A 131,307-nucleotide genomic window follows, 5' to 3' on the forward strand; every position below is an offset into this window, starting at 1 on the left:
TGCCACTCCCTTCTCCTCCTGCCTTCAATCTTTCCCAGCATCAGTGTCTTTTCCAATGTGTCAGCTCTTTGCATAAGGTGGCCAAAGTATTGGAGCTTCAGCTTCAGCAACAGTCCTTCCAATGAATATTCAGAGTTGATTTCTTTTAGGATTGACTGGTTTGGTCTTGAGAGAGTAACAGGCAGGAAGGCTAGAGGTCCCCAAGCAAAGGAAATAGACTACAAGTGTCAGACTTTTTTTCTCTCTAAAGCAGCAGGAGGAAACAAACTCAAGTGACAGACATTTTTGTTTCCTTCTCTATACAAAATTAAAAGGAGGTTTCTTTTAAAATTCTGCGTTGTCATGACTACACCTGGTTCCATCTGAACTTAACTTTTCTTAAACCTTAAGCTAACCAATGCATTTCTCTTATGGAAATGTTTTTCTTAAGCTGTGTTAATGAACTACGTATTTGCCTTAGGATCTGCCTTTTTTCAAGTCAGTTCTGCCTAAGACTCAAACCTTGAACCACTAAAGGCTGAACAAACCAGTGTGTCTTACTCATGGAAATGTTCTCTTAAGCTATGCTAATGAAACTCTGCATTTGCTTGAAAAGCTGCCTTTAAGATTCATGTCCATTGTTTCATGGCTGGGAATGACTCACCTTGTGCCCAGGCTATCTCAAAATGCATGTTGTGGGAGAAGGGCCTGATGGAACTCTCTCAGTTTTGAGGTGATTCTTTAACAGATATATTACTCTTTGCTAAAAGCTAGCAAGGGGGGCACTCTTTCTACTCCCTTCTGATGTCTATGTCAGAAGCTTCCTCTATCCCTTTATACTTTAATAAAACTTTATTACACAAAAGTTTCATGAGATAAAGCCTCATCTCTGACCCCGGATCGATATCCTATCCTCCAAAAGTTACAAATCGTGGTGTAGCTCCTGGTTCCTAGCTACAAACTTTCAATCTCCTTGCAGTCCAAGGGATTCTTAAGAGTCTTCAGCACCACAGTATCAAAGTATCAGTTCTTTGGTGCTCAGCCTACTTCATGGTCCAACTCTCACCTCCATAACATGACCACTGAAAAAACCACAGCTTTGATTATGTGGACCTTCATTGGCAAAGTGATGTCGCTGCTTTTTAATGCACTGTCTAGATTTGTCATAGCTTCCTTTTGTTAGGTAGGTAGAATAGGGAAAAGGAGTCCAAAATGGCGGTGGCTAAAAGACAAAGAAGGTCAAAGGAAGGTCCGAGGACCAGAGTGAAGACTTCAGTCAGAACAAACAGAACAAACAGCACTCCTGGCTAAGCCCAATTTGCATAGGGCAGGCCCAGGTGGAGGAAAAAACATATAAAAGACGGAGCCAAAGCACTTTGTCTCGGACTCTGTCGTGCGCGTGCGTGCGCTCTTTTCTCTCTCTCTTTCTCTTTCTCTCTCTCTTTCTCTCTCTCTCTCTCTCTCTCTCTCTCTCTCTCTCTCTCTCTCTCACTCTCCTGCTATCTTCTAAATAAAATAGAGCTGTAACACTGATTTGCCTAAGAGCTGTAACATGATTTGTCCAAGACCTGAGAGCTGTCATGCACTGAGGGCTTTAATGTCCGTTGCTCCAAATCTTTGTTGTGACGAGACAAAGAACCGAGGAACATACACTCGCGTGACACTTTCAAGGAGCAAGTGTCTTTAAATTTCATGACTGCAGTCACCGGCAGCAGTGATTTTGGAGCCCATCAAAATCTCTCACTGCTTCCCCTTAGCCCCAACAAATATGCCATGAAGTGAGGAAGAAAGCCCTCCTCAGGAACAGTGCAAAGAAATAGAGGAAGAGAATAGAATGGGAAAGACTAGAGATCTCTTCAAAAATTAGAGATATCAAGGGAACATTTCATGCAAAGATGAGCACAGTAAAGGACAGAAATGGTATGGACCTAACAAAAGCAGAAAGTATTAAAAAGAGTGGCATGAATACACAGAATAACTATACAAAAAAGATTTTCAGGACCCAGATAACCACAAAGGTGTGATCACTCACCTAGAACCAGACATCCCGGAATGTGAACTCAAGCGGGCCTTAGGAAGCATCACTACAAACAAAGCTAGTAGAGGTGACGGAATTCCAGTTGAGCTATTTCAAATCCTAAAAGATGATACTTTAAAGTGCTGTATTCAATATGCCAGCAAATTTGGAAAACAGCGGTGGCCACAGAACTGGAAAAGGTTAATTTTCACTCCAATCACAAAGAAAGGCAATGCCAAAGAATGTTCAAACTAATGCATGATTGCACTTATCTCACACGCTAGCAAAGTAATGCTCAAAGTCCTCCAAGCCAGGCTTCAACAGTATATGAACCATGAATACCCAGATGTTCAAATTGGATTTAGAAAGGCAGAGGAACCAGAGATCAAATTGCCAACATCTGTAGGATCATCAAAAAAGCAAGAGAGTTTCAGAAAAACATCTACTTCTGCTTTATTGACTACACCAAACCCTTGACTGTGTGGATCACAATAAACTGTGGGAAATTCTGAAAGAGATGGGAATACCAGACCACCTGACTTGCCTCTTGAGAAATCTGTATACAGGTCAGGAAGCAACAGTTAGGACTGGACATAGAACAACAAGCTGGTTCCACACTGAGAAACAAGTATGTCAAGGCTGTATATTGTTACCCAGCTTATTTAATTTCTATGCAGAGTACATCATGGGAAATGCCAGGCTGCATGAAGCACAAGCTGGAATCAAGACTGCCAGGAGAAATATCAATAACCTACATACGCAGATGACACCACCCTTGTGGCAGAAAGCGAAGAACTAAAGAGCCTCTTGATGAAAGTGAAAGAGGACAGTGAAAAAGTTGGCTTAAAATTCAACATTCAGAAAACTAAGATCCTAGCATTCAGTCCCATCACTTCATGGCAAATAGATGGGAAAACAATGGAAACAGTGACAGACTTTATTTTGGGGGGCTCCCAAATCACTGCAGATGGTGACTGCAGCCATGAAATTAAAAGATGCTTGCTCCTTGGAAGAAAAGCTATGCCTCTGCATATTAAAAAGCAGAGAGATTATTGCCAACAAAGATCTGTCTAGTCAAGGCTATGGTTTTTCCAGTAGTCATGTGTGGATGTGAGAGTTAGACTATAAAGAAAGCTGAGCACTGAAGAACTGATGTTTTGAACTGTGGTGTTGGAGAAGACTCTTGAGAGTCCCTTGGACTGCAAGGAGATCCAATCAGTCATTCCTAAAGGTAATCAGTCCTTATATTCATTGGAAGGACTGATGCTGAAGCTGAAACTCCAATACTTTGGCCATCTGATGTGAAGAACTGACCACTGGAAAAGACCCTGATTCTGGGAAAGACTGAAACAGGAGGAAAAGGGAATGACAGATGATGAGATGGTTGGATGGCATCACTGACGCAATGGACATGAGTTTGAGTAGACTTCAGGAGTTGGTGATGGACAGGGAAGCCTGGTGTGCTGCAGTCCATGGGGTCACAAAGAGTTGGACATGACTTAGAAACTGAACTGAACTGAACATATTTTCTGCATAGCAATTCCCTCAACTGATCCCTAAGTCCCAACAAATTTTTAATTTATTTATTTATTTTTGGCTATGCTGGGTCTTCATTGGTGTGTGGGCTTTTCTCTACTTATGGTGAGCGGGGACAACCCTCTAGTTGCAGAGTGCAGGATTCCCTTGTTGAGGAGCATGGGCTCTAGGGAGCACAGGTTTCAGTAGTTGCAGGCCCTGAGCTCTAGAGCACAGGTTCAATAGTTCTGGCACATGGGCTTATTTGCTCTGTGGCATGCCGGATTCTCTAGGATCAGGGAGCAAACCTGTGCCTCCTGCTTTGGCAGGTGAATTCCTGATCACTGAGCCACCAGGGAAGCCCAAGTCAGCTCTGAAAAATAGATTCATTAAATGAAATAACTGCCCATGGAGAAGTTGTATATCTGAGACTTTTGATATCCTCTTCCACATATTTCTTCAAGCCATATCAGCTATGGGCTGGTTTCAGGACCTAATGAAGCTCGGGTTCTTGATGGCTGAATGCAGAAAGAATTCAGTGAGAGATAAAGTGTGTCTCTTTTAGAAGTAAGAAGTGGATTTATTTAGAAACATACGCCACAGACAGAGTGCAGACTGTCACAGAGGGCAAGTGTGGCCAGTGCCAATCACTTTTGAAACTTTTTCCTAATAGTTCACCTGAGCTTTGGACACTGGCCAAATCCACACCTTCCACTGCATCTTAGACTTGGGAATAGACTGCCTGTGTCACCTAGATCTGAACCTACACTTACAAGTTACTAGACCCTCAGAAGCCCAGGTGTTCCTTTTCTTTTCGAAAGTGAAAGTGTTAGTCACTCAGTCCTATCTGACTCTTTGTGACCCCGTGAACTGTGGCCAGCCAGGCTCCTCTGTCCATGGAATTCTCCAGGCAAGAATACTGGCATGGGTATCCAATCTTTTCTCCAGGGAATCGTCCCCATCCAGGGATCAAACTCACATTTCCCGCATTGCAGGCAGATTCTTTATTATCTGAGCCACCAGAAAAGTCCCAGGAATACTGGAATGGGTAGTTATTCCTTTCTCCAGGAGATCTTTCTCTTTAACTTTATAGCAATCTGCACACTCTGGGTTCTGAAAGTTTTACTCTGCTACCGGGGTCCTGTCCCAGTTGGATCCAGGGATTCCCTCAGGAGGACGGCATTGGTGAAAGAATAGCAAAAAGGGAGAGAAAGAGGCTTGATCTAACTGGTTTACATGGAAAGCCAATAAAATTCGTGACACCAAACTTGCTCTGACCACAGAGGCCACAGGCACCCTCTCGAATAGCTGAAGGTGCCCCCACCTTAGGCACCTTCTCAAGTAGGTCTTAGAAGCCTGGGCAGGTAAGTGGTCTCAGAGGGCCCCCACTCTCCAAATTAGTCATCCTGAAGGAAGAACAGAGAAGAAAAGGAGAGAAAGGGAAGCAAGAACGACTCGGGGAGACCAAGCCTGATGAGCAAGGCCCTTAGCTTTATTTTCAAAAGGAGTTTTTATACCTTAAGTTGTACATAGAGGATAATAGGGGTTGCAGAGTCATGCAAAGTCAGCAGTCCTTGACCCTTATCGAGACCAGGCTTTCTTTTCTGTATACAAATGCTTTAGGTGATTTACATCATCTTCTGGCCAGGAGGTCTATTAACATTTTATGACTCTTTGTTTTGATAAAGGTTAGTTAACCAGAAAACTTATTTTCTCTAAAAGTAATTTTTCTAAAGTTTGGTGCCACGCTCCAAAAGCACTAAAGTTAAATTCCTATAGGGCAAATGTGCAGTGGGCTGTAGCAAGGAAAGAATTTACTACCTCAAGGGTCTAAAGTTGTTAACACCAAGGCCACTAGTTATTTTTTCTATATACCAACTATATTAATTAATATACTCCCAGGGACACAGTGGGTAAGGGATATGGAAACTTGGCAGCAAGCATTAGCTCAACAATGAAATCTTCTACTAGTACTATCCTAATAATTTTAACTCCCCAAGAAGCCCTGCATTGTTAGAATATCTTAAGCTTTCCGTGCCTCTTGTGGTTGGGAGGCTGTGAACAGTCACATGCATAGCTGTAAGAGTCCGAAAACCTGTCAGGCAAGTTAGAAAACTATCTAAGGGATTTGAATTGGAACACACCTATTGTACCCTGGAGAATTATTAACTAGAGCTCTAAGTTGATTTTCTTACAGAGAAAGGTGGTCGGGGATAGCCCCCCATAAATGTCAGAGGAGTTGGTAAAAGTCATGAAATAGTAAAACAGAATGATTCTGGTTTTTGGGGTAGATGCTCAAGCAGATCCAGGGGGCCCCTCGAGTCCTGACTCGCCTTGCCCATCAGGGCTCTCCCACATGACCTTGTCATGGGTGGGAACTCCCGTACTGGCTCCCGGCACTCTGCAAATTCTAATGCTTATTGACCTTGAACACTTACTTTCTGAATGTTCGTTACCATTATATACTATACTAATGAAAACATTTATCATATTTTACAAGGTCCCTGGTCCACAGAATTATGAGAACTTTTCTAAAATCACACACACACACACACACACACACACACACACACACACAAACACTTGTTGTGGAGTCAAGAAAGCCCCAGTGGCCCACCAACACCACCTTCTTATTTAAGTTTCATAAATCTGCCCTTTCTAATTCCAGCACTAGAGTTTGGGTGGCAGCTGAACAAGCTAGACAGGAAGGCTAGAGAAACTAGACACACTGAGGGAGGTGGTGAACATGAGGCAAATATTAGACTCAGTTCCAGCAGCAAGAAGATGAAGGAGTCCATCAAGGCAGAAAGGTCTCAAATAATAGGAGGGATAGCTACACAAGTAGCCAACATCAAGGAGGGCCCTTCATGAGGACACAGCAGAAAAATCTACAGAGAGTCTGATGGACATGCCCAGGAAGCAGAAACCAAAACAGGTAGATAGTTGGTATAGAAAGGACAGAATATAGTCCTTGGCAAACAGATCCAGTTTTAGATGGTAGAAAATATCTTCAAGGCAGAAGAACATTACCACCAAATCATGGTTAGAGTAGTCAATTGTTGTTGTTTAATCACTAAGTTGTGTCTGAATCTTTTGCTACCCCATGGACTGTAGCCCTCGAGGCTCCTCTGTCCACACATTTTGCAGGCAAGAATATTGAAGTGGGTGGCCATTGCCTTCTCCAGGAGATCTTCCTGACCTAGGGATTGAATCCACATCTCCTGCTTGGCAGGCAAACTTTTACCACTGAGTCAACAAGGAAGCCAAAGTACTCAGTTAAGCTACAGTTATAAATTGACTAAAGTAATCTACACAAGGTTAGATCCCATGGAGAGTGACTGCTTCTGGAGGCCAAGACTCTCAAAAACTGGGAGAAATATGATGAGAGCAGAGGGGACAGCAGGCTCTGGGAAAGGGAGCATCTCTGAGTGTTTAGGACAATGAACAAGTATGAGAAAATGGAATTGTCTGTACAGGTAAATCATAAAAATGGTTCCAGTTGCATTTTTGCCTCTTACTTAGTTATGCTTTTGCTTTGTCACCATTTGGCTTTTTCAAGTGGGGAGCTCAAACACTGCCAAGTCCCATGAAGTTTGTATCTATTTATAACAACCCCCGGGCTGAGCCCAAAGTCATTCCCCTATAAATGCAGTACCAACAACCCTCACAGCCATCATTATATCTTGGTATAGAAATAATCTTCCAAGATTCTGTCAACTCCCTCCAGATATTTTCTCTTGCTTCCTCAAAAGCTCTTTGACCTGTATCATATTCAATTGTTAAAATCTTTTCAAATCTTTTCTCTAATTGCTCTTTTGCACCAATTAGGTCAGGATTTTGCCTCTGAAATGTCCCAATATGTTTTTAAACCTGGAAGATCTTCTTGGTTTTTAAAAAAAGAAACATGTAAAGTTTCTTATCAAGTTATTTTCTCAGCAATAAAACTATATCTCCCCCCTCCCTTGTGGACAAAGGTCAACCAGATACATCCCAGATATCTTTGCTAACTCATCAGTTGTAGCTGCGTTATTATTGCAATCATTCTTATGTAGGCAATAAAACTTTATAAGACTTGATTTCTCATTATCTAAAGTAAAACGTTTAAAGATCAACAATATACTGAAATGGAAGAAAAAAGAGAAGGACAGAGAGACAGGCACTTATTACACTCAGTAGAGAGTTCATAAAGAGGAAACAGAGATGAGAAAATCAGCAAACCTTGGGGGACAATTTGAAGATTATTCTATATGACTTACTTTGAAAATAAAATAGAATGGTATATACAGTGAAATAAGGAAATATGAAATTCATTCATTCAATTGCTCATTTGTTGTAAATGTATTTACTAGGTTCTAACCCAGTCACATTGTGCAGGTCAGTATAAAGTAACAAAATTTTTAAAAGCTCGCAATCAAGGAAATTTTCTCCTGAGCATTAGGAGAGACAAATTATAGTCCCTTGATTTGATATGTGATGGAATTCTACTATTGGAAATAAATTTTCATGAGCTACTATGTAACTGGAGAAAGAATATATATATTTCAGCAGAAATGCCAAAAACTAAAATAGGAAAATTACACAGGACGTTTATACGTAAGCACAAGACATAGTCTTAAATCAGGGAAGCATAAGCAGTTGCCTTTACCAAGGGAAACCAGGATTTAAAGCAAAAAATCTCAGAAATGTCTTTATCATTTTTTCCTTTTTGGAGCCCTCCATAAAGTTAAGTGGTAGAGAAACCAACCCCCGTTCCTCTATAGCAGTAAGCAAACTCTCTCACCTGACCACCTTAGAATAATAGTGGGTTTGTGAGCATGCTAAGTCACTTCAGTTGTGTCCAACTCGGTGCAACCCTATGGACTGCAACCTGCCACACTTCTCTGTCCATGAGATACTCTCAGCAAGAATACTGGAGTGGGTTGCCATGCCCTCCTCCAGGGGATCTTCCCCACCCAGGGATCGAACCCATAGCTCTAATGTCTACCTACATTGGCACATGGGTTCTTTACTACTAGCACCACCTGGGAAGTCCAAGAGTGGGTTTACTTCATGTAAATTCCTGATATTTTTAATGGAATTTTTATGGTAGGACTTGCCTGTTACTTTTTGCCTTAGATCTTTCCTATTTAACTCTTTTGTTTGTCAGTAACCACAGAATTAACAATTTGTCCAGTAAAAAAGAAAGTTATTAGTGATTACTAGGTAGACTCAGAGAGATGAGTTATCCACAGGTGCTACAGAGTTGCAGGCCACACAGGTGCTACACAGTTGCAGGCCAAGTCCCTGAAATTCTCCAAAGCAGGGGAGAGGTTTAAAGAGGCATTTGCCTTTCTGATGTCCCTTGTGCATTTAAGACCACTGAAATCTGTTCTTAATCTTGTCCATTAATCTAAAAGAACATCCTCCAAATAGCATCATTCAGCATTTCTCATCTACAAAGGTTTCTGTGTGTATATATTCTCTAGCTTAACAGCAGGATGGGATAGGTTTGAGAATTTGTTGCACTAAGTCATCCAAATTGCCATATGAGAGGCCGGACCATGTACAGCATTCTCAAGACCAGGTGTAAACACCTCCAAGGCCAAAGAAATGCATCATGTTGACATCAGCATGGGACCTGAGAACCTTTAGAATCAGTTACACTTGTCTATCAGGGATCAAATGCAAGAAACCAGGAAACATCTTGTAAATTCAGCTGATGATCCCTAGAATTTAGTTTTTGTCCTAATTGATTAGACTGAATGCAGATGTTCCAACAACACATGAAAGGTGTGTTCTTGCCTAGAGCAGTCATTAGAATTCTAATTAATTTTATGGGCTAATAATACATAATTCATGGGAATATCCTAGAGAAAATGAACTCTTGATGATTGTAAATATCTGCATCAGCTTTTTGAATGAATGGGCTAGAAATATTTATGGGGCTGGAGATGTAGAAATCAGCTATTCTCAACATCCTGGGCAGATTTTCCATAAACTGTAGGATAAATAAGGCTAAGACTGCAAGAACTTGTAGAGGTAGCATATATACGCATTCCTCCCTCTGATCTAGGTAAATACGTAAATCTGGGGCCCTGGTGTGAGAAAGTATCATTTACAGTCTCTACTATATGTTAGGAGAAAGAAATGGCAACCCACTCCAGTACTCTTGCCTGGAAAATTCCATGGATGGAGGAACCTGCTGCTGCTGCTAAGTCGCTTCAGTTGTGTCCGACTCTGTGCAACCCCATAGACAGCATCCCACCAGGCTCCCCCATCCCTGGGATTCTCCAGGCAAAAACACTGGAGTGAGTTGCCATTTCCTTCTCCAATGCATGAAAGTGAAAAAATAAAGTGAAGTCGCTCATTCGTGTCTGACTCCTAGCGACCCCATGGACTGCAGCCCACCAGGCCCTTCCGTCCATGGGATTTTCCAGGCAAGAGTACTGGAGTGGGGTGCCATTGCCTTCTCCAGATGGAGGAGCCTGGTAGGCTACATTCCATGGTGTCGCAAAGAGTTGGACACGACTGAGCGACTTCACTTTCTTTCTTTCTATAGTTCCTTTAGGAGAAGGAAATGGCAACCCACTCCAGTGTTCTTGCCTGGAGAATCCCATGGATGGAGGGGCCTGGTGGGCTGCAGTCTATGGGGTTGCAAAGAGTTGGATATGACTGAGCAATTAACACACACATACACACACTATATGCTATGATTTTTTTTTTTTTAATGTAACAGGGAAAAAAAAAAGAAAAAGAAAATCGAATGGATTAAAGTGGATGCCTTCTTTGGGGAACGGGCAAATAACATATGAGTCCTATGTCCACCACAAGGGCAAGGTGAGTTTCTATAACTCACAGGGTTTTCAGAGGAAAATGAACGAGAAGAACTTCTGGGTCCCACTCCTGGTGACTAATCACACTTAACGAAAATATTTCATTCTCTAATTTACTCCTCTCCCAAGCATACTTTTTCAGTGAATAGGGTCTGAAGACTTCATTTATATGTCTGTGAACATCCTGAAAAATGTACAGAAACTTGGTCAGAAGAAAGATATTGAAGAGAAAGAAAGATATTGCTTGGCATAATATGTCAGTTTCATTCTATGCATGGCCCTAAAAGCTGACTTATAACAGGCAAGAAAACAAATGGATTTCTTCACTCTTGCCTAACTTTCATGTACACGATACATAAATAATGTAAAAAGGTGACTTCTGTGCTGACTTGCTTTCTCTTTCACTCATTTCCCAGTGCCTTTTCAGAATATCTAAGAGCCCCGTCATAGCATCATGAAAAGAAAACCATGTTAATTGCATTTTTTTTTTTTTAGGGTCACTTTTATTCTGTTTCTATAGAGTTAATTGTATTTTATTTTATTTTTTTTGTTTGTTTTTCTTTTTGAATATATGAGAATTTTTATTCTTATATATTCATATTTATAAGAATAAATATGAAAAGTTACTCAAATTCATTACATTCAAAGTACTTGGCTTTATTGCCCTGTGAGGTTTTTATTATGGTCACATGAATGCAGAAGAGCAGAGTGCAGTCTAAAGTCCCCTCCCAGCTACCTCCTTTCCTTGTGCTACACTTATATCCCTGTTGGTTGGAGTACATAGAAGAGACACAAGTGAGTGGTCTAACTAATGCTTCTAGGGCTTCAGTATTTCAGAGAAGGCTTAAAAGGAGAAAAGAAATGCCCAGTGTATGCTAAGAAACTGATATTTTCTGTCGCTGATTAAGCCAGGTAAGTGTAAAAAGAAACTTCTATCATGTAGAAGAAGGGTAGTGTTGAAGAGAGAGAGAGAGTGAGAGAGAGAGAGTGTGTGTGTGTGTGTGTGTGTGTGTGTGTGTGTGAAGAATCTGAGAAAGGTCAATAGAGACAGTAAAGAGTCTAAGCAAAATAAATTTAGCATCTTCAACTCTCATGATTTGTTCATCTTTGTTCTAGTTGGAAAGCCTTAAGGGCTCTTCTAGAAAAGCTGTAATCTTCTCCAACCTTAGATATTAGGCTTTTATCTTGCTGTCTCTGGTCCTGAACTTATCTAGTTCAATCCTGAGTGAAGTCGCTCAGTTGTGTCCGACTCTTTGAGACCCCATGGACTGTAGCCTATCAAGCTCCTCCATCCATGGGATTTTCCAGGCAAGAGTGCTGGAGTGGATTGCCATTTCCTTCTCCAGGGGATCTTCCCGACCCAGGAATCAAACCCAGGTCTCCCGCATTGCAGGCAGACGCTTTACCGTCTGAGCCACCAGGGGGATCAGTCCTAGTTGGTTCTCGATCCTCTGCATGTTCCTTGCATTATCTCTACATCCCTTGGTTTTCTTTCATCACTGTCTAGCCAGCAGAGACATTTATTCTTTGTCAGACGAGAACACAGTGAGTCTCTTTTCACCTGCACTCCTTCACCTGAACTCAATCATTCATCCAAAACCAATGCAAGAATTCATTCAGGCAAACCTTCTTCTAAAGGTCTGAAATCTTTCCAACACCTTCCAGCTTCTCATACCTCCTTTGAGAAGGAAGATGAGAATGACAGCAGGTCTGTGGTCAGGTGGAGCTTCCCTCACTCCCATGTGCTGGTGCTGTCAGATGAAGGTACCTCACTCACAGCATAGGACCCAGGAGAGAAGCTCCTCCTCATCCCAACCCCTCCTTGATTTCCCACCTTGGGTCAACCCAGACAGCAGTCTTCCCTTGACTCCCCAGGGGATAATGGAGGTCAGCTTTCCTGAGGAAAATGGACCTCAGTTATGATTTTTGTTTGTTTACAGGGAAGAAGCGAAGAAAAACTTTGTTTTCTACGTAAAAGCCAACTAAGAAATCTCTGGGTTTCCATTCTTCATATCTTACATTATGATTAAATTATTCCGTATCATTTTAGCTGCTCTTCTAATCTGCACGCTAACTTTGTCTTATCAAGGCATCTCTCAGAAGCCTGGAGGAAGTGGTAAGTTTGAAAAATGAGTGAAGTGGTATTTATAATACTAGATTTCTGCATGGTGCCAAGAAAAGATATGAACAGTGTTTTAATGTATCTGAACAAAGTAATTTCCATGGACCATATCTGATAAACTCGCTCTATCATTTCATCATTCACTTCAGTTCAGTCGCTCAGTCGTGTCTGACTCTCTGGGACCCCATGGACTGCAGCATGCCAGGCCTCCCTGTTCATCACCAACTCCCGGACTTTACTCAAACTCATGTCCATTGAGTCAGTGATGCCATCCAACCATCTCATCCTCTGTTGTCCCCTTCTCCTCCTGCCTTCAGTCTTTCCCAGCATCATCATTCAGTGGTCACATAAAATCTGTGTTAACTCTGGGATCAACAGTGCTAAAGACATCAGATTATATTTTCCAGAATCTGCAGGGTCCACAAACTCTAATGGAGAAAGAATGATTAAATAAATAAAAGACTTAGGGAAAGGAAAGCTTTGTGAGATGTAGCAATTATTTTACTTTCAAATACATAATGAACTATCTAGTTTGATTAGTAGTCAACTGATAGAATTACTCAGGCAGAATTAAGACTAATCTGTATGAATTCTTTTTTAAATCCACAGTAATTTTTTTTCTTTCACATTTATTAAGGTGTAACAGCACTGTATAAGTTTAAGGCATATGGCATCTTTTGCCTTTCATTTATCATGAAATGATTATCATAATAATTTTAATAAACATCCTCATCTCATATAAATACATATTCATAAAATAGAAAAAAATTTCTTGTGATGAGACCTCTTAAGATTTATTCTCTGAACAATGTTCATCTATAATGTAAAGCAGTGTTAATTACCTCTGTCATGTTGTTTATTATTTAGTAGTTATTCATCTAGAGCTGAAAGTTTGGTGCTGGGAAAACTGGACAGCTGCATATAAAAGAATGAAATTAGAATATTTTCTCAAACTATATACAAAAATAAATTAAAAACAGATTAAAGACCTTAATGTAAGACCAGAAACCATAAAACTCCAGAAGAATAATAGACAGTGCACTCTTTGACATGTCTTAGCAATATTTTTTAGAACTTTCTCCTCAAGCAAGGGACACAAAAAAATAAACAAATGGAACCTAATTAAGCTTAAAAGTTTTTGTACAAAAGGAAAGACAATCTACTGAATGGAAGAAAATATTTGCAAATGATATGACCAAAATGCGTTAATATTCAAAATGAACAGTTCATATAACTCAATATAAAAAAAAAATAAACCTGATTTATGAAAGGGCAGAAGAACTGAATAGATGTTTTTTCCAAAGAAATTATACAGATGACAAACAGGGCTTAGTATCCTTTTTAAAAAATTTTCCCAGGTATCTTGTTTAAAGTCTTTTCACTCATTTTTTATTTTACTTATTGGAGTCTTCTTTTTTTTTCTTAATTAATCTTGTCTGGCTAAGTGAAAGAAAGTGAAAGTGAGAGTCACTCAGTTGCATCTGACTCTTTGTGACCCAAGGGAATTCTCCAGGCCAGAATATTGGAGTTAGCCTTTCCCTTCTCCAGGGGATCTTCCCAACCCAGGGATCCAACCCAGGTCTCCCACATTGCAGGCAGATTCTTTACCAGCTGAGCCACAAAGGAAGCCCAATAACACTGGAGTGGGAAGCCTATCCCTTCTCCAGGGGTTCTTCCACACCCAGGAATTGAACAGGGTCTCCTGCATTGCAGGCAGATTCTTTACCAACTGAGCTATTCAGTTTAGTCGCTCAGTCGTGTCCAATTCTTTGCCATCCCATGAATTGCAGCACGCCAGGCCTCCCTGTCCATCACCAACTCCCGGAGTTCACTCAGACTCACGTCCATAGAGTCAGTGATGCCATCCAGGCATCTCATCCTCTGTCGTCCCCTTCTCCTCCTGCCCCCAATCCCTCCCAGCATCAGAGTCTTTTCCAATGAGTCAACTCTTCGCATGAGGTGGCCAAAGTACTGGAGTTTCACCTTTAGCATCACTCCTTCCAAAGAAATCCCAGGGCTGATCTCCTTCAGAATGGACTGGTTGGATCTCCTTGCAGTCCAAGGGACTCTCAAGAGTCTTCTCCAACACCACAATTTAAAAGCATCAATTCTTCGGCACTCAGCCTTCTTCACAGTCCAACTCTCACACCCATACATGACCACAGGAAAAACCATACCCTTGACTAGATGGACCTTTGTTGGCAAAGTAGTGTCTCTGCTTTTGAATATGCTATCTAGGTTGGACATAACTTTCCTTCCAAGGAGTAAGCGTCTTTTAATTTCATGGCTGCAGTCACCATCTGCAGTGATTTTGGAGCCCCCCCAAAAAACTGAGCTATTAAGGTCTGGCTAAGTACTTCCAAATTTTGTCTTTTTTAAAAATCTCACTCATTTGTTTGTTAATTTTTTTCATTGTTTTTGTTTTCTGCTCTGCACCTCATTATTTCCTTCCTTTTGCTTTGAGTTTAGTTTATTCTTTTTGTACTTCGTTGATTCAGTTCAGTTCAGTTGCTCAGTTCAGTCAACTCTTTGCCATCCCATGAATTGCAGCACACAAGGCCTCCCTGTCCATCACCAACTCCAAGAGTTCACCCAGACTCACATCCATCGAGTTAGTGATGCCATCCAGCCATCTCATCCTCTGCCATCCCCTTCTCCTCCTGCCCCCAATCCCTCCCAGCATCAGAGTCTTTTCCAATGAGTCAGCTCTTCGCATGAGGTGACCGAAGTATTGGAGTTTCTGCTTCAGCATCATTCCTTCCAAAGAAAACCCAGAACTGATGTCCTTTAGAATGGACTGGTTGGATCTCATTGCAGTCCAAGGGACTCTCAAGAGTCTTCTCCAACAACACAGTTCAAAAACATCAGTTCTTCAGTGCTCAGCTTTCTTCACAGTCCAATTCTCACATCCATACATGACCACAGGAAAGACCATAGCCTTGACTAGATGGACCTTTGTTGGCAAAGTAATGTCTCTGCTTTTGAATATGCTATCTAGGTTGGTCATAACTTTCCTTCCAAGGAGTAAGCATCTTTTAATCTCATGGCGGCAGTCACCATCTGCAGTGATTTTGGAGCCAAAAAAAAAAAAAAATCTGACACTGTTTCCCCATCTATTTCCCATGAAGTGATGGGACCAGATGCCATGAGCTTCGTTTTCTGAATGTTGAGCTTTAAGCCAACTTTTTCACTCCCCACTTTCACTTTCATCAAGGGGATTTTTAGTTCCTCTTCACTTTCTGCCATAAGGGTGGTGTCATCTGCATATCTGAGGTTATTGATATTTCTCCCGGCAATCTTGATTCCAGCTTGTGCTTCTTTCAGCCCAGCGTTTCTCATGCTGTAGTCTGTATATAAGTTAAATAAGCAGGGTGACAATATACAGCCTTGACATACTCCTTTTCCTATTTGGAACCAGTCTGTTGTCCCATGTCCAGTTCTAACTGTTGCTTCCTGACCTGCATACAGATTTCTCAAAAGACAGATCAGGTGGTCTGGTATTCCCATCTCTTTCAGAATTTTCCACAATTTACTGTGATCCACACAGTCAAAGGCTTTGGCATAGTCAATAAAGCAGAAATTGATGTTTTTCTGTAACTCTCTTCCTTTTTCCATTATCCAGCGAATATTGACAATTTGATCTCTGGTTCCTCTGCCTTTTCTAAAACCAGTTTGAACATCTGGAAGTTCACGGTTCACGTATTGCTGAAGCCTGGCTTGGAGAATTTTGAGCATTACTTTACTAGCATGTGAGATGAGTACAATTGTGCAGTAGTTTGAGCATTCTTTGACATTGCCTTTCTTACATTAAATTATTTGATTTTTTTTTAATTTTAGAGATTTTTTAGTGTAGTCTTTTTTAACTATCGACTGAGAGACTAGCACTTTCATTTTCTTTCCATTTTATCTGCCTGCAAGGCGGAAGATTGGGGTTCAATCCCTGGGTCGGGAAGATCCCCTAGAGAAGAGAACAGCAACCCACTCCAGTGTTCTTGCCTTGATGATCCCAAGGACAAGAAGAGCTTGACAGGCTACAATCCATCAGGTTGCAAAGAGTTGGACATGACTGAGTGACTAACATTTTCACTTTCTTTTATAACTATGAACTTCCCTCTTAATACTGCTTAGACATAGATGTAATAATCCTCAGTCAAATTCTAGCATGTCATAAAACTGTACACTATGACAAAATGGGATTTACCCCTGGGATACAAGGTTGATTCTATATACACAGATCAATCAATGTGATACAATATAACAGAATGCAATATTTAAAACAAAAAGATCACCTCAATAGGTGCAGAAAAAGCATTTGACAAAATTCCACATCCATTCAGACTTTAAAAAAAAAGAAAAATTCCAAACAAAATAGATATAGAAGGAACTAAACACAATAACTAAACACAGGCAGGACTTTCCTGGGGGCTCAGACAGTAAAGTGTCGGTCTACAATTCGGGAGACTCGGGTTTGAGCCCTGGTTAGGAAGATCCCCTGGAGAAGGAAATGGCAATCCACTCCAGTACTATTGCCTGGAAGATCCCATGGACAGAGGAACCTGGTAGGCTACAGTCTACAGGGTCACAAAGAATCAGACATGACTGAGCCACTTAACTTTCACTTTCACTTTTCAAACACAATAAAGGCCATATGTGAAGAGCCCACAGCTAGCATTATAATTAATAGGAAAAAGCTTCTTCTTAAAGATCCTGAAAAAGGCAAGCATGCCCACTCTCTCTCTTTTATTCAACATAGTCATGAAAGTACTGGCAATAGAAATTACACATGAAAAAGGTAAAGCTCTCCAAGTCACAGTGGAAAAGTAAAATTGTTTCTATTCCCAAATTGCGTATTCTACATGTAGAAGACCATAGACTTCACCAAAAAACTTCTAGAACTCATAAATGAATTATATAAATTTTCAAGATAAAAAACCACAAAAATCAGTACCATTTCTTTACAATAACAGCAAAATATCTAAAGAAGAAATCAAGAAAACAATCCTATACATTTAACCAAGGAGATAAAATATCTATATACTGAAAACTACAAAGTATTGATGAAAAAATTTAAGAAGACACAAATAAGTGGAAAAAATATGCACATGGATTGGAAGAATTGATAGTGTAAAATGGTCATATTACCCAGAGTAATCCAAAGATTCAATGAAATGCCTATTAAAATCTCATGGCATTTTACATAGAAATAGAAAAATCAATGCTAAAATTTGTATGAAACCGGAAGACATCAAAGAGCCATAGCAATCTAGAGCAAGAATAAAATGGAAGTGTTTTATTGATTTCTTGATTTCAAATTATACTAATCCAAACAATATGCAGCTGTCATGCAAACTAACATATAGACCAATGAAACAGAATGAAAGGTCCAGAAATGAGCACATGCATATAAGGTCAACTAATTTTTAGCAATGGGGAAAGAACAGTCTTTTCAAAAGTGTTGGAAAAACTGTACATTCACATGAAAAAGCATTAAATAGAAAATAATACAATCTACCTGTAAATGGCAATGGCAAATGTGATGGATGTTTGTCCATATAAATGATGTAGTCATTCAGGATGATAATAGTATGTATGATAGAGATAAGAGGCAGAAATAAAATCTGTGAAATAATCTATGAGAAGCAAATTGAAAATTAGTCTACTCACCTTTCTAGAACACAAACACAAATTTTCTTAATTATTCTGACATTTAGATAAATGCAGAATATTTTTCTTTTGTTTTCCAGTGATCAAAACAGAGAGAGCAGGTGAGTAATATTTTTCTTTAGTGAGCCCCAATGATTATCAGATTCTTTGAGATATTGAGATGAGAGGTGTTGAGGCATTAAGATTTTCAAATGAGAAGTACTGATGTATGGACCCTGCAGTCACTGCTATTTGTAGAATCTTTTGCAAAGCATTCTAAATTTTAGATACCTATTGCAATTTCTCGGAGAAGGCAGTGGCATCCCACTCCAGTACTCTTGCCTGGAAAATCCCATGGACGGAGGACCCTGGTAGGCTGTGGTCCATGGGGTCGCCAAGAGTCCGACACGACGGAGCGACTTCACTTTCACTTATCACTTTCATACATTGGAGAAGGAAATAACAACCCACTCCAGTATTCTTGCATGGAGAATCCCAGGGATGGGGGAGCCTGGTGGGCTGCTGTCTATAGGGTAGCACAGAGTGAAGCGACTTAGCAGCAGCAGCAGCAGCATTGCAATTTCTGATACAGAATTTCCTTGAAGCACTCATTTTAATTTTTCCAAATCTTTGAGGAGCCTACTACTACTACTGCTAAGTCGCTTCAGTCGTGTCCGACTCTGTGCGACTCCATAGACGGCAGCCCACAAGGCTCCCCTTCCCTGGGATTCTCCAGGCAAGAACACTGGAGTGGGTTGCCATTGCCTTCTCCAATGCAGGCAAGTGAAAAGTGAAAGTGAAGTCTCTGAGTCTTGTCTGACTCTTAGAGACCCCATGGACTGCGGCCCACCAGGCTCCTCCATCCATGGGATTTTCCAGGCAAGAGTACTGGAGTGGGGTGCCATAAAGAGGCTAATAAATTTCTTTTTGGTGGCTATTACTTTAGAGAAATCCTTTTTAACTGACATTCTCAAGAAATCTTTATTAACATCTCTAAATATCAAAGTTTTAATTTCTCCTTTGTCATTCTGTCATTATTGAATGTGCCCATTTACAATTTGTCAGACGACCTTGCTTTGGGAACTTGTAACACCAAACTGAATAATTTATCTGCTTCCTAATTGTATTGATTGAATTCAATCTTTCTTACACAGGTTTGTCAGGAAATTGCTCGGAAGCAAAAGAAGGTAAGTTTCATTACCCTTTTTACATCTACTTATTCACTACTGCTATTTTTTTACCTTTTCAATTTTTCCCTTGGACTTTCACCTTCCACTGCATTCTTTCATGATCCTAGGCATATTGCTAAGTCGCTTCAGTCATGTCTGACTGTTTGAGACCCCATGGACTGTAGCCCGCCAGGCTGTCTGTCCATGGGCTTCTCCAGGCAACAATACTGGAGTGGGTTGCCATCTCCTCCTCCAGGGGATCTTCCCCACCCTTGGTTCAAACTCATGTCTCCTGCATTGGCAGGCAGGTTCTTTACCATTAGAGCCACCTGGAAAAATTTATCTCTCAGATTGAAGCTTGCATGTGCTCAATCATGTCCAACTCTCTGTGACTCCATGGACTGTAGCCTGCCAGGCTCCTCTGTCCCTGGAATTTTCCAGGCAAGAATACTGGAGTGGGTTGCCATTTCCTACTCCTGGGAATCTTCCTGGCCCAGGGACCTAACTCGCATCTCCTCCATTGGTAGGTGGATTCCTTATCACTGTGTCACCTGAGAAGGCGTACAAATATATTTAAATTTGTCTCTCAGTTTGAAGCCTACACAATTTTTAAATGTACCTTTCTTCCACACATTGCCTTCTTTTTTCTTCACACGTCCTCTGATTCTGACATTCCACCTCTATCTTTCACTTGATCCTTGTGACTGCATTTGACCCACCAAGAGAATCAAAGATAACCTCCCCATCTGGATGTCTTTAGCTTAATCACATTTGCATAGTCCCTTTTGCTATGTAAGGTAACATACTCCAGAATCCAAGGATTAATTAGTATGTCAGAATTTTTAGAAGACCATTATTCTTTCTATCACAAAATATACTTCTGCTCATTCTCAACAGTATATGGAGATGTTTTATAGATTTTGTGCTTTACTCTCTGCAAATTTTAAATTCTATTTCCTTTTGCTGTTTTGATTGGGTGCCATAAAAAGTCTCTGCAAGTTTTCTTTCCTAATTTAGTCCTCTATGGCTAAATTAAATTAACCAACCATTCACTGGCCAAACATAGCTGATGTTAAAAAACATGTTTTTGTTTTTTTGAACAAAGAGACAACTCTTAAACTCCTACAGATGGGAGAAGAAAAATGAAAGTGGATTTTTGGGGGATGTAAGGGGTCAAAAAATGAATATTGAATTTAACTGTACATGTCTATATTTTGTTTTTCAGAAAAATTTTCATGGAAAGATATAACTTTAATTGTGTTTGGAATCGGAATAATTGTCCTAATAATAATAAATGCATTTCTCTATTATCGCATAAAAAGATACAAAGAACGGGGTAAGATATAAAAAATCAATGCAATAAATTATAACAAAGCCCAACAAAATAATTGGGAAAATAAAAATAAGGAAAGAGTAATATCAATTTTTTCCTGTGTTATTTAGGTAAAAAAAAAGAGATTCCCTGGGAAGGAAAAAAATTAGCCCACTCTCCTTTTGTTTTTTAGCTAGTCTAATAATTAAGTTGACACAGGTAAATTAGCAAGATAAAAAAATTAATTTTGTCCATACAGAGATCTCATAGGTGTAAAAACTAAGAAGTCATCAAAGTAGGATTTTATATACTTTTTAAACAAAGAAAATAAATTTGTGAAGAAATGACAGGGCAAAAAAACCTGAGGCTTTGGTACTAATTAATGAGGAAGAAATTATTTTGGAAATATACATTATCATATTTTGGAAATACACATTATCATATTTTCTCATTTTTAAATTATTCTTATTCTGATCAAAACTTACTTGTTCAAGAGGTATAATTTCTTCATATATTGTCATATAAGGCTAACTAAATTTTTGATGTGAACTTTGCATTCATACTTATAAATCTCATTTATTCCATAATAATTCTTTTCTCAGGTTTATAGGATGTTCTAATTAAATTTCATGTAAATTTGGCCAAGGCCAATAAAATATCAAGCTTTACTTAATTTAGCTATTAATGAATATATTTTTGAAAAACTATGAGAATTGAAAACAGTAGGATTTAAAAGCTTTACACACATCATAATGACTGAAAATAGTTTTTCTGAAAATTATTAAGCAACTATATAATCATATAAAAAACTATAACATTTTGACTTTTTTATAACATAAAATATTGATTTAATATTATGCTTCTGCTCTCTATTCCCCATCAATCTAAGAGGCCTAATGAAAGATTCCCTTCCCTTTCAGGTAAGGACACTGAAGGACACTCAGGTAAGATTGAAATATTAATCCCCCCAATAGAAATAATTAAATTACTTAAGCATAAAAATAAGATAATATTATAAACTATAACTTGGTGCTAGTGATAAAGAATCTGTGTGCCAATGTAGGAGACACAGGAGACCGGGGTTTGATCCCTGGGGTTCGGAGAAGGGAATGTCAACCCCCTCTAGTATCCTTGCCTAGAGAATTCCATGGACAGAGGAGTCTGTTGGGCTACAGTCCCTGAGGTCGCAATGAGTCAGACACAACTGAGCACATTTTCCTCCTTTCAGAGTTTATTTATGAAGATTTGCTTATTAGTTGCTAAAGCTTCCATAACAAATTGGATAGGTTAAGTAACAGAAATTAATTGTCTTATAATTCTGGAGAATATAACTCTGGGATCAAGAGACAGTAGTGTCCAACAATCATAGTTGTACACATTATTGATTTGCCACAAAACGAACATACCTATGTCACCAACAGTGAGATCAGGAATAGAACATCAACACACACAGAAAGCTTCCTTCTTGCACCTCCCAATTATAGCCCCCTTATCCACAAAGAACCACTATTCTGACATCTATTAGCACTATAGATGATTTTTTTAAACCATCATAATTTAGTGCATCTATAGAAATAAAAATGTCAGAAAATGAATTTCATGTATATAAGGTCAACTGCTAGATGAATAGTGACATTTAACTGATATATAGAAGAGACATACATTTGTAATAGAGTGTAAATTAAGAATTTGATTGTATTGTTTGTGTTTTTCAAATATTCAACAGTATGAGTTGTTTGTATATTTGGAAAATTAAGCCTTTGTAGGTTCTATCATTTGCAAATATTTTCTCCCAGTCTGTAGGTTGTTTTTCATTTTGTTTACCAAAGGAAACTTTGTGACTGCAGCCATGAAATTAAAAGATGCTTACTCCTTCGAAGGAAAGTTATGACCAACCTAGATAGCATATTCAAAAGCAGAGACATTACTTTGCCAACAAAAGTTCGTCTAGTCAAGGCTATGGTTTTTCCTGTGGTCATGTATGGATGTGAGAGTTGGACTGTGAAGAAGGCTGAGCACCGAAGAATTGATGCTTTTGAACTGTGGTGTTGGAGAAGACTCTTGAGAGTCCCTTGGACTGCAAGGAGATCCAACCAGTCCATTCTGAGGGAGATCAGCACTGGGATTTCTTTGGAAGGAATGATGCTAAAGCTGAAACTCCAGTACTTTGGCCGCCTCATGAGAAGAGTTGACTCATTGGAAAAGACCCTGATGCTGGGAGGGATTGGGGGCAAGAGGAGAAGGGGACGATAGAGGATGAGATGGCTGGATGGCATCACTGACTCGATGGATGTGAGTCTCCGTGAACTCCAGGAGTTGGTGATGGACAGGGAGGCCTAGCATGCTGCGATTCATGGGGTCACAAAGAGTCAGACACAGCTGAGCGACTGATCTGATCTTGCTGTGCAAAAGCTTATAATTTTGATTAGGGAGATACAGGTTGGATCCCTGGGTCAGGAAGATCCCTTGGAGGAGGAAATGGCAACCTACTCCAGTATTCTTGCTGGGGTAATCCTATGAAAAAAGGAGCCTGGCAGGCTGTAGCCCATGAGGTCACAAAGAGTCAGACATGATTGAGCAACTGAGCATGCATGCATCTATTTGTTTATTTTTACTTTTATTTCCTTCTGGAGATTCTCTTGCGGCTCCACAGTAAAGAATCTGACTACCAATTAGGAGAAATGTGTTCGATCCCTGGGTTGGAAAGATCCCTGGAGAAGGAAATGGCAACCCACTTCAGTATTCTTGCCTGGAAAATCTCATGGGCAGAGGAGACTGATGGGCTACAGTCCATGGGGTCATAAAAGAGTCAGACATGACTTAGCAACTAAACAACAGTGCTCTTGATGGTACACACTTATTGTTAAAATCCCTATTTATTTGTCTTAGGAAACTGATCTAAGAAAATATTGCTATCATTTATGTCAAGAATGTTTTGCCTATGCTCTTTTCTAGGAGTTTTATGGTGTCAAGTCTTATATTTAAGTATTTTAGGCATTTGGATTTTCTTTTTGTGTATGCTGTTAGGGTATGTTCTAACATAACTGATTTACATGTGACTGTGTAGCTTTCCAAAAAGGCTGTCTTTTCTCTATTGTATATGCTTCCTTGTTTTATCAAAGATTAACTGACTATAGGCACATGGGTTTATTTCTGGGTTCTTAGGCATATGGGTTTCTTTCTGGGTTCTCTATTCTCTTCCATTGATCCATATGTCTGTTTTTCTGCCAATATCATACTGTTTTGATTACTGTAGCATTGTAGTATTGTCTCTGTTATGGAAGGCCTATGCTTCCAGCTTTGTTCTTTTGCTTCAGTATTGCTTTGGCAATTCTGGGTCTTTTGTGGGTCTATAAACATTTTAGGATTATTTTTTCCTAGTTTTGTGGAAAAGGTCACAGCAATCAAAAAATGGGAATAAGAAAAAAAGTAGGCATAGGACCTAAATAGATATTTATCCAAAGAAGATATACTAATGGCCAAAAAGGAACAAGAAAAGATGCTCAATATTGCTAATTATTAAAGGAAATACAAATGAAAGCTATAGTGAGGTATCACCTCACACTTGTCTGAAAGGCCATCATCAATAAGTCTACAGATAATAACTGTTGGAGAGAGGCTGGAGAAAAGGAAACCTCATGCACTGTTAGTGAGAATGTAAACTGTAGCAACCACTATTGAAACAGTATGGATTTTCCTTAAAAACATAAATATAGAGTTGTCATATGATCCAGCAACCCCAATCTTGGGATAACTGGAAAAGAAAAAAATTCTAATTTGAAAAGTTACATGTACCCCAATGTTCATGGTAGCACTATTTACAATAGCCAAGACATGGAAGCAACCCAGTTCAGTTGGGTTCAGTCACTCGTTTCCAACTCTTTGCAACCTCATGGACTGCAGCACACCAGGCTTCCCTGTCCATCACCAACTCTTGGCGATTACTCAAACTCATGCCCATAGAGTCAGTGATGTCATCCAACCAACTCATCCATTGTCATCCCCTTCTCTTCCCCCCTTCAATCTTTCCCAGCATCAGGGTCTTTTTTAATGAGTCAGCTCTTCCTAGCAGGTGGCCAAACTACTGGAGTTTCAGCTTCAACATCTGTCCTTCCAATGAATATTCAGGACTGATTTCCTTTAGGATGGACTGGTGGGATCTCCTTGCAGCCCAAGGGATTCTCAAGAGTCTTCTCCAACACCACAGTTCAAAAGCATCAGTTCTTCAGCACTCAGCTTTCTTTATAGCCCACAACTCTCACATCAATACAAGACTACTGGAAAAACCATAGCCTTGACTAGACAAACCTTTACCCTTGTGCAAGCAGATTTTAATCTGTTTTCCACATCATTACTATGGTACTTTCCATTTTATTTTTCAGCTCAACTTTTGCAAACACCTGGTAATGTTTGTTCTTCAAGCACTCTGCTACTTTGCCTGTTAGAGATTTTTTTCCCATTTCCACTCTCTCATTTTGTTTCTTTTGCCTTTTACTTTCTCTTATTCCTATTTCGTTTCCAACATGTCATACTATGTTTCTACTTTCAGGTCTACTCCATGTTCTGTTTCATTCTTTCCCCTTCTCCCTTTCTCTTCCCTTCCTTCATTCTCTTTCCTTTTGCTTATTATCTTCACTTTGTGCTTCAGAAGTATTCTGTATCTTCATGATCAGGTTGTTGAATAACAGATTAAAGGATCCACTGCCACGATCATCAGGGTCATTTTCTGGATAAAAGCTCCAAAATTTTCTTCTTTACAATCTGTTTGATTCTAAGTTGATATGTCCCTATCTGGGCACATTATATTCTTTCAACTATCCTGAGAGAGGAGTGCATATTTCCTCTCTAAAGTTTATTCATTTTTCCCATAATCATTCCTAAGAAAATATCTATAAAAGCCATCAGAGAAGGTCATTTTCAATTAGTTCCCTGATCCTGGGTTTGAGTAAAATCCCATCTATATATTTTTCAGAAAATATGACACTGACAACAACCTATGATTATTCCGATTGAATAATCAACTAAATAAATTAATATTTCTCTATGTTTTTCAGATGCGGTAGCAGTAGAAAATGGTAAGTTCCATTAGCCATTTTACACTGTGCACATAGTCTTTGGATCTTCTGTCCATGTTGCCTTGTTCCTTGTTGTTTTACTGTCCTTGAAACAACATGTTCCTTATATGCTGTATGACTTAAATTTACATTATTGTGCCTTATTTTTTCTCACTCCAACTGAAGTCAACAAAGTTGTTTCCATTTGCACTTAAACACTATGGCATTTAAATTATTCATGCTACAAGTTGTTCTCTGTTTAAAAATAGACATACATGAACCATATTTGATAATGAATTCCATTAATTATACACTTCTGAATTTCTGGAATTTTTAAGTGGAGGAAATATGCACTTTGTCTAAAATCTCAGAGAATTTGCTTTTTAAACCACTATACAAATTAAGTAAAGTTTATTTTACCTCTTATTGCAGATGTGTAGAATTAATTACCTTCTATTAGAAGGAATATTAGGTAATAAATAATCTTTTGTTCTCAGTGAGTAACATCAGTAAAAGATAAAAACTGAGGAAACGGGAAAAAGTACTAATTGACAAATTATGGGGGGAATGAACTCTTACTTTTCATCTCTATTTTTTTGAAGACATGGGTTCATAGTATCAATACTGAGTATTAAGCTGACGAAAATTTTTGAGTGGAGGTTTCCCTGTAGAAATAAAATGGCCATGGGAAATTTGAACAAACTATAATTCAATAATTTCCTTGTATTGAGCTAAGAACACTTATGTGAGATATAATAAAAGTTTATGTGTACAATGCAATGTTGTTTATTATAGATACAATGCTGTACAGAAAATCTCTAGAATTTACTTCTCTTACTTAACTGAAACTTCATGCCCATTCATTAATAATTTCCTATTTGACCATCAGCCTGGCCCTTGACAATCCTCACTTCACATTTTTATTCTATGAATTTGACTGTTGTAGCTACTAGATTTATGTGGAATCATGCTGTGTTTGTCTTTTTGTGGCTGGTATATTGGCTTATAAATTTCTTTTCTTGTGGTTTTTGTATTAGATTTCTTTTCTTCTGTGGTTTTGGAATTAGGGTGATGCTGGCCTCATAAAATGAGCTTGAAAGTTTCCTCTCCCCTTCCTTTTTGAAAGAATTTGAGAAAGTTTGGCATTCAGTTCAGTTCAGTTCAGTCGCTCAGTTGTGTCCAACTCTTTGCAAACCTGTGAACCACAGCACGCCAGGCCTCCCTGTCCTTCACCAACTGCCAGAATCTACCCAAACCCATGTCCATTGAGTCGGTGATCCCATCCAACCATCTCATCCTCTGTCGTCCCCTTCTCCTCCTGCCCTCAATCTTTCCCAGCATCAGGGTCTTTTCAAATGAGTCAGCTCTTCATATCAGGTGGCATTAGTTTTTCTTAAATATTTCATAGTAAAAGTACAAAGAAAATAGAGAATTTTGAAAGAATCAAGAGAAGAGAGAAACCCATATGCAAGAATACCCTCATAAAGCTATCAATGGATTTCTCAGAAGAAACTTTGTAGGTCAGAAGAAACTTGGGTGATATACTCAAACTACTGAAAGAAAAATAACTGCCCACCAAGTATATTATATCTGCAAAACTAAATTCCAAAAATGAAAAAGAAAGAAAAAGTTTGCAGACCAAAAAGCTGACTCATAACCACTAAACCTGCTTTATAAGAAATGTTAAATGAAGTTTTTCAAGTTGAAATGAAAGGATATTAATTAGTAACATAACATTTGAAAATATGAAGCTCACTGGTGAAGTTATGTAATCAAATTCAGAATACTGTGATATTGCAATGGTACATAAATCACTTTTACATAAATGGTACACAAATCACTTTTAACTCTAGTTTTAAAAATGTTAAAAGACAAAACTGTTTAAAACAAATAAAGAAGCAAACAGATAGCTAGTGGGAAACTGCTGTATAATACAGGGAGCTCAGCCCTGTGCTCTGTGATGAACTAGAGGGGTGGGATAGGGGCTAGGAGGGAGGCTCAAGAGGGAGGGGATATGTGTATACTTATAGCTGATTCACATTGTTCTACAATAGAAGCCAACACAATATTCTGATGCAATTAGCCTCCAATTAAAAATGAATTAAAAAATAATTTGTTAAAAGATATACAATGCATAAACAGGTAAATTGTGACATCAATAACATAAAATAGAAGAATAAATGGAAATTTTCTTTCAAACTTATACAAAATCAACTCAAAATGGATTAAAGACTTGAATTTCAGACTTAAAACTATTAGAAGAAAACCTAGAGAAAAATCTCTTTGACATTAGTCTGGGCATATTTTTTATATGACTCCAACAGCACAGGCAATAAAAATTTTTGGAAAACAGACCAATGGGATTTCACCAAAAGCTTCTGCACAGCAAGGGAAATGACCAACAAAGTAAAGAGACAACCTAGAGAATAGAAGAAAATATTCACAAACCATGTGTCTGAAAGGGTTAATATCCAAACTATATAAAGAATTCAACTCAATAGCAAAAACCAAATAACTCAAAATGGCAAAAACCAAAAAACCATTTTACTCAAAACAGCAAAAACCAAATAAGTCAATTAAAAATGGACAAAAATATTGAATAAACATTTCTCCAAAAAGACATACAAATGGCCAATAGGTTTGTAAAACAAATTTTTTAAAATGTTCCAAATCACTACTCATCAGTTCAGTATAGTTCAGTCACTCAGTCGTGTCCGAATCTTTGCAACCCCATGGACTGCAGCACGCCAGGCCTCCCTGTCCATCACCAACTCTCGGAGTTCACTCAGACTCATGTCCGTTGAGTGAGCGATACCAACCAACCATCTCATCCCCTTCTCCTCCCACCTTCAATCTTTCCCAGCATCAGGGTCTTTTCCAATGAGTCAGTTCTTCGCATCAGGTGGCCAAAGTATTGGAGTTTCAGCTTCAACATCCGTCCTTCCAATGAATATTCAAGACTGATATCCTTTGGGATGGACTGGTTGGATCTCCTTGCAGTCCAAGGGACTCTCAAGAGTCTTCTCCAACACCACAGTTCAAAAGCATCAATTCTTTGCCACTCAGCTTCAGGGAAATGCAAATGAAAACCACAATAAACTATCACCTGATAGCTGCTGAAGGGGCTTCCCTGGTAACTCAGACAGTATGGAACCTACTCGCAATGTGTGAGACCCAAGTTCAATCCCTGGGTCGGGAAGAATTCTGCAGAAGGGAATGGCTACACACTACAGTATTCTTGCCTGGAGAAATCCATGGACAGAGGAGCCTGGTGGGCTACAGTCCATGGGATTGCAGAGTCAGACACCACTGAGCAACTAACACCATCATAGCTGCTGAACAGCTTTATCAAAAAGACAAAAATTCAAAAAGAAAAAAAATGAAAAGTTTGGCAAGATGTGGAGAAAAGGGAACACTGTTGCTAAGAATATAAACTGATACAGTTATTGTGGAAAATGCTATGTAATTCCTTCAAAAATTATAACTAAAATTACCATATGATCCAGCAATCTTACCTCTGGATATAAATCCAAAGCAAATATAATCAGCCAAAGATCTAAATAGACATTTCTCCAAAGAAGACATACAGATGGCTAACAAACACATGAAAAGATGCTCAACATCACTCATTATCAGAGAAATGCAAATCAAAACCACTATGAGGTACCATTTCACACCAGTCAGAATGGCTGCGATCCAAAAGTCTACAAGTAATAAATGCTGGAGAGGGTGTGGAGAAAAGGGAACCCTCTTACACTGTTGGTGGGAATGCAAACTAGTACAGCCACTATGGAGAACAGTGTGGAGATTCCTTAAAAAACTGGAAATAGAACTGCCTTATGATCCAGCAATCCCACTGCTGGCCATACACACTGAGGAAACCAGAAGGGAAAGAGACACGTGTACCCCAATGTTCATTGCAGCACTGTTTATAATAGCCAGGACATGGAAGCAACCTAGATGTCCATCAGCAGATGAATGGATAAGAAAGCTGTGGTACATATACACAATGGAGTATTACTCAGCCATTAAAAAGAATACATTTGAATCAGTTCTAATGAGGTGGATGAAACTGGAGCCCATTATACAGAGTGAAGTAAGCCAGAAGGAAAAACATAAATACAGTATACTAACGCATATATATGGAATTTAGAAAGATGGTAACGATAACCCTGTATACGAGACAGCAAAAGAGACACTGATGTATAGATCAGTCTTATGGACTCTGTGCGAGAGGGAGAGGGTGGGAAGATTTGGGAGAACGGCATTGAAACATGTGAAATGTCATGTATGAAACGAGATGCCAGTCCAGGTTCAGTGCACGATGCTGGATGCTTGGGGCTGGTGCGCTGGGACGGCCCAGGGGGATGGTATGGGGAGGGGGAGGGAGGAGGGTTCAGGATGGGGAGCACGTGTATACCTGAAATTTTTTTAATTAAGAAAAAAAAAAAAGAATACTGGAGTGGGTTGCCATGTCCTTCTCCAATGCATAAAAAAATAAATAAATAAATAAATGGCAATAAATAAATAAATAAATAAATAAATCTCCTCAATTATTAAAAAAAAAATTTAAAAAAAAAAGAGATATCTACACTCCTGTGTTCACTGCAGCATTATTCACAAAAGCCAAGATATGAAAACAACTTCTGTGCTCAGCAATAAAAGAACACATAAATATATGGAATGTATATATCGAGAATAGATATATAGAATACTATAGAATGTTATTGTATTCTATTGTAATATAGAATATTGTAGAATATTATTTCTTTCTAAAAAAGAAAGAAATTGTCATTTACAATAACATGTATAAACCTAGATGACATTTTACTAAGTGGAAATAAGCCAGAAACAAATATAACACATGATCTCACTTATACTTTTTAGTTTAAATCAGAATGGCAAAAATGTATTGCTTTGATCTTCCAAATCTTATGAACTACAAACCCAAATATGACACAAGCAATTTTAAAAATTGTTTTCACCAGCCTTCTCAACCCCAAAGGGGATTAAAAAGTAGTAATGTAAAATGTTAAGGTCAAGTTGCCTTAACTTGTTGTTCACTCTCTAAGTTATGTCCAACACTTTGTGATCCCATGGCCTTCAGCATGCCAGGCTTCCCTGTCCTTCACCATCTCCCAGAGTTTGCTCAAACTCATGTCCAATGAGTCAGTGATGCCAACCAATGATCTCATCCTCTGTTATCCCCTTCTCCTCCTGCCTTCAATCTTTCCCAGCATTAGGATCTTTTCCAATGAGTGGGCTCTTTGTATCAAGTTGCCAAATTATTGGAGCTTCACCTTCAGCAGCAGTCTCTCCAATGAACATTCAGGGTTGATTTCCTTTAGGATTGACTGGGTTGATCTCCCTGTAGTCCAAGGGACTCTCAAGAATCTTCTCCAGAACCACAGTTTGAAAGCATCAATTCTTCAGCACTCAACCTTCTTTAGAAGAGCCTACTGGTGGCTCAGACACTAAAGAATCCTCCTGCAATGCAGGAGGCCTTGGGATTGATCCCTGTGTCAGGAAGATCCCCTGGAAAAGGGAATAGCAACCCACCCCAGTATTCTTGCCTGGAGAATTACATGGACATAGGAGCCTGGCAGGCTTCAGTCCATCGGTCACAAAGAATTGGACATAACTGAAAGAGTAACACTTTCAGCCTTCTTTATAGTTCAACTCTCACATCTATACATGACTACTAGAAAAACCAAAGCTTTGACTGTACAGACCTTGGTTGGCAAAGTGATGTCTCTGCTTCTGTTAGGTCCTGGCTATTTCTCTGTGTGTGTGTTTGGGGGGGTGGGGGGTGGCGGTGGGCATGTATATATATGTATATATAAATTTTGTTACTCTAGGAAATCTCATTAATAACATGCCTCAAAAGTCTAAGGCTAGCTCTAAGATTCTTCTGAAACACTTTTCAGTATCATAACACAAGAATTATTTAAACCTTCATATCTCTAGACATCAAATGATGTTCTTTAAATTGTAGTGATATGTTCAATGGAATAGATTTTAGAAATCTACCTCTTTAATTATGGAATGGATGTGACAAAAATGTTGCAGAAAAAAACTATTAGAAGAAGAGCTTTGTTGCAGCTTCTTTATAATGTTCATATATGTGTGTTTAGATATTTTCTCTCAGAGAGGAGGTGGCACACTAAAAGCATGGTTGCTGAGAAGCAAAAACTCTCTCAGAGAACCCATTTCTTCCTCTCTCCTGGATTCAGCACCCATGTGATTGCCTTCAGATAATTTCACTTACCCATGAGTTAAAAGAATACACAGAAGAATTATACAAAAAAGATCTTCATGTCACAGATAATCACTATGGTGTGATCACTGACCTAGAGCCAGACATCCTGGAATGTGAAGTCAAGTGGGCCTTAGAAAGAATCACTACGAACAAAGCTAGTGGAAGTGATGGAATTCCAGTTGAGCTATTTCAAATCCTGAAAGATGATGCTGTGAAAGTGCTGCACTCAATATGCCAACAAATTTGGAAAACTCAGCAGTGGCCACAGGACTGGAAAAGGTCAGTGTTCATTCCAATCCCAAAGAAAGGCAATGCCAAAGAATGCTCAAACTACTGCACAATTGCACTCATCTCACACGCTAGTAAGGTAATGCTCAAAATTCTCCAAGCCAGGCTTCAGCAATATGTGAACCGTGAACTTCCTGATGTTCAAGCTGGTTTTAGAAAAGGCAGAGGAACCAGAGATCAAATTGCCAACATCTGCTGGATCATGGAAAAAGCAAGAGAGTTCCAGAAAAGCATCTATTTCTGCTTTATTGAATGTACCAAAGCCTTTCACTGTGTGGATCACAATAAACTGTGGGAAATTCTGAAAGAGATGGGAATACCAGACCACCTGACCTGCCTCTTGAGAACTCTGAATGCAGGTCAGGAAGCAACAGTTAGAACTGGACATAGAACAACAGACTGGTTCCAAATAGGAAAAGGAGTACGTCAAGGCTGTATATTGTCACCCTGTTTATTTAACTTATATGCAGAGTACATCATGAGAAACGCTAGACTGGAAGAAACACAGCTGGAATCAAGATTGCTGGGAGAAATATCAATAACCTCAGATATGCAGATGACACCACCCTTATGGCAGAAAGTGAAGAGGAACTAAAAATCCCCTTGATGAAAGTGAAAGTGGAGAGTGAAAAATTTGGCTTAAAGCTCAACATTCAGAAAACGAAGATCATAGCATCCGGTCCCATCACTTCATGGGAAATAGATTGGGAAACAATGGAAACAGTGTCAGACTTTATTTTTCTGGGCTCCAAAATCACTGCAGATGGTGACTTCAGCCATGAAATTAAAAGATGCTTACTCCTTGGAAAGAAAGTTATGTCCAACCTAGATAGCATATTGAAAAGCAGAGACATTACTTTGCCAACAAAGGTCCGTCCTGTCAAGGCTATGGTTCTTCCTATGGTCATGTATGGATGTGAGAGTTGGACTGTGAAGAAGGCTGAGCGCCGAAGAATTAATGCTTTTGAAATGTGGTGATGGAGAAGACTCTTGAGGGTCCCTTGGACTGCAAGGGGATCCAACCAGTCCATTCTGAAGGAGATCAGCCCTGGGATTTTTTTTGGAAGGAATGATGCTAAAACTGAAACTCCAGTACTTTGGCCACCTCATGCGAAGAGTTGACTCATTGGAAAAGACTCTGATGCTGGGAGGGATTGGAGGCAGGAGGACAAGGGGATGACAGAGGATGAGATGGCTGGATGGCATCACTGACTCGATGGACATGAGTCTGAGTGAACTCCGGGAGTTGGTGATAGACAGGGAGTCCTGGCGTGCTGTGATTCATGGGGTCACAAAGAGTCGGACATGACTGAGTGACTGAACTGAACTGAACTGATGAGTTAAAAGAGAAATTCAAATACAACAAGGTTACAAATTAATCACTGGCACTAAAGAGGCACCCAGAAACCTGACAATGTATTACCTATCCAAAAGTGTTTCAGTATTCCCTTATACAGTGTTTGTGGCAACTTTATACAATGTAGCTACTGCAATCATGAGAATGGATTTATACATGTAAAAACAGCCAATGACCATATTAAAGCTAACAAACAGGACAACAGAAGCCTAAATATTGCCAAAGGGATCAAGAATATTTTTTACAAATTAACCACCAGAATATTTCTGAAAAGTTTGTCAATTAATTAAATTGATTGCATTTCCCCTTTTTTCATTTACTATAGAATATCTGGGCAATATTGACTTCTGAACCAATTTGTGTGTGTATGTGTGTGTGTGTGTGTTTATCTGAAACTGGATAGGATTCATTTTAGATACGAACTTTTCAGTAAATTTTCATTCTTTTTGTAGTTCTGTCTCATGAAGCTAACATTTATCTTTCCTTTTTTTTTTTTTTAGAAGAACCTTGGAAAGAACTAGCTAATATTTTTGTTCTCATTACTCTTGATACCCTTTAAAATGACTGGTTCATCATTTAAAATTGTCTGACTTCTTGTCTGAATGTCTTGTGTTGGCTTGCCTCCTCCTCAAGTCTACTAGTTCCACCCCAATATTTTGGTGTTTAATTTCTCTCATTTTAATTCTGATCATTTATGTTTCTCTACCTTCTCTACTTTTCCATTTCTTCTTTTTTCACTTCATACCATGCCATCCCTTTAAAGACTGGTTTCTTCTCTCTTACAAGGACTTCCCATGGTGTCATTAGGAAGCTGGTAACATAAAAGGCATGAGGCTGAGAAGGTTTCTATTCACATATATATTCTTGGAAACCATACATACATAGTATCTTTGTCAGCTATTTCAAGTTTGAGGATACTTATGACACAATCAGTACTTCTTTAAAAACATAAATGATGAGAGAAGACACAAAAAATGGGGGGTTAATCTTCTCTATTCATTGCCCTTTCAAAATCTAAATAGTCAGATCAGATCAGTTGCTCAATCGTGTCCGAATCTGCGACCCCATGAATCACAGCACTCCAGGCCTCCCTGTCCATTGCCAACTCCCAGAGTTCACTCAGACTCATGTCCATCTAGTCAGTGATGCCATCCAGCCATCTCATCCTCTGTTGTCCCCTTCTCCTCCTGCCCCCAACCCCTTCCAGCATCAGAGTCTTTTCCAATGAGTCAACTCTTCGCATGAGGTGGCCAAAGTACTGGAGTTTCAGCTTTAGCATCATTCCTTCCAAAGAAATCCCAGGGCTGATCTCCTTCAGAATGGACTGGTTGGATCGCCCTGTAGTCCAAGGGACCCTCAAGAGTCTTCTCCATCACCACATTTCAAAAGCATCAATTCTTCGGTGCTCAGCCTTCTCACAGTCCAACTCTCACATCCATACATGACCACAGGAAGAACCATAGCCTTGACTAGACGAAACTTTGTTGGCAAAGTAATGTCTCTGCTTTTGAATATGCTATCTAGGTTGGTCATAACTTTCCTTCCAAGGAGTAAGCATCTTTTTATTTCATGGCTGCAGTCACTATCTGCAGTGATTTGGAGCTCCGAAAAATAAAGTCTGACACTGTTTCCACTGTTTCCCAATCTATTTCCCATGAAGTGATGGGACCGGATGCCATGATCTTCGTTTTCTGAATGTTGAGCTTAAGCCAACTTTTTACTCTCCACTTTCACCTTCATCAAGAGGCTTTTTAGTTCCTCTTCACTTTTTGCCATAAGGGTGGTGTCATCTGCATATCTGAGGTTATTGATATTTCTCCCAGCAATCTTGATTCCAGCTTGTGCTTCTTCCAGTCTAGCGTTTCTCATGATGTACTCTGCATATAAGTTAAATAAACAGGGTGACAATATACAGCCTTGATGTACTCCTTTTCCTATTTGGAACCAGTCTGTTGTTCCATGTCCAGTTCTAACTGTTGCTTCCTGACCTGCATACAGGTTTCTCAAGAGGCAGATCAGGTGGTCTGGTATTCCCATCTCTTTCAGAATTTTTCACAGTTTATTGTGATCCACACAGTGAAAGGATTTGGCACATTCAATAAAGCAGAAATAGATGCTTTTCTGGAACTCTCTTGCTTTTTCCATGATCCAGCAGATGTTGGCAATTTGATCTCTGGTTCCTCTGCCTTTTCTAAAACCAGCTTGAACATCAGGAAGTTCACGGTTCACATATTGCTGAAGCCTGGCTTGGAGAATTTTGAGCATTACTTTACTAGAGTGTGAGATGAGTGCAATTGTGCTGTAGTTTGAGCATTCTTTGGCATTGCCTTTCTTTGGGATTGGAATGAACACTGACCTTTTCCAGTCCTGTGGCCACTGCTGAGTTTTCCAAATTTGCTGGCATATTGAGAGCAGCACTTTCACAGCATCATCTTTCAGGATTTGAAAGAGCTCAACTGGAATTCCATCACCTCCACTAGCTTTGTTCGTAGTGATGCTTTCTAAGGCTCACTTGACTTCACATTCCAGGATGTCTGGCTCTAGGTCAGTGATCACACCATCATGATTATCTGGGTCGTGAAGATCTTTTTTGTACAGTTCTTCTGTGTATTCTTGCCATCTCTTCTTAATATCTTCTGCTTCTTTTAGGTCCATACCATTTCTGTCCTTTATCGAGCCCATCTTTGCATGAAATATTCCTTTGGTATCTCTGATTTTGGCCTTGGAATACAGAATGAAGCAGGGCAAAGACTAATAGAGTTTTGCCAAGAGAATGCACTGGTCATAACAAACACCCTCTTCCAACAACACAAGAGAAGACTCTATACATGGACATCACGAGATGGTCAACACCGAAATAAGATTGATTATATTCTTTGCAGCCAAAGATGGAGAAACTCTATACAGTCAGCAAAAACAAGACCAGGAGCTGACTGTGGCTCAGACCATGAACTCCTTATTGCCAAATTCAGACTGAAATTGAAGAAAGTAGGGAAAACCACGAGACCATTCAGGTATGACCTAAATCAAATCCCTTATGATTATACAGTGGAAGTGAGAAATAGATTGAAGGGCCTATATCTGATAGGTAGAGTGCCTGATGAGCTATGGAATGAGGTTTGTGACATTGTACAGGAGACAGGGATCAAGTCCATCCCCATGGAAAAGAAATGCAAAAAAGCAAAATGGCTGTCTGGGGAGGCCTTACAGATAGCTGTGAAAAGAAGAGAAGCGAAAAGCAAAGGAGAAAAGGAAAGATATAAGCATCTGAATGCAGAGTTTCAAAGAATATCAAGAAGAGATAAGAAAGCCTTCTTCAGCGATCAATGCAAAGAAATACAGGAAAACAACAGAATGGGAAAGACTAGAGATCTCTTCAAGAAAATCTAAATAGTATATGATATTATTCATTGGTCAAGTGTGAACTTGGACATCACTCTTACACTGTACTTGAACATAGGAATAAAGTGTTCCCAGGTATCTAAATATATTACTGAAGGTTTCCTGTTTTATTTTTAACAAAATCCAACCTTACAAATTGTTCTTTATACTTTTTTATTATTTAAATCATAATATTTATTAATACTTTATTAATTATTTTCTCTATCTTGATAGAGATCTTCTAATTTTAAAATTTGGAAGATTGGTAATGTGAATATTTCAAAGCTATTTTTTTTTGTTTTGTTTGATTTTTTGTTTTATTTTATTTTATTTTTTAACTTTGCAATATTGTATTGGTTTTGCCATATATCAACATGAATCTGCCACAGGTATACATGTGTCCCGCATCCTGAACCCTCCTCCCTCCTCCCTCCCCCCTCCCCGTACCATCCCTCTGGGTCATCCCAGTGCACTAGCCCTAAGCATCCAGTATCGTGCATCGAACCTGGACTGGCGACTCATTTCATATATGATATTTTATATGTTTCAATGCCATTCTCCAAATCATCCCACCTCTCCCTCTCCCACAGAGTCCAAAAGACTGTTCTGTACATCAGTGTCTCTTTTGCAGTCTCGTATATAGGGTTATTGTTACCATCTTTCTAAATTCCATATATATGCATTAGTATACTGTATTGGTGTTTTTCTTTCTGGCTTACTTCACCCTGTATAATAGGCTCCAGTTTCATCCACCTCATTAGAACTGATTCAAATGTATTCTTTTTAGTGGCTGAGTAATACTCCATTCTGTATATGTACCACTGCTTTCTTATCCATTCATCTGCTGATGGACATCTAGGTTGCTTCCATGTCCTGGCTATTATAAACAGTGCTGCAATGAACATTGGGGTACACGTGTCTCTTTCCCTTCTGGTTTCTTCAGTGTGTATGCCCAGCAGTGGGATTGCTGGATCATAAGGCAGTTCTATTTCCAGTTTTTTCAGGAATCTCCACACTGTTCTCCATAGTGGCTGTACTAGTTTGCATTCCCACCAACAGTGTAAGAGGGTTCCCTTTTCTCCACACTCTCTCCAGCATTTATTACTTGTAAATTCTTGGATCACAGCCATTCTGACTGGTGTGAAATGGTACCTCATAGTGGTTTTGATTTGCATTTCTCTGATAATGAGTGATGTTGAGCATCTTTTCATGTGTTTGTTAGCCATCTGTAGGTCTTCTTTGGAGAAATGTCTCTTTAGTTCTTTGGCCCATTTTTTGATTGGGTCATTTATTTTTCTGGAATTGAGCTGTAGGAGTTGCTTGTATATTTTTGAGATTAGTTGTTTGTCAGTTGCTTCATTTGTTATTATTTTCTCCCATTCTGAAGGCTGTCTTTGCACCTTGCTTATAGTTTTCTTTGTTGTGCAGAAGCTTTTAATCTTAATTAGGTCCCATTTGTTTATTTTTGTTTTTATTTCCAATATTTTGGGAGATGGGTCATAGAGGATCCTGCTGTGATGTATGTAGGAGAGTGTTTTGCCTATGTTCTCCTCTAGAAGTTTTATCGTTTCTGGTCTTACGTTTAGATCTTTAATCCGTTTTGAGTTTATTTTTGTGTATGGTGTTAGAAAGTGTTCTAGTTTTATTCTTTTACAAGTGGTTGACCAGTTTTCCCAGCACCACTTGTTAAAGAGATTGTCTTTTCTCCATTGTATATTCTTGCCTCTTTTGTCAAAGATAAGGTGTCCATATGTGCATGGATTTATCTCTGGGCTTTCTATTTTGTTTCATTGATCTATATTTCTGTCTTTGTGTCAGTACCATACTGTCTTGATGACTGTGGCTTTTAGTAGAGCCTGAAGTCAGGCAGGCGATTCCTCCAATTCCATTCTTCTTTCTCAAGATTGCTTTGGCTTCGAGGTTTTTTGTATTTTCATACAAATTGTGAAATTATTCGTTCTAGCTCTGTGAAGAATACCATTGGTAGCTTGATTAGGGTTGCATTGAATCTATAAATTGCTTTGGGTAGTATACTCATTTTCACTGTATTAATTCTTCCGACCCATGAACATGGTATATTTCTCCATCAATTAGTGTCCTCTTTGATTTCTTTCACCAGTGTTTTATAGTTTTCTATATATAGGTCTTTTGTTTCTTTAGGTAGATATATTCCTAATTATTTTATTCTTTCCCTTGCAATGGTGATGGAATTGTTTCCTTAATTTCTCTTTCTATTTTCTCATTATTAGTGTATAGGAATGCAAGGGATTTCTGTGTGTTGATTTTATATCCTGCAACTTTACTATATTCATTGATTAGCTCTAGTAATTTTCTGGTGGAGTCTTTAGGGTTTTCTATGTAGAGGATCATGACATCTGCAAACAGTGAGAGTTTTACTTCTTCTTTTCCAACTCGGATTCCTTTTATTTCTTTTTCTGCTCTGATTGCTGTAGCCAAAACTTCCAAAACTATGTTGAATAGTAGTGGTGAAAGTGGGCACCCTTGTCTTGTTCCTGACTTTAGAGGAAATGTTTCAACTTTCCACTGTTGAGGATAATGTTTGCTGTGGGTTTGTCATATATAGCTTTTATTATGTTGAGGTATGTTCCTTCTATTCCTGCTTTCTGGAGAGCTTTTATCATAAATGGATCTTGAATTTTGTCAAAGGCTTTCTCTGCATCTATTGAGATAATCATATGGTTTTTATTTTTCAATTTGTTAATGTGGTGTATTACATTGATTGATTTGCAGGTATTGAAGAATCCTTGCATCCCTGGGATAAAGCCCACTTGGTCATGGTGTATTATCTTTTTAATGCGTTGGTGGATTCTGATTGATAGAATTTTGTTAAGAATTTTTGCATCTATGTTCATCAGTGATATTGGCCTGTAGTTTTCTTTTTTTGTGGCATCTTTGTCAGGTTTTGGTATTAGGGTGGTGCTGGCCTCATAGAATGAGTTTGGAAGTTTACCTTCCTCTGCAATTTTCTGGAAGAGTTTGAGTAGGATAGGTGTTAGGTCTTCTCTAAATTTTTGGTAGAATTCAGCTGTGAAGCCGTCTGGACCTGGGCTTTTGTTTGCTGGAAGATTTCTGATTACAGTTTCAATTTCTGTGCTTGTGATGGGTCTGTTAAGATTTTCTATTTCTTCCTGGTTCAGTTTTGGAAAGTTGTACTTTTCTAAGAATTTGTCCATTTCTTCCATGTTGTCCATTTTATTGGCATATGGTTGCTGATAGTAGTCTCTTATGATCCTTTGTATTTCTGTGTTGTCTGTTGTGATCTCTCCATTTTCATTTTTAATTTTATTGATTTGCAATTTATTTACATAATTATCAAAATATCAGCCACAAATCTCATTAAATATTTTTGGAAGAATTGTGTATCTTAAACGAAGTTAAAAAATATCTCTCCATACTGAAAACATTAAGTAAAGGACACAAGCACTATTGTCTTGCAAGCTTTCAAAAGAAAACCTAATAGATTCATTCAAACTTTAATATTCTTCCTTTCTTATAAAAATTCAAATTACATTCTTGCTTTGGAGGAATGTATCTTAGAAATATACGACTTTAATGAATATAGCTAATATAAATTAACTATGTCAAACCTAGACAGTGTATTAAAAAGCAGAGGCATCAGTGTACTGACAAAGGTCTATATAGTCAAGGTTATGATTTTTCCAGTAGTTATGTATGAATGTGAGAACTGGACCATAAAGAAAGCTGAGCACCGAAGAAATGACGCTTTCAAACTGTGGTGCTGGAGAAGACTGCTGAGAGTCCCTTGGTCTGCAAATAGATCAAACCAGCCAATCCAAAAGGTAATCAATCCTGAATATTCACTGGAAGGACTGATGCTGAAGCTGAAGCTTCAGTATTTTGGCCACCTGATGCAAAGAGCTGACTCACTGGAAGAGACTGTGATGCTGGGAAAAATTGAGGGCAAGAGGAGAAGGGAGAAACAGAGGATGAGACGGTTGCATGGCATCACTGATTCAATGGACTTGAGTTTGAGCAAACTCGGGGAGATAGTGATGGACAGAGAAGCCTGGCGTTCATGGGATTGCAAAGAGTCAGACATGACTTACCGACTGAACAACAACAATGAATATAATAAATCTCACACGACTATGGTGACAAATTCAGTTTGGCACGAATACATGCCTTCTCTGTATTCTTCCTCACTATTTAATAAGTACCTGTCTTGTGCATGTGTGTACATTTCCATTTTAAAGTGAAAAAGAATGTCCCAATGAAAGAAGAATGGCTGATCTTGTACATCCCAAAAGAATTCCCACCCTAACTCTCCTTAATGGTTTCATTTCCTAATTTAGTTTCTTTTGCACTAAGGGGTAGAATGATGTAAAATGACACTGTCTCTGACTGATGAGATATCCTTTGCAACCTTATGGCTCCAGTTTTCACAAATATGGGTCAAGTTGTACCACGGAGTAAACTATGAAAGGAATCCCAATTTTTGTTCTCCTTTTTTCCCAACAATATGCTTTTATTTGGAATTAATTTTTATTTCTTCCTTTTATTTTTCAGGGAAGAGTGAACAGGAAAGAGGCAAGTACCAATAAGTTTTCCGTTGTGTACTTTGCTATTCTCTTATCTATTTCCTGTATCTTTGAAACTCTAAATATTGAAACTTCTGCTGATCACCTGCCATATGTCAAACAGTGACATGTTTTTACATGATTTTATGTCCATATCTTAACTTTCAACTCAGTTACCTAGTGTCATTTGCAATTCAGTTCATGCCATTATTACCTCTTTCATATTTCTATCTATATCAAGAAGGCAAGGCCCTTCTGTGAACAGAATTTTAGCGTCAAGATATGTGTCAGATTTGAGTAAAGTTCTGACCTGTCAGTTTTCCTCAAGATAGGTTTTTTCAATTTCGATCTCTCTTCATTTCCACATAACATCTCTTTTCTATTCCTCTTCTACCCTATTTGCTTTGGAAGGATGAGTTTTTCCTCACAGTCATGTATATGAGATTACATTATTCTCCCCTTTTTTAAGTTAGGAAGTATATCCTAAAAGACATCTAAATTTAGGAAGGTTATAACTTGAGAGGCAGAGGTGAGTATTAATAGATATTTTAGTCTAGTGAGCACAGGAGAGATGTGGGAAAGACCACACAGTGGATTAACACTGCCAGGGAGCTTTCCTCCAAAAGTAGGACAAGGGACAGTGTGCACAGTGCAAACACCTTGAAACCTATAAATCACAAGGACTCCCAAACACTGTCTTTTAACAAAATGTCAATTTCTATAAATGAGCTAATCTCTTGAAATTTATACGAAAGCTTTATAAGTGACTTCAATATAGCCAAGAGTCACATTATAGAAAAAGATAAAATTAGTACTTAAAGTACAGTCTTCTAACACTTTGCTTTGATTATATGGTATAATCACAGCATTTGTTTTCCACCATTGACTCAGTGCTGAAGATTATATTTCCCCCAAATACACAAATCAGTCATCTACATCAATTTTTCCATTTATTATCTGTTTGTAAAAGATTTGTTTGCTGAAAATTCTTGATAATGAAAGTGGAAAAGTATGGAAAGAATTTGGTTACAACAGTGTCACTCAATTTTTTTACTTTCTCAAGTAAATGATAAAATAAGAAAGTATAAGCTTTCAAAGCTAATTTGGAAGTCCTTCTATTGACCACTAATTTATACCAGTTTTATTAAGTGTAAACAATCAGAAACCAAAACTAAAAAAAAAACTAAAAATCTATTTGAAAACTAAAAATCAGTTTCTGTAAACTACTACCAAAATAAAATTATTGTTGCAAAATTATTTTATTATAAAAGACGTTTAATTTTGGAAGGAAAGTTATGACCAACCTAGATAGCATGTTGAAAAGCAGAGACGTTACTTTGCCAACAAAGGTCCGTCTAGTCAAGTCTATGGTTTTTCCTGTGGTCATGTATGGTTCAGTTCAGTTCACTTGCTCAGTCCTGTCCGACTCTTTGCAATCCCATGAATCACAGCACGCTAGGCCTCCCTGTCCATCACCAACACCTGGAGTTCACTCAGACTCACATCCATTAAGTCAGTGATGCCATCCAGCCATCTCATCCTCTGTCGTCCCCTTCTCCTCCTGTCCCCAATCCCTCCCAGCATCAGAGTCTTTTCCAATGAGTCAACTCTTCGCATGAGGTGGCCAAAGTACTGGAGTTTCAGCTTTAGCATCATTCCTTCCAAAGAACCCCCAGGGCTGATCTCCTTCAGAATGGACTGGTTGGATCTTCTTGCACTCCAAGGGACTCTCAAGAGTCTTCTCCAACACCACAGTTCAAAAGCATCAATTCTTCGGTGCTCAGCCTTCTTCACAGTCCAACTCTCACATGCATACATGACCACAGGAAAAACCATAGCCTTGACTAGACAGACCTTTGTTGGCAAAGTCTCTGCTTTTCAAAATGCTATCTAGGTTGGTCATAACTTTCCTTCCAAAAGTAAGCATCTTTTAATTTCATGGCTGCAGTCATCATCTGCAGTGATTTTGGAGCCCAAAAAATAAAGTCTGACACTGTTTCCCCATCTATTTCCCATGAAGTGATAGGACCAGATGCCATGATCTTCATTTTCTGAATGTTGAGCTTTAAGCCAACTTTTTAACTCTCCACTTTCACTTTCATCAACGGGATTTTTAGTTCCTCTTCACTTTCTGCCATAAGGGTGGTGTCATCTGCATAGATGAGGTTATTGATATTTCTCCCGGCAATTTTGATTCCAGCTTGTGCTTCTTCCAGCCCAGCATTTATCATGATGTACTCTGCACATAATTTAAATAAGCAGGGTGAAAATATACAGCCTTGACGTACTCCTTTTCCTATTTGGAACCAGTCTGTTGTTCTATGTCCAGTTCTAACTGTTGCTTCCTGACCTGCATTCAGAGTTCTCAAGAGGCAGGTCAGGTGGTCTGGTATTCCCATCTCTTTCAGAATTTCCCACAGTTTATTGTGATCCACACAGTCAAAGGCTTTCCACAGTCAATAAAGCAGAAATAGATGTTTTTCTGAAACTCTCTTGCTTTTTCCATGATCCAGCGGATGTTGGCAATTTGATCTCTGGTTCCTCTGCATTTTCTAAAACCAGTTTGAACATCAGGAAGTTCACTGTTCACGTATTGCTGAAACCTGGCTTGGAGAATTTTGAGCATTACTTTACTAGCATGTGAGATGAGTGCAATTGTGAAGTAGTTTGAGCATTCTTTGGCATTGCTTTTCTTTGGGATTGGAATGAAAACTGACCTTTTCCAGTCCTGTGGCCACTGCTGAGTTTTCCAAATTTGTTGGCATATTGAGTGCAGCACTTTCACAGCATCATCTTTCAGGATTTGAAATAGCTCAACTGGAATTCCATCACCTCCACTAGCTATTAAACAGGTATCTTGGTCTAAATTTGAAATACTTATATCCTGTAAAACTCTCCAAAAATGAAACATGTTTGATATGAAATCCTGGTTTTCATCCTACCTACACATTTCGCATGGTTCTTTTATTAAGTCAGTTGAGAAATTGATTCCCTTTCTTAACTTTTCCAAGTGCTTCCTTACTATATTTTTTCTTTCTTTGTTTTTTGAGCAGGGGGTTGTTTTTGTTTATGTTTTTTCCTTAAAATACATTCTTCCTACCAATTTTATATAAAGTGAGAACATTCGAAATATTTCCTTTTTTGTTTGCTGGAGTTCTTTGACATCTACATGAGTTTTTTTTTTTTTTTTCCTTTAATTAACTAATTTATTTTAATTGGAGGATAATTACAATATTGTGGTGGTTTTTGCCATACATCATGAATCAGCCAAGACCTTTCATAATTACTTCAGTATTAAATGAGTAACTTCTTTCTGACTTTTTAATGAATATATTTCCTAGAAATATTTTTCGTTTGTTTCCTTCCTTTGGTATATTCTTGGGCTTCTATCTTCCAAACAACTACCAAATTTTCATCATAAGCTTGTTGACATGAATGGGATTAGACTTAAAAGAATGTGGTTTTCTCCATTTAATAGAAAGCTTTCTTTACCCTGGGCTCTTCAAAGTGTCTTCTGAGATGGAATGCCCATTGTTTTGTACATGATATTGTCCCTGTTTTTAAGGGAAGGCTTCAGACTTCCAACCTGGTGAGAGAGAGAACGTTTTCCTTTTGATTTACACACTTTGTCTATCACTGATATCAGGAGTAAAACTTAAGACTTGCTAATCTACTTCTCTTGACCATACCCTCAAGTGATCCAGTGTATACATATTTTTGCCAGATATGGCCTAATTATTTTCTTTTTTTTTTCTTTTTTAATTAATTTATTTTAATTGGAGGCTAATTACTTTACCATATTGTAGTGGATTTTGCCATACATTGGCATGAATCTGTCATGGGTGTACATGTCTTCCCTCTCCTGAACCCCCCTCCCACTGCACTCCCCATCCCATCCCTCAAGGTCATCCCAGTGCACCAGCCCTGAGCACCCTGTCTCATCCATCGAACCTGGACTGGCGATATGTTTCACACATGATAATATACAGGTTCCAGTGCTATTCTCTCAAATCATGCCACCCTCGCCTTCTCCCACAGAGTCCAAAAGACTGTTCTATACATCTGTGTCTCTTTTGCTGTTTCACTTATAGGGTCATTATTACCATCTTTCTAAATTCCATATACATGCATTACTATACTGTATTGGTGTTTTTCTTACTGATTTCACTCTGTACAATAGGCTTCAGATTCATCCACCTCATTAGAACTGATTCAAATGTATTCTTTTTAATGATTGAGTAATATTCCATTGTGTATAGGTACCACAGCTTTCTTATCCATTCCTCTGCCAATGGACATCTAGGTTGTTTCCATGTCCTGGCTATTGTAGACAGTGCTGAGGTGAACATTGGGGTACATGTGTCTCTTTCAATTCTCGTTTCCTTGGTGTATATGCCCAGCAGTAGAATTGCTGGGTCGTATGGCACATCTATTTCCAGTTTTTAAAGGAATCTCCTCACTGTTCTCCATAGTGGCTGTACTAGTTTGCATTCCAACCAACAGTGTAAGAGGGTTCCCTTTTCTCCACACCATCTCCAGCATTTATTGCTTGTAGACGTTTTGATAGCAGCCATTCTGACCGGCGTGAGATCGTACCTCATTGTGGTTTTGATTTGCATTTCTCTGATAATGAGTGATGTTGAGCATTTTTTCATGTGTTTGTTATCCATCTCTATGTCTTCTTTGGAGAAATGTCTCTGTAGTTCTTTGGACCATTTTTTGATTGGCCCATCTATTTTTGTCCAGTTGAGCTGCAGGAGCTGCTTATGTATTTTTGAGATTAATTCTTAGTCAGCTGCTTCGTTTGCTATTATTTTCTCCCATTCTGAAGGCTGTCTTTTCACCTTGCTTATAGTTTCCTTCGTTGTGCAAAAGCCTTTAAGTTTAATTAGGTCCCATTTGTTTATTGTTGCTTTTATTTCCATTACTCTGGGAGGTGGGTCATAGATGATCCTGCTGTGATTTACATCGAAGAGTGTTTTGTCTATGTTCTTCTCTAGGAGTTGTATAGTTTCTAGTCTTACATTTAGATCTTTAATATATTTTGAGTTTATTTTTGTGTATTGTGTAGAAAGTGTTCTAGTTTCATTCTTTTACAAGTGGTTGACCAGTTTTGCCAGCACCACTTGTTAAAGAGATTGTCTTTTCTCCATTGCATATTCTTGCCTCCTTTGTCAAAGATAAGTTGTCCATGCTGCTGCTGCTGCTAAGTCACTTCAGTCGTGTCCGACTCTGTGAGATCCCATAGATGGCAGCCCACCAGGCTTTCCCATCCCTGGGATTCTCCAGGCAAGAACACTGGAGTGGGTTGCCATTTCCTTCTCCAATGCATAAAAGTGAAAGTGAAGTCGCTCAGTCGTGTCTGACTCTAGCGACCCCATGGACTACAGCCTACCAGGCTCCTTTGTCCATGGGATTTTCTAGGCAAAAGTACTGGAGTGGGGTGCGTGGATTTATCTCTGGGCTTTCTACTTTGTTCCATTGATCTATATTTCTGTCTTTGTGCCAGTACCATACTGTCTTGATGACTGTGGCTTTGTAGTAGAGCCTGAAGTCTGGTAGGTTGAGTCCTCCAGTTCCATTCTTCTTTCTCAAGATTGCTTTGGTTATTCGAGGTATTTTGTATTTCCATACAAATTGTGAGATTATTTGTTCTAGTTCTGTGAAAAATACCATTGGTAGCTTGATAGGGATTGCATTGAATCTATAGATTGCTTTGGGTAGTATACTCATTTTCACTACATTGATTCTTCCGATCCATGAATATGGTATATTTCTCCAACTATTGTGTCATCTTTGATTTCTTTTATCAATGTTTTATAGTTTTCTATATTTAGGTCTTTTGTTTCTTTAGGTAGATTTATTCCTAAGTATTTTATTCTTTTTGTTGCAATGGTGAATGTAATTGTTTCCTTAACTTCTCTTTCTGTTTTCTCATTGTTAGTATATAGGAATGCAAGGGACTTCTGTGAGTTAATTTTATATTCTGCAAATTTACTATATTTAGTGATTAGCTCTAGTAAGTTTCTGGTGGAGTCTTTCTGTTTTCTATGGAGAGGATCTTGTCATCTGCATTGACAGTTTTACTTCTTCTTTTCCAATCTGGGTTCCTTTTATTTCTTTTTCTGCTCTGATTGCTGTGGCCAAAACTTCCAAAACTATGTTGAATAGTAGTGGTGAGAGTGGGCACCCTTGTCCTGTTCCTGACCTAAGGGAAATCCTTTCAATTCTTCACCATCGAGGATAATGTTTGCTGTGCATTTGTCATATATAGCTTCTATTATATTGAGGTATGTTCCTTCTAAGGCAACCCACTCCAGTACTCTTGCCTGGAAATCCCATGGGTGGAGGAGCCTGGTAGGCTGCAGTCCATGGGGTCGTGAAGAGTTGGACACAAGTGAGTGACTTCACTTTCGCTTTTCACTTTCATACACTGTAGACAGAAATGGCAACCCATTGCAATGTTCTTGCCTGGAGAATCCCAGGGATGGCGGAGCCTGGTGGGCTGCCACCTATGGGGTCGCACAGAGTCGGACATGACTGAAGCGACTTAGCAGCAGCAGCAGCATGTTCCTTCTATTCCTGCTTTCTGGAGGACTTTTGTCATAAATGGTTGTTGAATTTTGTCAAAAGCCTTCTCTGCATTTATTGAGATAACCATATTGTTTTAATCTTTCAATTTGTTAATGTAATGTATTACATTGATTGATTTGTGGATTTTAAAGAATCCTTGCATTCCTGGGATACAGCCCACTTGGTCATAATGTATCATATTTTTAATATGTTGTTGGATTTTGTTTGCTACATTTTGTTAAGGATTTTTGCATTTATGTTCATCAGTGATATTGGCCTATAGTTTTCTTTTTTGGTGGCATCTTTGTCTGGTTTTGGTATTAGGGTGATGGTGGCCTCATAGAATAACTTTAGAAGTTCACCTTCCTCTGTAATTTTATGGAAGAGTTTGAGTAGGATAGGTGTTAGCTCTTCTCTAAATTTTTGGTAGAATTCAGCTGTGAAGCCATCTGGTCCTGCCTTTTGTTTGCTGGAAGATTTCTGATTACAGTTTCGATTTCTTTGCTTGTGATTGGTCTTTTAGGAAATTCTATTTTTTCCTGGTTCAGTTTTGGAAAGTTATACTTTTCTAAGAATTTGTCCATTTCTTCCAAGTTGTCGATTTTATTGGCATATGGTTGCTGATAGTAGTCTCTTATGATCCTTTGTGTTTCTGTGGTGTCTGTTGTGATTTCTCCATTTTAATTTCTAATTTTGTTGACTTGATTTTCTCCCTTTTGCCTTGATGAGTCTGGCTAATGGTTTTTCTATTTTAATTATCTTCTCAAAGAACCAGCTTGTAGCTTTGTTGATTTGTGCTATGGTCTCTTTTGTTTCTTTTGAATTTATTTCTGCCCTAATTTTTATGATTTCTTTCCTTTATTAACTGGGGGGTTCTTCATTTCTTCCTTTTCTAGTTGCTCTAGGTTTTCATTTCAGTTCAGTTGCTCAGTCGTGCCTGACTCTTTGTGACCACATGAATCGCAGCATGCCAGGCCTCCCTGTCCATCACCAACTCCCGGAGTTTACTCAAACTCATGTCCATTGAGTCAGTGATGCCATCCAGCCATCTCATCCTCTGTTGTCCCCTTCTCCTCCTGCCCCCAATCCCTCCCAGCATCAGAGTCTTTTCCAATGAGTCAACTCTCTTCGTATGAGGTGGCCAAAGTATTGGAGTTTCAGCTTTAGCATCAGTCCTTCCACTGAACACCCAGGACTAATCTCCTTTAGGATGGACTGATTGGACCTCCTTGCAGTCCAAGGGACTCTCAGGAGTCTTCTCCAGTACCACAATTCAAAGGCATCAATTCTTTAGCACTCAGCTTTCTTCACAGTCCAACTCTCACATCCATACATGACCACTGGAAAAACAATAGCCTTGACTAGCTGGACCTTTGTTGGCAAAGTAATGTCTCTGCTTTTCAACATGCTATCTAGGTTGGTCATAACTTTCCTTCCAAGGAGTAAGCGTCTTTAGATTTCATGGCTCCAATCACCATCTGCAGTGATTTTGGAGCTGAAAAAAATAAAGTCTGCCATTGTTTCCACTGTTTCCCCATCTATTTCCCATGAAGTGATGGGACCAGATGCCATGATCTTAGTTTCCTGAATGTTGAGCTTTAATCCAAGCTTTAGGTGTAGAGTTAGGTTATTTATTTGACCTTTTTTTTGTTTCTTGAGGTAAGCTTGTATTGCTTTGAACCTTCCCCTTATCACTGCTTTTACTGAGTCCCATAGGTTTGGGTTGTTGTGTTTTCATTTTCATTCATTTCTATGAATATTTTGATTTCTTTTTTGATTTCTTCTGTGATTTGTTGGTCATTTAGAAGCGTGTTGTTTATCCTCCATATGTTGGAATTTTTAATAGTTTTTTTTCCTGTAGTTGATATCTAATCTTACTGCATTGTGTTCAGAAAAGATGCTTGGAATGATTTCAATGTTTTTTTAAATTACCAAGGCCAGATTTATGGCCCAGGATGTGATCTATCCTGGAGAAGGTTCCGTGTGCACTTGAGAAAAAGGTGAAATTCATTGTTTTGGGGTGGAATGTCCTATGGATATCCATTAGGTCTAACTGTTCTATTGTATCATTTAAAGTTTGTGTTTCCTTGCTAATTTTCTGTTTAGTTGATCTATCCATAGGTTTGAGTGGGGTATTAAAGTCTCCCACTGTTATTGTGTGACTGTTAATTTCCCCTTTCATACTTGTCAGCATTTGCCTTACATATTGCAGTGCTCCTATGTTAGGTGCATATATATTTATAATTGTTATATCTTGTTCTTCGATTGATCCTTTGATCATTTTGTAGTCTCCTTCTTTGTCTCTTTTCACAGCCTTTATTTCAAAGTCTATTTTATCTGATATGAGTATTGCTACTCCTGCTTTCTTTTGGTCTCAGTTTGTGTGAAATATGTTTTTCTAGCCCTTCACTTTCAGTCTGTATGTGTCCCTTGTTTTGAGATGGGTCTTTTGTAGACAGCATATATAGGGGTCTTGTTTTTTTATCCATTCAGCCAAGCTTTGTCTTATGGTTTGGCCATTCAACCCATTTACATTTAAGGTAATTATTGATAACATGATCCCATTGCCTTTTACTTTCTTGTTTTAGGTTTGAGTTTATACAGCCTTTTTGTGTTTCCTGTCTAGAGAAGATCCTTTAGCATTTTTGAAGAGCTGATTTGGTGGTGCTGAATTCTCTCAGCTTTTGCTTGTCTGTAAAGCTTTTGATTTCTCCTTCATATTTGAATGAGATCCTTGCTGGGTATAGTAATCTGGTTATAGGTTTTTCTGTTTCATCACCTTAAGTATGTCCTGCCATTCCTTCCTGGCCCGAAGCGTTTCTATTGAAAGACCAGCTGTTATACTTTTGGGAATCCCCTTGTGTGTTATTTGTTGTTTTTCCCTTGCTGCTTTTAATATTTGTTCTTTGTGTTTGATCTTCGTTAATTTGATTAGTATGTGTCTTGGGTGTTTCGCCTTGGGTTCATCCTGTTTGGGACTCTCTGGGTTTCTTGGACCTGGGTGGCTATTTCCTTCCCCATTTTAGGGAAGTTTTCGACTATTATCTCCTCAAGTATTTTCTCATGGCCTTTCTTTTAGTCTTCTTCTTCTGGGACTCCTATGTTTCGAATGTTGGGGCGTTTGGGTCTCTGAGGTTGTCCTCGTTTCTTTTCATTCTTTTTTTTTTTCTTTCTTTCCTCTCTGCTTCATTTATTTCCACCATTCTATCTTCCACCTCATTTATCCTATCTTCTGCCTCAGTTATTCTATCGTTGGTTCCCTCCAGAGTGTTTTTGATATCATTTATTGCATTATTCATTATTGATGGCTCTTTTTTATTTCTTCTAGGTCCTTGTTAAACATTTCTTGCATCTTCTCAATCCCTGTCCCCAGGCTATTTATCTGTAACTCCATTTTTTTTTTTCAAGATTTTGGACCGTTTTCACTATCGTTATTCAGAATTCTTTATCAGGTAGATTCCCTATCTCTTCCTCTTTTGTTTGGTTTGGTGGGCATTTATCCTACTCTTTTACCTGTTGCATATTTCTCTGCCTTTTCATCTTATGTATATTGCTTTGTTTGGGGTGGCCTTTCCGTATCCTGGCAGTTTGTGTTTCCTCTTTATTGTGGAGGTTCCTCCCTGTGGTTCCAGTTGTACAGGTGGCTTTTCAAGGTTTCCTGGCTAGGGAAGCTTGTGTCAGTGTTCTGGTGGATGGGGCTGGATTTCTTCTCTCTGAAGTGCAATGAAGTGTCCAGTAATGAGTTTTGACATGTCTATGGGTTTGGTGTGACGTTGGGCAGCCTTATGTTGAAGCTCAGGGCTATGTTCCTGTGTTGCTGGAGAATTTGCGTGGTATGTCTTGCTCTGGAATTTCTTGGCCCTTGGGTGGTCCTTGGTTTCAGTGTAGGTATGGAGGCGTTTGATGAGCTCCTATCAATTAATGTTCCCTGGAGTCAGGAGTTCTCAGGTGTTCTCAGGATTTGGATTAAGCCTCCTGCCTCTGGTTTTCGGTCTTATTCTTACAGTAGCCTCAAGACTTCTCCATCCATACAGCACCGATGATAAAACATCTAGGTTAATGGAGAAAGGAGTATCCACAGTGAAAGACACTGAGAAAGGTTCCCTGAGTTACATGGAGAAGAGAAGAGGAAGGAGGGAGATAGAGGTGACCAGGAGGAGAAGAGAGGGAATCAAAAGGAAAGAGAGCAATCTAGCCACTAATCAAATCCCTATGTGCTCTCCACAGCCTGGAACACCCAGAGAGGTTCACAGAGTTACATAAAGAAGAGAAGAGGTGGCGGGGGGTGGGGGGGGGGGGCAGTAAATAGAGGTGACCAGGAGGAGAAGAGGGAAGTCAAAAGGAGAGAGACCGATCTAGCCAGTAATCAGTTTCCTAAGTGTTCTCCACAGCCTGGAATACCGAAAGAAATTCAAACAGTTGGACAGAGAAGAGAAGGGGTGGGAGGAGATAGAGGTGACCTAGGAGAGAAAAAGGAGAGTCAAAAGGGTGAGAGGGCAATCAAGCCAGTAATCACACTCCTAAGTAAAAATGGGTACTGAAGATTGCATTCTTAAAGGTACAAAATTGATAACAAGTACCAAAAAGCAAAGATTAAAAATCTAGAGTAGAGGTTAGACCCTCAAAAATACAATATTTTTAAAAAAGGAACAAAATCACAAAAATTATAAAAAATATATATGAAATTTGCTTTAAAAGTAGAATCTTTCTTTTTTGCAAGGTTATAAAAATGGAAATTGAAGGAGTAACAAAGGACTTAAAAATTTTTTAAATGATAATAGTAAAAATATATCTAGGAATTTCTCTGGAGCTGTTGCAGGCAGTGTGGGGTCAGTTCAGTTTCAGGTAGTTCTTTGTTCCAGCTTTTACTTCTCAATGTCCATAGGCCCCTTCCAATGTAGTCGGTGCTAACTACAGGGTTTTAATCTGTTGCACCTGTCACTTCAAAGCAGTTCCATCTGTTTATTTTGGCTTCATCTGTCTCTTCAGTGTCTAATTTCCATCCTGACACAAGGGGGCGGTGGTGGACACTTTTTTAGGCTCATTTGTTCAGTCCTGCTCTGGGGAGGGAAAAGTGAATGTGAAGTCGCTCAGTCGTGTCCGACTCTTTGCGACCCCATGGACTGTAGCCCACCAGGCTCTTCCATCCACGGGATTCTCTAGGCAAGAATACTGGAGTGGGTTGCCATTTCCTTCTCCAGGGGATCTTCCCGACCCAGGGATTAAACCCAGATCTCCCACATTGCAGGCAGATGCTTTAACCTCTGAGCCACCAGGGAAGCGAACACTGCAAGCCAATATCATTGGCATGTGTGGGGAATGCTCGCAGTGTGCTCGCAGTGTCTTGACCACACTGAGTTTGGCCTGGCTCATGGCGTGTGTGCTTTCCCAGTCTACACTGCTCAGGCTCCAGGTTGCTCTGCAGGGGAGCTGTCTAAAGTGGGCCCTGGGTTGTGTGTACTTCCCAGGTCTAAGCCGCTCAGGTTCAGGTTCTCGGGTACTCCACAAAGGTGCAGACTTGGTTGGGCCTACGTTTTGTGCCCTTCCCAAGTGCAAGCAGCTCAGTCGACCAGGTACTTGGCAAGTGCACTCTCCCCAGGCAGCTGATCTCTGGCTGCGACCCTCCCAGGGGATGTCAACCGTCCAAGATCCCAGGAAGACTTGGTTAGCAACTGGGAGCCTGCTCACAGTTCGGTAGAGGATGCCATCTCTGGAGCCGAGTTTGCCCTTTGCCTTCTGGCTCTGGCTGTTGCTGCCTGCCTCTCTGCCTCTGGTGGGGGATGGGCCGGTATGCAGCCGGCTACCTCTCTTTTGGTATTCCTTCAGTCTTTTGTTCTGTGAGTGGGCCGGCATGTCTTGGGTTGCTGCTGCTGCTAAGTCGCTTCAGTCGTGTCCGACTCTGTGCGACCCCATAGACGGCAGCCCACCAGGCTCCCCCGTTCCTGGGATTCTCCAGGCAAAAACACTGGAGTGGGTTGCCATTTCCTTCTCCAATGCATGCAAATGAAAAGTGAAAGTGAAGTCGCTCCGTCGTGTCGGACTCTTAGTGACCCCATGGACTGCAGCCAACCAGGCTTCTCCGTCCATGGGATTTTCCAGGCAAGAGTATTGGAGTGGGGTGCCATATGCCTTGGGTTAGAGCTTTTCAAAGGAAAGTTCACACTCTCTTTCTCTTTTCTCTGTCTCTCTCTCTGGCCATCCCACGGTTTGTGTTGCTAGCTCATGTTAGCTCCCTCAGATTGCCCTCAGGGCATTCAGGCCTAGTCCCTACCCTAAGGAATGTAGCCTGCACCTCTCTGATCAGCCCCCGCTTGCTGGTGATGGATGGGAGCATCTGGGCTTCTCTGCTGGGAGTTGCCATTAGGCACGTAATCTGTGGGGTTTATTTATTAAATTATTTATTTATTTATTTTTCCTCCCAGTTATGTTGTCCTCTGTGATTCCAAAACTCCCCACAGACCCACCAGTGAGAGGGTTTCCTGGTGTTTGGAAACTTCTCCTCTTTTAAGACTCCCTCCCGAGACAGGTCCCTGTCCCTAACTCTTTTGCCTCACTTTTTATCTTTTATATTTTGTCCTATCTTCTTTTGAAGACAATGGGCTACCTTTCTGGGTGCCTGGTGTCCTCTGCCAGCATTCAGAAGTTGTTTTGTGGAATTTACTCAGCGTTCAAATGATCTTTCGATGAATTTGTAGGGGAGAAAGTGGTCTCCCAATCCTATTCTTCTGCCATCTCAGGACCGCCCCCCTTCCAATTTTAAATTTTCAAAAATATGTATGACTATTAAGTGAAATAATTTTAACATTGTGTGGTTCTTAATATGTGTAGAGGTGATGCATGCAAAAAAGGAAAGATACATATATGGATGTAAGAGTTCTACGTTTTACTTCAAATGGTAGAATATTCATTGTGAGTAGAATATGAAAACTTAGGTATACACTTTTTTAAATTTCTAGAACACTCATATATGAAATAGAATATAAAGAGACATGGCCAAAGGCTAATAATCAGATTTAAATGAAATGCTAAAATGTACTGGAATAACGTATTTAAAAGTAAAAATGGGGAAACAGAAGAAAACAAGGAACAAACATACACCAAATATAAAGTAGTAAACCTAAGTCCAGCCATATAAATAGCTATATTAAATCAAAATGAACTAAATATGACAATTAAAATGGCAGACTGTTATACCATATTTTTAACACACTTAAAAGTTCACATAAGAATATTATCAATTAAATAAAAAATATGAATAGTAAACAAAGTATAAAAAGATATGCAGTATAAACACTAATATAAAGCTTTTTTATACTAATATAAAAAAGAATTCAAAGTAGAATATTTTGAGTAAAAGTGGACATTAATTAATGAGGAAACAGTAAATTCATCAAAATACCATAATCTAAATTTACAACAAATATAAACTTTACAATAAAAAGCATCAAATACATGAAGCAAAAACTTCATGGAATAATGCTTGAATACACCAATATTCCTCTTTCAGTAGACAGGAAACAATAGGATTTATTGATAGAAGATCTAAATAAGACCCTCAACTTGATATTTATGAAGCACTCTACACATAATTGTAGAACACACTTTTTTTCTCAATTTTTCATAGAATGTAAACCTAAAACAAAATCCAGGTGACAACACATGCTGTAACAAATCTGTAATAATAGAAGTTATGTTCTATGACCATAAATAAATTTAATTATAAATCATTAACAGAAAGGTAAATGGATTACCCTCCCCCACAGTATTTGGATTTTTTATTTTATTTTTTAACTTTACAATATTGTATTGGTTTTGCCATATATCAACATGAATCTGCCACAAGTATACACCTGTTTCCCATCCTGAATCCTCCTCCCTGTACCATCCCTCTGGGTCGTCCCAGTGCACCAGCCACAAGCATCCAGTATTGTGCATCGAACCTGGACTGGAGACTCGTTTCATACATGATAGTATACATGTTTCAGTGCCATTCTCCCAAATCATCCCACCCTCTCCCTCTCCCACAGAGTCCAAAAGAATGTTTTATACATCAGTGTCTCTTTTGATGTCTCATATACTGGGTTATTGTTACCATCTTTCTAAATTCCATATATATGCGTTTGTATTGGTGTTTTTCTTTCGGGCTTACTTCACTCTGTACAATAGGCTCGAGTTTCATCCACCTCATTAGAATTGACTCAAATGTATTCTTTTTAATGGCTGAGTAATACTCCATTCTGTATATGTACCACTGCTTTCTTATCCTTTCCTCTGCTGATGGACATCTAGGTTGCTTCCATGTCCTGACGATTATAAACAGTGCAGCAATGAACATTGGGGTACAAGTGTCTCTTTCAATTCTAGTTTCCTCAGTGTGTATGCCCAGCAGTGGGATTGCTGGATCATAAGGCAGTTCTATTTCCAGTTTTTTAAGGAATCTCCACACTGTTCTCCATAGTGGCTGTACTAGTTTGCATTCCCACCAACAATGTAAGAGGGTTCCCTTTTCTCCACACCATCTCCAGCATTTATTGCTTGTAGACTTTTGGATCGCAGCCTTTCTGACTGGCGTGAAATGGTACCTCATTGTGGTTTTGATTTGCATTTCTCTGATAATGAGTGATGTTGAGCATCTTTTCATTTGTTTTAGCCATCTGTATTTCTTATTTGGAGAAATGTCTATTTAGTTCTTTGGCCCATTTTTTGATTGGGTCATTTATTTTTCTGGAATTGAGCTGCAGGAGTTGCATATATATCTTTGAGATTAATTCTTTGTCAGTTGCTTTGTTTGCTATTATTTTCTCCCATTCTGAAGGCTGTCTTTTCACCTTGCTTATAGTTTCCTTTGTTGTACAAAAGCTTTTAATTTTAATTAGGTCCCATTTGTTTATTTTTGCTTTTATTTCCAATATTCAGGGAGGTGGGTCATAGAGGATCCTGCTGTGATTTATGTCAGAGAGTGCTTTGCCTATGTTCTCCTCTAGGAGTTGTATACTTTCTGGTCTTACGTTTAGATCTTCAATCCATTTTGAGTTTATTTTTGTGTATGGTGTTAGAAAGTGTTCTAGTTTCATTCTTTTACAAGTGGTTGACCAGTTTTCCCAGCACCACTTGTTAAAGAGATTGTCTTTTCTCCATTGTATATTCTTGCCTCCTTTGTCAAAGATAAGTTGTCCATCAGTTCAGATCAGATCAGTCGCTCAGACGTGTCCGACTCTTTGTGACCCCATGAATCGCAGCACGCCAGGCCTCCCTGTCCATCATCAACTCCCAGAGTTCACTCAGACTCACATCCATCGAGTCAGTGATGCCATCCAGCCATCTCATCCTCTGTCATCCCCTTCTCCTCTTGCCCCCTATCCCTCCCAGCATCAGAGTCTTTTCCAATGAGTCAACTCTTCGCATGAGGTGGCCAAAGTACTGGAGTTTCAGCTTTAGCATCATTCCTTCCAAAGAAATCCCAGGGCTGATCTCCTTCAGAATGGACTGGTTAGATCTCCTTGTAGTCCAAGGGACTCTCAAGAGTCTTCTCCAACACCACAGTTCAAAAGCATCAATTCTTCGGCACTCCGCCTTCTTCACAGTCCAACTCTCACATACATGACCACAGGAAAAACCATAGCCTTGACTAGACGAACCTTTGTTGGCAAAGTAATGTCTCTGCTTTTGAATATGCTATCTAGGTTGGTCATAACTTTCCGTCCAAGGAGTAAGCGTCTTTTAATTTCATGGCTGCAGTCACCATCTGTAGTGATTTTGGAGCCCAGAAAAATAAAATCTGCCACTGTTTCCACTGTTTCCCCATCTATTTCCCATGTGGGACCAGATGCCATGATCTTCGTTTTCTGAATGTTGAGCTTTAAGCCAACTTTTTCACTCTCCACTTTCACTTGTCCATAGGTGCATGGATTTATCTCTGGGCTTCCTGTTTTGTTCCATTGATCTATATTTCTGTTTCTGTGTCAGCACCATACTGTCTTGATGACTGTGGCTTTGTAGTAGAGCCTGAAATCAGGCAGGTTGATTCCTCCAGTTCCATGCTTTTTTCTCAAGATTGCTTTGGTTATTCAAGGTATTTTGTATTTCCATACAACTTGTGAAATTATTTTTTCTAGTTCTGTGAAAAATACTATTGGTAGCTTGATAGGGATTGCATTGAATCCATAGATTGCTTTGAGTAGTATACTCATTTTCACTATATTGATTCCTCAAATCCATGAACATGGTATATTTCTCCATCTATTAGTGTCCTCTTTGATTTCTTTCACCACTGTTTTATAGTTTTCTACATATAGGTCTTTTGTTTTTTATGTAGATATATTCCTAAGTATTTTATACTTTTCATTGCAATGGTGAATGTAATTGTTTCCTTAATTTCTCTTTCTCGTTATTTTCTCATTATTATTGTATAGTAATGCAAGGGATTTCTGTGAGTTAATTTTATATCCTGCAACTTTACTATATTCATTGATTAGCTCTAGTAATTTTCTGGTGGAGTCTTTAGAGTTTTCTATGTAGAGGATCATGTCATCTGCAAAAAGTGAAAGTTTAATTCTTCTTTTCCAATTTGGATTCCTTTTATTTCTTTTCCTGCTCTGATTGCTGTGGCCAAAACTTCCAAAACTATGTTGAATAGTAGTGGTGAAAGTGGGCACCCTTGTCTTGTTCCTGACTTTAGGGGAAATGCTTTCAATTTTTCACCATTGAGGATAATGTTTGCTGTGGGTTTGTCATATATAGCTTTTATCATGTTGAGGTATGTTCCTTCTATTCCTGTTTTCTGGAGAGTTTTTATCATAAATGGATCTTGAATTTTGTCAAAGGCTTTCTCTGTATCTTTTGAGATAATCATATGGCTTTTATTTTTCAATTTGTTAATGTGATCTATTACACTGATTGATTTGCAGATATTGAAGAATCCTTGTATCCCTGGGATAAAGCCCACTTGGTCATGATGTATGATCTTTTTAATGTGTTGTTGGATTCTGATTGCTAGAATTTTGTCAAGGATTTTTGCATCTATGTTCATCGGTGATATTGGCCTGTAGTTTTCTTTTGTTGTGGCATGTTTGTCAGGTTTTGGTATTAGGGTGATGGTGGCCTCATAGAATGAGTTTGGAAGTTTACCTTCCTCTGAAATTTTCAGGAAGAGTTTAAGTAGGAAAGGTGTCAGCTCTTCTCTAAATTTTTGGTAGAATTCAGCTGTGAAGCTGTCTGGACCTGGGCTTTTGTTTGCTGAAAGATTTCCGATTACAGTTTCAATTTCCGTGCTTGTGATGGGTCTGTTAAGATTCTATTTCTTCCTGGTTCAGCTTTGGAAAGTTGTACTTTTCTAAGAATTTGTCCGTTTCTTCCAAGTTGTCCATTTTATTGGCATATAATTGCTAGTAGTAGTCTCTTATAATCCTTTGTATTTCCGTGTTGTCTGTTGTGATCTCTCCATTTTTGTTTCTAATTTTATTGATTTGAAATTTCTCCCTTTGTTTCTTGATGAGTCTGGCTAATGGTTTGTCAATTTTATTTATTGCTTCAAAGAACCAGCTTTTGGCTTTGTTGATTTTTGCTATGGTCTCTTTTGTTGCTTTTGCATTTATTTCTGCCCTAATTTTTAAGATTTCTTTCCTTCTACTAACCCTTGGGTTCTTCATTTCTTCCTTTTCTAGTTGCTTTAGATGTAGAGTTAGGTTATTTATTTGACTTTTTTCTTGTTTCTTGAGGTATGCCTGTATTGCTATGAGCCTTCCCCTTAGCACTGCTTTTACAGTGTTCCACAAGTTTTGAGTTGTTGTGTTTTCATTTTCAATCGTTCCTATGCATATTTTGATTTCTTTTTTGATTTCTTCTGTGATATGTTGGTTATTCAGCAGCGTGTTGTTCAGCCTCCATATGTTGGAATTTTTAGTAGTTTTTCTCCTGTAATTGAGATCTAATCTTACTGCATTGTGGTCAGAAAAGATGTTTGGAATGATTTCAAGAATTCAAAATTCAAATTTTTTGAATTTACCAAGGGTAGATTTATGGCCCAGGATGTGATCTATCCTGGACAATTTTCCGTGTGCACTTGAGAAAAAGGTGCAATTCATTGTTTGGGGCTGAAATGTCCTATAGATATCAATTAGGTCTAACTGGTCTATTGTATCATTTAAAGTTTATGTTTCCTTGTTAATTTCTGTTTAGTTGATCTATCCATAGGTGTGAGTGGGGTATTAAAGTCTCCCACTGTTATCGTGTTATTATTAATTTCCCCTTTGATACTTGTTAGCATTTGTCTTACATATTGAGGTGCTCCTATGTTGGATGCATATATATTTATAATCGTTGTATCTTCTTCTCCGATTGATCCTTTGATCATTATGTAGTGTCCTTCTTTGTCTCTTTTCACAGCCTTTGTTTTAAAGTCTATTTTATCTGATATGAGTATTACTACTCCTGCTTTCTGTTGGTGTCTATTTGCATGGAATATCTTTTTCCAGTCTTTCAGTCTCAGTCTGTATGTGTCCCTTGTTTTGAGGCGGGTCTCTTGTAGATAGCATATATAGGGGGTCTTGTTTTTGTATCCATTTAGCCAGTCTTTGTCTTTTGGTTTGGCCATTCAACCCATTTACATTTAAGGTAATTATTGATAAGTGTGACCCCATTGCCATTTACTTTGTTGTTTTGGGTTTGAGTTTATACACCCTTTCTGTGTTTCCTGTTTAGAGAAGATCCTTTAGCATTTTTGAAGAGCTGGTTTGGTGGTGCTGAATTCTCTAAGCTTTTGCTTGTCTGTAAAGCTTTTGATTTCTCCTTTATATTTGAATGAGATCCTTGCTGGGTATAGTAATCTGGGCTGTAGGTTTATTTTCTTTCATCACTTTAAGTATGTCCTGCCGTTCCCTCCTGGCCTGAAGAGTTTCTATTGAAAGATCAGCTGTTGTCCTTATGGGAATCCCCTTGTGTGTTATTTGTTGTTTTTCCCTTGCTGCTTTTAATATTTGTTCTTTGTGTTTGATCTTTGTTAATTTGATTAGCATGTGTCTTGGGATGTTTTGCCTTGTGTTTATTCGATTTGGGATTCTATGGGTTTATTGGACTTGGGTAATTATTTCCTTCCCCATTTTAGGGAATTTTTCAACTATTATCTCCTCAAGTATTTTCTCATGGTCTTTCTTTTAGTCTTCTTCTGGAACTCCTATGACTCGAAAGTTGGGGCATTTAACATTGCTCCAGAGGTCTCTGAGCCTGTCCTCATTTCTTTTAATTCGTTTTTCTTTTTTCCTCTCTGATTCATTTATTTCTACCATTTTATCTTCTAATTCACTAATCCTATCTTCTGCCTCCATTATTCTACTGTTGGTTCCCTCCAGAGTGTTTTTGATATCGTTTACTGCATTATTCATGATTGATTTACTCTTTTTTATTTCTTCTAGGTCCTTGTTAAACCTTTCTTGCATCTTCTCAATCCTTGTCTCCAGGCTATTTATCTGTGATTCCACTTTGTTTTCAAGATTTTGGATCAATTTCACTATCATTATTTGGAATTCTTTATCAGGTAGAATCCTTATCTCTTCCTTTTTTTTTTTTTTTTTTTTGGTTTGGTGGGCATTTATCCTGTTCCTTTACCTGATGGGTATTCCTCTGTCTCTTCACCTTGTTTATATTGCTGTGTTTGGGGTGGCCTTTCTGTATTCTGGCAGTTTGTGGAGTTCTCTTTATTGTGGAGTTTCCTCACTGTGAGTGGGGTTGTATGGGTGGCTTGTCAAGGTTTCCTGGTTAAGGAAGCTTGTGTTGATGTTCTGGTGGGTGGAGCGGGATTCCTTCTCTCTGGAGTGCAATGAAGTGTCCAGTAATGAGTTATGAGATGTCAATAGGTTTGGAGTGATTTGGGGCAACCTGTATATTGAAGCTCAAGGCTATGTTGCTGTGTTGCTAGAGAATTTGCATGGTATGTCTTGCTCTGGAACTTGTTGGTCCTTGGGTGGTCCTTGGTGTCAGTGTAGGTATGGAGGTGTTTGATGACCTCCTGTCAATTAATGTTCCCTGGAGTCAGGAGTTCTCTGGTGTTCTCAGGATTTGGACTTAAGCCTCCTGCTTCTGGTTTTCAGTCTTATTTTTACAGTAGCTTCAAGTCTTCTCCATCTATATAGCACCATTGATAAAACATCTAGGTTAAAGATGAAAAGTTTCTCCACAGTGAGGGACACCCAGAGAGGTTCACAGAGTTACATGGAGAAGAGAAGAGGGAGGAAGGAGATAGAGGTGACCAGGATGAGATGTGGTGGAATCAAAAGAGGAGAGAGCAAGCTAGCCAGTAATCACTTCCTTATGTGCGCTCCACAGACTGAACCGCTCAGAGATGTTCACGGAGTTATACAGAGAAGAGAAGACGGAGGAAGGAGACAGAGGTGACCAGGAAGAGAAAAGGGAGAATCAAAAGGAGAGACAGATCCAGCCAGTAATCAGTTCCCTAAGTGTTCTCCACCCTCCAGAACACACAGAGATTCACAGATTTGGGTAGAGAAGAGAAGGAGGAGGGAGGAGAGAGAGGCGACCTGGTGGAGAAAAAGGAGAGTCCAAAGAGGGAGAGAGCAGTCAAGTCAGTAATCTCGCTCCCAAGTAAAAACAGGTACTGAAGATTGGGTTCTTAAATGTACAAAATTAATAACAAATACCAAAAAGCAAAGATTAAAAATCTAGAGTAGAGGTTGGATTTTCAAAAATACAATATTAAAGAAATAAAATCACAAAAATTATAATATACATATATATATATATGAAATTTGCTTTAAAAAAATAAACTATTACTTTTTTGGCAAAGTAATAGTAGGTTACAAAAATGAAAATTAAGGCAGTAACAGGGGACTTAAAATTTTTTTTAATATTTTAAGTTACATAATGATAGTACAAATAGTAAAAATATATCTAGGACTTTCTCTGGTGCTGTTGTGGACAGTGTGGGGTCAGTTCATTTTTGGGTAGTTCCTTGGTCCGGCTTATATTTCTCAAGATCTATAGGCCCCTTCATATGTAGTCGGTACTTAGTACAGGGTTTTAATCTATTGCACCTGTCACTTCCAAGGAGAGTCCCTCTGTTTTAGCTTCTTCTGTTTGCTGGTCTCTTCAGTGTCTAATTTCCGTCTTGACACAAGGGGGCGGTGGTGGACACTTTTTTAGGCTCACTTGTTCAGTCGTGCTTGGGGAGGGACACGGCAAACAAATTACACTGGCGTGTGCTCGCAGTGTCTTGGCCACACTGGGTTTGCCCCTGCTCATGGCGAGTGTTCTTTCCTTGTCTACACTGCTTAGGCTCTAGGTTGCTCTGCCAGAATCTGTCTGAGGCCAGCCCTGGGTTGTATGCACCTCCCAGGTCTAAGCCGCTCAGGTTCAGGCACTCGGGTAGTCCTCAGTAGTGCAGACTCCATTGGACCTGCGTTTTGTGCTCTTCCCAGGTCCGAGCTGCTCAGGTGACCAGGTGTTTGGTGAACGCAGTCTCTGCGACTTATCGCCTCCCCTGTCCCTGCGGCTTGGTTTTCTGGGTGTACAACTGGTGCACCTTCTTAGGCGGATGTTGACCGTCCAGAATCCCAAGAAGTCTTGGTTAGCAACGAAGCCTGCTTGCAGTTTGGTAGATAATGCCTCTCTGGGGCCGTGATTGCCCCCTTCCAGCTCTGGCTGCCCTCGCCTGCCTGTCAATGGAGGAGGATGGGCCGGTCTGTAACTGGCTAGCTCTGCCCAGTCCTTTGTTCTCTGAGCGGGCCTGGCAGTGTCTTAGGTTAGGGCTTTTCACGTGGTAGCTATCCCACAGTCTGGTTTGCTATCCCAAGTTGGTTCCCTCAGATTGCCCTCGGGACATTCAGGCCCTGTCCTTACTCTAAGCAATGCAGCCCATGCCTCCCTGCCCAGCCCCCCTTGCTAGTGGCGGATGCAAAAGTCTGCGCTGCTTCTCCACGGTGGGAGTTACTGTTGGGCACGTAAACTGTGGGTTTTAATTATTTATTTATTTTTCCTCCCGGTTATGTTGCCCTCTGTGGTTCCAAGGCTTGCCGCAGACTCGGCAGTGAGAGTGTTTCCTGGTGTTTGGAAAGTTCTCTCTTTTTTAAGACTCACTTCCCGGGACAGAGCTCCATCCCTACTCTTTTGTCTCTCTTTTTATCTTTTATATTTTTTCCTACTTCCTTTCAAAGACAATGGGCTGTTTTTCTGGGTGCCTGATGTCCTCTGCCGGCATTCAGAAGTTGTTTTGTGGAATTTACTCAGTGTTCAAATGTTCTTTTGATGAATTTGTTGGAAAGAAAGTGGTGTCCCAGTCCTATTCCTCCACCATCTTAGTAAATTATATTGTTATATACAAAATTAAGAACATATCAATGAATTATCTAATACTACAGATTAAGAAAGTTTTGAAATGAACAAAATAAACCCAAAGCAATTCTGAAAAGATAAATAATAAATATAATATGAGAAATCAATGATATTAAAAGCAAAAAAACAATAGAGAAAATTAATAAAACAAAGTTTGTTCTTTGAAAAAATAATGCAATTGATCAATCAGACTGGCAAATATTTAAAAAAAAAATGAGAAGACACAAATTACCAAGTTTCTTTTTTTATATGGAAAATGGCAAAAAAATTCAAAGTACTGAGGAAAGGGAACAAATAATGTCAAAGGAAAAGTTAAGCAGAAACGATAGAGTAAGAAAGAATAAGAAAGAAGTATAAGACAGTTGAGGCTATTTGGGGATTTAGAAAGTCATAGTACTTACTAATCCATCCGTGGTCGAATATAAGGCTATGTTATTGCAACACAGTGTACATTAATGTTACTGAAAACACAAAAATCAGTGGTTGTTAATTTCTTCTTCTTAACCCTCAACTTGCTACCTTTACCCTTGTGCAAACAGATTTTAAGATTTTAATCTGTTTGTTTCCTACATCATTAATATGGTACTTTCCATTTTATTTTTCAGATCAACTTTTGCAGATACCTGGTAATGTTTGTTCTTCAAGCATTCTGCTACTTTGCCTGTTAGAGACTTTTTTCCCTTGTTTCCACTCTCTCGTTTTGTTTCTTTTGTCTTTTACTTTCTCTTACGCCTACTTAGTTTCCCACATGTCATACTACGTTTCTGCTTTCAGGTCTACTCCATGTTCTGTTTCATTCTTTCCCCTTCTTGCTTTCTCTTCCCTTCCTTCATTCCCTTTCCTTTTGCTTATTATCTTCACTTTGTGCTTCAGAAGTATTCTATATCTTCATGATAAGGTTGTTGAGAAACAGATTAAAGGATCCACTGCCATGATCATCAGGGTCACTTTCTGGATAAAAGCTCCAAAATTTTCTCCTTTACAATCTGTTTAATTCTAAGTTGATATGCCCCTATCTATCCTGAGAGAGGAGTGCATATTTCCTCTCTAAAGTTTATTCATTTTCCCATAATCATTCCCAAGAAAATATCTATAAAAGCATCAGAGAAGGCCATTTTCATTTAGCTCCCTGACTCTGGGTTTGAGTAAAATCCCATCTACATATTTTTCAGAAAATATGACACTGACAACAACCTATGATTATTCTGATTGAATAATCAACTAAATAAATTAATATTTCTCTCTGTTTTTCAGATGCGGTAGCAGTAGAAAATGGTAAGTTCCATTAGCCATTTTACACTGTGCACATAGTCTTTGGATCTTTTGTCCATGTTGCCTTGTTCCTTGTTGTTTTACTGTCCTTGAAACAAACATGTTTCTTATATGCTATATGACTTAAATTTACATCATTGTGCCTTACTTTTTCTCACTCCAACTGAAGTCAACAAAGTTGTTTCCATTTGCACTTAAACACTATGGCATTTAAATTATTCATGCTACAAGTTGTTCTCTGTTAAAAAATAGACATACATGAACCATATTTGATAATGAATTCCATTAATTATACATTTCTGAATTTCTGGAATTTTTAAGTGGAGGAAATATGCACTTTGTCTAAAATCTCAGAGAATTTGCTTTTTAAACCACTGTACAAATTAAGTAAAGTTTATTTTACCTCTTATTGCAGATGTTTAGAATTAATTACCTTCTATTAGAAGGAATATTAGGTAATAAATAATCTTTTGTTCTCAGTGAGTAACATCAGTAAAAGGTAAAAACTGAGGAAATGGAAAAAAGTACTAATTGACAAATTATGGGGGGAATGAACTCTCACTTTTCATCTCTATTTTTTTGAAGACACGGGTTCAGAGTAGCAATACTAAGTGTTAAGCTGATGAAAAATTTTGAGTGAAGGTTTCCCTGTAGAAAGAAAATGGCCATGGGAAATTTGAACAAACTATAATTCAATAATTTCATTATATTGTGCTAAGAACACTTATGTGAGATATAATAAAAACTTTATGTGTACAATGCAATGTTGTTTATTATAGATACAATGTTTTACAAAATATCTCTAGAATTTACTTCTCTTGCTTAACTGAAACGTCATGCCCAATCATTAATAATTTCTTATTTGACCATCAGCCTGACCCTTGACAATCCTCACTTCACATTTTTATTCTATGAATTTGACTATTGTAGCTACTAGATTTACGTGGAATCATGCAGTATTTGTCTTTTTGTGGCTGGTATATTGGCTTATAAATTTCTTTTCTTGTGGTTTTTGTATTAGATTTATTTTCCTCTGAGGTTTTGGCTTTAGGATGATGCTGGCCTCATAAAATGAGCTTGAAAGTTTCCTCTCCCCTTCTTTTTTGAAAGAATTTGAGCAAGTTTGGCATTCAGTTCAGTTCAGTTCAGTCGCTCAGTTGTGTCCAACTCTTTGTGAACCCATGAACCACAGCACGCCAGGCCTCCCTGTCCATCACCAACTGCCAGAGTCTACCCAAACCCATGTCCATTGAGTCAGTGATCCCATCCAATCATCTCATCCTTTGTTGTCCCCTTTTCCCACCCTCAATCTTTCCCAGCATCAGGGTCTTTTCATATGAATCAGCTTTTCACATCAGGTGGCATTAATTTTTCTTAAATATTTCATAGTAAAAGTACAAAGAAAATAGAGAATTTTGAAAGAATCAAGAGAAGAGAGAAACCCATATACAAAAATACCCTCATAAAGCTATCAATGGATTTCTCAGAAGAAACTTGCAGGTCTGAAGAGACTTGGATGATATACTCAAACTACTGAAAGAAAAATAACTGCCCACCAAGTATATTATATCTGCAAAACTAAATTCCAAAAATGAAAAAGAAAGAAAAAGTTTGCAGACCAAAAAGCTGACTCATAACCACTAAACCTGCTTTACAAGAAATGTTAAATGAAGTTTTTCAAGGTGAAATGAAAGAATATTAATTAGTAACATAACATTTGAAAATATGAAGCTCACTGGTGAAGTTATGCAATCAAATTCAGAGTATTATGATACTGCAATGGTACATAAATCACTTTTACATAAATGGTACATAAATCACTTTTAACTCTAGTTTTAAAAATGTTAAAAGACAAAACTGTTTAAAACAAATAAAGAAACAAACAGATAGCTAGTGGGAAACTGCTGTATAATACAGGGAGCTCAGCCCTGTGCTCTGTGATGAACTAGAGGGGTGGGATAGGGGCTAGGAGGGAGGCTCAAGAGGGAGGGGATATGTGTATACTTATAGCTGATTCACATTGTTGTACAGCAGAAACCAACACAATATTGTGATGCAATTAGCCTCCGATTAAAAATGAATTAAAAAATAATAATTTGTTAATAGATATGCAATGCAAAAACAGGTAAATTGTGACATCAATAACATAAAATAGAAGAATAAATGGAAATTTTCTTTCAAACTTATACAAAAACAACTCAAAATGGATTAAAGACTTGAATTTCAGACTTAAAACTATTAGAAGAAAACCTAGAGAAAAATCTCTTTGACATTAGTCTGGGCATATTTTTTATATGATTCCAACAGCACAGGGAATAAAAATTTTTTGAAAACAGACCAATGGGATTTCACCAAAAGCTTCTCACAGCAAGGGAAATGACCAACAAAGTAAAGAGACAACCTAGAGAATAGAAGAAAATATTCACAAACCATGTATCTGAAAGGGTTAATATCCAAACTATATAAAGAATTCAACTCAATAGCAAAAACCAAATAACTCAAAATGGCAAAAACCAAAAAACTCTTTTACTCAAAACAGCAAAAACCAAATAAGTCAATTAAAAATGGACAAAAAATTTGAATAAACATTTCTCCAAAAAGATATACAAATGGCCAATAGGTTTGTAAAACAAATTTTTTAAAATGTTCCAAATCACTACTCATCAGTTTAGTTCAGTTCAGTCACTCAGTCATGTCCAAATCTTTGCAACCCCACGGACTGCAGCACACCAGGCCTCCCTGTCCATCACCAACTCTCGGAGTTCACTCAGACTCATGTCCGTTGAGTGAGTGATGCCAACCAACCATCTCATCCCCTTCTCCCACCTTCAATCTTTCCCAGCATCAGGGTCTTTTCCAATGAGTCAGTTCTTCGCATCAGGTGGCCAAAGTATTGGAGTTTCAGCTTCAACATCAGTCCTTCCAATGAATATTCAAGACTGATATCCTTTGGGATGGACTGGTTGGATCTCCTTGCAGTTCAAGGGACTCTCAAGAGTCTACTCCAACACCACAGTTCAAAATCATCAATTCTTTGCCACTCAGCTTCAGGAAAATGCAAATGAAAACCACAATAAACTATCACCTGATAGCTGCTGAAGGGGCTTCCCTGGTGACTCAGACAGTACGGAACCTGCTCGCAATGTGTGAGACCCAAGTTCAGTCCCTGGGTTGGGAAGAATCCTGCAGAAGGAAATGGCTACCCACTACAGTATTCTTGCTTGGAGAAATCCATGGACAGAGGAGCCTGGTGGGCTACAGTCCATGGGATCGCAGAGTCAGACACCACTGAGCAACTAACATCATCATAGCTGCTGAACAGCTTTATCAAAAAGACAAAAAATTCAAAAAGAAAAAAATGAAAAGTTTGGCAAGGATGTGGAGAAAAAGGAACACTGTTGCTAAGAATGTAAACTGATACAGTTATTGTGGAAAATGAAATGTAATTTCTTTCAAAAATTATAACTAAAATTACCATATGATCCAGCAATCTTACCTCTGGATATAAATCCAAAGCAAATAAAATCAGTATCTCAAAGAGATATCTGCACTCCTGTGTTCACTGCAGCATTATTCACAAAAGCCAAGATATGAAAACAAGTTCTATGCTCAGCAATAGAAAAACACATAAATATATGGAATGTATATATCAAGAATAGATATACAGAATATTATAGAATGTTATTGTATTCTATTGTAATATAGAATATTGTAGAATATTAAGAAAGAAATTGTCATTTACAATAACATGTATAAACCTAGATGACATTTTACTAAGTGGAAATAAGCCAGAAACATAAATATAACACATGATCTCACTTATACTTTTTAGTTTAAATCAGAATGGCAAAAATGTATTGCTTTGCTCTTCCAAATCTTATGAACTACAAACCCAAATATGACACAAGCAATTTTAAAAATTGTTTTGACCAGCCTTCTCAACCCCAAAGGAGATTAAAAAGTAGTAATGTAAAATGTTAAGGTCAAGTTGCCTTAACTTGTTGTTCACTCTCTAAGTTATGTCCAACACTTTGTGATCTCATGGTCTTCAGCATACCAGGCTTCCCTGTCCTTCACCATCTCCCAGAGTTTGCTCAAACTCATGTCCAGTGAGTCAGTGATGCCAACCAATGATCTCATCCTCTGTTGTCTCCTTCTCCTCCTGCCTTCAATCTTTCCCAGCATTAGGATCTTTTCCAATGAGTCGGCTCTCACGTTGCCAAACTATTGGAGCTTCACCTTCAGCAGCAGTCTGTCCAATGAACATTCAGGGTTGATTTCCTTTAGGATTGACCGGTTTGATCTCCTTGTAGTCCAAGAGACTCTCAATAATCTTCTCCAGAACCACAGTTTGAAAGCATCAATTCTTCAGCACTCAGCCTTCTTTAGGAGAGCCTACTGGTGGCTCAGACAGTAAAGAATCTTCCTGCAATGCAGGAGACCTGGGATTGATCCCTGTGTCAGAAAGATCCCCTGGAGAATGGAATAACAACCCATCCCAGTATTCTTGCCTGGAGAATTACATGGACATAGGAGCCTGGCAGACTTCAGTCCATGGGTCACAAAGAATTGGACATGACTGAATGAGTAACACTTTCAGCCTTCTTTATAGTCCAACTCTCACATCCATACATGACTACTAGGACAGCCAACAGACCTTGTACAGACCTTGGTCGGCAAAGTGATGTCTCTGCTTCTGTTAGGTCCTTGCTGTTTCTGTGTGTGTGTGTGTGTGTGCATGTATATGTATGTATATATACATTTTGTTACTCTAGGAAATCTCATTGATAACATGCCTCAAAAGTCTAAGGCTAGTTCTAAGATGCTTCTGAACCACTTTTCAGTATCATAACACAAGAATTATTTAACTCTTCATATCTCTAGATATCAAAGATGTTCTTTAAATTGTAGTGATGTTTTCAATGGAATAGATTTTAGAAATCTACCTCTTTAATTATGGAATGGATGTGACAAAAATGTTGCAGGAAAAAACTATTAGAAGAAGAGCTTTGTGGCAGCTTCTTTATAATGTTCATATATGTGTGTTTAGATATTTTCTCTCAGAGAGGAGGTGGCACACTAAAAGCATGGTTGGTGAGAAACAAAATCTCTCTCAGAGAACCCATTTCTTTCTCTCTCCTGGATTCAGCACCCATGTGATTGCCTTCAGATAATTTCATTTACCCATGAGTTAAAAGAGAAACTCAAATGCAACAAGGTTGCAAATTAATCGCTGGCAGTAACATTGTGAAAAGAGGCACCCAGAAACCTGACAATGTATTACCTATACCAAAAGTGTTTCAGTATTCCCTTATACAGTGTTTGTGGCAACTTTATACAATGTAGCTACCGCAATCATGAGAATTTATTTATACATGTAAAAACAGTCAATGACTATACTAAAGCTAGCAAACAGGACAGTTCAGTTCAGTTCAGTTCAGTTGGTCAGTCGTGTCCGACTCTGCAACCCCATGGACTATAGCACACCACACCTCCCTGTCCATCACCAACTAACAGGACAACAGGAGCCTAAATATTGCCAAAGGGATCAAGAATAATTTTTACAAATTAACGACCGGAATATTTCTGAAAAGTTTGTCAATTAATTAAATTGATTGCATTTCCCCTTTTTTCATTTACTATAGAATATCTCTGGGCAATATTGACTTCTGAACCAATTTGTGTGTGTGTGTGTGTGTGTGTGTGTGTGTGTGTGTGTGTTTATCTGAAACTGGATAGGGTTCATTTTAGATACGAACTTTTCAGTAAATTTTCTTTCTTATTGTAGTTCTGTCTCATGAAGCTAACATTTATCTTTCCTTTATTTTTTTTTTTTTTTAGAAGAAGAACCTTGGAAAGAACTAGGTAAAATTTCTGCTCTCATTACAATTGATCCCCTTTAAAATGACTGGTTCATCATTTAATATTGCCTGACTTCTTGTCTGAATGTCTTGTGTTGGCTTGCCTCCTCCTCAGGTATACTAGTTCCACCCCAATATTTTGGTGTTTAATTTCTCCCATTTTAATTCTGATCACTTCTGTTTCTCTACCTTCTCTACTTTTCCATTCCTTCTATTTTCACTTTATACCATGCCATCCCTTTAAAGACTGGTTTCTTCTCTCATGCAAGGACTTCTCATGGTTTAATTAGGAAGCTGGTAGCATAAAAGGCATGAGGCTGAGAAGGTTTCTATTCAGATATATACTGTTGGAAACCATCCATACATAGTACCATACATAGCTGGTGTTCTTTGTCAGCTATTTCAAGTTTGAGGATACTTATGACACAATCAATACTTGTTTTAAAATATAAATGATCAGAGAAGACACCAAAAATTCTGGGTTAATCTTCTCTATTCATTGCCCTTTCAAAATCTAAATGGTATATGATATTATTCATTGGTCAAGTGTGAACTTGGACATCCCTCTTCCACTGTACTTGAACATAGGAACAAAGTGTTCCCAGGTATCTAAATATATTACTGAGGGTTACCTGTTTTATTTTTAACAAAATCCAACCTTACTAATTGTTCTTTATTCTTTTGCAATTTATTTACATAATTATCAAAACATCAGCCACAAATCCCATTAAATATTTTTGGAAGAATTGTGTATCTTAAATGAGGTTAAAAAATATTTCTCCATACTGAAAACATTAAGTGAAGGACACAAGCACTATTGTCTTGCAAGATTTCAAAAGAAAAACTAATAGATTCATTCAAACTTTAATATCCTTCCTTTCTTATAACAATTCAAATTACATTCTCGCTTTGGAGGAATGTATCTTAGAAATATATGACTTTAATGAATATAGCTAATATAGATTAGCTATGACAAACCTAAACAGTGTATTAAAAAGCAGAGGCATCAGTGTACTGACAAAGGTCTATATAGTCAAGGTTATGATTTTCCCAGTACTCATGTATGGATGTGAGAACTGGACCATAAAGAAAGCTGAGCACCGAAGAAATGACGCTTTCAAACTGTGGTGCTGGAGAAGACTGTGGAGAGTCCCTTGGTCTGCAAGGAGATCAAACCAGCCAATCCAAAAGGAAATCAATCCTAAATATTCACTGGAAGGACTGATGCTGAAGCTGAAGCTTCAGTACTTTGGCCACCTGATGTGAAGAGCTGACTCACTGGAAGAGACTGTGATGCTGGGGAAAATTGAGGGCAAGAGGAGAAGGGGGCAACAGAGGATGAGATGGTTGCATGGCATCACTGATTCAATGGACTTGAGTTTGAGCAAACTCCAGGAGATAGTGATGGACAGAGAAGCCTGGCATTCATGGGATTGCAGTCAGACATGACTTACCAACTGAACAACAACAACAATGAATATAGTAAATCTCACACGACTATGGCCACAAATTCAGTTTGGCACAAATACATGCCTTCTCTGTATTCTTCCTCACTATTTAATAAGTACCTGTCTTGTGCATGTGTGTACATTTCCATTTTAAAGTGAAAAAGAATGTCCCAATGGAAGAAGAATGGCTGATATTGTAGATCCCAAAACAATTCCCACCCTAACTCCCCTTAATGGTTTCATTTCCTAATTTAGTTTCTTTTGCACTAAGGGGTGGAATGATGTAAAATGACACAGTCTCTGACTGATGAGGTATCCTTTGCAACCTTATGGCTCTAGTTTTCACAAATATGGGTCAAGTTGTACCACGGAGTAAACTATGAAAGGAATCCCAATTTTTGTTCTTTCTTCCCTACAATATGCTTTTATTTGGAATGAATTTTTGTTTCTTCCTTTTGCTTTTCAGGGAAGAGAAAACAGAAAAGAGGCAAGTACCAATAAGTTTTCCGTTGTGTACTTTGCTATTCTTATCTATTTCCTGCATCTTTGAAACTCTTAATGTTGATACTTCAGGTGATCACCTGCCATATGTCAAACAGCGACATGTTTTTACATGATTTTATGTCCGTATCTTAACTTCCAACTCAGTTACCTAGTGTCATTTGCAATTCAGTTCATGCCATTATTACCTCTTTCATATTTCTATCTATATCAAGAAGGCAAGGCCCTTCTGTGAACAGAATTTTAGCATCAAGATATGTGTCACATTTGAGTAAAGTTCTGACCTGTCAGTTTTCCTCAAGATAGGCTTTTTCAATTTCTATCTCTCTTCATTTCCACATAACATCTCTGTTCTATTCCTTTTCTACCCTATTTGCTTTGGAAGGATGAGTTTTTCCTCACAGTCATGTATATGAGATTACATTATTCTCCCCTTTTTTAAGTTAAGAAGTATATCCTAAAGGACATCTAAATTTAGGAAGGTTATAACTTGAGAGGCAGAGGTGAGTATTAATAGATATTTTAGTCTAGTGAACACAGGAGAGATGTGGGAAAGACCACACAGTGGATTAACACTGCCAGGGAGCTTTCCTCCAAAAGTAGGACAAGGGACAGTGTGCACAGTGCAAACACCTTGAAACCTATAAATCACAAGGACTCCCAAATACTTTTTAACAAAATGTCAATTTCTATAAATGAGCTAATCTCTTGAAATTTATACGAAAGCTTTATAAGTGACTTCAGTATAGCCCAGTCACATTATAGAAAGAGATAAAATTAGTGCTAAAAGTACAGTCTTCTAACACTTTGCTTTGATTATATGGTATAATCACAGCATTTGTTTTCCACCATTGACTCAGTGCTAAAGATTATATTTCCCCCAAATACACAAATCAGTCATCTACATCAATTTTTCCATTTATTTTCTGTTGTAAAAGATTTGTTTGCTGAAAATTCTAGATAATGAAAATGGAAAAGTATCATTTTTTTTACTTTCTGAAGTAAATGATAAAATAAGAAAGCATAGGCTTTCAAAGCTAATTTGGAAGTCCTTCTATTGACCACTAATTTATCCCAGTTTTATTAAGTGCAAACAATCAGAAACCAAAACTAAAAAAAAAAAAACTAAAAATCAATTTCTGTAAACTATTCCCAAAATAAAATTATTGTTGCAAAATTATTTTATTATAAAAGACGCTTAATTTTGGAAGGAAAGTTATGACCAACCTAGATAGCATGTTGAAAAGCAGAGACATTACTTTGCCAACAAAGTTCTGTCTAGTCAAGGCTATGGTTTTTCCTGTGGTCATGTATGGTTCAGTTCAGTTCAGTCGCTAATCCTGTCTGACTCTTTGTGACCCCATGAATCACAGCACGCCAGGCCTCCCTGTCCATCACCAACCCCCGGAGTTCACTCAGACTCACCTCCATCAAGTCAATGATGCCATCCAGCCATCTCATCCTCTGTCGTCCCCTTCTCCTCCTACCCCTAATCCCTCCGAGCATCAGAGTCTTTTCCAATCAGTCAACTCTTCACATGAGGTGGCCAAAGTACTGGAGTTTCAGCTGTAGCATCATTCCTTCCAAAGAAATCCCAGGGCTGATCTCCTTCAAAACGGACTGGATGGATCTCCTTGCAGTCCAAGGGACCCTCAAGAGCCTTCTCCAACACCGCACTTCAAAAGCATCAATTCTTCGGCACTCAGCCTTCTTCACAGTCCAACTCTCACATCCATACATGACCACAGGAAAAACCATAGCCTTGACTAGATGGACCTTTAAGTCTCTGCTTTTCAACATGCTATCTACGTTGGTCATAACTTTGCTTCCAAAAGTAAGCATCTTTTAATTTCATGGCTGCAGTCACCATCTACAGTGATTTTGGAGCCCAAACACATAAAATCTGACACTGTTTCCACTGTTTCCCCATCTATTTCCCATGAAGTGATAGGACCAGATGCCATGATCTTCGTTTTCTGAACATTGAGCTTTAAGCCAACTTTTTCACTCTCCTCTTTCACTTTCATCAAGAGGCTTTTTAGTTCCCCTTCACGTTCTGCCGTAAGAGTGGTATCATCTGCATATCTGAGGTTATTGATATTTCTCCAGACAATCTTGATTCCAGCTTGTGCTTCTTCCAGCCCAGCATTTCTCATGATGTACTCTGCATAGAAGTTAAATAAGCAGGGTGACAATATACAACCTTGATGTACTCCTTTTCCTATTTAGAAGCAGTCTGTTGTTCCATGTCCAGTTCTAACTGTTGTTTCCTGACCTGCATACAGATTTCTCAAGAGGCAGGTCAGGTGGTCTGGTATTCCCATCTCTTTCAGAATTTTTCACAGTTTATTGTGATCCACACAGTCAAAGGCTCTGGCATAGTCAATAAAGCAGAAATAGATGTTTTTCTGGAATTCTTGCTTTTTCCATGATCCAGTGGATGTTGACAATTTGATCTCTGGTTCCTCTTCCTTTTCTAAAACCAGCTTGAACATCAGGAGTTTCACGGTTCATGTATTGCTGAAACCTGGCTTGGAGAATTTTGAGCAGTACTTTACTAGCATGTGAGATGAGTGCAATTGTGAACTAGTTTGAGCATTCTTTGGCTTTGCTTTTCTTTGGGATTGGAATGAAAACTGACCTTTTCCAGTCCTGTGGCCACTGCTGAGTTTTCCAAATTTGCTGGCATATTGAGTGCAGCACTTTCACAGCATCATCTTTCAGGATTTGAATTAGCTCAACTGGAATTCCAACACCTCCACTAGCTATTAAACAGGTATCTTGGTCTAAATTTGAAATACTTATATACTGTAAAACTCTCCAAAAATGAAACATGTATGATATGAAATCCTGGTTTTCATTCTACCTAAACATTTCGCATGGTTCTTTTATTAAGTCAGTTGAGAAATTGATTCCCTTTCTTAACTTTTCCAAGTGCTTCCTTACTATATTTTTTCTTTCTTTGTTTTTTGAATAGGGAGGTTGTTTTTGTTTATGTTTTTTCCTTAAATTACATTCTTCCTACCAATTTTACATAAAGTGAGAACATTCAAAATATTTCATTTTTTGTTTGCTGGAGTTCTTTGACATCTATACGAGTTTTTTTCTTTCTTTAATTAATTAATTTATTTTAATTGGAGGATAATTACAATATTGTGGTGATTTTTGCCATACATCAACATGAATCAGCCAAGACCTTTCATAATTACTTCAGTATTAAATGAGTAACTTCTTTCTGACTTTTTAATGAATATATTTCCTAGAAATATTTTTCTTTGTTTTGTTTCCTTCCTTTGGTACATTCTTGGGCTTCTATCTTCCAAACAACTACCAAATTTTCCTCATAAGCTTGTTGACATGAATGGGATTAGACTTAGAAGAATGCGGTTTTCTCCATTTAATAGAAAGCTTTCTTTACCCTGGGCTCTCCAAAGTGTCTTCTGAGATGGAATGTCCATTGTTTTGTACATGATATTGTCCCTATTTTTAAGGGAAGGCTTCAGACTTCCAACCCGGTGAGAGAGAGAACTTCTTCCTTTTCATTTACACACTTTGTCTATCACTGATATCAGGAGTAAACGTAAGACTTGCTAATCTACTTCTCTTGACCACACCCTCAAGTGATCCAGTGTATACATATTTTTGCCAGATATGGCCTAATTATTTTCTTTTTTTTTCTTTTTTCTTTTTTAATTAATTTATTTTAATTGGAGGCTAATTACCTTTCAATATTGTAGTGGATTTTGCCATACATTGACATGAATCAGTCATGGGTGTACATGTCTTCCCTATTCTGAACCCCCCTCCCACTGCATTCCCCATCCCATCTCTCAAGGTCATCCCAGTGCACCAGCCCTGAGCACCGTGTCTCATCCATCGAACCTGGACTGGTGATATGTTTCACATATGATAATATACAGGTTTCAGTGCTATTCTCTCAAATCATCCCACCCTCGCCTTCTCCCACAGAGTCCAAAAGACTGTTCTATATATCTGTATCTCTTTTGCTGTTTCTCATATAGGGTCATCGTTACCATCTTTCTAAATTCCATATACATGCATTATTATACTGTATTGGTGTTTTTCTTACTGACTTACTTCACTCTGTACAATAGGCTTCAGATTCATCCACCTCATTAGAACTGATTCAAATGTATTCTTTTTAATGGTTGAGTAATATTCCATTGTGTATATGTACCAGAGCTTTCTTATCCATCCCTCTGCCGATGGACATCTAGGTTGCTTCCATGTCCTGACTATTGTAAACAGTGCTGCGGTGAACATTGGGGTACATGTGTATCTTTCAATTCTTGTTTCCTTGGTGTATATGCCCAGCAGTAAGATTGCTGGGTCATATGGCAGTTCTATTTCCAGTTTTTTAGGAATCTTCACACTGTTCTCCATAGTGGCTGTACTAGTTTGCATTCCCACCAACAGTGTAAGAGGGTTCCCTTTTCTCCACACCCTCTCCAGCATTTATTGTTTGTAGACGTTTTGATACCAGCCATTCTGACCGGTGTGAGATCATACCTCATTGTGGTTTTGATTTGCATTTCTCTGATAATGAATGATGTTGAGCATCTTTTCATGTGTTTGTTAGCCATCTGTCTGTCTTCTTTGGAGAAATGCCTGTTTAGTTCTTTGGACCATTTTTTGATTGGCCCGTCTATTTTTCTCCAATTGAGCTGCAGGAGCCACTTATGTATTTTTGAGATTAATTCTTAGTCAGCTGCTTCGTTTGCTATTATTTTCTCCCATTCTGAAGCCTGTCTTTTCACCTTGCTTATAGTTTCCTTCATTGTGCAAAAGCTTTTTAAATTTAATTAGGTCCCATTTGTTTATTATTGCTTGTATTTCCATTACTCTGGGAGGTGGGTCACAGGTGGAGGATCCTGCTGTGATTTATGTCAAAGAGTGTTTTGTCTATGTTCTCCTCTAGGAGTTGTATAGTTTCTAGTCTTACATTTAGATCTTTAATCCATTTTGAGTTTATTTTTGTGTATGGTGTAGAAAGTGTTCTAGTTTCATTCTTTTACAAGTGGTTGACCGGTTTTCCCGGTACCACTTGTTAAAGAGATTGTCTTTTCTCCATTGTATATTCTTGCCTCCTTTGTCAAAGATAAGGTGCCGATACATGCGTAGATTTATCTCTGGGCTTTCTATTTTGTTCCATTGATCTATATTTCTGTCTTTGTGCCAGTACCATACTGTCTTGATGACTGTGGCTTTGTAGTACAGCCTGAAGTCAGGTAGGTTGAGTCCTCCAGTTCCATTCTTCTTTCTCAAGATTGCTTTGGTTATTCGAGGTATTTTGTATTTCCATACAAATTGTGAAATTATTTGTTCTAGTTCTGTGAAAAATACGGTTGATAACTTGATAGGGATTGCATTGAATCTATAGATTGCTTTGGGTAGTATACTCATTTTCACTACATTGATTATTCCGATCCATGAATATGGTATATTTCTCCAACTATTGTGTCATCTTTGATTTCTTTTATCAATGTTTTATAGTTTTCTATATATAGGTCTTTTGTTTCTTTAGGTAGATTTATTCCTAAGTATTTTATTCTTTTCATTGCAATGGTGAATGTAATTGTTTCCTTAACTTCTCTGTTTTCTCATTGTTAGTATATAGGAATGCAAGGGACTTCTGTGAGTTAATTTTATATTCTGCAAATTTACTATATTTAGTGATTACCTCTAGTAATTTTCTGGTGGAGTCTTTCTGTTTTCTGTGGAGAGGATCATGTCATCTGCAGTGACAGTTTTACTTCTTTTCCAATCTGGATTCCTTTTATTTCTTTTTCTGCTCTGATTGCTGTGGCCAAAACTTCCAAAACTATGTTGAATAGTAGTGGTGAGAGTGGGCACCCTTGTCCTGTTCCTGACTTTAGGGGAAATGCTTTCAATTCTTCACCATCAAGGATAATGTTTGCTGTGCATTTGTCATATATAGCTTTTATTATATTGAGGTATGTTCCTTCTATGGCAACCCACTCCAGTACTCTTGCCTGGAAAATCCCATTGGCGGAGGAGCCTGGTAGGCTGCAATCCATGGGGTCATGAAGAGTTGGACACAACTGAGCGACTTCACTTTCACTTTTCACTTTCATACACTGGAGACGGAAACGGCAACCCACTCCAGTGTTCTTGCCTGGAGAACCCCAGGGATGGCGGAGCCTGGTGGGCTGCCACCTATGGGGTCGCACAGAGTCGGACATGACTGAAGCGACTTAGCAGCAGCAGCAGCATGTTCCTTCTATTCCTGCTTTCTGGAGGACTTTTGTCATAAATGGTTGTTGAATTTTGTCAAAGGCTTTCTCTGCATCTATTGAGATAACCATATGGTTTTAATCTTTCAATTTGTTAATGTGGTGTATTACATTGATTGATTTGTGGATATTAAAGAATCCTTGCATTCCTGGGATATAGCCCACTTGGTCGTAATGTATGATATTTTTAATATGTGGTTGGATTCTGTTTGCTAAATTTTGTTAAGGATTTTTGCATTTATGTTCATCAGTGATACTGACCTGTAGTTTTCTTTTTTGGTGGCATCTTTGTCTGGTTTTGGTATTAGGGTGATGGTGGCCTCATAGAATGAGTTTAGAAGTTTACCTCCCTCTGTAATTTTCTGGAAGAGTTTGAGTAGGATAGGTGTTAGCTCTTCTCTAAATTTTTGGTAGAATTCAGCTGTGAAGCCATCTGGTCCTGCCTTTTGTTTGCTGGAAGATTTCTGATTACAGTTTCGATTTCCATGCTTGTGATGGGTCTTTTAGGATTTTCTATTTTTTCCTGGTTCAGTTTTGGAAAGTTATACTTTTCTAAGAATTTGTCCATTTCTTCCAAGTTGTCGATTTTATTGGCATATGGTTGCTGATAGTAGTCTCTTATGATCCTTTGTATTTCTGTGTTGTCTGTTGTGATTTCTCCATTTTCATTTCTAATTTTGTTGACTTGATTCTTCTCCCTTTTTCCTTCATGAGTCTGGCTAATGGTTTGTCTATTTTAATTATCTTCTCAAAGAACCAGCTTGTAGCTTTGTTGATTTTTGCTATCATCTCTTTTGTTTCTTTTGAATTTATTTCTGCCCTAATTTTTATGATTTCTTTCCTTTATTAACTGGGGGGTTCTTCATTTCTTCCTTTTCTAGTTGTTCTGGGTGTTAACTTCAGTTCAGTTGCTCAGTCGTGCCTGACTCTTTGCGACCCCATGAATCGCAGCACGCCAGGCCTCCCTGTCCATCACCAAGTCCCAGAGTTTACTCAAACTCATGTCCATTGAGTCAGTGATGCCATCCAGCCATCTCATCCTCTGTCGTCCCCTTCTCCTCCTGCCCCTAATCCCTCCCAGCATCAGAGTCTTTTCCAATGAGTCAACTCTCTTCGCATGAGGTGGCCAAAGTATTGGAGTTTCAGCTTTAGCATCATTCCTTCCAAAGAAATCCCAGGGCTGATCTCCTTTAGAATGGATTGGTTGGATCTCCTTGCAGTCCAAGGGACTCTCAAGAGTCTTCTCCAGCACCACAATTCAAAAGCATCAATTCTTCAGCACTCAGCTTTCTTCACAGTCCAACTCTCACATCCATACATGACCACTGGAAAAACCATAGCCTTGACTAGATGGACCTTTGTTGGCAAAGTAATGTCTCTGCTTTTCAACATGCTATCTAGGTTGGTCATAACTTTCCTCCCAAGGAGTAAGCGTCTTTAAATTTCATGGCTGCAATCACCATCTGCAGTGATTTTGGAGCTGAAAAAAATAAAGTCTGCCACTATTTCCACTGGTTCCCCATCTACTTCCTATGAAGTGATGGGACCAGATGCCATGATCTTAGTTTCCTGAATGTTGAGCTTTAATCCAAGCTTTAGCTGTAGAGTTAGGTTATTTATTTGACCTTTTTCTTGTTTCTTGAGTTAAGCTTGTATTGCTTTGAACTTTCCCCTTATCACTGCTTTTACTGAGTCTCATAGGTTTGGGGTTGTTGTGTTTTCATTTTCATTTATTTCTATGAATACTTCGATTTCTTTTTTGATTTCTTCTGTGATTTGTTGGTCATTTAGAAGCGTGTTGTTTATCCTCCATATGTTGGAATTTTTAATAGTTTTTTTCCTGTAGTTGATATCTAATCTTACTGCATTGTGTTCAGAAAAGATGCTTGGAATGATTTCAATGTTTTTTTAATTTACCAAGGCCAGATTTATGGCCCAGGATGTGATCTATCCTGGAGAAGGTTCCGTGTGCACTTGAGAAAAAGGTGAAATTCATTGTTTTGGGGTGGAATGCCCTATAGATATCAATTAGGTCTAACTGGTCTATCGTATCATTTAAAGTTTGTGTTTCCTTGCTAATTTTCTGTTTAGTTGATCTATCCATAGGTTTGAGTGAGGTATTAAACTCTCCCACTGTTATTGTGTGACTGTTAATTTCCCCTATCATACTTGGCAGCATTTGCCTTACATATTGCAGTGCTCCTATGTTGGGTGCATATATATTTATAATTGTTATATCTTCTTCTTCTATTGATCCTTTGATCATTTTGTAGTCTCCTTCTTTGTCTCTTTTCACAGCCTTTATTTCAAAGTCTATTTTATCTGATATGAGTATTGCTACTCCTGCTTTCTTTTGGTCTCAATTTGCGTGAAATATGTTTTTCCAGCCCTTCACTTCAGCCTGTATGTGTCCCTTGTTTTGAGATGGGTCTTTTGCAGACTGCATATATAGGGGTCTTGTTTTTATATCCATTCATCCAAGCTTTGTCTTATGGTTTGGCCATTCAACCCATTTACATTTAAGGTAATTATTGATAACATGATCCCATTGTCATTTACTTTGTTGTTGTAGGTTTGAGTTTATACACCCTTTTTGTGTTTCCTGTTTAGAGAAGATCCTTTAGCATATTTGAAGAGCTGGTTTGGTGGTGCTGAATTCTCTCAGCTTTTGCTTGTCTGTAAAGCTTTTGATTTCTCCTTCATATTTGAATGAGATCTTTGCTGGGTATAGTAATCTGGGCTGTAGGTTATTTTCTTTCATCACTTTAAGTATGTCCTGCCATTCCCTCCTGGCCTGAAGAGTTTCTACTGAAAGATCAGCTGTTATCTTTATGGGAATTCCCTTGTGTGTTATTTGTTGTTTTTCCCTTGCTGCTTTTAATATTTGTTCTTTGTGTTTGATCTTGTCCGACTCTTTGTGACCCCATGAATCACAGCACGCCAGGCCTCCGTGTCCATCACTAACTCCCGGAGTTCACTCAGACTCACGTCCATCGAGTCAGTGATGCCATCCAGCCATCTCATCCTCTGTCATCCCCTTCTCCTCCTGCCCCCAATCCCTCCCAGCATCAGAGTCTTTTCCAATGAGTCAACTCTTCGCATGAGGTGGCCAAAGTACTGGAGTTTCAGCTTTAGCATCATTCCTTCCAAAGAAATCCCAGGGCTGATCTCCTTCAGAATGGACTGGTTGGATCTCCTTGCAGTCCAAGGGACTTCCAAGAGTCTTCTCCAACACCACAGTTCAAAAGCATCAATTCTTCGGCACTCAGCCTTCTTCACAGTCCAACTCTCACATGCATACATGACCACTGGAAAAACCATAGCCTTGACTAGACTAACCTTTGTTGGCAAAGTAATGTCTCTGCTTTTCAATATGCTATCTAGGTTGGTCATAACTTTCCTTCCAAGGAGTAAGCGTCTTTAAATTTCATGGCTGCGGTCACCATCTGCAGTGATTTTGGAGCCCAGAAAAATAAAGTCTGACACTGTTTCCACTGTTTCCCCATCTATTTCCCATGAAGTGGTGGGACTGGATGCCATGATCTTAGTTTTCTTTTTTTTTTTTTTTTTTTTTGATCTTAGTTTTCTGAATGTTGAGCTTTAAGCCAACTTTTTCACTCTCCACTTTCACTTGTCCATAGGTGCATGGATTTATCTCTGGGCTTTATGTTTTGTTCCATTGATGTATATTTCTGTCTCTGTGTCAGTACCATAGTGTCTTGATGACTGTGGCTTTGTAGTAGAGCCTGAAGTCAGGCAGGTCAAATCCTCCAGTTCCATTCTTCTTTCTCAAGATTGCTTTGGTTATTCGAGGTATTTTGTATTTCCATAAAAATTGTGAAATTATTTTTTCTAGTTCTGTGGAAAATACCATTGGTAGCTTGATAGGGATTGCATTGAATCTATAGATTGCTTTGAGTAGTATACTCATTTTCACTATACTGATTCTTCCGATCCATGAACATGGTATATTTCTCCATCTATTAGTGTCCTCTTTGATTTCTTTCACCACTGTTTTATAGTTTTCTATATATAGGTCTTTTGTTTTTTATGTAGATAGATTCCTAAGTATTTTATACTTTTCATTGCAATGGTGAATGTAATTGTTTCTTTAATTTTTCTTTCTCATTATTTTCTCATTATTATTGTATAGTAATGCAAGGGATTTCTGTGAGTTAATTTTATATCCTGCAAATTTATTATATTCGTTGATTAGTTCTAGTAATTTTCTGGTGGAGTCTTTAGGGTTTTTTATGTAGAGGATCATGTCATCCACAAACAGTGAGAGTTTTACTTCTTCTTTTCCAATTTGGATTCCTTTTATTTCTTTTCCTGCTCTGATTGCTATGGCCAAACTTCCAAAACTATGTTGAATAGTAGTGGTGAAAGTGGGCACCCTTGTCTTGTTCCTGACTTTAGGGGAAATGCTTTCAATTTTTCACCATTGAGGATAATGTTTGCTGTGGGTTTGTCATATATAGCTTTTATTATGTTGAGGTATGTTCCTTCTATTTCTGCTTTCTGGAGAGTTTTTATCATAAATAGATGTTGAATTTTGTCAAAGGCTTTATCTGCATCTATTGAGATAATCATATGGCTTTTATTTTTCAATTTGTTAATGTGGTGTATTACACTGATTGATTTGCAGATATTGAAGAATCCTTGCATCCGTGGGATAAAGCCCACTTGGTCATGGTGTATGATCTTTTTAATGTGTTGTTGGATTCTGATTGCTAGAATTTTGTCAAGGATTTTTGCATCTATGTTCATCAGTGATATTGGCCTGTAGTTTTCTTTTTTTGTGACATCTTTGTCAGGTTTTGGTATTAGGGTGATGGTGGCCTCATAGAATGAGTTTGGAAGTTTACCTTCCTCTGAAATTTTCTGGAAGAGTTTGAGTAGGATAGGTGTCAGCTCTTCTCTAAATTTTTGGTAGAATTCAGCTGTGAAGCTGTCTGGACCTGGGCTTTTGTTTGCTGAAAGATTTCCGATTACAGTTTCAATTTCCGTGCTTGTGATGGGTCTGTTAAGATTTTCTATTTCTTCCTGGTTCAGCTTTGGAAAGTTGTACTTTTCTAAGAATTTGTCCATTTCTTCCACGTTGTCCATTTTACTGGCATATAATTGCTAATAGTAGTCTCTTATAATCCTTTGTATTTCTGTGTTGTCTGTTGTGATCTCTCCATTTTTGTTTCTAATTTTATTGATTTGATTTTTTCTCCCTTTGTTTCTTGATGAGTCTGGCTAATGGTTTGTCAATTTTATTTATTGTTTCAAAGAACCAGCTTTCGGCTTTGTTGATTTTTGCTATGGTCTCTTTTTTTTTCTTTTGCATTTATTTCTGCCCTAATTTTTAAGATTTCTTTCCTTCTACTAACCCTGGGGTTCTTCATTTCTTCCTTTTCTAGTTGCTTTAGATGTAGAGTTAGGTTATTTATTTGATTTTTTTCTTATTTCTTGAGATATGCCTGTGTTGCTATGTATATCCCTTAGCACTGCTTTTACAGTGTCCCACAGGTTTTGAGTTGTTGTGTTTTCAAAATGTGTTTTCATTTTCAATCATTCCTATGCATATTTTGATTTCTGTTTTGATTTCTTCTGTGATTTGTTGGTTATTCAGCAGAGTGTTGTTCAGCCTCCATATGTTGGAATTTTTAATAGTTTTTCTCCTGTAATTGAGATCTAATCTTACTGCATTGTGGTCAGAAAAGATGCTTGGAATGATTTCAAGAATTCAAAATTTAAATTTTTTGAATTTACCTAGGGTAGATTTATGGCCCAGGATGTGATCTATCCTGGAGAATTTTCCATGTGCACTTGAGAAAAAGGTGAAATTCATTGTTTGGGGCTGAAATGTCCAATAGATATCAATTAGGTCTAACTGGTCTATTGTATCATTTAAAGTTTGTGTTTCCTTGTTAATTTCTGTCTAGTTGATCTATCCATAGGTGTGAGTGGGGTATTGAAGTCTCCCACTGTTATCGTGTTATTGTTAATTTCCCCTTTCATACTTGTTAGCATTTGTCTTACATATTGAGGTGCTCCTATGTTGGGTGCTTATATATTTATAATTGTTATATCTTCTTCTTGGATTGATCCTTTGATCATTATGTATTGTCCTTCTTTGTCTCTTTTCATAGCCTTTGTTTTAAAGTCTATTTTATCCGATATGAATATTGCTACCCCTGCTTTCTGTTGATGTCTATTTGCATGGAATATCTTTTTCCAGTCCTTCAGTCTCAGTCTGTATGTTTCCCTTGTTTTGAGGTGGGTCTCTTGTAGATAGCATATATAGGGGTCCTGTTTTTGTATCCATTTAGCCAGTCTTTGTATTTTGGTTTGGCCATTCAACCCATTTACATTTAAGGTAATTATTGATAAGTATGACCCTATTGCCATTTACTTTGTTGTTTTGAGTTTGAGTTTATACACCCTTTTTTGTTTCCTGTTTAGAGAAGATCCTTTAGCATTTTTGAAGAGCTGGTTTGGTGGTGCTGAATTCTCTCGGCTTTTGCTTGTCTGTAAAGCTTTTGATCTCTCCTTCATATTTGAATGAGATCCTTGCTGGGTACTGTAATCTGGGCTGTAGGTTATTTTCTTTCATCACTTTAAGTATGTCCTGCCATTCCCTCCTGGCCTGAAGAGTTTCTATTGAAAGATCAGCTGTTATCCTTATGGGAATCCCCTTGTGTGTTATTTGTTGTTTTTCCCTTGCTGCTTTAATATTTGTTCCTTGTATTTGATCTTTGTTAATTTGATTAGCGTGTGTCTTGGCGTGTTTCACCTTGGGTTTATTCGATTTGGGATTCTCTGGGTTTATTGGACTTGGGTGATTATTTCCTTCCCCATTTTAGGGAAGTTTTCAACTGTTATCTCCTCAAGTATTTTCTCATGGTCTTTCTTTTTGTCTTCTTCTTCTGGAACTCCTATGATTAGAAAGTTGGGGCGTTTAACATTGTTCCAGAGGTCTCTGAGATTGTCCTCATTTCTTTTAATTCATTTTTCTTTTTTCCTCTCTGATTCATTTATTTCTACCATTCTATCTTCTACCTCACTAATGCTATCTTCTGCCTCCATTATTCTACTGTTGGTTCCCTCCAGAGTGTTTTTGATATCATTTACTGCATTATTCATTATTGATTGACTCTTTTTTATTTCTTCTAGGTCCTTGTTAAACCTTTCTTGCATCTTCTCAGTCCTTGTCTCCAGGCTATTTATCTGTGATTCCACTTTGTTTTCAAGATTTTGGATCATTTTCACTATCATTATTTGGAATTCTTTATCAGGTAGAATCCCTATCTCTTCCTATTTTTTTTTTTTTTTTTTTTTTTTGGTTTGGTGGGCATTTATCCTGTTCCTTTACCTGATGGGCATTCCTCTGTCTCTTCACCTTGTTTATATTGCTGTGTTTGGGGTGGCCTTTCTGTATTCTGGCAGTTTGTGGAGTTCTCTTTAATGTGAAGTTTCCTCGCTGTGGGTGGGGTTGTATGGGTGGCTTGTCAAGGTTCCCTGGTTTGGGAAGCTTGTGTCAGTGTTCTGCTGGTGGAGCTGGATTTCTTCTCTCTGGAGTGCAATGACATGTCCAGTAATGAGTTATGAGATGTCATTGGGTTTGGAGTGACTTTGGGCAACCTGTATATTGAAGCTCAAGGCTATGTTGCTGTGTTGCTAGAGAATTTGCATGGTATGTCTTGCTCTGGAACTTGTTGGTCCTTGAGTGGTCCTTGGTGTCAGTGTAGGTATAGAGGTGTTAGATGAGTTCCTGTCAATTAATGTTCCCTGGAATCAGAAGTTCTCTGGTGTTCTCAAGATTTGGACTTAAGCCTCCTGCTTCTGGTTTTCAGTCTTGTTTTTACAGTAGCTTCAAGTCTTCTCCATCTATACAGAACCATTGATAAAACATCTAGGTTAAAGATGAAAAGTTTCTCCACAGTGAGGGACACCCAGAGAGATTCACAGAGTAACATGGAGAAGAGAAGAGGGAGGAAGGAGATAGAGGTGACCAGGATGACATGTGGTGGAATCAAAAGAGGAGGGAGCAAGCTAGCCAGTAATCACTTCCTTATGTGCGCTCCACAGTCTGAACCACTCAGAGATGTTCACGGAGTTATACAGAGAAGAGAAGACGGAGGAAGGAGACAGAGGTGACCAGGAGGAGAAAAGGGAGAATCAAAAGGAGAGACAGATCCAGCCAGTAATCAGTTCCCTAAGTGTTCTCCACCCTCCAGAACACACAGAGATTCACAGATTTGGGTAGAGAAGAGGAGTAGGGAGGAGAGAGAGGTGACCTGGTGGAGAAAAAGGAGAGTCCAAAGAGGGAGAGAGCAGTCAAGCCAGTAATCTCGCTCCCAAGTAAAAATGGGTACTGAAGATTGGGTTCTTAAAGGTACAAAATTGATAACAAATACCAAAAAGCAAAGATTAAAAATCTAGAGTAAAGGTTGGATTTTTAAAAATACAATATTAAAGGGAAAAAAATCACAAAAATTATAAAATATATATATATATATATATGAAGTTTGCTTTAAAAAAATAAATTATTACTTTTTTGAAAAAGTAATAGTAGGTTACAAAAATGAAAATTAAAGAAGTAACAGGGGACTAAAAATTAAAAAAAAAATTTTTTAAGTTACAGAATGATAGTAAAAATATATCTAAGACTTTCTCTGGTGTTGTTGTGGACAGTGTGGGGTCAGTTCATTTTCGGATAGTTCCTTGATCCGGCTTATATTTCTCAAGATCTATAGGCCCCTTCTTATGTAGTCGGTACTAACTACAGAATTTTAATCTATTGCACCTGTCACTTCCAAGGACGTTCCCTCTGTTTTAGCTTCTTCTGTTTGCTGGTCTCTTCAGTGTCTAATTTCTGTCTTGACACAAGGGGGCGGTGGTGGACACTTTTTTAGGCTCACTTGTACAGTCGTGCTTGGGGAGGGACACTGCAAACAAATAATACTGGTGTGTGCTCGCAGTGTCTTGGCCACACTGGGTTTGCCCCTGCTCATGGCGAGTGTTCTTTCCCTGTCTACACTGCTTAGGCTCTAGTTTGCTCTGCCAGGATCTGTCTGAGGCCGGCCCTGTGTTGTACGCACCTCACAGGTCTAAGCCACTCAGATTCAGGCACTCGGGTAGTTCTCAGAGGCACAGACTCTGCTGGACCTGCGTTTTGTGCTCTTCCCAGGTCTGAGCAGCTCAGGTGACCAGGTGTTTGGTGAACATGGCCACTGCGACTTATCGCCTCCCATGTCCCTGGGGCTCGGTTTTCTGGGTGTACAACTGGTGCACTTTCTTAGGCGGATGTTGACCGTCCAGAATCCCAAGAACTCTTGGTTAGCAATGAAGCCTGCTTGCAGTTTGGTAGATAATGCCTCTCTGGAGCCATGATTGCCCCTTTCCAACTCTGGCTGCCCTCGCCTGCCTGTCAATGGAAGAGGATGGGCCGGTCTGTAGCTGGCTAGCTCTGCTAAGTCCTTTGTTCTGTGAGCGGGCCTGGCAGTGTCTTAAGTTAGGGCTTTTCACATGGTAGCTATCCCACAGTCTGGTTTGCTATCCCAAGTTAGTTCCCTCAGATTGCCCTCGGGGCATTCAGGCCCGGTCCTTACTCTAAGCAATGCAGCCCACGCCTCCCTGCCAGCCCCCGCTTGCTAGTGGCGGATGCAAAAGTCTGCGCTGCTTCTCCACTGTGGAAGTTACCACTGGGCATGTAAACTGTGGGGTTTAATTATTTATTTATTTTTCCTCTCGGTTATGTTGCCCTCTCTGGTTCCAAGGCTTGCCACAGACTCGGCAGTGAGAGTGTTTCCTGGTGTTTGGAAAGTTCTCTTTTAAGACTCACTTCCCGAGAAAGAGCTCCGTCCTACTCTTTTGTCTCTCTTTTTATCTTTTATATTTTTTCCTACCTCCTTTCAAAGACAATGGGCTGTTTTTCTGGGTGCCTGATGTCTTCTGCCGGCATCCAGAAGTTGTTTTGTGGGATTTACTCAGTGTTCAAATGTTCTTTTGACGAATTTGTTGGGGGAAAAGTGGTCTCCCCATCCTATTCCTCCCCCATCTTAGTAAATTATATTCTTATAATATGAAGAACATATCAATGAATTATCTAATACTACAGATTAAGAAAGTTTTGAAATGAACAAAATAAACCCAAAGCAATTCTGAAAAGATAAATAATAAATATAATGAGAAATCAATGATATTAAAAGCAAAAAAACAATAGAGAAAATTAATAAAACAAAGTTTGTTCTTTGAAAAAATAATGCAATTGATCAATCAGACTGGCAAGTATTAACAAAAAAATGAGAAGACACAAATTACCAAGTTTCTGTTTTTATATGGAAAATGGCAAAAAATTCAAAGTACTGAGGAAAGGGAACAAATAATGTCAAAGGAAAAGTTAAGCAGAAATGATAGAGTAAGAAAGAATAAGAAAGAAGTATAAGACAGTTGAGGCTATTTGGGGATTTAGAAAGTCATAGTACTTACTAATCCATCCGTGGTGGAATATAAGGCTATGTTATTGTAACACAGTGGACATTAATGTTACTGAAAACAGAAAAATCAGTGGTTGTTAATTTCTTCTTCTTCACCCTCAACTTGCTACCTTTACCCTTGTGCAAGCAGATTTTAAGATTTTAATCTGTTTGTTTCCCACATCATTAATATGGTACTTTCCATTTTATTTTTCAGATCAATTTTTGCAGACACCTGGTAATGTTTGTTCTTCAAGGACTCTGCTACTTTGCCTATTAGAGATTTTTTCCCTTGTTTTCACTCCCTCATTTTGTTTCTTTTGCCTTTTACTTTCTCTACTCCTACTTAGTTTCCCACATGTCATACTACGTTTCTGCTTTCAGGTCTACTCCAAGTTCTGTTTCATTCTTTCCCCTTCTTCCTTTCTCTTCCCTTCCTTCATTCTCATTCCTTTTGCTTATTATCTTCACTTTGTGCTTCAGAAGTATTCTGTATCTTCATGATCAGGTTGTTGAGAAACAGATTAAAGGATCCACTGCCACGATCATCAGGGTCATTTTCTGGATAAAAGCTCCAAAATTTTCTCCTTTACAATCTGTTTAATTCTAAGTTGATATGTCCCTATCTGGGCACATTATATTCTTTCAACTATCCTGAGAGAGGAGTGCATATTTCCTCTCTAAAGTTTATTCGTTTTCCCATTATCATTCCCAAGAAAATATCTATAAAAGCCATCAGAGAAGGCCATTTTCAATTAGCTCCCTGACTCTGGGTTTGAGTAAAATCCCATCTATATATTTTTCAGAAAATATGACACTGACAACAACCTATGATTATTTGGATTGAATAATCAACTAAATAAATTAATATTTCTCTCTGTTTTTCAGATGCAGTAGTAGTAGAAAATGGTAAGTTCCATTAGCCATTTTACACTGTGCACATAGTCTTTGGATCTTTTGTCCATGTTGCCTTGTTCCTTGTTTTACTGTCCTTGAAACAAACATGTTCCTTATATGCTGTATGACTTAAATTTACATCATTGTGCCTTACTTTTTCTCACTCCAAATGAAGTCAACAAAGTTGTTTCCATTTGCACTTAAACACTATTGCATTTAAATTATTCATGCTACAAGTTGTTCCCTGTTAAAAAATAAACATACATGAACCATATTTGATAATGAATTCCATTAGTTATACACTTCTGAATTTCTGGAATATTTAAGTGGAGGAAATATGCATTTTGTCTAAAATGTGCTCAGAGAATTTGCTTTTTACAGCACTATACAAATTAAGTAAAGTTTATTTTGCCTCTTATTGCAGATGTTTAGAATTAATTACCCTCTATTAGAAGGAATATTAGGTAATAAATAATCTTTTGTTCCCAGTGAGTAACATCAGTAAAAGGTAAAAACTGAGGAAATGTAAAAAAGTACTAATTGACAAGTTATGGGGGAATGAACTCTCACTTTTCATCTCTATTTTTTTGAAGACACGAGTTCAGAGCAGCAATACTGATCATTAAGTTGATGAAAATTTTTGAGTGAAGGTTTCCCTGTAGAAAGAAAATGGCCATGGGAAATTTGAACAAACTATAATTCAATAATTTCATTGTATTGTGTTAAGAACACTTATGTGAGATATAATAAAAGTTCATGTGTACAATGCAATGTTGTTTACTATAGATACAATGTTGTACAGAAAATCTCTAGAATTTATTTCTCTTGCTTAACTGAAATGTCATGCCCATTCATTAATAATTTCCTATTTGACCATCAGCCTGGCCCTTGGCAATCCTCACTTCACATTTTTATTCTATGAATTTGACTGTTGTAGATACTAGATTTAGGTGGAATCATGCAGTATTTGTCTTTTTGTGCCTGGTATATTGGCTTATAAATTTCTTTTCTTGAGATTTTGTATTAGATTTCTTCTGTGGTTTTGGCATTAGGGTGATGCTGGCCTCAAAAAATGAGCTTGAAAGTTTCCTCTCCCCTTCTTTTTTGAAAGAATTTGAGAAAGTTTGGCATTAATTTTTCTTAAATATTTCATAGTAAAATACAAAGAAAATAGAGAATTTTGAAAGGATCAAGAGAAGAGAGAAACCCATATACAAAAATACGCTCTTAAAGCTATCAATGGATTTCTCAGAAGAAACTTTTTAGGTCAGAAGAGACTTGGATAATATACTCAAACTATTGAAAGAAAAACAACTGCCCAACAAGTATATTATATCTGGCAAAACTAAACTCCAACAATGAAAAAGAAAGAAAAAATTTGCAGATCAAAAAGCTGACTCATAACCACTAAACCTGCTTTACAAGAAATGTTAAATGAAGTTTTTCATGTAGAAATGAAAGGATATTAATTAGTAACATAACATTTGAAAATATGAAACTCACTGGTGAAGTTATGCAGTCAAATTCAGAATACTGTAGTACTGCAATGGTACATAAATCACTTTTACATAAATCGTACATAAATCACTTTTCACTCTAGTTTTAAAAAAGTTAAAAGATAAAACTGTTTAAAACAAATAAAGAAACCAACAGATAGCTAGTAGGAAACTGCTATAACACAGGGAGCTTGGCTCGGTGCTCTGTGATGAACTAGAGGGGTAGGATAGGAGCTAGGAGGGAGGCTCAGAAGGGAGAGGATATGTGTATACTTATAGCTGATTCACTTTGTTGTAAAGCAGAAACCAACACAATACTGTGATGCAATTAGCCTCCAATTAAAAATGAATTAAAAAATAATAATTTGTTAATAGATACTCAATACAAAAACAGGTAAATTATGACATCAATAACATAAAATAGAAGAATAAATGGAAATTTTCTTTCAAACTTATACAAAAATCAACTCAAAATGGATTAAAGACTTGAATTTCAGACTTAAAACTATTAGAAGAAAACCTAGAGAAAAGTCTCTTTGACACTAGTCTGGATATATTTTTTATATGACTCCAACAACACAGGTAATAAAAATTTTTTGAAAACAGACCAATGGGATTTCATCAAAAGCTTCTGCACAGCAAGGGAAAGGACCAACAAAGTAAAGAGCAACCAAGAGAATGGAAGAAAATATTCACAAACCATGTATCTGAAAGGGTTAATATCCAAACTATATAAGGAATTCAATAGCAAAAACCAAATAACTCAAAATGGCAAAACCCAAAAAACCATTTTGCTGAAAACAGCAAAAACCAAATAAGTCAATTAAAAATGGACAAAAAATTTGAATAAACATTTCTCAAAAAAAACATACAAATGGGCAATAGGTTTGTAAAACAAACAAAAATGTTCCAAATCACTAATCATCAGTTCAGTTCAGTTCAGTCGTTCAGTCATGTCCAACTCTTTGCAACCCCATGGACCGCAGCACGCCAGGCCTCCTTGTCCATCACCAACTCCCAGAGTTTACTCAAACTCATGTCCATTGAGTCAGTGATGCCATCCAACCATCTCATCCTCTGTCATCCCCTTCTCCTCCCACCTTCAATCTTTCCCAGCATCAGGGTCTTTTCCAATGAGTCAGTTCTTCATATCAGGTCCCCAAAGTATTGGAGTTTCAGCTACAACATTAGTCCTTCCAACACTAGTCCTTCCTGGCCCAGTTATTTTCAATTTCCAACCATAGTTATGAATCCTCTTTCATTTTTATTTTTACTCATTTGATTGTTAATTTGCCAAATCACTCTTCCTTTTGGATCCTATTTTTTTTTTCACTCAAATGTCATTGATAATAAATCACTAAAGTCTAAAGTTATGTCCTGAGATAATTACACAGTTCTTTTTAATATTCTAGCACAAAATTATTTATAATTCTATATCTCTACATATCACATGATAGTGTTCTTCAAATTGTAGTGATATTTTCAGTAGAATGGGTTATAGAGATGTACCTCTTTAATTACAAAAAGAACATGACTTGAAAATGTCGCAGAAACAATCATTAGGAGAGGTAGAGCTTTGGTTGCAGCTTTATAATGTTCAGAAAACCTGTCTTATATTGTGTGTTTAGATATTTTCTCTCATAGAGGAGTAGAAACAGTAAAAAGCATGGTTGTTGAGAAACAGAATCTCTCTCAGAAAACCTACTCCTTTCTCCTGGATTCAGCACCCATGTGATTGGGTTAAGTTTCATTCATGCATGAATTAAACAGAAACTCACATACAACAAGGTAGAAAATTAATTGGTGGCAATAACGGTTGTAAAAAGAGCACTCAGAAACCTGACAGTATATGATCTATGCCAACAGTGCTTCGTTATTCCTTTAAACACTGTTTGCGGCAACTTTATACACTGTAGCTACTACAATGATAAGAATTGACTAATACATCTAAAAACATCCAATGACCATACTAAAGCTAATGAACAAGACAATAGGAGCCTAAATATTGCCGAAGGGATCAAGAGTCATTTTACAAATTAACCACCAGAAGTAATAATCCTAAAACATTTGTCAACTAACTACATTAACTCCATTTCTCCTTTCTTCATTTACTGTAGCATATCTCTGAACAATACTGACCTCTGAGTCAATTTCTGTGTGTGTGTGTTCATCTGAAACTGGATATGGTTAATATTAAATATGAATTTTCCAATAAATTTGCATTGTCTTTGTAGTTTTTCCCCATGTCATTTACACTTATTTTCCTTTTTTTTTTTTTTTTTTTTTAGAAGTACTTCGGAATAAACTAGGTAAATTTTCTGATGTTTCATTAGTCTTGATCCCCTTTAAAATGATTGATGCAACATTTAACATTGCCTGACTTCTCATCTGTATTCCTTGTTATTGGCATGCCTTTCTCCTGCGTGTCTATTAGTTCCACCCTAATATTTTGGTGTGGGAATTCTCCCATTTTAAATCTGTCCATTTCTGTTTCCACACCTTCTCTAGTTTTCCATTCCTTCTCTTATCACTTCATACTGTGCATTCCCTATAAAGACTGGCTTCTTCTGCCTTGCAAGGACTTGCAAGTTTCATTAAGAAGTTGGTGAGATGAAAGGCATGAAGTTGATAGGTAGATGGTTTCTATTCTATATATGTTTTCTAGAAAACATTCAATGATGTAAGTTAATAGGAATGGAAAGAATTTAGTTAGAGCCATGACACTCAATTCTTTGGCTTTCTTCAGTAGATGATAAAACCAGACACTATAGGCTTTCACAACTGATTTTGAAAGTCCTTCAGTTGACAACTAAATTAAATATATTGCAGTTGTGTTAAGTGTAAAGATTTGGAAACCATCTGCCTTACAAAAATATTGTACCCCAACTTATTACAGCCATTCACTTTATCAATGTTTGTGACATCTTCCTGAAAGACTTTTTCAGGACTTACATATTTACCCTAAATATACAAATGATGTTTGCACTTAATGATATCCTGCTTAATCTGATATATTTAGAAAGATTTGTAAAATTAGAAAATCAATATCACTACACTACAATGAAGATAACATTCACTCTAAGATTATTTTATTAAGTATATTTTTGATCAAAATTTTTAACTACTTATATCCTTAAAACCATGCATAAAAAAAATATGTACCAGATCAAATCCTAGTTAGTTTCTGTCAACACCTTAGCCATTCTTCTTATTTAGTCAATTATGGAATTCATTTCTTTTTCTCACTTTTCTAAGATAGAAGTGGAATTCCTTGCCATTTTCCCATTTTTGTATTGTTTTGTTTTGTTTTGTTTTCTGATTACATTCATCCTACCATTTTCTGTGAACTGGAAATTTTCTGTGAACTGGAAATTTTCTGTGAACCAGCTTATTTTCATTTTCTGTGTTGTTTTCCCTTGACACTTATTTGAGTTTCTTCCATTTTACTTTTCAGGGGAACTTCAGAATGAAATTGGTAACTGTTATTTTTACAGCCTTTTGGTGATGTAATTTCTAGAAACACACTTTCTTTGTTTCCCTTCCTTCCTCTGATATAATCTTCAGATAATGATCATAATTTCATCATAAGCTTATTGACATGAAAGGGATTAGGCTAGAAGAATATGGTTTTCTCCATTAATAATAAATTTTCTTTAAAATGTGGTTTTCCCCATTTAATAGAAAGTTTTCCTTAACTTGGGTTCTCCAAGTTGTCCTCTGAGATGCAAGGCCCATTGTTTTGTACATGATATTGTCCCAGTTCTTAGAAGGCTGAACTCAGGCTCCAAACCTGGTGAGTGAGAGTTCATCCAGAAGGACTTTGTCTATTGATAACAAATGTAATCTTAAGACTTGCTAGTGAACTTCTCTTGACCATATTCTCAAGACACCAAGGTATATAAATGTTTTTCTTGATTTTGCCTTGTTATTTTTGTTTCCTATCATAGCTATTATTCTTCTTTCATATTTGCTTTGATTAATTCAATTATTCAACAAATTGTTCATCCTTTAGCATCTTTTGTATTGCATTTAGACTCAGAGAAACTTCATTGATAATATATTCCTAAATTCTAAAATGATTTTATAAGATATTCCAATTCAATTTTAGTAACCTATTATAAGAATTATTTATATCCTCATCATTCTACATGTCAAACTGTATTCTTCATACTCTAGTAAATGTTTCATATGGAATGAACTTTAGAGATTTCTGTCATTATTTTTGAATGAGCAATACCTGATCAGTATGCAAACACAAACATTGGCAGATGTGTGGCTTTAATTGCCTCTTCCTTATGATGTTAAGAAATCCTGTCTCATATATGTGTGTTTCTATATTGTCTCTCAGATAAGAGGAAAGCTCAATACAAACATGGTGAGTAATGCTTAGCTCTCAGAAAACTCCATTCTTGTGTCTATCTTGAGTCTTGTCTCTAGTGCAGTAGGATAGGATGGGAAAACAAAATAAAAATGTCTGTAGTCAGCAAAGAAGAATTTCTAACACTACCTTCTAAATTCTGTAATTTCAGTGAATTGTCTTTGAAGGGTAAATGATGAGTGATTCAGCATATTTTTTCTCCTTTCTTCCTTTCTTCCTTCTCATCTTTACTTAATCTTCCTCACCCTCCTCCAATATCCTTCTGATCTTTTGTTGCTGCTTTATTTCTACCTTTCCTACACCTGACCACTTTTATTTTCATGTTTGAAAAAAACAGAATATGAAGATAATACAGGATAGAAAGAGAAAGCTCAAGGGATTCAAAACAAGAAAGGGAATAAAGAAAACAGAAAAAGAAAACAATAGTAAGAGAAATCTGGTAAGGAAAAAAAAGGTAAAGGGTTTCCTATTTTGTTCTTTTGCAGCCTGGAGGAATGTACCATTATACCCTGGTGAGTTACATAGACCCTGCTGAAGAAAATTCTATGATCAAAAATATTTTAAATGAACATCTACTGTGTGTAAAACATATACTGAAAATCAAAGAAACTCCAAAGCATACATAACATGAATTCCATAGATTACTCATATGATAAGAGATAATAATGTGTGTGAAATGCTAAATTTTAGCAGACTTTTTAATTGTCTTGCATTCTATATAAAGTGGTTTTCACTGGCTAAAATCTGAGGAAACTAATGTGATCAACAAGCTATTTTGTCAGAAACACCACATTCCCTATTTTCTCTCAAACACTGTAAATAAAGTCTAGATATTTATCCTGCAGGAATGTCAACCTAGAGGGTATAGGGATGGGTCAAGTCTCAAGTCAGACATAATTTAGAAGAATGTTTTAAAAAACAGTTTAACTTATAAAAGGGTATTTTCTTTTATTGCTATTATTCTTGAATTAATCCTAGGGAGTTTATATTCATAGTATTTTTGACAGACAGGCAGCTTTGTTTTTCAGATGGTAGGTTCTCATGTTCACTTGTTCCTTGTAGATTGGAGGAAAGAAGAATTCAAAGCTGGTGAGTATGTGATGATCCACAAGGGACCTTTTTCTTTGTGGGACAGTCTGGAGGAATGTTGGGTGGAAGCGAGCTGATCTACCCAGGGTGAAAGGAGTCCTTACAGAATGAGAACCCTCTGTCCCAGGTCTACTGATACCCTTCCCAGAAACATGATGGTCTGCTTGTCTTTGCAGTAAATATGACCCTGGATGCAGCCACTGCTCATCCTGCCCTCCTCCTGTCTGAAGAAGGGAGACAAGTTTCCTGGCAAGAAAGATGTCAAGAAATTCCCAGCTCCTCAGAGAGATTCAGCTCCATTCCCTGTGTGCTGGGTCAATTGTGCATCATCTCAGGGAGATACTCCTGGGACATAGAGGTTGGGGACGCCTGTTCCTGGGACCTGGGAGTTTGTAGGGATAATGTAACAAGGAAGGGTAGGGTCACAATGTCCCCAAAGAATGGTTTCTGGGCCATTAGGTTCTATGAGGGGGAGTATTGGGCCCTCACCTCCCCAGAAACCCGTCTTATTCTAAGAGAAAAACCCGTTATTGTGAGGGTATTTCTGGATTATGAGGCTGGAGATGTATCTTTCTATAATATGACAGATGAATCCCACATCTTCACCTTTCCCCAGAACACATTCTATGGTGTCCTAAAACCACTTTTCAGACTTTGGTCCTCTGAGTCAGGCTCCCTAACCATCTGTGTAGGTGAAGAATGTGCGATGTTGTAATTCATATGTCTACCCCACTCCATGAGAAATGATTACTTTGATCCCCAATGAAAATCACAATTCTCCCCCAATGAGATACAAATAGATATTTTTCTTATTCCTTACTTGTTCATTCTCAAGATGAAGCTCTGGACACAGACTGATGATTGCCTCATATCAATTCTCCCTTCCTCTTTATTTTATCCTTCTTTATTTATTTATCCTTCTTAAATCTTCTTTATTTATCCTTATTATTATACTTTCCTATGACAGCTAATATAAATATTAGATTTCCTTATCTCTCTACTGAAAGTGAATAAATGATGATGCTGTATATCAGCTGAATTATAAGGATGTGTCCTTAAAGGTAAATTGTGCCTTTCTATTCTTCTTTACTTTCTGCTGACTGTAATATATCATGATGGCTAGAACTCTGCAGGGAGCGAGCTCCGCCCATGCCAAAGGTCATGAGGAAGGAGGCTTGGCATACGCAAAGGCGGGATCAAGGCTCAGGAGTCCCCCTGGAAATTCTCGAGCATCTACCCCCAAAACCAGAGTCTGCCTACTTTCTGCCTTGTGCTTTCACCTACACCTCTGACTTTACGGGGGGCTGTCCCCCACTACCTCTCTCTGAAAAAAGAGTTAGCTTACAGTTCCAGTTAACAATTCCTGGGTGTGACAGTGTTTCAACCTACAAACTCCTTTGGAAATCCTCTAGCCTGCCTGAATAGGTTTTTCCAGCCACATGTGATTGCTCAGAGCCTCCCAACTGTGAGAGGCATGAGATGTTCTAAACTGTCTAAATACAGATTCCTTTGAGCAGTTAAAAGATTGATTAGAAATTGTATTGGTGAAGGGTTTTTCACTTGTTGGGCCAATGTTTGCTGCTAAGTCTCCATATCCCTTACCTGCTGTGTCCCTGGCAGTGTATTGATTAATATAATTGGTGTAAATAGTAGCTTTAATGTTTGTAACCTGGGACCCTAGAGTTAATTCTTTTTCTTGTTATAGCCCACCACACCTTTGCTCTGTAGGAATGCAACTTTATCTAATGCTTTTGGAGGGTGGCGCTTGACTAATCACCTTTAGAGAAAAATAAGTTTTCTGAAGAAAAGATCTTAAAATGTTAACAGGCCTCTGGGCCAGAAGATGATGCAAATCACCTAAGCTTCTGCATATGATAAGTTTGCAGGAAGAAAGCCTGGCTTACTGCAAGACTCTACCCCTTCCCCCATTATCCTCTATGCATAACTTAAGGTATAAAAACTACTTTATTCAGCCTCTTTTCTCCACTGAATTTCCTCACTGAGCTATCCTTATTTCAGCCTCTTTTCTCCACTGAATTTCCTCACTGAGCTATCCTTATTCTATTACTCTTTATATCCTTAATTAAAGTTTAATTAAGCAGTTGTTTCCTGATCCTCGCCGACGCCATCCCCGCTTCGAATTCCCTGGATCCACCGGGGCTGGACGCCGGCAGAACTCGAAAACTATATGACATGTAATATGACATGGAGTGGAGAAATTAAAATGAACTGGGTTTTTGACAATTTCATGGGGCTACTCTATTACCCAGTTCTAGAATTCTTTTCTGTGAGACATAAACGTATATCTTTAATCAACTTATATGTTGGATATTTGTCACTTGTGATTCTTCCCCTTACTGATGCACTCTCCTTTTTAAGTTTGGCAGCAGATGACACCCACAATTGAATATGCAGGTGAAACTGGAGGTGTAAAGTTCTGTACTTGATCACTTAACTACTCCTACTCCTCCAGTGTGTCAGTCTCATTAAGCCCCTTTATTTCTTCTAATTCATCAGTCACTCCTAACTTCATACCCTTTCCTATTTATGTACCAGGGCTAATAATTTCAAGTATGTTCTTATTAATAAATAAAACTCTTATTGTCTTTGTCCTGTCACATCAACCTGGCAAAATTCCAAATATGAATTGATCTAATTATCCACTTCTTATGTTGGTAATTTATCGTGCGATAACAATTCATGCAAATGAGTAGATTGTTTTCCTTATACATGTGTAATCACCTATCAACTCTTACACACTAGTATTATCTGGTAATGCTCCTTTGCATCTCTAGCTATTTGCAATTCCTTATTTTGCAATCAATTTCATTAAAAAGGGCAAGGATAGATATAGTTATGAATGATTTGCATTGTATGGCAGAAAACCAACACAACATTGTAAAGCAGTTATCCCTCAATTAAGGAGTAAATAAATAAAATAAAAATACAAACACCTACTCAGCAATATCTCCTAGGGAATAATATAAATGAAAAATATTTTGACAATAAATACAATAAAAATTCTAATTAAGACTGACAAAAAAATTTTATTAAAATTTCCCTTTCTTTAAACTTCTAAGTCTTATTGTTGTTTAGTCACCCAGTCGTGTCTGGCTCTTTGTGACCCCACGGACTGCAGCATGCCAGGCCTCCCTGAACCTCACCATCTCCCAAAGCTTGCCCAAGTTCATGTCCATTGCATCAGTGATGCCATCCATCCATCTCATTCTCTGATGCCTTCTTTTCCTCCTGCCCTCAATCTTTCCCAGCACCAGGGACTTTTCCAATGAGTCAGGCTGTTCACATCAATGTGACCAAAGTACTGGAGCTTCAGCTTTAGCATCAGTCCTCCCAATGAGTATTCAGGGTTGATTTTCCCTTAAGATTGACTGGTTTGACCTCCTTCCTATCCAAAGGACCCTCAGGACTCTTCTCCAGCCCCACAGTTCAAAGGCATCAATTCTTTGGGGTTCTGCCTTCTTTACAGTCCAGCTCTAACAATCATATGTGACCACTAGGAAGACCATAGCCTTAACTATACAGACATTTGTCAACAGTTATGTCTCTGCATTTCAACACACTGTTTAGGTTTGTCATAGCTTTCCTGCCAAGAAGCAATCAACTCCTGATTTCAAGGCTGCAGTCACCATCCACAGTGATTTTAGAGCCCAAGAAGAGGAAATCTCTCACTACTTCCACCTTTTCCCCTTCTATTTGCCTTGAAGTAATGGGACCAGATGCCATGATCTTAGTTTTTTTAGTATTTCATTTTAAGCTGACTCTTTCACTCTCCTCCTTCACTCTCATCAAGAGGCTCTTTAGTTCTTTTTCACTTTCTGACATTAGAGTGGTTTCATCTGCATATCTGAGGTTGTTGATGTCTCTCTCTATTTTGATTCCAGCTTGTAACTCATCCAACCTGGCATTCCTCATGAGGTGCTCAGCATATAGCTTAAATAAAGAGGGTGACAGCAGACAGCCCTGTCATACTCCTTTCTCAGTCGTTAACCAATCAGTTGTTCCATACAGGGTTTAACTGTTGCTGCTTGACCTGCATACAGGTTTCTCAGGAGACAGGTAAGACAGTCTGGTATTCCCATCTCTTTAAGAGCTTTTCACAGTTTGTTGTGATCCACAGAGACTTTCTTCACAGTCCAACTCTCGCATCCATACATGACCACTGGAAAAACTATAGCCTTGACTAAACGGACCTTTGTTGGCAAAGTAATGTCTCCGCTTTTCAATATACTATCTAGGTTGGTCATAACTTTTCTTCCAAGAAGTAAGCGTCTTTTAATTTCATGGCTGCAGTCACCATCTGCAGTGATTTTGGAGCCCAAAAGATAAAGTCTGACACTATTTCCACTGTTTCCCCATCTATTTCCCATGAAGTGATGGGATCAGATGCCATGACCTTCGTTTTCTGATGTTGAGCTTTAAGCCAAATTTTTCACTCTCCATTTTCACTTTCATCAAGAGGCTTTTGAGTTCCTCTTCACTTTCTGCCATAAGGGTGGTGTCATCTGCATATCTGAGGTTATTGATATTTCTCCCGGCAATCTTGATTCCAGCTTGTGCTTCTTCCAGCCCAGCGTTTCTCATGATGTATTCCACATAGAAGTTAAATAAGCAGAGTGACAATATACAGCCTTGACGTACTCCTTTTCCTATTAGGAACCAGTCTGTTGTTCCATGTCCAGTTCTGTTATGAAGAAAGCTGAGCACCGAAGAATTGATGCTTTTGAACTGTGGTGTTGGAGAAGACTCTTGAGAGTTCCTTGGACTGCAAGGAGATCCAACCAGTCCATTCTAAAGGAGATCAGCCCTGGGTGTTCTTTGGAAGGAATGATGCTAAAGCTGAAACTCCAATACTTTGGTCACCTCATGCCAAGAGTTGACTCATTGGAAAAGACTCTGATGCTTGGAGGGATTGGGGGCAGGAGGAGAAGGGGACAACAGAGGATGAGATGGCTGAATGGCATCACCGACTCGATGGACATGAGTTTGAGTGAACTCCGGGAGATGGTGATGGACAAGGAGGCCTGGCATGCTGCGATTCATGGGGTCGCAAAGGGTCGGATACAACTGAGGGACTGAACTGAACAGAGGCTTTACCATAGTCAATGAAGCAAAGGTAGATGTTTTTCTGGAGTTCCTTTGCTTCTTCTATGATCTAGAGAATGTTGGAAATTTGATCTCTGGTTCTTCCTTTTCTAAACCCAGCGTGGCCATCTGAAGTTCTTGGTTCATGTAATGCTGAAGCCTAGGATGCAAGATTTTAAGCATGACCTTACTAGCATGGGTGATGAGTGCAACTGTCTGATGTTTTGAATGTTCTTTAGTACGAGCCTTCTTGGGAATTGGGATAAGGATTGACCTTTTCCAGTCCTGTGGCCGTGCTGGGTCTTTCAGATTTGCTGACATATTGAGTGTAGCACTTTGATAACATCATCCTTTAGGGTTTTTAACAGCTCTATTGGAATTACATCTCATCAACTAGCTCTATTAACAACAGTGCTTCCTAAGACCAACTTGACTTCACACTCCAGAATGTCTGGCTCTGAGTGACTGACCACACCATAATAGTTATCCAGTTAATTAAGATCTTTTTTGTATAGTTCTTCCATGTATTCTTTCCATCTCTTTAGCGTCTACTAGATAGACATTGTTTCTGTCCTTTAATGTGCCCATCTTAGGGCGAAATGTTCTCTTGATATTTCCAATTTTCCTGAAGAGATCTCTAGTCTTTCCCATTCTGTTGTTTTCCTCTATTTTTATGCACTGTTCATTGAAGAAGTCTTTCTTGTCTCTCCTTGCTATTCTTTGGAATTCTGCATGTAGTTGGATGTACCTTTCCCTTTCTCCCTTGCTTTTCACGTCTCTTCTTTCTCCAGCTATTTGTAAAGCCTCCGCAGATAACAACTTTGCCTGCTTGATTATCCTTTTCTTCAGGATGGTCTTGTTCACTGCCTCTTGTACAATATTATGGACCTCCATCCATAGTTCTTCAGGCACACTGTTTACTAGATCTAATCCCTTGAATCTATTCATCATCTCCACTGCATATTCATAGAAGATTTTATTTAAGTCATACCTGGCTGACCTAGTGGCTTTTCTCACTCTCTTTAGCTTAAGCCAGAATTTTGTTATAAGAAGCTGATGATATGAGCCACAGTTAGCTTCAGGTCTTGTTTTTGCTGACTATATACAGCTTCTCCATCTTCAGCTACAAAGAATGCAATCAATTTGATTTTGGTATTGATCATTTGGCAATGTCCATGTGTAAAGTCATCTCTTGTGTTGTTGAAAAAGGGTTTTGCTATGACTAGTGCTACTGTGGGCAGGAATCCCTTAGGAGAAATGGAGTAGCCATCATGGTCAACAAAAAGTCCGAAATGCAGTACTTGGATGCAATCTCAAAAACGACAGAATGATCTCTGTTCATTTCCAAGACAAACCTTTCAATATCACGGTAATCCAAGCCTATGCCCCAACCAGTAACACTAAAGAAGCTGAAGTTGAACGGTTCTATGAAGACCTACAAGATCTTTTAGAACTAACACCCAAAAAAGATGTCCTTTTCATTATAGGGGACTGGAATGCAAAAGTAGGAAGTCAAGAAACACCTGGAGTAACAGGCAAATTTGGCCTTGGAGTATGGAATGAAGCAGGGCAAAGGCTAATAGAGTTTTGCCAAGAGAATGCACTGGTCATAGCAAACACCTTCTTCCAAAAACACAAGAGAAGACTCTACACATGGACATAATCAGATTGTCAACACCTAAATCAGATTGCTTATATTCTTTGCAGCCAAAGATGGAGAAGCTCTATACAGTCAGCAAAAACAAGACCAGGAGCTGACTATGGCTCAGATTATGAACTCCTTACTGCCAAATTCAGACTTAAATTGAAGAAAGTAGGGAAAACCACTAGACCATTCAGGTATGACCTAAATCAAACCCCTTATAATTATACAGTATAAGCGAGAAATAGATTTAAGGGACTAGATCTGATAGACAGAATGCCTGAGGAACTACAGGCAGAGGTTTGTGACATTGTACAGGAGACAGGGATCAAGACCATCCCCAAGAAAAAGAAATGCAAAAACACAAAATGGTTGTCTGAGGAGGCCTTACAAATAGCTGTGAAAAGAAGAGAAGCAAAAAGCAAAGGAGAAAGGAAAGATATAAACATCTGAATGCAAAGTTCGAAAGAATAGCAAGGAGAGAGAAGAAAGCCTTCCTCAGCGATCAATGCAAAGAAATAGAGGAAAACAGAATGGGAAAGACTAAGGATCTCTTCAAGAAAATTAGAGATACAAAGGGAACATTTCATGCAAAGATGGGCTCAATAAAGGACAGAAATGGTATGGACCTAACAGAAGCAGATGATATTAAGAAGAATTGGCAAGAATACACAGAAGAACTGTACAAAAATATCTTCACAACCCAGATAATCACGATGGTGTGATCACTCACCTAGAGCCAGACATCCTGGAATGTGAAGTCAAGTGGGCCGTAGAAAGCATCACTATGAACAAAGCTAGTGGAGGTTATGAAATTCCAGTTGAGCTATTTCAAATCCTGAAACATGATGCTGTGAAAGTTCTATACTTAATATGCCAGCAAATTTGGAAAACTCAGCACTGACCACAGGAATGGAGAAGGTCAGTTTTCATTCCAATCCCAAAGAAAGGCAATGCCAAAGAATGCTCAAACTACAGCACAATTGCACGCATCTCACACACCAGTCAAGTAATGCTCAAAATTCTCCAAGACAGGCTTCAGCAGTACGTGAAGCGTGAACTTCCAGACGTTCAAGCTGGCTCTAGAAAAGACAGAGGAACCAGAGATCAAATTGCCAACATCTGCTGGATCATCGAAAAAGCAAGAGAGTTCCAAAAAAACATCTATTCTGCTTTATTGACTATGCCAAAGCCTTTGACTGTGTGGATCACAATAAACTGTGGAAAATTCTGAAAGAGATGGGAATACCAGACCACCTGACCTGCCTCTTGAGAAACCTATATGCAGGTCAGGAAGCAACAGTTAGAACTGGACATGGAACAACAGACTGGTTCCAAATAGGAAAAGGAGTACGTCAAGGCTGTATATTGTCACCCTGCTTATTTAACTTCTATGCAGAGTACATCGTGAGAAACACTGGGCTGGAAGAAGCACAAGCTGGAATCAAGATTGCCCAGAGAAATATCAATAACCTCAGATATGCAGATGACATCACCCTTATGGCAGAAAGTAAAGAGGAACTAACAAGCGTCTTGATGAAAGTGAAAGAGGAGAGGGAAAAAGTTGGCTTAAAGCTCAACATTCAGAAAACGAAGATCATGGCATCTGGTCCCATCACTTCATGGGAAATAGATGGGGAAACAGTGGAAACAGTGTCAGACTTTATTTTGGGGTGCTCCAAAATCACTGCAGATGGTGATTGCAGCCAGGTAATTAAAAGATGCTTACCCTTTGGAAGGAAATTATGACCAATCTAGATAGCATATTGAAAAGCAGAGACATTACTTTGCCAACAAAGGTCCATCTAGTCAAGGCTATGGTTTTTCCAGTGGTCGTGTATGGATGTGAGAGTTGGACTGTGAAGAAGCTGAGTACCGAAGAATTGATGCTTTTGAACTGTGGTGTTGGAGAAGACTCTTGAGAGTCCCCTGGACTGCAAGGAGTTCCAACCAGTCCATCCTAAAGGAGATCAGTCCTGGGTGTTCATTGGAAGGACTGGTGCTAAAGCTGAAACTCCAATACTTTGGCCACCTCATGCGAAGAGTTGACTCACTGGAAAAGACCGTGATGCTGGGAGGGATTGGGGGCAGGAGGAGAAAGAGACGACAGAGGATGAGATGGCTGGAAGGCATCACCAACCCGATGCACATGAGTTTGGGTGAACTTCAGGAGTTGGTGATGGACAGGGAGGCCTGGCATGCTGCGATTCATGGGGTCGCAAAGAGTCAGACACGACTGGCGACTGAACTGAATTCTGTAAAGACTTCAAGTTTAAACTTGAATCACATAAGCATGGGAAAATAATATACATGTGAAGTCACGTCACTCAGTCATGTCTGACTCTTTTTGACCCCATGGACTGTAGCCTACCAGGCTCCTCCATCTATGGGATTTTCCAGGCAAGAATACTGGAGTGGGTTGCCATTTCCTTTTCAGGAGATCTTCCCGACCCAGGGCTTGAACCCAGGTCTCCAGCATTGTAGGCAAACACTTAATGTCTGAACCAACAGGGAAGTTCATTGATAATTTAAATGAATAGTGTTAGTCACTCAGTCATGTCTGACTCTTTGTGACCCTATGAATGTAGGCTGCCAGGCTCCTTTGTCCATGGGATTCTCCAGGCAAGAATAAGGAGTAGGTTGCCATTGCAACCTCCAGGGGACCTTCCCAATCTAGGAATCAAACTCAGGTCTCCTGCATTGCAGGCAGATTCTTTACCATCTGAGCCACCAATAATTTCAGTAGACATCTAAAATGGACCAAATAGGGACTTTCCTGGATGTCCAGTGGCTAAGGCTCCATGCTCCCAGTGCAGAGAGACCAGGTTAAATCCTCAGCCAGGTAACTAGATCCCACATGCCCCCAACTAACAGTTTATATGCCACAATTAAAAGATCCTGCATTTTTCAACAAACATCAAAGATCCTGTAGGACACAACTAAGACCTAGGACATCCAAATAAATAAAATAAATAAATATTAAAAAAGAAATGGACTTAATAAACCCCAACTCCTGTTATTCATACCTTCGAGCAATCCCCTCCCACATCATACCAAGATTGGTTTATCACTTCCAAGATTTGACTTTTTTTTTTCTTTGTAATTTATTTATTTTAATTGCAGGCTAATTACTTTACAATATTGTAGTGGTTTCTGCCATCAGTTCAGCTCAGTTCAGTCGCTCAGTTGTGTCCGACTCTGTAACCCCATGAATCGCAGCACGCCAGGCCTCCCTGTCCATCACCAACTCCTGGAGTTCACTCAGACTCACGTCCATCCAGTCAGTAATGTCATCCAGCCATCTCATCCTCTGTCGTCCCCTTCTCCTCTTGCCCCCAATCCCTCCCAGCATCAGAGTCTTTTCCAATGAGTCAACTCTTCGCATGAGGTGGCCAAAGTACTGGAGTTTCAGCTTTAGCATCATTCCTTCCAAAGAAATACCAGGGCTGATCTCCTTCAGAATGGACTGGTTGGATCCCCTTGCAGTCCAAGGGACTCTCAAGAGTCTTCTCCAACACCGGTTGGAGAAGAACAGTTCAAAAGCATCGATTCTTCCACATTCAGCTTTCTTCACAGTCCAACTCTCACATCCATACATGACCACTGGAAAAACCATAGCCTTGGCTAGACGGACCTTTGTTGGCAAATCAGCCATGGGTGTACATGTGTTCCCCATCCTGAACCCCCCCTCCCACCTTCCTCCCCATCCCATCCCTCACAGTCATCCCAGGGCACCTGCCCTGAGCACCCTGTCTCATGCATCTAACGTGCACTGGCAATTTATTTCACATATGATAATATACATGTTTCAATGCTGTTCTCTCAAATTATCCGTCCCTCACCTTTTCCCAAAGAGTCCAAATGTCTGTTCTTTACATCTGTGCCACTTTTGCAGTCTCGCATACAGGGTCATCATTACCATCTTTCTAAATCCCATATATATGTGTTAATATACTGTATTGGTGTTTTTCTTTCTGACTTACTTCACTCTGTATAATAGGCTCCAGTTTCATCCACCTCATTAGAACTGATTCAAAGGCATATTTTTAATGGCTGAGTAATATTCCATAGAATGTTGATGATGAATTGATGCCGAAGAATTGATGCTTTTGAACTGTGGTGTTGGAGAAGACTCTTGGAAGTCCCTTGGACTGCAAGGAGATCCAACCAGCCCATTCTAAAGGAGATCAGCCCTGGGATTTCTGTGGAAGGAATGGCGCTAAAGCTGAAACTCCAATTCTTTGGCCACCTCATGGGAAGAGTTGACTCATTGGAAAAGACTCTGATACTGGGAGGGATTGAGGGCAGGAGGATAAGGGGACTACACAGGATGAGATGGCTGTATGGCATCACTGACTCGATGGGCGTGAGTCTGAGTGAACTCCGGGAGTTGGTGATGGACAAGGAGGCCTGGCGTGCTGCGATTCATGGGGTTGCAAACAGTTGGACACAACTGAGAGACTGAACTGAACTGAACTGAATATTCCATAGTGTATATGTACCACAGCTTTCTTATCCATTCGTCTGCTGATGGACTTCTAGGTTGTTTCTATGTCCTGGCTATTGTAAATAGTGCTGCAATGAACATTGGGGTACACATGTCTCTCTCAATACTGGTTTCCTCAGTGTGTATGCCAGAAGTGGGATTGCTGGGTCATATGGCAGTTCTGTTTCCAGATTTTTAAGGAATCTCCACACTGTTCTCCATAGTGGCTGTACTAGTTTGCATTCCCACCAACACTGTAAGAGGGTTCCTTTTTCTCCACACTCTCTCAGCATTTATTGTTTGTAGACTTTTGGATAGCAGCCATTCTGGCTGGCATGAAATAGTAACCTCATTTTGGTTTTGATTTGCATTTCTCTGATATTGAGTGATGTTGAGCATCTTTTCATGTGTTTGTTAGCCATCTGTATGTCTTCTTTGGAGAGATGTCTGTTTAGTTCTTTGGCTCATTTTTTGATTGGCTCGTTTATTTTTCTGGAATTGAGCTGTAGGAGTTGCTTGTATATTTTTGAGATTAATTCTTTGTCAGTTACTTCATTTGCTACTATTTTCTCCCATTCTGAAGGCTGTCTTTTCACCTTGCTCATAGTTTCCTTCATTGTGCAAAATCTTTAAAAGCAAAAATAAACAAATGGGATCTAATTAAAATTAAAAGCTTTTGCACAACGAAGGAAACTATGAGCAAGGTGAAAAGACAGCCTTCAGAATGGGAGAAAATAGTAGCAAAGGTCACATTTGTTTATTTTTGCTTTTATTTCCATTACTCTGGGAGGTGGGTCATAGAGGATCCTGCTGTGATTTACATTGGATAGTGCTTTACCTATGTTTTCCTCTAGGAGTTTTATAGTTTCTAGTCTTACATTTAGATCTTTAATCCATTTTGAGTTTATTTTTGTGTATGGTGTTAGAAAGTGTTCTAGTTTCATTCTTTTACAAGTGGTTGACCAGTTTTCCCAGCACCACTTGTTAAAGAGACTGTCTTTTCTCCATTGTATATTCTTGGCTCCTTTGTCAAAGTAAGGTGTCCATAGGGGCATGGATTTATCTCTGGGCTTTCTATTTTGTTCCATTGATCTATGTTTCTGTCTTTGTGCCAGTACCATATTGTCTTGATAATTGTGGCTTTGTAGTAGAGCCTGACTCAGGCAGGTTGAGTCCTCCAGTTCCATTCTTCTTTCTCAAGATTTCTTTGGCTATTCAACGTTTTTTTGTATTTCCATACAAATTGTGAAATTATTTGTTCTAGCTCTGTGAAAAATACCATTGGTAGCTTGATAGGGTGGAGAAGGCGATGGCACCCCACTCCAGTACTCTTGCCTGGAAAATCCTGTGGGTGGAGCCTGGTAGGCTGCAGTCCATAGGGTCGCGAAGAGTCAGACACAACTGAGCGACTTCCCTTTCACTTTTCACTTTCATGCATTGGAGAAGGAAATGGCAACCCACTCCAGTGTTCTTGCCTAGAGAATCCCAGGGACTGGGGAGCCTGGTGGGCTGCCGTCTATGGGGTCACACAGAGTCGGACATGACTGAAGTGACTTAGCAGTAGCAGCTTGACAGGGATTGCACTGAATCTATAGATTGCTTTCAGTAGTATACTCATTTTCACTATATTGATTCTTCTGATCCATGAACATGGTATATTTCTCCATCTATTTGTGTCATCTTTGATTTCTTTGATCAGTGTTTTATAGTTTTCTATATATAGGTCTTTTGTTTCTTTAGGTAGATATATTCCTAAGTATTTTATTCTTTTCATTGTAATGGTGAATGGAATTGTTTCCTTAATTTCTCTTTCTGTTTTCTCATTGTTAATATATAGGAATGCAAGGGATTTCTGTGTGTTAATTTTATATCTGGCCACTTTACTATATTCATTGATTAGCTCTAGTAATTTTCTGGTAGGGTTTTTAGGGTTTTCTATGGAGAGGATCATTTCATCTACAAACAGTGAGAGTTTTACTTCTTTTCCAATCTGGATTCCTTTTATTTCTTTTCCTGCTCTGATTGCTGTAGCCAAAACTTCCAAAACTATGTTGAATAGTAATTGTGAGAATGTGCACCCTTGTCTTGTTCCTGACTTTAGGGGAAATGTTTTCAATTTTTCACCATTGAGGATAATATTTGCTGTGGCTTTATCATATTTGGCTTTTATTATGTTGAGGTATGTTCCTTCTATTCCTGCTTTCTGGAGGGTTTTTATCATAAATGGATGTTGAATTTTGTCAAAGGCTTTCTCTATGCCTATTGAGATAATCATATAGTTTTTATCTTTCAATTTGTTATTGTGGTGTATCACATAGATTGATTTGCGAATGTTGAAGAATCCTTGCATCCCTGGCTAAAGCCCACTTGGTCTGATGTATGATCTTTTTAATATGTTGTTGGATTCTGTTTGCTAGAATTTTTTTAAGGATTTTTGCATCTATGTTCATCAATGATATTGGCCTGTAGTTTTCTTTTTTTGTGGCATCTTTGTCTGATTTTGGTGTCAGAGTGATGGTGGCCTCATAGAATCAGTTTGGCAGTTTACCTTCCTCTGCAATTTTCTGGAAGAGTTTGAGTAGGATAGGTGTTAGCTCTTCTCGAAATTTGTGGTAGAATTCAGCTGTGAAGCCGTCTGGTCCTGGGCTTTTGTTTGTTGGAAGATTTCTAATTACAGTTTCGATTTCCGTGCTTCTGATGGGTGTGTTAAGATTTTCTATTTCTTCCCGGTTCACTTTTGGAAAGTTATACTTTTCTAAGAATTTGTCCATTTCTTCCAAGTTGTCAATTTTATTGGCATATAGTTGCTGATAGTAGTCTTTTACGATCCTTTGTAATTCTCTGTTGTTTGTTATAACTTCTCCATTTTCATTTCTAATTTTGTTGATATGATTCTTCTCCCTTTGTTTCTTGATGAGTCTGGCTAATGGTTTGTCTATTTTATTTATCTTCTCAAAAAACCAGCTTTTAGCTTTGTTATGGTCTCTTTTGTTTCTTTTGCATTTATTTCTGCCCCAATTCTTAGGATTTCTTTCCTTCTACTAACCATGGGGTACTTCATTTCTTCATTTTCTAGTTGCTTTAAGTGTAGAGTTAGGCTATTTATTTGATTTTTCTCCTGTTTCTTGAGGTGGGCTTGCAATGCTATTAACCTTCCCCTTAGTACTGCTCTTACTGAGTCTCATAGGTTTGGGGTTATTGTGCTTTAATTTTCATTCATTTCTATGCATATTTTGATTTCCTTTTTATTTCTTCTGTGACTTGCTGGTTATTCAGAAGTGTGTTTTTTAGTATTGGAGCTTCAGCTTTAGCATCAGTCCTTCCAATGAACACCCAGGACTGATTTCCTTTAGAATGGACTGGTTGGATCTCCTTGCAGTCCAAGGGACTCTCAAGAGTCTTCTTCAACACCACAGTTCAAAAGCATCAGTTCTTCGGCACTCAATTTTCTTCACAGTCCAACTCTTACATCCATACACGACCACTGGTAAAACTATAGCCATGACTAGATGGACCTTTGTTGGCAAAGTAATGTCTCTGCTTGTAGAGTTAGGTTATTTATTTGACTTTTTTTCTTGTTTCTTGAGGTATGCCTGTATTGCTATGAGCCTTCCCTTAGCACTGCTTTTACAGTGTCCCATAGGTTTGGGGTTGTTATGTTTTCATTTTCATTCATTTCTATGCATATTTTGGTTTCTTTTTTGATTTCTTCTATGATTTGTTAGTTATTTAGAAGTATGTTGTTTATCCTCCATATGTTGGAATTTTTAATAATTTTTTTCCTGTAGTTGATATCTAATCTTACTGCATTATGAATCAGAAAAGATGCTTGGAATGATTTCAATTTTTTTTTTTAAATTAGCAAGGCTAGATTTATGGCCCAGGATGTGGTATATCCTGGAGAAGGTTCCTTGTGCACCTCAGAAAAAGGTGAAATTCATTGTTTTGGGGTGAAATGTCCTATAGATATCAATTAGGTCTAACTGGTCCATTGTATCATTTAAAGATTGTATTTCCTCGCTAATTTTCTAGTTAGTTGATCCATCCATAGGTGTGAGTGGGTTATTAAACTCTCCCACTATTATTGTGTGACTGTTAATTTCCCCTTTCATACTTGTTAGCATTTGCCTTACATATCACAGTGCTCCTATGTTGGATGCATATATATTTATAATTGTTATATCTTCTTCTTGGATTGATCCTTTGATCATTATGTAGTGTCTTTCTTTGTCTCTTTTCACAGCCTTTACTTCAAGCTCTATTTTATCTGATATGAGTATTGCTACTCCAGCTTTCTTTTGGTCTCCATTTGCATGAAATATGTTTTTCCAGCCCTTCACTTTCAGTCGTGTGTGTCCCTAGGTTTAAGGTGGGTATCTTGTAGACAGCATATTGGGGTCTTGTTTTTGTATCCATTCAGCCAGTCTTTGTCTTTCGGTTGGCGCATTCAACCCATTTACATTTAAGGTAATTATTGATAAGTATGATCCCATTGCCATTTACTTTATTGTTTTGGGTTAGAGTTTATACACCCTTTCTACGTTTCCTGTCTAGAGAAGATCCATTAGCATTTGTTGTAGAGCTGGTTTGGTGGTGCTGAATTCTCTCAGCTTTTGCTTGTCTATAAAGCTTTTGATTTCTCCTTCGTATTTGAATGAGATTCTTGCTGGGTATAGTAATCTGGGTTGTAAGTTTTACTCTTTTATCACTTTAAGTATGTCCTGCCATTCCCTTCTGGCTTGAAGAGTTTCTATTGAATGATCAGCTGTTATCCTTATGGGAATCCCCTTGTGAGTTATTTGTTGTTTTTCCCTTGTTGCTTTTAATATTTGTTCTTTGTGTTTGATCTTTGTCAATTTGATTAATATGTGTCTTGGGGTGTTTCGCCTTGGATTTATCCTGTTTGGGACTCTCTGGGTTTCTTGGACTTGAGTGGCTATTTTCCTTCCCCATTTTAGAGAAGTTTTCAACTATTATCTCCTCAACTATTTTCTCATGGCCTTTTTGTCTTCTAGGGCCCCTATGATTTGAATGTTGGAGCGTTTGACATTGTCCCAGAGGTCTCTGAGCTTGTCCTCATTTCTTTTAATTATTTTTTGTTTTTTCCTCTCCGCTTCATTTATTTCCACCATTCTATCTTCCACCTCACTTATCCTATCTTCTGCCTCAGTTATTCTACTGTTGGTTTCCTCCAGAGTGCTTTTGATCTCAGTTATTGCATTATTCATTGTTGATTGACTCTTTTTAATTTCTTCTAGGTCCTTGTTAAACTTTTCTTGCATGTTGTCAATCCTTGTCTCTGGTCTATTTATCTGTAACTCCATTTTATTTTCAAGATTTGGGGTCATTTTTACTATCATTATTCTGAATTCTTTTTCAGGTAGACTCCCTATCGCCTCCTCTTTTGTTTGGTTTAGTGTGCTTTTATCATGTCCCTTTACCTGCTGAATATTTCTCTGCCTTTTCTACTGGTTTAGGTTGCTGTGTTTGGGGTGGTCTTTCTGTATGCTGGAAGTTTGTGGTCCCTCTTTATTGTGGAGGTTCCTCCCTGTGTGTGGGGTTGGATGAGTGGCTTGTCAAGGTTTCCTGGTTAGGGAAGCTTACATCAGTGCTCTGGTGGGTAGAGCTGGATCTCTTCTCTCTGAAGTGCAAGGAAGTGTCAAGTAGTGAGTTTTGAAGTGTCTGTGTGTTTGGTGTGACTTTTGGCCACCTGTACTTTGGTGCTCAGGGTTATGTTCCTATTTTTGTTGGAGAATTAGCTTGGTATGTCTTTTCTGAAACTTGTTGGCTTTTGGGTGGATCTTGGTTTCAGTGTAGATATAGAGGCTCCTGGATGAGCTCTTGTCAATTAATGTTCCCTGGAGTCAGGAGTTTTCTGGTGTTCTCAAGTTTTGGATTTAAGCCTCCTGCCTCTGGCTTTCAGTCTTATTCTTACAGTAGCCTCAAGACTTTTCCATCCATAGAGCACCAATGATAAAACATCTAGGTTAGTGGTGAAAAGATTCTCCACAGTGAGGGACACCCAGAGAGGTTCACAGAGTTACATGGAGAAGAGAAGAGGGAGGAGGGATATAGAGGTGACCAGGAGGAGAAGAGGGGAAATCAAAAGGGCATAACGCAATCTAGCCAGGAATCAATTCTCTATTTGCTCTCCACAGTCTGGAACACTCAAAGAGGTTCACAGAGTTCTACAGAGAAGAGAAGAGGGAGGAAGGAGATAGAGGTGATCAGGAGAAGTGGAGGGGGAATCAAAAGGAGAGAGACCAATCTAGCTAGTGATCAGTTCCCTAAGTGTTCTCCACAGCCTGGAATACCCACAGATTCACAGGGTTAATTAAGTAGAGAAGAGAAGGGGGAGTGAGGAGATAGGGGTGACCTGGGGGAGAAAAAGGAGAGTCAAAAGAGGAGAGAGTAATCAAGCCAGTAATCACACTCTTAAGTAAAAATGAGTATTGAAGATTGGATTCTTAAAGGTACAAAATTGATAACAAATACCAAAAAGCAAAGATTAAAAATCTAGAGTAGAGATTAGACTCCCAAAAATACAATTAAAAACAATACAAAATCGCAAAAATTATAAATATATATATATATGAAATTTTCTTTAAAAGTAGGATCTTTTTTTTTTTAACAAGGTAATAGTAGGTTTTAACGGGGAAGGCGATGGCACCCCACTATGTACTCTTGCCTGAAAAATCCCATGGATGGAGGAGCCTGGAAGGCTGCAGTCCATGGGGTCGTGAAGAGTCACACACGACTGAGCGACTTCACTTTCACTTTTCACTTTCATGCATTGGAGAAGGAAATGGCAACCCACTCCAGTGTTCTTGCCTGGAGAATCCCAGGAATGGGGGAGCCTGATGGGCTGCCGTCTATGGGGTCGCACAGAGTCGGACACGACTGAAGCGACTTAGTAGCAGCAGCAGCACGTTTTAAAAATGAAAATAAAGGAGTAATAAAAAACTTAAATTTTTTTAATTTTTAAAAATTAAAAAATGATAATAGTAAAATATATCTAGGAATTTCTCTGGAGCTGTTGAGGGCAGTGTGGGGTCAGTTCAGTTTCAGATAGATCCTTGTTCCATCTTATACTTCTCAAGGTCTATAGGTCCCCTCCAATGTAGTCAATGCTAACTACGGGGTTTTAATCTGTTGCACCTGTCACTTTCAAAGCAGTTCCCTCTTCTTTGTTTATTTTGGCTTCTTCTGTTTGCAAGTCTCTTCAGTATCTAACTTCCACCCTGACACAAGGGGGTGAAGGTGGTCATTTATTTAGGCTCACTTGTTCAATTGTGCTGTGGGGAGGGAGGAACACTGCAAAAAAATATCACTGGCGTGTGTGGGGAGTGTTCACAGTGTCTGGGCCACACTGGGTTTTCCCCTGCTCCCTGCATGTGTGCTTTCCCCGTCAACACTGCTCAGGCTCCAGGTTGCTCTGCAGGAGAACTGTCTAATCTGGGCCCTGGGTTGCGTGCACTTCCTAGGTCTAAGCCACTTGGGTTAAGGCTCCTGAGTACCCCACAAAGGCACAGACTCAGTTGGGCCTGTGTTTTGTGCCCTTCCCAGGTCCGAGCAGCTCAGGCGACCAGGTGCTTGGTGAGCTCACTCTCCTCAGGTCGGGCAGTGCGTCTTATTACCTCCCCGGTCCCAGCCGCTCGGTTTCCCAGGTACGCAGTGGGAGCACCGTCTCAGGTGTGTCATGTGTCTCCTCTGGGGAGCTGATCTCTGGCTGTGACCCTCCTGGTGGATGTCAACCGTCCAGGATCCCAGGAAGACTTGGTTAGCAACTAGGAGCCTGCTTGCAGTTTGGTAGGGGATGCCATCTCTGGGGCCGAGTTTGCCCCTTGCCTTCCAGCTCTGGCTGTCGCCTGCCTGCCTCTCTGCCTCTATTAGAGGATGGGCCGGTCCGCTGCTGGCTAGCTTTCCTCTGGTATTCCCTTGTTCCTCTGTTCTGTGAGCGGGCCAGGCAGTGCCTTAGGTTAGAGCTTTTCATGGGAAAGTCTCTCTGGCTATCCCACAGTTTGGGTTGCTTTCTCACATTAGCTTCCTCAGATTGCCCTCAGGGCATTCAGGCCTGGTCCTTGCCCTAAGCAATGCAGTCTACGCCTCCCTGTTCAGCCCCTACTTGCTGGTGGCAGACGCCAGCATCTGGGCTACTTCTCCACTGGGAGTTGCAGTTAGGCGCATAATCTCTGGGGTTTATTTATTTTTTCCTTCCAGTTATGCTGCCCTCTGAGATTCCAAAACTCCCCACAGACCCGCCAGTGAGAGGGTTTCCTGGTGTTTGGAAACTTCTCTTTTACAACTCCCTCCCCGGGTGGGTCTCCGTCCCTACCTCTTTTTATTTTTTATATTTTGTCCTTCCTCCTTTTGAAGACAATGGGCTGCCTTTCTCGGTGCCTGGTGTCCTCCACCAGCATTCAGAAGTTGTTTTGTGGTTTTTACTCAGTGTTCAAATGATCTTTCGATGAATTTGTTGGGGAGAAAGTGGTCTCCCCGTTCTATTCCTCCACCATCTTAGGACCTCCCCTCCCCACCAAGATTTAATTTTAAAAGACAGTGAGGCCTTTGTCTTATTGCTCTCTTGGTCTCTCTCTTGGATCACCCACAGAAGAAAACCAGCTATCATGTCATGAGCAGCTCTCCAAAGGAAGCCCACATAGCAAGGAATCAAAGCTTTCTGCCAACAGCCATGAGTAAGATATCTTGGAAACACATCTTTCAGCCCTGATCAAGCCTTCAAATGACTACAACCCCAGTCAACAGCTTGACTGCAATTGCATAAAAGAACTTAAATAAGAATCACCCAGCTAAGCTACTCTTACCTTCAGAAAAATGTTTTTAACCCTCAGAAAATAAGTGAGATAATAAATGTTTGTTGTCTTGAGCTGCTGAATTTTGGGGTAATTTGTTTCTTCTCAATAGATGTGATAATAAGACCAGACTGTCGGATAAAATAGTTAAGTAAATTCACAATGAATGAAGTCAGTTCAGTTGCTCAGTAGTGTACAACTTTTTGTGACCCCATGAACTGCAGCACGCCAGGCCTCTCTGTCCATCAACAAATCCCAGAGTCTGCTCAAACTCTGTCCATTGAGTCGGTGATGCCATCCAACAATCTCGTCCTCTGTCATCTCCTCCTCCTGCCCTCAATCTTTCCCAGCATCGGGGTCTTTTCCAATGAGTCAGTTCTTCACATCAGGTGGCCAAAGAATTGGAGCTTCAGCTTCAGCATCAATCCTTCCAATGAATATTGAGGACTAATTTCCTTTAGGATTGACTGGTTTGATTTCCTTGCAGTTCAAGGGACTCTCAAGAGTCTTCTCCAACACCACATTTCAAAATCATCAATTCTTTGGCACTCAGCTTTCTTTATGGTCCAAGTCAATCATCTTTAATGTCATACCCTCTAAGCACTACCTCATAATCCAACAACAGGCATATTCAAAGAATACATGCAGCTGGAACTCCTATACACTACCTGTGGGAGTGTAAATTATTGTAGCCATTTTTGAAAACTATTTGGTAAGTATCTACTTAAGCTAAACATAGCCTAGCTATGACCCAGCAATTTCACTTCCAGATAAATACCCAACAGAAACTGGTGCAAATACTTATCAAACAACATGTACGAGTGCTCATAGAAACTTTGTTTATAAGAACCAAACATTATATATATAACTCAAATGTTCATGCACAGAAGAATAGATAAATAAGTTGTAGTATATTTCTTAAATGGAATATTTTGCAGCAATGAAAAAGAATAAACTACAGCTGCAAGCACAACAACATGGATGAATCTCACCTCATAATTTTAAGTTAAAGAAGCCAGACAGCAAAGAGTATATAATCTATAATTCCATTTATATAAAGTCTAAGAACAGAGAAAACCAACCCTTGCATAGAAATCAAACCATAGGTACTTTTAGTAGGGGTTATATGGAAAGGGAACAAAAAAAGAACTTTCTAGAGGGCTAAAAGTGTCCTATATCTTGATCTAGGTGAAGTATAACTGATATACCTTCACATAAAAATACATTAAGCTGTGCACTTAAGATTTGTGCACTTTCCTGCATATATATTAGATTTAACAATAAACTCTGAACTTTTAACATGGCTAAGACCCAGTTCCAGAATTACCAGAAGGAAATTTTTTTCTTTTCAGCTTTATGATTGTCTATAATTTTTATTTTAATAAAAAGTATGCATCTTTTTTAATTTAAAAATGTCAGCTCAAAAAAACTGTACATTACATTTTAGCTGTCATTTATTACAACTATGAAATAGCCAAAAGACTAGGAGAAAAGACACTGAAATGTTAAATGATTTTTCTCTCCAGAAAAAGGAGTAATTAATTTTTTATTATTTTTTTTTGTTTCTTTATTTTCATCATGCAGTGTTGAGCATGAATTGCTTTTACAAGAGGGAAAAATGTTTAAAGATTGACTGGCAGAGCTGTCCTTTGCCATAACTGTTACCAGGAGCACCAGGATAGGAAGATGAGCCAAAACAGTATTTCTGAGGAATTTGTGGAAGAGTTTACTGACAGAGGGTTACATTTTTCAAGGTTTGTATTAGATTTTAAAATATGTTATTTCATGTCATTTTAAATAGGTATTACTTGACCTATAGAACATTGCATGCAGTAAGTATGGAGTAAATATTTACTTTATCAATTAACAGGAGCATTAAAGAAGTCTGTCGGCTCATGTGCATCATACATATTATGTACCAGTATAATCTACCAAAATGATAAAGTCAACTGATGTAGCCTAGTGAACCACTGTGAATAGAGTCTCCAAAGGCCACTCATCCCAGAGCAACCTTCTTATGCAAAGACTTTCCCTGCAACACTCTAGGCAACTTTGGCCTATCTAGGCAGACACAAAACATAAAATCAAGCAGAGAAGACTATAAATGTTTCCCTGTGAGAAATTTTATGTATCTATCTTTACTTATGCATTTATCTACGTACTACATTTATTATTTAAAAGGTAAAGCAAAATCACTGTATAGAGGAAGCGGTCCTAAGATGGCAGAGGAATAAAACGGGGAGACCACTTTCTCCCCCACAAAGTCATCAAAAGAACATTTGAACACTGAGTAAATTCCACAAAACAACTGAATGCTGGCAGAGGACATCAGGCACCCAGAAAAGCAGTCCGTTGTCTTTGAAAGGAGGTAGGAAAAATATATAAAAGATTAAAAAAGAGACAAAAGAGGTAGGGACGGAGATCAGTCCCAGAAAGGGAGTCTTTAAAAAAGAGAGAAGTTTCCAAACACCAGGAAACACTCTCAATGGCGAGTCTGTGGTGAGCCTTGGAACCTCAGAGGGCAACATAACTGGGAGGAAAAATAAATAAATAATTGAAACCCACAGATTACGTGCCCAATGGTAACTCCCAACGGAGAAGCAGCGCAGCCACCCACATCCACCACTAGCAAGCAGGGTCTGGTCAGGGAGGCGCGGGCTGCATTGCTTAGGGTAAGGACTGGGCATGAATGCCCCGAGGAAAATCTGAGGGAACTAACTTGAGATAGCAAACCAGACTGTGGGATAGCTACCCCGCAAAAAGCCCTAATCTAAGGCACCACCAGGCCCGCTCACAGAACAAAGGACTGAGCAGAACTAGCCAGCTGCGGACCAGCCCATCCCCTGCTGGAGACTGGCAGGTGAGGGCAGCCAGAGCTGGAAGGGGGCAATTGTGGCCTCAGAGAGGCATCATCTACCAAACTACAAGCAGGTTTCATTGCTAATCAAGACTTCTTGGGATTCTGGATGGTCAACATCTGCCAGGAGGGTTGCAGCCAGAGATTAGCTCCCCAGAAGAGACACATGCCACACCTGAGAAGGTGTGCTGATTGTACACCCAGAAAACAGAGTGGCAGGGATGGGGAGGCGATAAGTCACAGTGCTCGCCGTGCTCGCCAAACACCTGGTCACCTGAACTGCTCGGACCTGGGAAGGGCACAAAACACAGGCCCAACCAAGTCTGCACCTCTGAGGACTACCCAAGTACCTGAACCTGAGTGGCTTAGATCTGGGAAGTGCACACAACCCAGGGCCAGCCTCAGACAGTTCCCAGAAGAGCAACCTAGAGCCTAAGCAGTGTAGACAGGGAAAGCCCCCATGAGCAGGTGCAAACCCAGTGTAGCCGAGACACTGTGAGCACACGCCAATGTTATTTGTTTGCAGTGTTCCTCCCTCCCCACAGCACGACTGAACAAGTGATCCTTAAAAGTGTCCACCACCGCCCCCTTGTGCCAGGGCAGAAATTAGACACTGAAGAGACCAGCAGACAGAAGAAGCTAAGAGGGAACCGCCTTGGAAGTGACAGGTGCAAAAGATTAAAACCTTGTACTTAGCACTGACTACACAGAAAGGGGCCTATAGATCTTGAGAAGTATAAGCTGGATCAAGGAACTATCTGAAAATGAACTCACCCCACACTGTCTACAACAACACCAGAGAAAGTCCCAGATAATATTTTTAATATTATCATTCTTTAAAATTTTTTAAATTTTTTTTTTTTTTAAGTCCTCTATTACTTCTTTAATTTTCATTTTTATAACCTACTATTATTTGCAAACTAAAAAGACCCTAATTTTTAAAGCAAACTTCATATATATATATTTTATAATTTTTGTGACTTTAATATTGTATTTTTGAGAATCCAACCTCTACTCTAGATTTTTAAATCTTTGCTTTTTGGTATTTGTTATCAATTTTGTACCTTTAAGAACCCAATCTTCAGTACACATTTTTACTTGGGAGCGAGATTACTGGCTTGACTGCTCTCTCCCTCTTTGGACTCTCCTTTTTCTCCACCAGGTCGCGTCTCTCTCCTCCCTACTCCTTCTCTTCTCTACCAAAATCTGTGAATCTCTGTGTGTTCTGGAGGGTGGAGAACACTTAGGGAACTGATTACTGGCTGGATCTGTCTCTCCTTTTGATTCTCCCTTTTCTCCTCCTGGTCACCTCTGTCTCCTTCCTCCATCTTCTCTTCTCTGTATAACTCCGTGAACGTCTCTGAGTGGTTCAGACTGTGGAGTGCACATAAGGAAGTGATTACTGGCTAGCTTGTTCTCTCCTCTTTTGATTCCACCACATCTCATCCTGGTCACCCCTATCTCCTTCCTCCCTCTTCTCTTCTCCATGTAACTCTGTGAACCTCTCTGGGTGTCCCTCACTGTGGAGAAACTTTTCATCTTTAACCTAGATGTTTTATCAATGGTGCTATATAGATGGAGAAGACTTGAAGCTACTGTAAAAATAAGACTGAAAACCAGAAGCAGGAGGCTTAAGTTCAAATCCTGAGAACACCAGAGAACTCCTGACTCCAGGGAACATTAATTGACAGGAGGTCATCAAACACCTCCATACCTACACTGACACCAAGGACCACCCAAGGACCAACAAGTTCCAGAGCAAGACATAACATGCAAATTCTCTAGCAACACAGCAACATAGCCTTGAGCTTCAATATACAGGTTGCCCAAATCACTCCAAACCCATTGATATCTCATAACTAATTACTGGACACTTCATTGCACTCCAGAGAGAAGAAATCCAGCTCCACCCACCAGAACATCAACACAAGCTTCCTTAACCAGGAAACCTTGACAAGCCACCCATACAACCCCACTCACAGTGAGGAAACTCCACAATAAAGAGAACTCCACAAACTGCCAAAATACAGAAAGGCCACCCCAAACACAGCAATATAAACAAGGTGAAGAGACAGAGGAATACCCATCAGGTAAAGGAACAGGATAAATGCCCACCAAACCAAAAAAAAGAGGAAGAAATAAGGATTCTACCTGATAAAGAATTCCAAATAATGATAGTGAAAATGATCCAAAATCTTGAAAACAAAGTGGAATCACAGATAAATAGCCTGGAGACAAGGACTGAGAAGATGCAAGAAAGGTTTAACAAGGATCTAGAAGAAATAAAAAAGAGTCAATCAATAATGAGTAATGCAGTAAATGATATCAAAAACACTCTGGAGGGAACCAACAGTAGAATAACAGAGGCAGAAGATAGGATTTGTGAGGTAGAAGATAGAATGGTAGAAATAAATGAATCAGAGAGGAAAAAAGAAAAACGAATAAAAAGAAATGAGGCCAAGCTCAGAGACCTCTGGAACAATGTTAAACGCCCCAACTTCAAATCATAGGAGTTCCAGAAGAAGAAGACAAAAAGAAAGACCATGACAAAATACTTGAGGAGATAATAGTTGAAAACTTCCCTAAAATGGGGAAGGAAATAATCACCCAAGTCCAATAAACCCAGAGAATCCCAAATCGAATAAACCCAAGGTGAAACACCCCAAGACACATGCTAATCAAATTAACAAAGATCAAATACAAGGAACAAATATTAAAAGCAGCAAGGGAAAAACAACAAATAACACACAAGGGGATTCCCATAAGGATAACAGCTGATCTTTCAATAGAAACTCTTCAGGCCAGGAGGAAATGGAGGACATACTGAAAGTGATGAAAGAAAATAACCTACAGCCCAGATTATTGTACCCAGCAAGGAGCTTATGCAAATATGAAGGAGAAATCAAAAGCTTTACAGACAAGCAAAAGCCGAGAGAATTCAGCACCACCAAACCAGCTCTTCAAAAATGCTAAAGGATCTTCTCTAGACAGGAAACACAAAAAGGGTGTATAAACTCAAACCCAGAACAACAAAGTAAATGGCAATGGGGTCATACTTATCAATAATTACCTTAAATGTAAATGGATTGAATGGCCAAACCAAAAGACAAAGACTGGCTAAATGGATACAAAAACAGGACCCCTATATATGCTATCTACAAGAGACCCACCTCAAAACAAGGGACACATACAGACTGAGACTGAAGGACTGGAAAAAGATATTCCACGCAAATAGACACCAAAAGAAAGCAGGAGTAGCAATACTCATATCAGATAAAATAGACCTTAAAACAAAGGCTGTGAAAAGAGACAAAGAAGGACACTACATAATGATCAAAGGATCAATCCAAGAAGAAGATATAACAATTATAAATATATATGCACCCAACATATGAGCACCTCAATATGTAAGACAAATGCTAACAAGTATGAAAGGGAAAATTAACAATAACACGATAACAGTGGGAGACTTTAATACCCCACTCACACCTATGGATAGATCAACTAGACAGAAATTAACAAGGAAACACAAACTTTAAATGACACAATAGACCAGTTAGACCTAATTGATATCTATAGGACATTTCAGCCCCAAACAATGAATTTCACCTTTTTCTCAAGTGCACACGGAAGATTCTCCAGGATAGATCACATCCTGGGCCATAAATCTACCCTTGGTAAATTCAGAAAAATTGAAATCATTCCAAGCATCTTTTCTGACCACAATGCAGTAAGATTAGGTCTCAATTACAGGAGAAAAACTATTAAAAATTCCAACATATGGAGGCTGAACAACACGCTGCTGAATAACCAACAAATCACAGATGAAATCAAAAAGAAATCAAATTTGCATAGAAATGAATGAAAATGAAAACACAACAACCCAAAACCTGTGGGACACTGTAAAAGCAGTCCTAAGGGGAAGGCTCATAGCAATACAGGCATACCTCAAGAAACAAGAAAAAAGTCAAATAAATAACCTAACTCTACATCTAAAGCAACTAGAAAAGGAAGAAATGAAGAACCCCAGGGTTAGTAGAAGGAAAGAAATCTTAAAAATTAGAGCAGAAATAAATGCAAAAGAAACGAAAGAGACCATAACAAAAATCAACAAAGCCAAAAGCTGGTTCTTTGAAACAATAAATAAAATTGACAAACCATTAGCCAGACTCATCAAGAAACAAAGGGAGAAAAATCAAATCAATAAAATTAGAAACAAAAATGGAGAGATCACAACAGACAACACGGAAATACAAAGGATTGTATGAGACTACTATTAGCAATTATATGCCAATAAAATGGACAACTTGGAAGAAACGGACAAATTCATAGAAAAGTACAACTTCCCAAAGCTGAACCAGGAAGAAATAGAAAATCTTAACAGACCCATCACAAGCACGGAAATTGAAACTGTAATCGGAAATCTTTCAGCAAACAAAAGCCCAGGTCCAGACAGTTTCACAGATGAATTCTACCAAAAATTTAGAGAATAGCTGACACCTACCCTGCTCAAACTCTTCCAGAAAATTGCAGAGGAAGGTAAACTTCCAAACTCATTCTATGAGGCCACCATCACCCTAATATCAAAACCTGACAAAGATGCCCCCAAAAAAGAAAACTATAGGCCAATATCATTGATGAACATAGATGCAAAAATCCTTGACAAAATTCTAGCAATCAGGATCCAAAAACACATTAAAAAGATCATACATCATGACCAAGTGGGCTTTATCCCAGGGAAGCAAGGATTCTTCAATACCTGCAAATCAATCAGTGTAACACACCACATTAACAAATTGAAAAATAAAAGCCTTATGATTATCTCAATAGATGCAGAGAAAGCCTTTGACAAAATTCAACATCTATTTATGATAAAAAAAAAAACTTTCCAGAAAGCAGAAATAGAAGGAACATACCTCAACATAATAAAAGCTATATATGACAAACCCACAGCAAACATTATCCTCAATGGTGAAAAATTGAAAGCATTTCCCCTAAAGTCAGGAACAAGACAAGGGTGCCCACTTTCACCACTACTATTCAACATAGTTTTGGAAGTTTTGGCTACAGCAATCAGAGCAGGAAAAGAAATAAAAGGAATCCAAATTGGAAAAGAATAGGTGAAACTCTCACTGTTTGCAGATGACATGATCCTCTACATAGAAAATCCTAAAGACTCCACCAGAAAATTACTAGAGCTAATCAATGAATATAATAAATTTGCAGGATATAAAATTAACTCACAGAAATCCCTTGCATTACTATACAATAATAATGAGAAAATAATGAGAAAGAGAAATTAAGGAAACAATTACATTCACCATTGCAATGAAAAGTATAAAATACTTAGGAATATATCTACATAAAAAACAAAAGACCTATATATAGAAAACTATAAAACAGTGGTGAAAGAAATCAAAGAGGACACTAATAGATGGAGAAATATACCATATTCATGGATCAGAAGAATCAATATAGTGAAAATGAGTATACTACTCAAAGCAAAAATCAACAAAACCAAAACCTGGTTCTTTGAGAGGATAAATTAAGTTGACAAACCATTTGCCAGACTCATCAAGAAACAAAGGGAGAAAAATCAAATCAATAAAATTAGAAATGAAAATGGAGAGATCACAACAGACAACACAGAAATACAAAGGATCATAAGAAACTACTATCAGCAATTATATGCCAATAAAATCGACAACTTGGAAGAAATGGACAAATTCTTAGAAAAGTACAACTTTCCAAAATTGAACCACGAAGAAATAAAAAATCTTAACAGCCCCATCACAAGCACGGAAATTGAAACTGTAATCAGAAATCTTCCAGCCCAGGTCCAGACAGCTTCACTGGAGAAGGCAATGGCACCCCATTCCAGTACTCTTGCCTGGAAAATCCCATGGACAGAGGACCTGGTAGGCTGCAGTCCATGGGGTTGCTAAGAGTCAGACATGACTCAGTGACTTCACTTTCACTTTTCACGTTCATGCATTGGAGAAGAAAATGGAAACCCACTCCAGTGTTCTTGCCTGGAGAGTCTCGGGGACGTGGGAGCCTGGTGGGCTGCCATCTATGGGGTCACGCACAGTCGGACATGACTGAAGTGACTTAGCAGCAGATGGCTTCACAGCTGAATTCTACCAAAAATTTAGAGAAGAGCTAACACCTATCCTACTCAAACTCTTCCAGAAAATTGCAGAGGAAGGTAAACTTCCAAACTCATTCCATGAGGCCACCATCACCCTAATACCAAAACCTGACAAGCATGCCTCAAAAAAAGAAAACTACAGGCCAATATCATTGATAAACATAGATGCAGAAATCCTTAACAAATTTCTAGCAATCAGATTCCAACAACACATTAAAAAGATCATACATCATGACCAAGTGGGCTTTATCCCAGGGATGCAAGGATTCTTCAATATACACAAATCAATCAATGTAATACACCACATTAACAAATTGAAAAATACAAGCCATATGATTATCTCAATAGACACAGAGAAAGCCTTTCACAAAATTGAACATCCGTTTATGGTAAAAACCCTCCAGAAAGCAGGAATAGAAGGAACATACCTCAACACAATAAAAGCTATATATGACAAACCCACAGCAAACATTATCCTCAATGGTGAAAAATTGAAAGCATTTCCCCTAAAGTCAGGAACAAGACAAGGGTGCCCATTCTCACCACTACTATTCAACAGAGTTTTGGAAGATTTGGCCACAGCAATCAGAGCAGAAAAAGAAATAAAAGGAATCCAAATTGGAAAAGAAGAAATAAAACTCTCACTATTTGCATATGGCATGATCCTCTACATATAAAACCCTAAAGACTCCACCAGAAAGTTACTAGAGCTAACCTATGAATATACGAAAGTTCCAGGATATAAAATCAACACACAGAAATCCCTTGCATTCCTATACACTAGCAATGAGAAAATAGACAAAGAAATTAAGGAAACAATTCCATTCACCACTGCAACAAAAGAATAAAATACTTAGGAATATATCTACATAAAAAACAAAAGACCTATATATAGAAAACTATAAAATACTGGTGAAAGAAATCAAAGAGGACACTAAATGATGGAGAAATATACCGTGATCATGGATCAGAAGAATCAATGTAGTGAAAATAATATACTACCCAAAACAACCTATAGATTCAATGCAATCCCTATCAAGCTACCAACGGTATTTTTCACAGAGCTAGAACAAATAATTTCACAATTTGTATGGAAATACAAAAAAAAAACTCAAATAGCCAAAGCAATCTTCAGAAAGAAGAATGGAACTGGAGGAATCAACCTGCCTGACTTCAGGCTCTACTACAAAGAAACAGTCATCAAGACAGTACGGTACTGGCACAAAGACAGAAATATAGATCAATGGAACAAAATAGAAAGCCCAGAGATAAATCCATGCACCTATGGACACCTTATCTTTGACAAAGGAGGCAAGAATATACAATGGAGAAAAGACAGTCTCTTTAACAAGTGGTGCTGGCAAAACTGGTCAACTACTTGTAAAAGAATGAAACTAGAACACTTTCTAACACCATACCCAAAAATAAACTCAAAATGGATTAAAGATCTAAACATAAGACCAGAAATTATAAAACTCCTAGAGGAGAACATAGGCAAAACCCTCCCTGACAAAAATCACAGCAGGATCCTCTATGACCCACCTCCCAGAATATTGGAAATAAAAGCAAAAATAAACAAATGGGACCTAATTAAACTTAAAAGCTTCTGCACAACAAAGGAAACTATAAGCAAGGTGAAAAGACAGCCTTCAGAATGGGAGAAAATAATAGCAAATGAAGCAACTGACAAAGAATTAATCTCAAAAATACACAATCAACTCCTACAGCTCAATTCCAGAAAAATAAGTGACCCAATCAAAAAATAGGCCAAAGAACTAAACAGACATTTCTCCAAAGAAGGCTACAAATGGCTAACAAACACATGAAAAGATGTTCAACATCACTCATTATCAGAGAAATGCAAATCAAAACCACAAGGAGGTACCATTTCATGCCAGTCAGAATGGCTGCTATCCAAAAGTCTACAAGCAATAAATGCTGGAGAGGATGTGGAGAAAAGGGAACCCTCTTACACTGTTGGTGGGAATGCAAACTAGTTCAGCCACTATGGAGAACAGTGTGGAGATTCCTTTAAAAACTGGAAATAGAACTGCCATATGACCCAACAATCCCACTGCTGGCATACACAGTGAGGAAACCAGAATTGAAAGAGACACATGTACCCCAATGTTCATCACAGCACTGTTTATAATAGCCAGGACGTGGAAGCAACCTAGATGTCCATCAGCAGATGAATGGATAAGAAAGCAGTGGTACATATACACAATGGAGTATTACTCAGCCATTAAAAAGAATACATTTGAATCAGTTTTAATGAGGTGAATGAAACTGGAGCCTATTATACAGAGTGAAGTAAGTCAGAAAGAAAAACACCAATACAGTATAATAATGCATATATGTGGAGTTTAGAAAGATGGTAACGATAACCCTGTATGTGAGACAGCAAAAGACACACAGATGTATAAAACAGTCTTTTGGACTCTGTGGGAGAGGGTAAAGGTGGGATGATTTGGGAGAATGGCATTGAAACATGTATATTATCATATGTGAAATGAATTGCCAGTCCAGGTTCAATGTATGATACAGGATGCACTGGGATGACCCAGAGGGATGGGATGGGGAGGGAGGTGGGAGGGGGATTCAGGATGGGGAACCCATGTACACCCATGGCAGATTCATGTCAATGTATGGCAAAACCACCACAATATTGTAAAGTAATTAGCCTCCAAATAAAATAAATAAATTTATATTAAAAATAATAATAAAAAATCACTGTGCAAACACAGAAAGTATTAGAAAATACAAAAAATTCTTCATAATACCACAATGAAAGATCATTATTATTAATTTAATGCATGTTTTGACTTTCAGATTCATTTGTATTTTAATTTATTTGAGCTTTTTTTTCCCGTGTAACTAATTATATCATGTGCTCTTCCCATGTCATTAAAAATTCTATAAAAACATGCTTTTCTGTGTTGTGTAATATATACAATAATTTATCAAACAATCCCTTTGTTTTAACACATTTAGGTTTCTCTTTCTTTTTTTTAATTTCCCACACTGTACACTTCACCCTTTTGACTCATTTTGTAACTAGAAGCTTGTACCTCTTAATTTCACTCATCCCCACATCCTCTTTCCCTCCAGCAACCACTTGTTTTTCCTCTGTATCTATGTTTCTGTTTCTATTTTCATATGTTTGTTCATTTGTTTTGTATCTAAATTTCACATATAAATGAAATGATATGGCACTTTTCTTTCTCTGCATGACATTTAACTTAGCATAATACCCTCTAGTATAATGAGGCTAGTGAAAATCCTGGCTTAAAACTCAACATTCAAAAAACTAGATCATGGCATCCAGTCCCATCACTTCATGGCAAATAGATGGGGAAACAATGGAAATAGTAACATACTTTATTTTCTTGGGCTCCAAAATCACTGTAGATGGTGAGTACAGCCATAAAATTAAAAGACGTTTGCTCCTTGGAAGAAAAGCTATGACCAACCTAGACAACATATTGAAAAGCAGAGATTACTTTGCCAACAAAGATCCATTTGGTCAAAGCTATGGCTTTTCCCAGAGAAGGTAATGGCACCCCACTCCAGTACTCTTGCCTGGAAAACCTCATGGACGGAGGAGCCTGGTGGGCTGCAGTCCATGGGGTTGCGAAGAGTCAGACACGACTGAACGACTTCGCTTTCACTTTTCACTTTCATGCATTAGAGAAGGAAATGGCAACCCACTCCAGTGTTCTTTCCTGGAGAATCCCAGGGACAGGGGAGCCTGGTGGGCTGCCATCTATGGGGTCACACAGAGTTGGACATGACTGAAGCGACTTAGCAGCAGAAGCAGCAGCATGGCTTTTCCAGTAGTCATGTATGGATGTGAGAGTTGGATCATAAAGAAAGCTGAGAGCCAAAGAATTGATGTTTTTGAACTGTGGTGTTGGAGAAGACTCGAGAGTCCCTTGGACTGCAAGAAGATCAAACCAATCAATCCTAAAGGAAATCAGTACTGATTATTCATTGGAAGGATTGATGCTGAAGCTGAAGCTCCAATTCTTTGGCCACCTGATGTGAAGAACTGACTCACTGGAAAATACCCTGATGCTGGGAAAGACTGAAGGCAGGAGGAAAAGGGGACAACAGAGGATGAGATGGTTGTATGGCATCACCAACTCAATGGACATGAGTTTGAGAAAGCGCCAGGAGTTTGTTTTG

At 38.6% G+C, this 131,307-nt stretch overlaps 1 protein-coding gene across 1 annotated transcript; it reads left to right on the plus strand.

Annotated features, from left to right (window-relative positions):
- The first annotated feature begins 25,625 nt into the window (after nucleotides 1-25,625).
- Nucleotides 25,626-100,031, plus strand: LOC133236462 (butyrophilin subfamily 1 member A1-like). Its single transcript, XM_061398489.1, has 14 exons — nucleotides 25,626-25,644; nucleotides 41,457-41,477; nucleotides 64,987-65,007; nucleotides 65,636-65,656; nucleotides 71,498-71,518; nucleotides 73,429-73,449; nucleotides 90,425-90,445; nucleotides 91,096-91,116; nucleotides 94,889-94,909; nucleotides 96,055-96,075; nucleotides 96,949-96,975; nucleotides 97,464-97,490; nucleotides 98,041-98,067; nucleotides 98,244-100,031. Exon 14 carries the CDS (start codon nucleotides 98,249-98,251, stop codon nucleotides 98,780-98,782), a length of 534 nt encoding a protein of 177 aa, XP_061254473.1. The 5' UTR covers nucleotides 25,626-25,644; nucleotides 41,457-41,477; nucleotides 64,987-65,007; nucleotides 65,636-65,656; nucleotides 71,498-71,518; nucleotides 73,429-73,449; nucleotides 90,425-90,445; nucleotides 91,096-91,116; nucleotides 94,889-94,909; nucleotides 96,055-96,075; nucleotides 96,949-96,975; nucleotides 97,464-97,490; nucleotides 98,041-98,067; nucleotides 98,244-98,248; the 3' UTR covers nucleotides 98,783-100,031.
- Nucleotides 100,032-131,307: the final 31,276 nt, after the last annotated feature.

The sequence above is a fragment of the Bos javanicus genome, chromosome 23 (assembly GCF_032452875.1).
Source record: "Bos javanicus breed banteng chromosome 23, ARS-OSU_banteng_1.0, whole genome shotgun sequence".
Taxonomy (NCBI): domain Eukaryota; kingdom Metazoa; phylum Chordata; class Mammalia; order Artiodactyla; family Bovidae; genus Bos; species Bos javanicus.

Excerpts from the sequence above, each read along its gene's own strand:
- LOC133236462 (XM_061398489.1), top strand. The coding sequence starts at position 98,249 with ATGACCCTGGATGCAGCCACTGCTCATCCTGCCCTCCTCCTGTCTGAA.